Source organism: Nelusetta ayraudi, unplaced genomic scaffold, assembly GCF_046127955.1.
Source record: "Nelusetta ayraudi isolate G7.1 ecotype Tasmania unplaced genomic scaffold, CSIRO-AGI_Nayr_v1 ptg000193l, whole genome shotgun sequence".
NCBI classification, from domain to species: Eukaryota; Metazoa; Chordata; class Actinopteri; order Tetraodontiformes; family Monacanthidae; genus Nelusetta; species Nelusetta ayraudi.
In genome coordinates, this window is record NW_027466242.1 from 336,674 (window position 1) to 477,537 (window position 140,864).

Sequence of the window (140,864 nt, forward strand, 5' to 3'; positions counted from 1 at the left end):
CGTGCACAAAGACGAACGCCTTGTCCTGCTTTTTTGGACACTCCTCCCTCATGGCTACCTGGCATTGACGTGGGCATACAAATAAATTTTCATTTGAAGGTTTTTTTTTTTTTTTAACCCCTCTTTTAAAACTGGAATATTTTATCGGTTCTTTATCTATCTTGTTCTTTGTCCCTCTTGCAAGGGGTTTAGTTTCAGCTGCCTTGAGTTTCCTGCTTGGATTTCTCTCCTTTGAGGATGCTCACATGCTGAGGTGGCCTGGTTGTTGTTTTTTTTTGTTTTTTGTTTTTTTGATACCACTCACTCTGTTTGTGACGAGATTGTACGACACTACCAGGGTCAGAACAGAGCCATACCAGCCCTCCTTATTTATGAAGTGAGCTAACACACTCTGCACTCTCGGCTGTTGCTCCTCCCAGTTCCATCTAGCTGAGGGCAAGAATCCTTTTAAAATCTTCCACTTTGAGAAGAAGACCTTTGTTTTTTTTTGGTTTTTTTTTTCATTGTATCCTTACATTATTTTAACCTTTTTTGTTTTTTAATTTTATTTTTCTGTTAATCTTTCTGCAATGACACACTACCAATCCCACTGAACAATACTATGACATGCTACGCTGTAGAGGAGTCTCCTGTAAAGTTAAATATATTTTGGACGCAGAAAAATCTACCATAATTTATATGATCATTTCAGTTCATCCGGTTACGTTGGCGTACGTCTTTTTCTCAATTTCTTTTTTTTTCTGTTTTTGTTTCGTCCGCCAGTTGTAGTTTTCAGCGACAGACCAGCTGTAAGTTCAGAGATGACTTCCACTCTCTTTGTATCGTGACGTCACCGCGTTTGTCTCACCGAGGAGCAGCAGTTGTCCAGTTCCACTTCGACACCCGTTTTCTGCAGCTGTACTTTTTGATATTTAGAATTTTAAATTTCTGTAAAGTAGATTTTTTTGTAGATTGTAATACGGTATGTGTTCACTGCCTCTGTGAAACCATATATTATTGTATAATTTCTGTGTATTCTCTGAATGCTCTCTTGCTTTCAGTGCAGTATTCAGAAACAGCAATAAATGTTAACATTTTTACGCCCTGGTGGTCTTGCTTGCTGTTGCTCGGCTCCGTCTGTTTCTGCCGTGAATTCAACAGATGGTTCCTCAGCTTTGACGTGTCATAACAGGAAACGGACCAGCGCGTTCTGGTTCCGTCGTTCTGCCATTGTCTCTGTTAAATCCCCTGTTTTCACCCACTGGCTGTCTAATCTCCTGGCTGTTGTTCTTTCCCTCTGTCAGGATGAGATTTGAGGATTTTTTTAATTTATTTTTTTGAATTGGGTCAGACTGCCAGCTCACATACATCCATGCTGAGTTCAAACTGCACCAGTTCATGTCATACAGGATGTGATGGTGCACTTGTTCAGAAGGAAGTGATGCAATGTTTGCATGGAGTGAGATATCTCACGGTTTTTTTTCCACTTTTTTTTTTTTTTTACAATTTGTTTTATGGTAGCAACAAACTGCTCTGCTACATGCTGTATGTAGTATATACTGGGTTGTTGCCTCTATAATTATTTCATGGTTGCTCCAACGCTTCATCTTATGCACAATTCACCACCTTGTTTTATCTTTAAACTCCCAAAATAAAACTGTTGATTCATTATGCAAGTTTCTATTAGAACCGGCATGGAAAACAAAGAGGAGAAGTGGCCTTAAAGACTTGGTTGCAATATTTTTGACTAATTGACTTGATGGTGAAAAAAAGAAGCAGCATCGTGAGTGGGCGGGGTCACCGTCTGTCACAGGTCCTCCAAATCACCAGGTGCCCACTCAGAGGAACCAGTGTGCGCTTCATGAAATAAAGATGATGCAGTGTCCCCATGGAGCAGCACGTAATTTGCTCCCGTCACTGGTGTCATTTTGTTGACTGCTGAAATTTGCCAGGGCTCCCCGAGGAAATACAACCCACCAGTGGCCACACACATGCTGCTGTTTAAAGCAGCCACAAGACGTTAAGACTTTTTCTCTCGGGAGGCAAATTCAGGATGGAATGCTGCAAAAAGCAGCCTGAATGTGTTCTCACTTGGTGAATGGCACATGATATCAACAGAGGAGGGGGGGGGGGGGGGTGGAGGAGGACCGGATTCTTACTGTCAAGTAGCTTTGAGTTGATGATTGGTGGGGTTGAGATTTCCAATCGTAAGGCAGGTCTGAGGACATGAAAAACACTGAATTTCTTTGGAAATGTTGTATAACTGTTCTTTAAGTGCTTTGAGATCAGGGGGAAAGCGATCAAGGCTCTAATTATGATATAACATACATTATTTACATTAGTTGCAGGAATGCACTCACCTGGAATGCATTATAAGTGTGCGCGCAAGCGGCAGCAAGGCAGACAGCCACTGACATTTACATGAGCTACAGACAGTTTTTTGTCATGTTTCCTGCACTAAACACATGTTCTCCTTCATCTCAAGCACATATACTGCTCTCATCTTGCTACTACTACATTAGTCGTGATCATAGGTGGTCACTGAACAGTCGTTTTCGTGTATAGACGATCTTTGGCTGATCAAGGGACTGCAAATGACTCTCCTATTGGCTTCTAGCCTATCACGTGACGACACACGTTTCTTTTATTGGACACACCGATGGGCTCCATGGAAAGTTTGAAGTGTCCCAGTTTTGTTGAAAAGAACTAAGAAACAATAAAGTGTTTACGGTAACCTAAATTAAACAACTCAAACGAGGTCAATTGAGTAAAATGTGTCATATCTACTAATAAATACTTGTGGTTTTCTTTTAGAGTAAAGTGTTTTTAATGATTATTATTAAGGACTTGAAAAAAGATCCTTCTACTTTACTCTAGAATTTACGGCAAAACATGGACCCAGCAATCCGGAGCTGCCTGTAAGCGATGCTGAGCGAACGCGAGTGACTGACACTGGTGAGTGGACGTGTCTACAACTGTCTGTCATCTGAGCGCCGAGTGTCAGTGACTGTCACCAAAGTGATCGAATTCGTCTCCTTTCGGCAGACGAGCCGCGGGGAGCTAGCATCGAACAGAACACGCTAGCCTAGCCGTGTTAGCCGCGTCACGAGGAGAAGGAAGCCCTCGTGCTAGCTGGGTGTACTAGCCGCCAAGCGAGGCGAAGCAACAGCGCGAAACACCCATTTAAAAACCGCTGAACCGCTCGTCTTGCACAAGCCAGCCATAGTGAGACAATCGGGACATTCTAAAACGCTTAACGTAAACATTTTTAACGTAGCTTAATGACCGCATCATCGCCAAATTTCCAGTCATGCCCACTTTCGCCTCTCCGAAAACTCCAGTTTCATGGCTACTGCTGTTCACGTCAAGTCTTTTCCTCCGGGCGCTCATTATAGAGAACAGGGCAAGGTTAAGTTAACGTGATCAGTATCCATAAAGTAAGGTTCATCGTATTGGTTTTTGGAGAGGTGAAAGTGGGCACGACTAGAGATGTCCACGTGAATGTTGGTGACGGTTGATCGCCGTTTTCGGTCGTTAAGCTACGTTAAGCGTTTTAAGAACGTCCCAAACAATCGCCGTGATAAGAATTTGCTGGGTGGAATCCGGAGTTCGATTCGGGAGGCATTTCGCCGATTAGAATCCCTGACAGGTCCACTTTATGACGAGGAGTGGTGGAATCGAAGCGAAACTCCCCACGACTTCACCATCCTAAGATGTTTCAGTTCGGTTCTTAAAATGAGAACAGCGTTTTAACTCTTGTTTAGTTTTAGTTGAGTTGGTTGGAATATCCACCTGTCACATATATTTAAAAAAAAAAATTATATATATATATATACATATATATATATATATATATATATATATATATATATATATATATATATATATATATATATATATATATGTGTGTGTACAATGTCTTGTAAAATGTGCGCTAATGCCAAGTTGTCACGCTGCAATACAGCTTTGTTTACAGTTGTCGGCGTCACCGAGACACGTGGGTTGTTGCAGCTTGGGGAGAATCAGCGATCGAAACTTGTGACCGAAGCGCCCACGAGGTGGCGCGCTGTATGTGGCACGCCGTCGTGACTGCCTGTCTGTCCCCTGCTCCCGGAGGACTGCTCGTCACTCTCTCACACCCCTCCAGGGCTCAGCACTCTGCCGTTTATTCTCCCCGCAGGTCGCTGTAGTCCAACATGATCACTCCTGCCTTCGACCTGAGCCAGGAGCCCGACTTCCTGATCCTGGATATCCGCGTGCCCTACACCAGGACCTCAGAGTTTGACCTGTACATCGATGGAACCGATTTCAAGTTCTATGCCAAGCCCTACTTCCTTCGGTGGGTTACTTATAACAATACTACTACTACTACTAATAATAATAATAATAGAATGAATAATGATAATAATAACAATAATGATAGTAATAATAACAATAACAATTAAAAAAAAATAGCCGTGGTAATAATAATAATAATAATAATAGTAGTAGTAATAATAATAATAGTAGTAGTAATAATAATAATAATAACAGTAATAACAATAATGATAGTAATAATAATAATAACAATAACAATGAAAAAAAATAGCCGTGGTAATAATAACAATAATAATAGTAATAATAATAATAATAAGAAGAAGAAGAAGAAGAATGATGATGATAATAATAATAATTATAATGATAATAATAACTGTTACCTGCAGGGATTAAATGCGTGTCTCTGTCTTTCTCTCTTAGGTTGTCTCTTCCCGGGAGAATCGTGGAGGATGGGAGAGAAAAAGCCAAATTTGACATTGACAAAGGTAGATCACCACCACATTCAAATTAGCCCTTTTTATGGCCTATCATGGCTTGTAAAGGCATTATTCTAACATTCACACCACCGTAATGGTCTTTGCATTGCCGTCGGGGCTTTTTAATTCCAAATTCCAGCTCTCAGTGAAATGCCGCCCCTCTCGCCACTGAATGTCCTGCCACAAAGCCCAATATGCCCAAACATTACCACCTACCAGGGTGTTTTATCTACTGAAAATACAATGTGAACCCACAGACACAAAATTACAAAGAAATAAAAAACAAATTAACCAAGATGTTTTGAGGAGAACTTTTGCATCCCTACAACAAGAATACGTGTGATGTAAGAGGTGAGAGGAAAGAGGCAAAGCAGACGTTCGGCAAAGTGTTTTTTTTTAAATGTCCATTTGAAAGGAGTGCCAGGTGCGTGATGTCACGTCAGCACACCGCAGTCCATACAAACACGTCACGGACGTGACGGACGGACGTCAAACGCGTCTTTGCGTCAAAGCTCAGCTCCTCGCGGCAGCCAGCGATTGATAATCCCGGGAGTGTCTTTTCATTTGCTCCTCGATCAATCACCCGCCGTAAGCAATCCTGCTGACTCCCTCCCATTGAAAGAGCTGCTGGCACCGTCTGCCTCGCCGCAGCCATCCCAGCCCGCAGGCTCCCTCTAATATCTCTTCACTGCGAGCTGTGGCGTCGCGCAAGGACGAGCGAAGGAAACGTTCTATTGATTTTTTTTTTGATTTTTTTTTTTAAGGCGACCCTCGCCGTCACGGCTCCCTCTTTGACTCTTCCTTTGCAAGTAATCGGCTCTAATGAAGCTGTCTTTATGACGGCTCCGATGCCCTCCCCTGCACCCCCCCCCCCCCCCCGCCCGTCTGTCAGCGCGGCCCCAGTTAACACGCTGTGACCAAATAAGCCTGTAACATCTGCTAATAAAGCCCAGCTAATGAGTGTCCTTGTTTGGACTTCTAATGAGCCGTCGTTAGGAGAGTCGTCCTTCGGGCTCTCCGCACTCCAGCAATTTGCCGGCTCCCCTCGTAAAGCGCTAACACTTGTGGGCGCATTAAGATTTTACGAGGGCGTCTTTATGCGAACATCAAATTATATTTGTTGCGCGAGCCCCAAAATCTGCGATTCGTCAGATCTATAGCCTAATTACATTTAACGACGCAAAAAGGCGGCGGCGGGGCGGAGCCGTCGCAGGCGCAGATGGCCGTGTGTCATTAGAATAAACCTTCATTATCACACATTCATAAAGCAGTCAGCGCTCGTCAGGTTTTCCTTTGAGTCCAGTCGGCGAGTTGCGGCGTGCGTGCAACACTTTTATTGAAAGACGAAGGAAACCAACAGTGTTTGGAGGATCCATTGGTGTGAACCAGATTCAAACTGGATGCATCAAAAATGTGACAACACCTCCAATAGACTTACCGTCATTTGTTCCAAGTTGAATTTATGCGTGCATGCAGGGACGCTGTTCTCATAACTGAACTTCAGTGATCGATCAGACAGTTAAGTCGATAAAAAGTCGATAATTTTTCTGGATTTCATTCGAGCAGCATATTGGCAGTAATCACTCATGCCTGGCCCCGTGGTCACTAAATAGTTATTGTATTGCAATAATTAGGCTCTTAGAATAATTGCCCAAGTTTTTGTTTAGGAATTGGAATAGAAAACGTTTGTGTAATAGAAAACCTCTGCCCTGATGCCACGTCGACCTTGCCTTGTCCACATGCATCTTTCAGGTCTCTTCACTGTTCGCATCCCCAAGGAAACAGCCGGTGAGGACTTTGAAGGACTTCAGCTGCTGACCAGCCTGCTCGCTCCCAAAGGTTCCCGCTCAGCAAAACCACTGGTGGAGGACTTGAGCACCGGTGAGTTGACAGGATCTTCAGTAGCTCGATTCACATATCTTCATTCTACCAATAACTTGCTGTTATTCAAGTCAACCTTTCAATGCTCTCCAAAAGGATGTGGTGAAAGTGCAGCAGATGAGGAGGAGGAGGAGGAGGAGGAGGAGGAGGAATTTGACTGGCAGGTGGAGCAGCAGGTGTACCAGGAGAACTCTGAGGAGGAGCTGAAGGCCATGCAGACCTACGGCTTCGGCAGCCTGAGGTCGGGGGTGTTCGCCCGGCTGCAGGTCAGTCTGCATCCTGAGAGCCGTGCCTCGTCTCGTCTCCGGGTTTCTTCCTTCAGGGGACTTTCTCACAAATTGCTTGCGCTTTACAAATAAAAGTTCATCGATTCATTGATCACATATTCCATTGCAACCGTGAGAAATTTGCCAACCAACCCGACAGGAGGAGCTGAGCGACGTCATCGACGTCGAGAACCCGGAAGGCACGACGGCGGCGGAGAGGAGGCGGGCCCGGCTGGACGTGGAGAGCGCCGCCTTTTCTTCCGACCACTACCTGTGAGTGCAGCTGCCTCCAGAGCCCAGCGTCCCTGGCCGGACCAGGCCCTCGACCGGCTCTGACCGCTGTCGTCTGTGCTCGCAGGGCGGACCTGTTTGAGGACGAGGAGATTAAAGGGCTGCTGAAGTTTGAGCCGTGGTGGGCGGCGCTGAAGCCCAGCGGCGACCAGGAGGGCGGAGCTGGTGAGTCACGGTCACAGAGGGTCTGCCTTGTTTGAAGTTTTTATTGATTTGATCACTTTTCTGCTTAAAAGCCATGGCTTCATTTAATTAAACATCCTTAAATGCCATTTAAAAAAACAACAATAGCCCTCTGTTTGCAGCCCCTGTAGTTAAGGATGGAAATCCCCTCTTTCCTCAGCATTGTCAGACGAGTGACTCGTGGTTCTTACTGTCAGGAGACATCAGCACTGTGGCCTCTGACCTTTCCCATTAACCCACTAACAGCGCAGTGACTGGAGGCTTCCAGAAGGCGGCGTGCAGTAGCAGAAATGGTCACTACCTTATCTAGACCCCGCCCCCAACCGCAACCCCTCCCCCCCGAGAGGGGGCACTTTCACCCATTATCTCCACATCATTCCTAAATCTGCCCCCATTTGCTGTGACTAACGCCTGCTGAGGCGCTGACATTGTTCTCTGAATATACACCAATCCCCCAGAGGACATGTGAGAAGTCTCTCCCCCCCCCCCCGGCTCACCAAAGGTCAGCCCCCCACCTCCCCCCCCACTCCCAGAGTGCCTCGGGGCTTTTTCCTAGCCAGTTTGAAGCGGGATCGTCTCTGATCACTGCACCTCCCTGCTGCCACCCGCTGGGAATCAAAGCTCACTCTTCACTCCTTCATCCGGCTTCTCTTTGTCCTCTCCACCGGCCTTCCCGCTCCAAGTCAGAGGCTCACTGGCTCTGATTGAGACCACGCCCCCTAAGTGTTGTAAGTACTGGAGATTGGTCTTGGCCTCTAGACCACTTTTTAAGAATCTCGGTCTCGTCTCGGACTCGGAGGCGTTTTTACTGGGCTCTCGGACTGGACGGACTGGGCATTTTTTTGGGGGGGAATTTATTTTTTAATTTTATGGAGCAACGTTGTTTGTTTTTTTTTGAAAATGGCATTTAAAAAAAAAGATACTGGTTCATTTTTTTCTGTTTTGTTGTTATTTTTCTTTGATATGTAAAGTCTTGGTCTTGCCACGGTCTCGATGCTCTCTAGTCTCGGTCATATCTCGGTTGGCGCAGTCTTGACTGCAACGCTAGCGCCACCCGTCGGCCGCTCCGTCTCCCTCGCCGAGGAGCGACTGAAGACTAAATCGCAGCATGCTGCTGGCTTAACAGCCGCTAATTCCAGCCACTTCCACTGTTTAGACAGGCCCGAGGCTACGGCTCACGTGAGGCGCATGGAGGGTGAGAAAGAAGAAGGGGGAGGGGGGTGGGGGGCGAGCGGGGGGTGGAAGGGGGGTCGCGCTCCTGAGAGGGGATTTAGATTAAATTGATGGCATTAACACAGGAAGGGACACGAGTCGTGTCTTTAACGGCGCCGCTGACGAGCAGCCATCAATCAGCTGCCAAGCGGAGGCAGAGGGACATTATGCCCCGCCCCCTTCCCCCCCTCCACCTCCCCCCGGGGCTCTTTGGCCTCGTTCCGCATTCATTCAGACAAAGTGGCTGAGTCGGGAAGCCGGCCGTAGATAAATGGGGCCAAATTAAACTTAATGGTTTGACTGACGGGTCCAATAGCGCCAGCTTCAGCTGAGTGTGAAGGATGACGGCCTGTCGGAGGAAGGGGGGGGGGGGGGTTAACCGTCCCACTGTCACATCCTTAAATCGTGGCCGTGATTTTTTTTTTTTTTTTTTTTTGAAGCGGCTGTTGTGCGCACGTCACCTGACAGATACGTGCAGACGAAAAGTGCTAATGAGGGAGAACCCCCCCTCCATGACACCCCCCCCCCCCCCCGGTGGCGCTGACAGGCCGCAGCTGTCCGCCACAGGCTCGTGTTCCCGGGCCGGTGGTGGCGCCGCTGAGTGGTCCTGACTGGGCTTCACTCCACCTGCTGCCACTCTGCCCAGGCTGCACTCAGACATCTGACCTCCGACCCAGTTGGACCAGGACGCTGGGCCCAGTTCACTGCCGAAGACTCTAACACACACAGCCCGTGTGTGTGTGTGTGTGTGTGTGTGTGTGTGTGTGTGTGTGTGTGTGTGTGTGTGTGTGTGTGTGTGTGTGTGTGTGTGTGTGTGTGCGCGCGCGCCCTATCCCCTAATCCGAGGTCACACGTCAACTACACGTCAACTACGCGTCAACTACGCGTCAACTTCTTACATATGTGAACTCCCGCCTGGTGTTTGAGCGCCTTTGGTTCGCTCTCTCGGCACCACAGAGGCCACCTGGACCTGCGGAGAGCCCGGCCGGCACCAGGCGAGCCGCTCCAGCCGGACCAATTAGGCTCAGAGAATTCATTTTGCGACGGGCAGAAGCCTTCGTGCGCCGCGCGCCTAACGGGCCATTAGCGGCGATCGGCTCCATGGCAGAGCGACACGAGTGGTCGGATCATCGGCTGACTCGACGGGGCTCAGCCGACCGGCACCACACACCTGGCACCACCGGACTGGAGCCGCTCTCCCGATGGAATCCACACACCATCCTGACTGCACGTGGTCTTTGCGTGGGGGTTTTTCTGATAGAGATGCAGACACAGAAGTCAGCCAGTCATCCGTCAAAGTCGCGTCTGTGGTGCTCAGCCTGTAGCAACAGCGGGGTGGGGGTGGGGGGGTAACATGATTTCAGGTGTGTGTGTGTTTAGTGCAAGGTGCAGACTCTGCAGGCAGCGAGCCTGACGTCATGCAGGAGGAATCTCCCCCTCCTCCTCTTCCTCCCCCTCCTCGACCCCTCCCCCCCCTCCTCTTCCTCCCCCTCCTCCTCTTCCTCCCCTTGCCCCTCCGCCTCTGCCTCCCCCTCCTCCTCTGCCTCCCCCTTCTCCACCCCTCCTCTTCCTCCTCTTCCTCCCACACCTCCTCTTCCTCCCCCTCCTTCTACTCCTCCTGCAGCAGCAGTGCCACGTTCCTGCTGCAGCCAGACAGATCATTTTAAATCACCGTGGGCGTGCACGAGCGTGCGTGCGCGCACACACACACACACACACACACACACACACACACACACACACTCACAGTGGGTGTGAAGTGTGTACTTGCAGGGCTCCACAGCGGCGTCCCCCTCTCTCTCTCTCTCTCTCTCTCTCATCAGGTGCTCGCTCCGAAGCGACTGGCCGCCTCCTGGGCAGAAAGAGAAATTGCTTGAAGCTGTTTAATAGGCAGCTGGGAGAAAGTAGAAAAAGCCGTGGCGGCGGCGGCGGCGGCATCGTGTTCCCGCAGATGTGGAGCAGACACTTTAAATCAGACTGGAGCTGTTTGTGCCGCACCATTAGGCTTCCCGCAGCTCTCCATTAGCAGGAGGACTCGTTGGGAAAGGCAACAGTTGGTGAATTTGCAGAGTGCAAATCACTCTTTCTTTTGTAGCGCAGATTGTTTTTTTTGTTTTTTGCTCCCTTGTAATGAAAAACTGCTTAAATCGATCAGCTGCACTAATCGGACTCATTTGAATGTGGCTGCTTTGGCCCACGTGGCTTCTGATCCGTCTTCACTTTCCCCTTGTTGCTCATCAAATAGGACACGGTTCAACACCGAGAGCACTTTGATTGATTTACTTTTGTCATTTCCAAGGTAATGCTTCTCTCGTGCAGTCAGCTTTCATACTTTGACAGGAGTTGGCCTGCTTTTCAGATTACACTCGACTGTGTGCCAACAAAAACCTGCGCTTGGCAAGCCTTTTATTGTGTGTGTGTGTGTGTGTGTGTGTGTGTGTGTGTGTGTGTGTGTGTGTGTGTGTGTGTGTGTGTGTGTGTGTGTGTGTGTGTGTGTGTGTGTGTGTGTGTGGAAATGGACAAAATCCTGCTCACACAGAGAGAGTTTTGTCTTTGCTGAAAGTTTCTCCAGAAGCTGGAACCACGATACGGCGCTCTGGAAGTCAGAGCCGTCAGGTCACATCTGACAGGAGTTTTTTTTTATTTATTTTTTTTTCCAATCAGGTCAGACGCTTTATGTCTGGATGTCGCCCTCGACAACTGAAATGACGGCAGAAGTTCAGTTGTCAAACGGCTGGCAGAGTCGCGCTGTATGGGCCGCAAACGTGTCTGCACAGAAATGCAGAGAAGGAAAAAATCTCAGAGCCACTGTGAGCCCGTCAGGCTGCTCTGACAGCACTCAGCTCCTTTTAAAGCAGGAGAAGGAGACAAAGAAGAAGAAGAAGAAAGGGGTACAAATAGTGGGACTGCAACTTTCAACGTGCCAGACGGAATCTTTCTTCCCCAATCATTTTTTTTTTCATGTGTCAATGAAAGAAAGAGCCTGCAGGAAACATTTCAGCCGGCAGTTTTGCCTGCCAGTGCGCCGGCCGCCTTCAGTCCTCAGGTTCTCATGGGAGTTCATCACCGGAAGCTTGTCACTGGCTCAGTCGAAGCTTCGGCATGCAGGCCTTACCCAAGTGAGCTCTTGCCAAAGTGGCTCCGTGGTGAAGCGACCGAGGGGGAATCTTCCCACTTGGAGATTTCTGGCTGCTTTGGTGGGGAAAACGTCCTTCCAGGTCTGATGGCGCCCAGATAAGATTTTAAGAAAACAAATATTTTGTTCATCCCTGATGAGGGGAAACGCAAGGAGAACAGACCCCATACAGACTCACCCAGTGCAGTGAGACAGGTGAGGTGATGCAGTACAATACAGTGAGACAGTGCAATGTGGTAAACGGCCGAATGAGAGCTGTAAAAGTGTGACCTAGAAGAGTGAGTAGAAGTCTTGAGAATCTTGAATATTGAAACCCTGCAGCAGCTGCAGCGTCCTGGTCTTCCTGTCTCCTGCCTGGACTTCCTGCAGCTGCTGGCTGGTCACTCGGTGCTGAGACCGACCCACTTGGAAGAATCCTCGACCGTCTCAGACCAAGCATCACTCTCACTCTCACTCTCTCTCACTCTCTCTCTCCCTCTCCCTCTCCCTCCCTCTCTCTCTCACTCTCTCTCACTCTCTCTCTCTCACTCTCCCTCTCCCTCCCTCTCTCTCTCACTCTCCCTCCCTCTCTCTCACTCTCTCTCTCTCTCTCTCTCACTCCTGTCGTTCATGCAGCCGTGTCGTTCAGCGGTGAGGAGAAGGAGCAGCTGAGGAAGTTCACCAACCGCTCCTACCTGCTGGACAAGGCGTCCCGGCGCCAGGCGTGGCTGAGCCTGGTGGACGTGCTGCTGGCCTACTGCTACGACGTGCGCGCCACCGAGGGCGAGCACAACGTGAGTGTGTGTGTGTGTGTGTGCGAGTGTGAGGAGGTTGTTCTCCCCTGAGCCACACTTAGCCGGCGCCGGCACCGATGACAAAGCCCCCGGATCCTCAAATCCTTCAGACCGCCTTCCATTTCATTCAGGGCCTTAAGAGATTAGCGGCAGATCTGTGCGAGCTGCGTCCAGGCCGCTTTGTGCCGCCGCTGCGAGGTTGCGACGACACAAGGCGGCCAGGTGAGCGCTTGTCAGACACGTTCCGTTTAATAGCAGAGCGAAATGTTTTGAGCCGGCGGAATCCTGAGGGAGGGAGGCAGGGAGAGAGGGAAGGAGGGAGGCGATAACATCAGTTTCACGTCGCCTCTCACCTTTAATTATTCAGTCGGAGAACGACGACCAGCGCCCCTCGTGTCCTAAAGCCATGGTTTGATTTCTTTCTCTCTTTGTTTTGGATCCTATTGGGTTAATTCCACTTCCGTCCTGCAGGTGGAGTCGCCGTGGACCATCAGGAAGCTGAGCGGGACTCTGTGCTGGCTGGAGGTGAGCCGAGTCCTCCACAGAACACTGCACAGCTCCCTTAATAAAGAGTCAACATGATCTCCAGTTAATTCATTCGTTTGACACCCAGTGTGCACCTTTGTCAAAGCAGATTGTCTTTTTTTTCTCTGAGGAGTCTGAAGAGTCTTAGATTTGCCTGCTGTAGTGGAACCTTGTTTGGATGAGGAGATCTAGAATTTCCACCGGCACGGTTCCTTTTTTCCCTCTCCGTTGAATCGTACTGTTTTTCCTTTCGAGCGTTCTAAAAGAACGTTTCGTTGGTTTTGTCTTTGCCTTGTAGCCTCGTCACGCTCACTTTGCCACACTGAGCTAATTTCCGCTGATGAGCAGGCGAAGCAGAAGAAGAAGAAGATCTCTGCCTGCGTTCTGCTCTTCTTTTTCTTCTTCTTCTTCTTCTTCTTCTTCTTCTCCTCTTGACGCCGTTTGTCTACGATCGCCGGTCGGCTGCAGCTGACAATGCCACTTGTTTTGACTGGAGGGTTGATGACACGCATGGCAGCGGCGGCGGCTGCGAGTGTTTGAGTGATGGGAGGGTTAATAACACGTTTGTTAGCTTTAGACACGAGCACAGTTGATCCGTCTCTGGATGAACGGGCCCCGCTACTGTTGTAAACACTTCAGCGCATCTTTTTTTCCTCCCTCCCACCCCCCCACTCCCTCTTGTCGTTTTGGCTGAGTGAATAATCCAGATCGTCTAGATTGAAGCGTGCTGCGAACACACTGACTGCTGAGCTGCTAATTGTTGGACTTGGCAGCGCAGCCCAGTGGCAGACAGCAGCAGTAACAGGTGTTTTCAATTCAGAGAGCAAATGACAGGGTGTGTGTGTGTGTGTGTGTGTGTGTGTGTGTGTGTGTGTGTGTGTGTGTGTGTGTGTGTGTGTGTGTGTGTGTGTGTGTGTGTGTGTGTGTGTGCTTTGCCAGTGCCGGCGAACGCACAACTGGCGTCCAGCGTCCAGAGAACAAATTGTCTGATTGTTCTCCTGTCAAGCTGGGCTGCGCTCACACTCGTGTTTCCAGGTAATTAGTTTTGTGCCAGAGCCACAGGAAGTGGATGAAGCTCTCGTGCTGCCCAGGGGGTGTGGGGGGTGACGGGTTTGGTACAAATTGTTCCTAGTTAGTTGTTTGTCGAAAACATGCGGTCGTCGTGGTGTGTTTTGTTTCTCAGTGCAGATTCACAACCAGTTTTGATGTTAAATCGTTTAATTTTGACCCATCAAGAGTTCTTTTGTTTTTGTTTCTTGGCCTGGTCTCGGACCCTGAGGCATTTCTGCCGCTCTTGTCTCGGTCTCGGACTGGGGGCTTTTGGAGATGTTGCTGTTCCATTTAGAAGCAAACTGGAATTTAAAAAGATTGTGGTTTCTGTTTTGTTGTTGTTTTTCTCTGATGTCTAAAGTCTTGGTCTCGTCTTGGTCTCGATGCTCCCTGGTCTTGATAATGTCTTGGTCTCGGTAGGTGCCGCCGTCTTAACTACGACCTGGGTCATGTGATCCGCTTGACCAGACGGCCAGACGTGCTGTGTCAGTTTAACTGTCATTGTCGTGAGGTGGGGAAAAAAAACAAACGGCGTGCTGTTGCTCTGAGTTGCTGTTGGTAGCAGGTCGTAATTTGCATCGACTGAGCCAAAAGAAAATCAATGTGGTTCATCCCTCCTATCGATGCTTCACGAGCTATTTACCGGGCTGCCTTTTGTTGCCAGAGCAGCTCATTGATGTCAGAGTCAGTCGATGTTGCAGGTTCTGGGAGAAAGTGAAGGAACGTTGCGCCTCTCTGACGGCTCGCCGTGTTTCAACTCTGCAGAAATGCAGCCGCTAAATTGCAGATGATCCCCATCAACGTCTGTTTTCTTCAAAACCCATCTTGCCAAAAAAAACAAAAAACAAACCCACTTGCTGTCTTCTGCTAATAAGACCTGCAGGAACCTCCTTTATGTTCAGTGCTTCTCTGCCGAAAGAATTCAGTCCCAACTAGTGGGAAAAACAAAGTGCGCCGCCCTGCAGGGACCTCTTGTTGTGCTCGCTCTTTTTTTTTCCTATAATTTTTTTCAGTCGTGCTGGCGGGCATCGATGCGTCACGCTTCCACTGATGAAAGAGCCGTGCAAGACGGCGGCCGACTCCAGCCTCGACAGACCACCGCGCTAACGAGTGCCGAGGCCACGCCCCTCACTCCTCCTGTGATTGGCTCTCAGGGGCTTCTGTGCGCGGATCCGTGCGTGCGTGCGTGCGTGCGTGCGTGCGTGTGTGTTCTCATGTGGTCACCAGTTGCGAATCCCTCTGGATTAGAGACATGAGCCAGTGGAATAGAAGAGAATAATACGGAATTTACTTTTTAATCCCAAATTGGGAAACTACACCAGCTGCGTATCAATGAGCCTTAGAATTTTGCAAAGGCAAAAATATGGCAATAAAAACCTGGTGATGGAAACAGAAAATGGAAATTTTATAAATGGCACTTCTATTTTGCAAAAATAAAATGCAGCCACCGTTGCAGCACTAAAAACAACGCAAAGAATAAATAAACTACACAGTAATTACAGTAATTACAAGAAGCATTCAGGTCAATCTATACACAGACAACCAGAGCAGATGTGCAAAGACAGTCAGCTGTGCAATGAGGAGGCAGTTTGCTGGGCTCGCAGCCGTCTGACATCTTGTAGTTTTTCTGGCGAGTGAAGGGAAGTTTCCGGCCGGCAGGCTGCCGTCAGTCAGTCAGGCAGTCAGTCAGTCAGTCAGTCAGTCAGTCAAGCAGCATTCAGTGCTGTCAGCTCTCATTGACGGCTCCTCTCTCTCTGCAGAAAGGCTCCCGTCTCCGCTCGACTGCCTGCTTCTGTGTCACAGTGGAACCGAGCGCTGCCTCCTCCCCCGCACGCCCTCCCTCTCTCCTTCTCTCCGTCTCTCCTTCTCTCCCACCCTCCTCCATCTGCCACATGTTTACTTGTCCTCAGTCGACTGCGCTAGTGTGACTGCGAGCTCCCCCTCCCCCTCCCCGTCCCCTCCTCCGCCCCGTCTGCAGCAGCAGACCTTATTTACACTTTGGCTAAACGAGCCCTGGGGTGTGTGGGTGGAGGTGGGGGGGGGGGTCGTGATCTTGGTTGACGCGGTACTTACAGGCTCGCCGCATCGCATCCCCTAACGAGCGCCGCGGAATAAAAAGTAGAAGAAAGGGAGAGGGGAGAAAACGAGAAAAAAGCGCGAGAGAAAAATCTGTGCCGTGTCTGCGGGCAGTCGATTAGCGTGGAGGAAATGCGAGGGTGCAGGCAGTGATTAAAGAGAAGCAGCAATTAACAGGCCGGGGCTGGCGAGGTGTTTAAGAGTTGTGAACTCTGTGCGTTGCCGACTCTGTAAATGAGGGGAGTTGTTAAGAGCAATTAGCGCCGAAGCCGCTGGGCTGCGCGGCCACGGAGCCTCGCGGTTGTGCAGATGAGGAAAATAAATGAAAAAATGTTTACATAAAAATATTGCTTTTTTTTCTCCAGAAATAGTATGATTTATAATTTGCAATAGCGTGGATGAAATGTAGCAGCAGCCGATTGCAACCTGTGCAGACACTCTGAGGGCTTTGTGCATCTCCTCCTGCAGCCGTTTGTCTCTGACTGCTTGTTTTCCCTGCAGACGTACAGCTCCCTGCAGGACGTCCTGGTGTCCTTCGGACGGAGGGTCCTCTGCTATCCCCTCTACCGCCACTTTGACATGGTGTCCGCCGCGGTGGGCGACGTCGCCACCATCCTGCAGTCAGGTGAGTTGCAGACAGCCTGCGTCTCGCCCTGCATGCACTGTTGAAGGAGTGGCGTGGCTGCCGGGGTTGCTTCTCTGCTGCACCACCACTCTGTTTAGAAAAAAAAAAAAAGGAAATCCAGAAAATTGCACCAGCGCAGCAAGTTCCTCCTTTAGGTTGGCAGCAACGCACTAACAGAGAGGAATCAACGACCAGCGTATTGTTAAACAAAGCGCAGTTGTGTTTAGAGTGAGAAATGATTTGAGTCAGTAAACTCTCGATGGGCGATCTGTCATAAAACTACAGTAGGTGGTCCTTTCAAAAAAACAGAAAGAGCCTCCAAAATGTCAGCATGCCGTCTAAATTGATGTTGCGGAGCTACGATTGTACTGTTGAGTGTGTGTGTGTGTGTGTGTGTGTGTGTGTGTGTGTGTGTGTGTGTGTGTGTGTGTGTGTGTGTGTGTGTGTGTGTGTGTGTCGGGGGAAAGACTCCTCAAACAATCAAGATGTCTGCCAGACAGAGACGAGGCTGGAAAACATGTTGCTCTTCTCAATGCAGCAAAACCGAAGCACCGCCGTGTGCGCGAGTTACAGTAAAACTCAGTCGAACAGCAGCATCTCTTTTTATTTCTTTTTTTTATTTTGTTAACATACAGAGAGCGCCTCACTGGCAGGAATGAATGTTAATGATGAATGTTAAAGGATTGGCAGCAAAACAACAGTCTTTCTTCTTCTTCCGCAAGTATTTATGAGAATTGTTCACGCGAGGCTTTGCGTGGGGGAAATGGCAAACCTGGTTCAGTTGGGTTGATACTGGTACCAGTCATTCATACTGGTACCAGTCAACATGAACGCTCTGTCAGGGATCAGGAGGAGGGCATGAAGAAAGACCACTTCCGACAACCTCTTCTCGGTTGGTTTTTAGTGAAAGTGATGTAAGAAGCGGCTTTGCGTGTCTCCCGCTGACCCCCTGCTGGGCGGCCCAGCTCCGGGTGTCAGGGGTCAGGGGTCAGAAACGCCTCGTGCTCCCTGGTCGACTCCCTGATGTTTGTCTCAGAACCAGACCAAGGTGCTCAGGAGTTCCCAGAATGTGTTTGACGAGCTGTTGGGAATGGAACTCCGCCTCCCCCTCCCCCACCTTCACCTCCACCCCCACCTTCGCTGACACCTGCAGTGAAAAGACACTTCTCAGCCGCGAGCGTCCGGCTGCGACTCCCCACCTTGTGATGATTTCAACGCTGGCAAGCGGCAGCAAATTAAAGGCCCCTTAAAGCCCAGATTAGCAATCCTGCGCCTCATTAAGCAGGATGATGAGTTGATCCGCAGAGCCGCCCAGTCCTTCCGCTCGCTAACCTTCCTCCTTTTCTTCCAGCTGCCCAAACACTCGTCCCGACATAATGAGGTTCCTCGACGTTATCGCCAACCCAGAGACGTTGTTTCAGTCCTCGGCGACTCCTCACACAAAACCACGCTGTGTCTTCCCGCCCAAAAGTAGCAGACTGATAACAGCAGTGTTGCATTAGACAGGATTAGTGATTATTTCCACACTTTTGGCCCCATTACTAGAACCCCTGGTAGGAGCCGTGGAGTTTTTCCACTCTGCGTGCAGGGGGCGCCCCCTCCTCAGCGTCACTCAGATCGCGAGCTAATTAATTTGTCGTCCGGGCCGCCTGTTGGAGGCACTTTGTGTAAGTGGCTGCGGAGAGCAAACATTCGTAAGGTATTAGTCAAACAAGGCCGTTAATGGCGGCACGTGAGCTCTCCGCCCCGCAGGAAACCTTATCAGGGGGTAAATATTTGAGCAGGCGTGCGGCTCCTCGCCAAGTTTCCAAGGTTGTAACTGAGGAGCGGCCTGGCCAGCCTGGTTGGAGGACGGAGTGGGAGGAAGACGCCAGTGTTGCTCCACCCCCACTGCTGCCCCCTCTGTATAGACGCAGGCCACCGGTTTAATTAGTTCCTTTTAACGTAGCCGCGGTTTGACTGCGGAAAGGAATAAAAAAATCTTCACGGCCGAGGCACAAAAAAAAAAAAAACTCAATTAAAGGCACAGTGGCAACATAATCATCACACTTACAGGTCAACAAACAGCCTGGAGAAACAAACACTCACTCACTCTGCCCACTGGCTCAATGAATCGATGGCAGAACACATAAAAGTCACCGACTCGGGAGACTGACTGATAGCAAGTGTGAGTCCCCAGTGTGCAGGGGTGAAGAAGTCCATGCAGCCCAGGGGTGCACCAAGCCACGATGAGTAAGAGCTGCACAGTCGACCACACACACACACACACACACTTCATGACCGAGGCTGTGAATTAATTACTGCCATTAGTGAGTAGGAGAGGCCGGGGACACGCCCCTGTGGAACACCCACTGACGCACTGAGGGCAGCACGCTGACACACCTGAAAGAGATTCCTTTCTTCCTTTACAACTGAAAAGGTGATATGCAATGTTGGTTTCACGAGCTGAACACACAGTGACCATATGGCGAGCAAAGCTTGCTCACCTGAAATTCCAGCAACGAATGAAAGACTTCCGGGCTTTTGTGCACGATCGTGCAAAACCAGCAGAGAAAGACGAGAACGTTGTGGAAGGTGGAGGAACGAACTCGGCTGCCAAGTTCAGGAAAAGTGACTCCACAATCAACGGCGGTTCGAGGGCTTCATGTGTCTGTCAGACCAGTTAAAACCAGGTGTGTTCAGAACACCTGAGGCAGTTTTCTGTCCTGAGTCCTGACTGAGTCAATGAAGTGGAGCAGTTCACATCCTCCCTCATGAGAATATCAGTGAAGATCAGGACTGCTGAGGTCCTGTCCACACGGGAACGTTTTTTGGTGGAAACGTTAAAGTACTTCACCGTCACGGCGTTTCGTCCACGCGGCAACAGCGTTTTGGGTTTCCCGCGAAACGTTTTTTTTGCCAACGGGTCCCAGAGTGGGAAAATCAGACAACGCCGTTTCCTCGTTGTCACGTCGTCGCTGTCTGGACGGTGAAAACGGCTTTTCCTCGTGAAACGATGACGTCATCGCACCGTCACTGTCATGTGACCATGTGAAAAAACGCGGCATGCAATGCGGCAGCAGCGGCACAAACAACAGCGATGGCACCGAGAGCGGATTTGTAATCCAGTGTGATGAGTTAGTAGTAATTCCACCTTGTCGTCTGTCCACACGAGAGACTCCGCTTTTTTCCCTCCACTCGCCATTGTTTCTTTTTCGTGTTTGGCGTGTCGCGGAAATGGGCTTATTTTTCTATTCTGGGTCCGTTGCCTGTGTCAGCGTCTGTTAACAGCGCCACGTTTCGGTGTGGCGTACGCATTACATGGTTTTCACCCACCGTTCCGTTGCCATCTGCCAGCGTGTGGACCGGGCCTGAGTCTTCTGGCTCATCGTTCAGTGCTCCTCCAGAAAGGCTGAAGTGTTTTTTTTTTTTAAGGTAAATCCCATCAACACTATGCACATTTAAATAGATCATTTTGCCTGAAACGCTTGATTGGGTTGCACACCTGCACCAGGAATCGTAGTGCATCTCTCTACTTCAGCACCGTGCACAGGGTCACAGTGGACATTTTGAGTCGTCCCTTGGTGCTGAGACGTCCCCCTGCTGGAGATGTACAGCAGCTCATAATGTGGCATCGGAAACGCGCGTCACTCCCGTCAAGCACCATTGCAGGTGATTACTGTCAACAAACGCGTGCCTTGTCATGAAAACACTGAAGCCTGCAAGCTGGAGAAGGTCAGCTGTGTCTTTTTATGTGAAGTGGAAACAGAGTGCGGTTTGGTTTTTGTTTGGTAGGGAGGGAAAAAAAACAAAAACAAAAAAACACTTTTCTTTCTGCTCCCTCGGCTGCTTTTGGAATCTTAACAGCTTTTTTCCCCTTCTCGCGGCAAACACACAGCAGGCGTTGTTGTTGTTGTTGTTGTCGTCGTCGTCGTTGTCGTTTGTCCACTTCACACCCGCCACTTCATCTCAGCACTCTGGCTCATTTGCACACCTCTCCCCTCCCCATCGTCGAAAAAAATCGATGTCGGGGCCCCCCAGGTTTTTGGGGGGGGGGCTTTTAACTCGCTTGTCCATCCAACAACCTGCCCTCGCCCAATTAACACACCCCGCTCGCATCTCTCCTCTCCCTCAATGCGAGCGTCGAGCGGCCGTTTCCCCCCCACCCCCCGTCCCCCCGTCCCCCCCAGCAACAGAACAAACTCCTCCCTGTGAGAAAGCAGCGGCGTCTTGGAAGCGAGTATAGTTTCTGCCGGCCGCGCTCCAAGGCTCAATTTGAGGGCCGAGTTCCCCTGCCGCACACAATCCTGCGCTTAAATGAGAACCAAATGTTTGTTTAAGGTTTTTCCTCGCTGCGAGTGCGCTGTTTGTTTTGATTGGGCTGGAATGTCTCATGACAATGCCAAGCAGCTCCGGCGAGGCCGAGCGCAGCGCGCTCCCTTCACCCCCGCGAGCATTGTTGGCCACATCAAAAGGCTATTTATACGCCCCGGCGGCGGGAAGAAGCGCCGCTGCAGTTTGGGCCTGGTTGTATTTTGGAGGCGGGGCTGGTTTGTCGGGGCAACACGTGGGGGGACGTGCGAGAGGCTCCCGTGGTGTCGCCTGGAGCAACGTGCCAAGCATAACAAAAACAAGAAGCCCTAATACGTGTCATTTGCATCCAAGCGCCAAGTCACTGCGACTTAAAGGTCCAGTGTGTAAAATTTGTCTTGATTTATGATTTTCATACTGGTAAATGCTTAATAAGCCCATAAATACATCAATAAAAGTGTATAATCGCAGTCCAATAAAAGTCATCTGGTTCTCCTCCCCTCAGAACAGTTCTCATACATATAGAAGAACATACATGGAGCAATAAGGGTCCTGCTCCCAGTTAGCTGCCATGTTGCGCCAAAATATTCATAAGGAAGCCTGGTGTGGACAATTCTACTGCCTGACGATGCGTTTCGCAATTAGGTTGAAAGAGCGCATATTCAGATAAACCAACGAAGAAGAAGGTGGTCGAGGTATCCAGAGCTGGTTGGACCGGTCACTGTGGCTTCCATGTGAGGAGGAGGAGGAGTTATCTCAATGAGGATCAAGCTCTGATTGCGAAGCACTGCGGCGATACACCGCAGCTCCGTCACCGGGTCGATGGCTGCTTCTGCATGAAAAAAAACAAAAAAACCTCAGACGACAAATGATAAACAAGGCCTCCAGTGTTTGATTTCTCCCAGTAGATTTATTCTGTGACGACCTCTAGCGCGGCGGGCGCCAACCCAAACGTAAAGCCGCTCCTCTGCTGCCCGTCGCCGAGCAGCACATGTTTATCCGACGATCCGCGACCGTCCGCCCAGCAGACTCTGCGCTTTCATGCGCCAAGGATTTGGAGATATTAATCTCAGTTTCTGATGCCTCCTCCGCCCTCGGTTCCGTGGCAGCGAATCAAAAGCTTCACACACACACACACACACACACACACACACACACACACACACACACACACACACACACACACACTGAAGTCCACCGATGCACAAAATAGATCCTCATGGTCTCATGGAATCGTTTACCTCCAACCAGAAGCTGATGCAAGACTGTAGCTTGCTAAAATATTTACAGGGGTTTTTTGGGTTTGTTTTTTTTCAATATTATTCTATTTGCAGTGTGTCAACATAAGGAAGTGAAGCCACAATCAAGTGCAGACCTGCGGGTGTTTGTTTCTGGCCCACTGGGGGAGTTTACAAGGTTCAAGTTGCTCAAACAATTTGAAACGTTTGCTGCAGTTTCCCTGCTTGGTTGCAACCAGCAGAGTCTGAGTGGGTCGAAAAGGTCCAGTGGAGCAACCTCGTGTCAATCAATCCACAATCCAAGCAAAGAAGCTTCAACTCACGCTTCCACCGTGATTGCTTTGGAGTGGGACCAACGCCAAGGCGGTGTCAAAGGGCGGAGCCAGCGCCTGGCTGGGTGGTGGGCGTGGTCACCACCCTGGCACCGAGTCTTTCAGTTGGAAAGGTGGAGCAAGGAAAAGATGGTGAGACCAACGAGGAGAAATCCAGATGCATTTCTCCACCGCCTCTGATGCTTTTCCCCCTCGCGTGCCGATGCGGCGGCAAGAAGAACCAAAGAAAAGAGAGAGAGAGGGAAGAAAAGGCCCTGGCGGCGCTGATCCATCCAGCCCCGTGGATCTCGGCTCTCGGCTCCGTCAGATCACAAGCGGAAGCTGATTGAGATTCGGCTCAGAGGGCTTGTAATGATGCTGCACAGCAGCTGCACGGGCAGGCGCCTTCGCTTGACAGGTTGGGGGGTGGGGGGGAACAAAAAGCGGGGGGGGGGGGAGAGAAACCCAATCAAAAACACAGCGCCGCCTTTTGACAGAAAACCTCTCTGACATGGAAAAAAACCCTGAGAAGACGCAGCGGCGGATTGACAGGAGGCAGCGTTAAGAATAGACTCCTCCCCTCTGGGCTCCGTTTCCTTTTCCTCCTTTTTCCTTTTTTTTGTTTTTGACGAACCTCTTTTTCCTAAGCGGGGGAGTCTTCACCGTATGGATCAAATGACTGCGCAGCTCACTGTGATCCCACTGCCAGCCCCCCCAGGCTCACCTTTTTTTTTTTTTAAAACATATGGAACAATGAGCTCAAGTCTTTGGACGGCCGCCCGCCGACTCTCGCCGGGCGTCGTCCTCCTTTAATAGCGAGCGGGGAGAAAAATAAATCCGTTGTGAAATGCAAACCTGCTGCTTGTGTTGCTGTGCCCAGGGAAGGCCTGCGTCCTCAGATGCCTGCTGGAGGTTCACCGAGTCTTCCGGGAGAACGAGCCGGCCTACATCCTCAACGACCTGTACGTCAGCGACTACTGCGTCTGGATCCAGAGGGTCAAGTAAGCCGCCGTCTCTCCCGTCCAATCCCGTCCAATCCCGTCTCGCAGTGACTCTGCGTGTTTTCCGAGGGTCGCCTGCGAGCGCATTACTCATTAACGAGCTCTGTTTTTGCTGCCGGCCTCGGGTCCGAGCCAGCGCCGCGCTCCCTCCGTCTGGGAAGAGCCCGGCTGAGGATGGTGGGCTCAGCGCCAGCATGCAAACAACCGTAAATGCTCTGCAGGGATTTTAGTGACCGCCACCACCACCACACCTCCACCTCCACCTCCACCTCTCCCTGCTCCTGCACTGCCAGCATTGCTCTTACATATGTATGCAAGGCCTGTGCGATTCATCGATTTTAAATCGAGATCAGATTTTTATTTTTTTTTAGTCGTAACGATGTTAAGTCGAGGAAAATCGGAAAATCGATTTTCCTCTTTCATGCTTCCGGGTTGGCGCCTCTTGGGTAACGTAGTAACCCCCCCTATGCCTATGTTTACTGGCATCTGCCCGAGCCACAGCAGGTGTTAAAACCAGGAAGCAATTCTGTTTGCTGCCCTCACCACGACCTGCTAAATTATTTTTACAAAGTCGCATACAACACGCACTTGTCCCGTTTTTGTAGCGTTTTTAACGAGATTTCAGAGGGAAAAAAATCAGGATTTTATTTTTGACCAAAAACGCCTAATGTATGAATATATGTATGCATGTGTACATATATAAACAGTGGGGCAAACAAAGTCTTTGGCAGCCACAGTTGTCCCACTAAAGAAGATGAGAGATGATGCACGTGTATATATATACACACATATTTGTGTGCTGTCTGTGGCTGCTAATAAAAGATGTCGGTGGTCTCGCCTTCCGGCCGGATCTCCGTCACCTGGCCGGAGAAACCACTCACTCTGAGGACTGAGGAGGAAACTCAACAACTTTTATCACCTGATCAGGTCGCCAGACGGTGGAAACCTTTGAATTTGGGTTAAAGCAAACAACCGCCGAGCACTCGATTTAAAAAAGAAAAAAAGAAAAAAAAACACCAACGCGGTGGAACACCACTGGGCGCGGCGCTCCCTGCACACGCAGAGCAGCGGCGCTCCGACTCGGCCGTGAGTCTCTGAGGTTTGGAACGCTCCCCCGGCCCCCGAGCCGTTTGTTCAGGCAGCCTGTCTGACGGCGTCTGATGACAGATGGTCCGCTCATTGTTTTCCCTCGCCGCGATGATATCCAAGACCGCCCCCCTCTCAACCCTCCCCACCACCACCACCACCACCACCAGCCCCCCCCATCCTCCTCCCTCCGCTGCTTCTGACATCCTCCGCTAAGTGAGTCGTCTCCGTCTCCCTCTCTCTCTCTCGCTCTCTCTCATGTCTTGTCGCTTGCTCGCCCGTTGACGAGGCCGACGTAACCAGCTGACGCGTGACGGACGGACGGACGGACGGACGCGACAAACACCCCCCACCGTCCCCCTGCAGATTTATCGCCTCTCCGCTGCTCGAGTCGCTCCGACTGCGGCGGCGTCGGCCTTCAAATTTACGACCTCGTAAAGGCGTCAGCGTGATTTAAGCCGCTCCCCCTTTCCCAACTCTCACACGCCGGAGTTGGAGCGCTTTGAAAAGCTGAGCGTCGCTCTCCCCTCCCCTCCCCTCCCCTCTCCTCCTCTCCGCTCCTATCCTCTCCTCCTCTCTCTCCTCCTCTCCTCCTCTCCTCTCTCTCCTCCTCTCCTCCCCTCTCCTCTCCTCCCCTCTCCTCTCCTCTCTCTCCTCCCCTCTCCTCTCCTCCCCTCTCCTCTCTCCTCCTCTCTCCTCCTCTCCTCTCCTCCTCTCTCCTCCTCTCCTCTCCTCCTCTCTCCTCTCCTCTCCTCTCTTCTCCTCTCCTCTCCTCTCGTCCTGGATGGGAAACCTTTTCTTTTTTTTCCTGCTGCGGGAGATGAAATTTCAGCGCCGCTCTGACTCCGTGCAGCGGATGCTGTTTAAACGTGTGCGGCTCTAATTATCTCCCCACTGTCAGCGGCCGGGCGTCGCTCCAGAGGGAGTCCGTCGTCCCCGTCGGGGGCCCTTTGAAGGTCCCTCGGGTGCCGGACCCCCACCCCCCGCCCGCCCAGGGCTGCTGGACTGAGGAGAATAAAATCCAGTGGCCTCACTTCACTTCCTCCTCCTCCTCGTCTGTCTCCTCTTTCTCCTCTTTGTGGTGCTCTGGCTGCTTGAGAGGAGCTCTGGATGGAGGCCAAGCTGGACTCTCTCACTCTCAGCTGCACAACGCAGACGCACAAAAAGCTCATAAGCCCGGCGTTGTGTTACACTGGCTGGACTCGCAGCGGAGGGACACCACCGCTTCCATTCAGCACCGGTGCACAGCCAGCCAGCCAGCCAGCCTGCCTGCCTGCCTCGTTAATTGGGTCAATTAGATTCTTGCAAGGGGGGAGGGGTGGGGGAGACTCGAGTGCATACGATGTGCTGGAGGGGGTTTGTTCAGAGAGGGATGGAGGGATGGAGGGAGGGGAGGTGAGGAGAGGAGAGTCGAGTTTCCGTGGAAAGTCAGTTTTTTTTTTGTTTCCTCCCCTTTTGTCTGGTTTTGCCACTGGGAAATTGACACAAACCTTTTCCTGGGGTCAGAGGTCATCTGGCGAACTCCCGTCATGAATCACTCAAGCTCAGGGTTCAAACCAGCAGACTGATGCTGAGACCTGGAGGACGACACCCAACCTCCCGCAGGTCTCATTCCTCCTCCGCTCGTCTCTGCCGGATGTCTAATAGCTACCCCCCCCCCCCACACACACACACACACACACACACACACACCCCTGCAGGGAGAGGAGTCCGAGGCTCAGACGAGAGAGTGTTTCAGGGCCAAAGAGGTCGAGCGTGAGGGTCAGCGTGTCAGACGAGGACCCCCCCCCCTCTCCCACTAAAGACAGACTTGAGCCTGGTGGTCCGGGGTCAACACCCACCAAACACCCACCACCCCCCTTCACTTAACCCCGCCCCCACCCAGCCACTCGCCGCCGCCCGGCTCGTAAAGCACGAGGAACTTCCTCTCCCTCTCCGCTTTGACTGGGCGGCTCAGAGAGTCGGAGGATTGGAAGTCGATGTTTGCAAAGCAGATGTTTGCAGATGTTTGCAGATGCTGGACTTTATCTCAGTCGTGGTTCAGACGCCCAGCGCTGGTCTTCTCAAGTGGAGACTGAGCATCATGTGACTCGCTGTGTCAGTCCCAGTCTTCCCACGCTGACGATGCTCTCCGGGCTAAACAGCAGCAGCTGCTGCTGCCGGAGCGGCGTCGTTGGAACCCAAAGCCGCTCCGAGTGAAAACCAGAACAGGGCCGACGTCGGTTCCGGAGGGTGTGGAAGGAACCGGTGACTCGGATCAGAGTTGACTCGGCCGACCCGCCTGCAGTCGTCCGTGACGGATCGATCGACGGGCGGCCGAAGCACCGACACTCTCGTCTCCGGAGGAATTTTTTGGGAATTTTCCCACATTCCTTCATACACTCCACCGCAAACCGCAGAGGCCTCGCTTTTTGTGTACGTGTACGTGCGCGAGACTCTCTCTCTCTCTGTTGGATCAATGTCTCTCTCTCTCTCTCTCTCGCCCTCTCTCTCTCTCTCTCCTTCTCTCTCTCACAGTCTCTCTGTATGTCTCTCTCTCCCATTTCCGAACCGTGCCGCCGTTCCGGCTGGCAATTGCCGGCCATCTCAAGCTTTCATTTCAAACACTCAGTCAAGAGAGCGATGCCGTGTGTGTGTGTGTGTGTGTGTGTGTGTGTGTGTGTGTGTGTGTGTGTGTGTGTGTGTGTGTGTGTGTGTGTGTGTGTGTGTGTGTGTTCTTATTCCTCCGAGCTGCGTTGGGAGAAATCTTGCGCTCGTGTTACACACATTTCACATTTGTGCGTCTGATGACGGCGAGCTCTTATCACAGAGGCGTCTCTGAAGAACCGCTGAGCCAGTTGGCTTTTCCACTGATGAAGGAAATGTCACAATGTCATTTAGCTGCTCTCTCTCCTCTCTCCTCTCTCTCTCTCCTCCCTCTCTCTCTCTCTCCTCTCTCTCTGTCCCTCTCCTCCCTCTCTCTCTCTCTCTCCTCTGTCTCCCTCTCTCTCTCCTCTGTCTCTCTCTCCTCTGTCTCTCTCTCTCCTCTCTCTCCTCTGTCTCTCTCTCTCCTCTCTCTGGCTCTCTCTCTCTCCTCTCTCTCCTCTGTCTCTCTCTCTCTCCTCTCTGTCTCTCTCTCTCTCCTCTGTCTCTCTCCTCTCTCTGTCTCTGTCTCTCTGTCTCTCTCCTCCCTCTCTCTCTCTTCTCTCTCTCCTCTCTCTCTCTCTCTCTCCTCTGTCTCTCTCTCTCTCCTCTCTGTCTCTGTCTCTCTCCTCTGTCTCTGTCTCTCTCTCTTCTCTCTCTCTCTCTCTCTCTCTCTCTCTCTCTCTCTCTCTTGGATGCCACGAGTGCACATGCCCTCACTCCCAGACTCCTCCACAGTCTCGTGTGAAAGACTTGGAAGCGTCTTCTCCCCTTTTTCGTTGCTGTTGTCTTGTTGTTGTTGTTGTTGTTTGTTGCTATCAGGCAGAAGTTTTCCGATGTGTAAACTCCTCCCCCTTCCCGACTCCACCCCCCCACCCCCCACTCTCCTGGCTTTAATGACGGCCAACCACAGCGGCGGCGCTGCGGTAATGACTGGCTTGTGTACAACATTATCCCCCCAAACCCCCCCCCCCCCTCCCGGACGCGGCCCTTTGTGTTCACCGCAGGCCCGAGAGGGGTGGGGAGTGGGAGAGGGAGGGCAGAGAAAACAAGCGCGCCTCCCCGACGCTAACTCAATAATGACTTCCCACGGGGGGGAAGAGAGGGAGTGCGGTGGTTTGAAGTGGCTGGACGGCGGCGAGGCTCTGCAGCGGAGCTCGTCTGGCCGCTGCAGGAAGCTCTACTGCGAACGCCTGAACAGCGTGTGCACGGAGAGGCCTGCGCACGGGGCTGCGCACGGCGCTCCGTGCACAGCTTTAATGTCTTGATGTCGTCTAGCCGGAGAGCCGGAGGGCGTCTGCACAGCGCGTTCAGATCCAGCTGCTCATCTCCATGGAGATGGAAAAACAACCACTGGGTTCTCCAAAGAACCTACTGGGGGGGGTCCGTGCAGTGTGTGTGTGTATATATATATGTGTATATGTATGTGTGTATATATATGTATATATGTATATATGTATATATATACATATATATATATATATATATACATATATATTCAGACAGCTGATACATTCACATGACATGAGGTCAGAGACGAGATCGATGACATCGGAGCGTTTCCATGGTGTTGAAGACAAGTTGGGCTACATGGTGCTGCAGCTGTAATGTCGCCTCTCAGCAATTAGGTTGCGAGTTCGGGGGGGGGAATGAAAAGCTCAAATCTCTGATGTGGCCAGAGCTTCTGCACCCGCACCTGCAGGTCCATAGCCGTTCCCAAACAGGTGGTCAACACGCTTTGAACTGCACCTGCTGTGCCTGTGGAGCTCACCAGGTGTCTTCCCATCCAGCGGCTCTGAGTTGGAACCATCAGAGGAACCATCAGGGGCGTTCTGCTGCTGAAGTCGCTCTCGCCAAACTGAATACATTTTTCCGAGAGAAACTCTCACATTACTAATACCCCCCCACTCCCACCCCCCTCCCCCTCCTCCCCCCGTTCCTCAGGACGCCGCTGCATCACATTTTCTACATGGTTTTTTTCTGAACGTCGTAAATTCTCAGCTCCGGCTCGGGAGGCTGCTTGAGGAGAAAAAAAAAAATCCACAAGAAGTTGAGGGGAGGATTTCTCTGCATTGTGAGCTGGCAGGCTGCCCGAGCCAGTGTGTTGGCCGCAGCTCTAAACGCTGCAGCGCTGCGGTCCAGTGAAACTGCCAAGAAACTTTTTTTCAAGAGACAGACAGAGAGAGAGAGAGAGCGAGAGAGAGAGAGAGAGAGTTCCCCTCGTCGCCACTTCTTCTTCTTTCTACTCCTGCGTCTCCGGCTGCAGCGCAACCAGACCGTTTGTTTACACATTCCCCCCGGTGAGGTCGTAAACGAGCGCCGCACACTTTCCATAAACACGCTCCGCATTCCAGGGTGAGAGGGGGGAGTGTGTAGGGGCGAGGGGGGGTGAGCGGGGGACTCATTAGTAGAGCGTCCGGTAATGAGGAGCCATCGCAGTGCTCAGCAGTGAGTCCATGGCCGGGGGGGGGGAGAGAGAGGGAGGGAAAGGGAGAGAGGTGTGAAAATGTGAGTGGCAGCGGAACACACACACACACACACACACACACACACACACACACACACAGTGAATGGTTGGAGCCTGAATGGCAGTGACCTCTGGGGTCACCTTGTAATCACCATGGCGATGGGGGCGGCACACACTCTTTGACCCCGCCAGGCGACCAATGGCCACCACTTAAGGCTCTGGTGGAGGTGGAGGAGGAGGAGGCAGTGGAGGAGGAGGAGGAGGAGGAGGAGGAGGAGGTGGTGATGTTGGAGGTGGAGGAGAGGAGGAGGAGGAGGAGGCAGTGGTGGAGGTGATGGTGGAGGTGATGGTGGAGGAGGAGATGGTGGTCCCAGCATGGTGGTCAGCCTCCAAACTCTCTCTCTTCTTTTGAGGATTTTCATGCAATGCTAAAAAAAAAAAAAAAAAGCCAGAGCTGAACAACAGGAACCCTTGTTGTATCTCAGGAAGGTTTCTGAGACTTTCTGAGGCGTCCGTCCTCTCGGTCGTCTCAAGTAGCCCGCATTTGTTGATGACGGGGGTCTCCAGGGTGGTCCTGCCTGCAGGGTTTCTCTCCTCCAGCCAGTCGTTGGGCCCAATATCTGGTTTTGAAGTTGCATCTCCAGCTTGCTGCTTATGGAAAAGGTGGAGCGACACCGTGGTTAAAGGCTGAAGGACGTCGGTTCTCCTTGGTTCTCTTCAGGCTCCTCCCACAGTCCAAGAGCGTGCACGTGAGGCGAATTAGCCAGTTGATTAATTAATCAACCTTTTTTTTTTTTTGACCTGCTCGATGTGGCTTTTGTCTTGTGCCTTCAAGAGATTTGATGCAGGATAGCACAAAAAAAATCCCAACCTGGAGCCTTTGAAGCTTGAAGTTGATCTGTGTGGCAGCGACTGACTGACGGTCACGTGACCCTCCGCCGCCGTCTGGTCTGCCAGCAGCAGTAACGCCGGTCTGTTGGCTGTAAAAACATCTCGAAGGAAACACACACACACACACACACACACACCGAGATCAGCAGCTTCACGTCGAAACGGAAACGAGGAAGATGAAGACCGGAGTTGAAAAACACAAAACCAGAAACCCAACAAGTTGACATCTTGTCCTGGCTGATGATTGGCCGCCTGCTCCTGGGCTTCTCATTGGATTTCCTCACAACCGCCGAGGTGAAAGTGTGTGTGTGTGTGTGTGTGTGTGTGTGTGTGTGTGTGTGTACACATGTTCAGCGGGGTGGGGGAGGGGCAGGAGCAGCGCCCCCCTCTCTGTAATCCCTCTCCGTGTCTTATCGCCTCCCCCAGCGCTGGGGTGGAGGAGGTGGAGGTGGGGGAGTCGGGGAGGGTGGGGGTGGTGGAGGAGGTGGTGGTGGTGGCAGCCAAACGCAGCGTATCAGCGCCGCTCATCTCCTCATTCATGATTAAAACATCCGCATTTCCATATTCCATGGAGCCCGGACCAAACGGCCGTCTGCTTAGCATTCCGATGAGGCGGCGCCGCCGGTTAATGGCCGTTAGATCTGCAGACGGTTATCATCCCAGCGCCCGCAGCCGGAGCCCATCGCGCACTCGCTCCCTCACGCCCCCGTCACACTCGCCCGACCGTGAAGCCGGAGCCGCGCCTCTGGTTTTTTTTTCCCCCTCATTAGCGCTCCTCTGTCCTCCGAAGGAACTTTGCGGCTCCCCCTAACGCGCTTCTCCTCTCCTCTGTTTCCTTCTCCTCCTCCTGGGATCCTCGCAGGTCCAAGAAGTTGCCGCCTCTGGCAGCCGCGTTGAAAGAATCCTCCCTGCAGAAACGAGAGCTGGGGCTGGAGCTGGAGGAGCTGGAGGCGGCGGCCAGGATGGTGGTGGTGGCGGCGGCGGGTGGAGACGGAGGGGAGAGCACGTCGGCATCCAGCGACGAGGAGGAGGACGACGACGAAGAAGAGGAGGAGGAGGAGGACAGCAGCAGCAGCAGCAGCAGCTCGTCTGATGAGAGTGAGGACTGTGAGGCAGGAGGAGGAGGAGGTGGAGGCGGTGCTCTCTCCAGTGAGGGAGTGGAGGAGGAGATGTGCAGGGACAACCCTCTCCAGCTCCGGTCCTGCACCGCCGCTTCGCCCGCCCCCCCCCAGCAGCAGCACACGGCGGAGGCAGACTCCTCCTCCCTCCCCCTCCCCACCACCACCACCACCTCCTCCGGCCCCCCGCAGGGAGCCAAACAGCTGATCCAGGAGCTGGAGGAGCTGACCATCTCCCCGAGCTGTGGCAGCGAGGCGGAGAGCAGCAGCAGCAGCAGCAGCAGCAGCGGTCCAGAAGGTGTGGCGGCACCTGAGAGGAGGAGCGTGGGGACGCTGCTGGAGGTCACTCCTCGCAGGAACCCACTGCTGGTGGTCCAGGACCAGTCGTGAACCTCCAGAGCTGCTCACACTGGGAGTGGTGATGATGCTCTGTGGACTGACGAGCTCGGACACCTGAACAACAACAACAACAACAACAACAACAACAACAGCACCAAAACTATTGGGTTTTTTTTCAGTCCTGAGTCCAACTTTGATTGACTCTTTTCCTCTGTGTATGTTTTGTATGTTATGAATTGACAGCTTTCCCTCTGGTCCTAGAATTAAAACACATTCAATTAAATGGTTTCATTGAAATTTGTTTTTGTTTTTTTCATCATGAGTAACTTTTTTTTTTTTTTTTTACTATAAAAAACATATACAGTTTGTTCACGGCCATTGAAACAGCGTCTCTCTAAAGGCCTAGTTGTGTTGGAGCTGAATAAAGAAAAGCAGGTGGGGCTTCTGTGGATGACTGTGTGTCACTCTTTGTTCTGTGTTGTCGTCCGTCACTCGCCCGCAAGGGCAGAGCAACTTTTTGGGCGAGCCGCTCTCCTCCTCTCCAACAGCAGGAGAGGCACTTCCCAAAGCGCCGCCATCGATTGAAGCGGGGGAGAGCGGCGGCGCTAAGCGGGGAGAGATTGATTCATGTGGGAGGAGCGGAGGAGCAGCGTCAACACGGCTCAATATCGGCGGCGGCGGCGAGCCAGACGAGAGGAAAACAAACAGGGAAGCGCGTGTGGCGAGATGGATGAGGGCTGCGGCGAGATGAGAGAAGAGCCTCCTGAGGAGCCCCAGGCTGGTGGGCGGAGCCACTGTGGCTACAGCTGCACCTGCACCTGCTCAGCCAGGTGGGGTGCTTCGCTAATCCACTGCATTTATTTCACATGTTCAGATGGGAGGGAGCCAAAACAATGTTGTTGTTGTTGGGTTTTGTTTTTTTTTCAGATTTTGCCTGGATTCTCCAAATCCAAACGCTGAGCCTCTGCCCGTCAGGAAAAGCTGCTTTGTGCAGCTACATCCTGGTTCTATCAGAAACTTGAGGCAATGAGCTATATTGCAACACGTCCATTTGGGAAAGGACCAATTAAGTTAAAATGTAATCTTGTCACCTTCCAACAGTTCTTCTTTGGTGTTTCGCACACAGTTTGGGCCAATCACATGGCTTCACTGTCAGATGAGCCAATCAGAGGGAAAGCAAAGAGGCTTCCTGGTAAGTTGATATTGGGTTCACACTTCCTGTTTGTGTTGTATTCAAGACCACACCAACCTAGACCGAGACATTATCAAGACTAGAGATTCTCCAGACCAGACCAGGACTCTATATATCATTACAGTCATTACAGTGTTGGCTGAGTCTTGACTGGTCTGGATCAAAAATCCCCGGTGCCTCCAGTCCCAGTCCCAGACCGAGACCAGACCCAGTAAAAAGGCCTCTGAGTCCGAGACCGAGACCAAGGCCCTTAAAAAGTGGTCTGAGACAAAGACCGATGTCCAGTACCACAACACTACTTCCTGTCACGTCAGAACCCGCCATTTTATGACTGGGTCTTCTGGCAGACTCGATGCCCAGCTAGCTCAGAATTGACGTCGTACAAACCTAAATTTTCCTTGTGGGCTTAATTTTTTTTAGGTTTAAGCTGAACCACAGTCTGGGGCGGCAGGCCGATCTGCTCCTTAATCAAGCAGAGCAATTTGGTGAAGTGGGCGTGTCTGAATCACGTTAGGGGAAAATCTATTGGCCTACTGGCTTCAGACTTTTAGCCGTCGGCGTCCTCGCTGCCTCGGACGCCACGTGGAAATGAGAACGTGTCAGCCGTCGGCGTTCCTAACCACTCGTCTCCGGCGGAGGGACGGATCGATGGAGTGTGTCACCTCAGGCTGGGAATTTCATTCCCGCACAGAATTTGAAGGCAGCTCAGGGAGCCCCCGGTGCTGATGATGGCCCCTGCGGCGGGAGGCGTCATTGTGTTACAGCGTGATGGATGGCGCTGTTAAGCTCCTCCCGAGAGGAGACGAGCCGCTCGTCAACAAGCCCACCGGGAGCGAGTCAGTGAGTCATCGCCGCGTCCTCACATGAGTTACGGTGCGAAAAGTTGGACATTTAATACAGCTGCAGCTGCTGCTGCTGCTGCTGCTGCTGCTGCTGCTCTCTACCCAGGGACGGGACTCCGCCCCCAGGCAGACACTGGTTCCGTCCTTTCTCTCCACCAGGGTTCCACATTGATTAAGTGACACTGGGTCCCACTGTCGTTTTTCATTTTAAAAGGTCCTCTGTGTTCGCCCATTAGCGCCGCCGTCTCCCGCGCTCCGGTAGCTTCTCCTGCGATTAATCCCCCTCACCGGCAGAGACTCCGCTCTCCACCAGAGGCCGACGTAACGATGCCCAGTGATAAATTATTCAAGGCGCTAATGAATGCGACGCGTGCGCCCCGTTTTTGATAAATCAGCCCCTTCAGTCTTGTAGCCAGCTCAACCTTTGACCCCACACCCCCCTACCCCCACCCCCACCCCCACCCCCTTGGGGTTCAATAACATGGACTAAAACATGTTCAGGGCTGAAGGGCCACACAGCTAATTAGCCCATTAGCTTGCAGCGCGCCGTACCCAACAGTTCCTCTGAGGTCCCCCAGCAGAATATATGTCTCTAAAGGGATATGGTGACATTTTGATGTAGACTAATGGTGCTTTTCCATTAGACAGTGTTAGCGCTAACCACCTCCACTCAACTCGGTTTGACTCCTTTTCCGCAATGAGCGAGTTCCACCGCAATGTGGGCGGAGTTGTCGTCGTTGTTATTGTTTTGTTGTCTACGTGAAGCGTCTGACTGGGCTCTGTGCTGGTGGCGCCATCGTTTGAAATCACAGAGAGATTTCAAAACCTGGACTCACCTCCTACTGTTGCTCCTCAGGTATTGACTGTTGACAAACAAAATCAAGATGCCCCCGCCTCCCCCTTCCTCATGTTGAACACACAAGGCCAGATTGAAGGTAAAGTGAAGGAGCAGCAGAAAGACCAACAACAATAAAAGTATTGACGTAAAAAGGGTTTACAGTCTGTAGTGCTTTGCAATCAAGAGCCAGTTGGTTTCCTAGATTTCTAGGAGGCTCCTAGAGGTTATTAGGGTGCAACATGGTCTCTTATCCGTGTTTAAAAAAAAAAAACCCTCAGCCATTCAGGTTTTTTTATTATTATGTCCGTGGCGGTTTGAGAGGGTGGGGGGGGGGCCCTTTGGCTCCCTTTTTCCTATCAAAAGAGAGTCTCCATAGCAGTGGCTCTATTGTGACCTTGCTGTGAATACGCGCAGCCTCTGGTTGATTGTAATAGAAAAGTCAATCTCCTCTCCTTTTTTCCCCTGAGAGCCAAAGCGATTCTGGGTGCTTGAAAAGATTAATAGCCCTCCCGCAGGAATGAATCAGGTGCTCTCCGGGTCTCCGACACGTTAGCCGGCCGCCACCGCCGCCGCCAGCGAGCACAAATCCTTTTGTGTCTCCACCGCGACGCCGCTTCCTTTTGTGGCCCTTGGTTCTGTGTCATGTCGCTCCAGGCTTGGCGGGCGAAGAGACGAGGAGCAGGTGGCCGTCGCCGGGCCCTGCCCCTTCCTCCCCGCTCGGGCTCCCTCCTCCAGCTTTGTGGTGTGCTGAGCAAGTCGGTCGCCATCCTTTCCATCAAGGTCCAACTGGGAAACCTTTTAAAATCTCATCCAAGGAAAGAAAAAATGCAAGCTCAATCGTTTAAATCGAGCGGTCACTGGGCGGAGTCAACGAGGCTCGTTGAGCCGCTCGGTGGAGGTGTGATTAATCTGTGATTAATCTAACCGACACCTGATGTAGAGGTTAGTTAGTTAGTTAGTTAGTTGCCTGTTTGAAGCTATGATTTGGGGGTTGGTGGAATATTTTCCATCTTGTCATTGGTAGATACACAATAACTGTTGTTGCATTGACGTGTTACAGGAAATTAAAAGGTTGTCATCGCAGAGTTTTGGTCCCATATTTCAGCGACAGTTTTTAATCTTCCGATTTGTGAGTTCAACTCTTCCATCTCATCTGCAACAACAACTGTTTTACAAAATGGAGGATTACTTATTTTATTTTTTTTTGGGGGGGGGGTTCTTTTCTATCCGCCATCTTTTCCCAGTGAGATATTTTAAAAGCAAAAACCAGAAATGGCACCAGGAAGGGGAGCTGGAACCCCAGCTGGCGTCTCTCCGGCTGCCACAGTGGGATTATCTGAAATGAGCTTCTAATCACACAGGAAGCAGCCAAATATGGCACGGCGGCCCGTCTGACGGTGCTTTCCGAGGTTGTCTGTCGGCAAGCGGTCGTGTGCGAAGGTGTGTGCGAAGGTGTGTGCGAAGGTGTGTGTGAAGGTGTGTGTGTGGAGGTGTGGAGGTGTTGGCTCCAACTGATGGGAGCAGCGTCCCTTAAATCACTGGCTCACTCTGACGACACAGGCTACCAGCTGGCCCAATGCAGCAAAGTGTCTGCGCGGGTGTGTGTGTGTGTGTGTGTGTGTGTGTGTGTGTGTGTGTGTGTGTGTGTAATGCGCCTCTGTGTGTGTTTTAGTGTGTTTTCATGCGCAGGTTGTGTCTCCAGAGTTGGGTTTGCCCTGTAAGATTCCTGCAAAGTCTTTGAAACATTGATGAGACATAATTGCAAAGCGACTTCGTTTTGTTTTTTCTAACTTCCATTAGAAAAACGAGACGCCGCTCTTCCGCTTTGTGACTCTTTGTTTACATTATGTAACCTCCAAGTCTTTCCTCGTGCAGCTTTTTGCGCAATATGCCCCCCCCCCCTCCTTTTTTTTTTTTCCCAAACGCAGCGATCAAAAGACTTCTGCGACGTGGGGGCGGAGGGGGCGGCGGTCTGTAAGTCGAGGGCTTCCTCTCTGCAATTATCACTTTAATGAAGTCGCTCCGACTGTCAGACAAGATCACACGTCTCATTATGCCGCCGTGAAAAGAGAAAACTCTTTTCACGCCGCGCTGTCGGCAGCCTGCTCTCCATTTTTTTGAGCACATCGCTTGTTCTTGTCTTAGCCGTGCGCCCGCCGCTCCAAGCTCCGGATTTAAAAAAAAAAAAAGGCAGAGGTGGTGGAGGTGGGGGAGGTGGGGGGAAGGAAAGCTGGGCTCTTATGTTTGTTTTCATAAGTAAAACAGCTGTCAAACATGATTAATATTTCAGCGAGAGGCTGAAGCCGGAGGGGTTGGAGAGGAGAGGAGAGGCTGCCAGTCAACCGACGTGACTCCGCCCCCCCCCCGGGCGCTCGGCTCGTCTGGAGCTCAACCGGCGGCTGGAGACGCTGCACGGCGGCTGGAGACGCCGCCGCAACAGAACCAGGAAGTCACCAAGAAGTGATCTCCTCCTCCGGCTCCATGTCGCCAGGCTTCACTTCCTGGTGAAGGGAGTGGGAGAGCCTCTGTGTTTGCGGGACAGCAACCTTTCACTCCTCCATGCAAAGTCCACGCTCCGCCTCGGACCAACACAGCTCCAGCCGGACGGAGATCAAAGGTTCCTCTGCAGCTCCGAGCTCACCGAGCGCTTTGCAGACGAGGGATCTCCAAAAAAAAAAAAAAAAGGCTCACTGTCATTGGGCCAAAAAGGCCAGAAAATCAGCAAGAAGGAGTTTATTCCCAGCGTGACGTCACCACGTCGTACGTGCTGCTGTGTCTCAGGCTCCTTCTGATTGGCTGCATCCTGACGTGTCTGGAAGTGACCTTCTCCAGAATGGTTCTGATTGGCCAAATTGATCATGTGAGTTACAGAGGCATGATGGGAAGTGACGCTACTCTGCGTGCTCTATGGGCCCATGAATGCAGAAGTCAAAAACTTTTGGGGCATCTGCACTGGAATGGGAGCCATGTTGGACTGTGGGTGTCTGGTGTTGAGGCTGCAGTGAACTGCTCAACATTTCCTCAATAACAAGAGAAAACTTGCTGGAATGCTTTGGAGCGTTGGCCCTCGTTGACCAATGGTCCCAGCTCGCCCCCATCATTGACTTCCACCCAGTCCACTGTGTTCAAAGGGGCCAAACGTTTCCATACGGGCTCTTTGCAGGACGGACGTGTCACGTCTTGCCCCTCCCCCTTCCACCTTCTCCCCCTCCCCCCCACGCTGAGGCCCTGGCCAGTAGACGATGTCCCACCACCTTCCTGCTCTCCTGGGACCCCCACCACGTGTGAGTGAGGGGGAGCGCGCACCGCTGCTGTTCTCTGGTGTGGATTTCCTCTTCGCAGCGCCGCGCCGCGCCTTCCACTTGACACACAGCATCGGCGGCGGCGGCGGCGGCGGGTTGAGAAAAAAAGGAGGTAGATTGGGAGAAGTGGAGAAGTTTGCAGGATTTCCATGGAGAGAAGTGGTATCCGCTCGTCTCTCCTGCTCCAGTTTCTTGGAGAGATGGTCCACAGCCTCCCCCCAGAGCCTGGGGGCTAACGTGGCTAATGAGGCTAACGAGGCGTGCTGGCGCGGCTCCTGGACCGTTGACGGGCAGCTGCGTGGATTCTCCTGACACGAGGGCAATAGGATACACATGTCGTATGCTAATGCGGCGTAAAGCTGCGGGAAGCGTGTCAGATCAGATAAGAGGCGATAATGTGGAATGAAATTATCTGCAGGCTGCCAGCCGACTGCGCTGAGCAGAGAGCCATCAGATAAGCGCTCGGCTCTTGGGATTGATGATTGTTGACGAGGCGGGCGAGTGGAAGGAGGCCCGCCAACCGACCTTTGAACCACCCACCCCCCCCGTCGCTGCCGTGCGATCGATTGAAGAGCCGGTTAATGTTTGACGCGTTGCCGTCGTTTTGTTTTGAGGTTGAACCTGCAGCAGGGACCTCGTGGAGGCGTTAGCACGTATTAGCTATTAGCACGTTCTGACAAGACTGTGGTTTCAGGCCCGCCTGCTGGGTTCTCCTTCTTCTTCTTCACTCTTTGATGTGGCTGATGTGAATAAACGAGCAGAGCCGAAGCTCCCCGCCGCAGAACTCTGTCTTTCATTTTGTGCAGCGTCAGGACTGAGAGGAGGTGCGGCCGCCGTGGACCTTGTCACACGCCAGTGTTTATAAAGGCGTTTTGTTTTTTTTTCCCCCCTTTTGGCAACTGCAGTCTGCAGCGGCCACTTTTATCGGAGGCACAATGACTCCCTCAGTCAATCTAGAGCCGAGCTTGTCCGAGGATCAGCTCGCCTGAAATGACCATTCAGAAAATGTGGTTGCAAACTCCACGATGACCGTCCTGTGAGACTCTGTGCTGCTGAAGCACGAACAAAACAACAACAACAAAAAAAAAGGCTGCTGAAACATGTTTCAAGATTCAAGAGTTTTATTATCGTCATATGCACAGCGGGAACAGACAGTTATACTACACAGTGAAATTCTGACTCTGTTCATTCTCCAGTGAAGTCAAAACAAGAAGCAGATGGTGCTGCGATTTCAAAGGCGAAATTCTTGCAGATCCATTTTTCTGAACTTGTATTTTTGTCTCTCATTCATGCACACACTGACACACTCCTGCCGGCCCACTGGGAGCAATTCACGGTTCAGTGTCTTGCTCAAGGACACACGGACACTTGGAGCTGGGATTCGAACTGACAACCCCGTTCTACCAGCTGAGCCGCAGCCGGCCAGGCTCCAGTCTGAACCGCCAAGAGTCCTTTTTAGGCCAAAGAGGCGGAGCTACGGCCAGCATTTAGTCATATATTTAAAAAAAAAACAACAACAACAAAAAAACAGGAAGTTCTTGCTTGTAGTTTGTGAACTACGTCAGCACGGATGCAGCAGTGCAGCAAGGCCCATTAGAAGTGGACAACATTTCCTCATGAAAGCTGAGGACTCCCCCCCCCCCCTCCCTGCTTCCTGTCTGGCTTTGCTCACACTTTTATTTGAGTCCACCCTGCACAGTGAATATCACCGCTCGCACCAATGGGACGATGGCTCCACCGCTAGTGGAGATTGATGATTGGCTTGTTGCAAATGCGACAGGCAGCGAGTTCGTCCAAACGAGATGGTCAGAGAAAAAGAGAGCTTTGTCCTGTTAACAAACGTTTTACTCTTTGCAAGATGGCAGTCACATGGTGTTGCGATGACCTCTCATTTGTGATTGATTGTGCGACAGTTTCCTCGCAAGTGTGCAGAGCAGAGTGCCTTCATCTTGTTAGAACAAAAAACCCACGAGAGAGAATCTTTGGAAAGTTAATGCGAAGGGACGTCTGGGCTGTTCTCATCCTTGGATTTTTTAAATTATGAACATGTGCTGTTGATTTAACGCCAGTTTTTTTCCTCCTCTCCAATAACATTAACATCCACTTTTGGATCAAAAGGTCCAAGGATGCGATTCTCCTTTCTTTTCTTTTCTTTTCCTTTCTTTTCTTTTATGAGAACATCTGCCTGCAGCCTGGACCCACCGGCTCATCTTCAGATCTCACTGTCTCCTTCCAGGCGGTGGCTGGTGCTGCTCTGTGTGTGAGGACTGAATGAAACTAGAAGGCAGTTAACAGAGTTAGCATAGCTGGAGCCAGTAGTGGCCGGGAAAAGCTGGGAATTAAAAAAGACAAACCAAAAAAAAAAACCACAATGTAGAGCGACGTCACTGCCGCGGTCACATGACGCTGCCCCGTGAGCACAGGCAACAGAGTGGTCACTGTCCCCTGCTGACTCTTCTCCGAGGACTCCTGGCCTTGTAGAGCCTCCCTCCTGGTGTCAGCAGGAGCCCTGAGCAGACCACTCCAGACTGCAGCTGTGTTTCCATTGCAGTATTTTGCAAAATAAAAGTGATTTTTCTAAAAACTTCCAGAATTTCCTAAAAACTTTGTAGCCGTAATTCTCGTTGGATCTCGCAGGACTATTCTAGGGGTGATGGAAACGCAGCTACTGTGAGCTGGATTGGCTGTTGCTGGGTCTTCACTCTGACTTTGCTGCTGCTGCTTGTTTGTGTAACCCTGGAGTTCCACACTACACCCAACAAATTGCAAAACTGTGCCCGTAAGCTGGCTTGAGGTGGTTTTTTTTGTCTTTTTGGGAAACAAAGCTAACGGTCAAAATGTTGGTTGGAAGCAGGTTTTTCAATTAAACTGAACATCCAGCTGATGATGTGGTGCCAAGAGCAGCGTTCCTATTGGCTCCTGCCAACCAAGTCCCAACTTGGCCAGCTGACAGTCATTCCTGAGCTCCCCTGAGCTCTCTATACCTTTTTCTTGTTCACCTCTGCTTCCTCCTGCACGTCGTGTCCTGTGGTGTATGTTTACTGGACGCTGCTTATTCCCGGTGTTTGGGACGATCTGATCAACACGGCTCGCCGCAAATTGGGAACGACGGCGTGTGGAACGGAGCCGGCGTGTCTCTCCAGCAGAGCGGAGCCGAGCGGCGTGTCCGTGACGCCGTGGCTCAGCAAATGCAAGAAAATTGAACAGAACGGAAACGATTTGCCCGCAGTGGGTGCCGTGGCGGTGTGGCGGTGCCGCCAGGCTGCGTGGAAACGGATCAGAGTCTGGAAAGACGCCCAGAGTTTTCCGAATCGGGGGGCGACGATAAAGAGTTGCTCAACTGGAGCACGAGGCCGGAAAAAAGTCTGGAATTCTTGAATTTACTTGCGCTTTACATGGCCCGTAGATCCTGTGCTCTTCTCATCATGCCTCTGTAACCACCCCCTCCCCCGCCCGATGCATCAGAAAGCATCATCCAATGAGAACGAGCCAAGACACAGAATGTGACCTGATGTGACGTGACATCACGCTGGGAACAAACTCTTCTCTAGGGTTTTTTTTTTTAAGACAGATTTGAAAGTCCATAACTTAAAAATATACAATTGGAAGATTCCCTATGAACTGTGATTTAGTGACCTAAACTGTTCAGGAGGAAAAAAATGCTTTTTGGGCCGCATGGGTTATTTTGGCTGCAGTACCTGGAGTGGTCACTTGGGGGGGGGGGGTGGCCATTCCGCTGTATTGGCAGTGTTGGCGCAGGTTGGGCATCTGAGAGAGATTTTCTCTGCGAGAGTTCCGTTCCACCGACCGGACGCCCAGATCTTGTTTCTCGCGATGCCGTCATAAATTGATGCCGTTTCGCCCCCCTGCTGGCTGTGTTTTTGCATGCGCTCGACACGTTGCCGCCCTGTTGCGACAACACGTCGCACAGGCTGTTGCACGGCGTGTTATCATGATTACATCTCCGCCACCAGCCGCCTCCACGCGGCCCACTTTTCTTTTCTTTTCTTTTTTTTTGAATGTCGTCAAAGCGGAGCTGCAGGAGCTGCAGCCGCAGCAGCGTCGTCTTCATTATTATCCACGATGCAGCGACACGGCTGAGTGCAGCGCATGCAAACCTGCCCCCGGGCTCCGCCAGCGCATGCTTCAGCAGACAAGGACAAGCCGCAGCCCACCCCGACATGACAAAGCAGCAGGCTGATCCTGATCCGACACAGCTGCTTGACTCCTAATGGTGTGTTTCTGCTCACATGATAGCCCCGTCTCACAATGTTGTGACCGCAAAATTGCTCACGCTATGTGGGAGCATTAGTGGGACGCACAAATGGGATGTATCTGGAAGTGCTTCTCTGACCTCTCCGCCGATAAGACCTGCGCCTGCCCTCTTATTTTCTTTCTCTCTCCTCTGCTGGATTCTATCAACGGGGTCCCGAGTCGCAGCATTGCAAACCCACTTTGTGGAGTTTATATCCTTTTGCGTGTGTGTGTGTGTGTGTGTGTGTGTGTGTGTGTGTGTGTGTGTGGAGGCAGGGTCACCTGCTTGGACCCAGATCATGACACAACCTTTGCATGGATGACTCCAGCTGATGTTTCAAGTCACCTTGAGTGTCCTTAAGTTTAAGTTGACATTTCGGATGTTCAGCCGCATTAGTCGTCAACTAGCCAACTGCTAGCACGAACATCTCTCGACTGTGTAGCGCACTCACTGATCGTTGAGATTATGTGTATTCCATCTGAGAAAGAAAGTCTATCACTCAAAGAAAAGAGGCGGAGCTACAGCCAGGGTTTGGCTTCGAGAGGAACAGCAAGGTGCTGCAAAAGCCCCCAAGCAAAAAACACAGACGTTGATTGGATGGACATTTTGCAGTTTTGAACCGGCCAATCAAATTTCACAGGAAGCCTCAGCTTTGTCCCAAATAGCTCCACTGGTGCTGAAGAATCCTGGTTGGCCAACCAACCTTCCATTGCAAGTGTTTTCTCTGGGCTCTCTGCCAGATGGACGTGTGAAATGATACCCGTGGATTTGTAAGAGACCATGGACAATGGTCAAGTTGAAGCGGTGCAAGGAATCAGCTGCACCAGCAGGAATCCACCCTGGGAATCTTGGTTGTTCTCGTTTTGTTTTTCTGATTCTTTTTTCTTGTACATTAATGACAGAGACGATCATAAATGTGAACTTTACAAAATAACCACTACCGTTGCATCACTTCAGAGCACAAAAAAAGAACCTGGCTGACCTGATTCCATTAATCCCCAGAGGGCAGAGCAGATCCCGGGATGGAAACTAAGGAGCTCCAATCCCCCGAAACGCCGCTTGTCTGTGTCAAATATTGATTTGTTTTGCCACTCGGCTCGCTAATGGTGTTGATTTCATTTGCACGCCTGTTTAGCCCGAGTGTGAAGTGTTATCAGCACCCTCTTAATTAAATCAAGCAGGCGGCGCCCACGTGGGCCCCGCGCCCCGCCGAGACCACCGCTACACCCCTCCTTCCTCCAGCGGCGGCAGACAGCAAAGGGCAAGGCGACCGCCACCACCTCCGCTGCCGTCGGGCGAGGGAATCAGGTATGTTAACAAGTCAGTGAGAAATTCATGTGTGTATGACTTCACAGTGAGCACGGCTGACCTTTGTTAATGATGCCACTCCAACCCGCAGGTGGTGTTTCCCAAATGAGCTCCTGCCGTGGAGCAGCCGCTGCAGCCTCCTGGGCCAGGATGAACAAATGCTATGCATATGTATATATATATACTGGGGGATAGTTCACAAGTACATATATACATATATATATATACATATATATATATATGTATATACATATATATATATATATATATATATATATATATATATATACAGTATATATATTCATAGAATTTTCTCAAAACAGAACACAAAACAGAGATCTTTTTATGTTTGACTATGGTGGTGGACAGCTGCAAAGCTCTGTTCATCCGGGAAGGAACTCTGAAAAAGGGGAGGGACATTTGGAAAAAACTCTGTGATTGGATCGACTAGAAGCTGAAACTCTTCAAAAAACCCGTCGGCAGTAGAGTAAAAGTCCCAAAGCAAAAGCAAAAGTGCTGCTGTTTGAGCGTCCAGACTGATTTCTTCGGTAGCAGCCGTTGATTACGAGCTCGCAGTCGTCACAGTTTCCTTTCCTTCGCCGTCGTCCTCTCTTATCTTGCACATCCGTCTCAAAATCGACCATAAATTCAACTCATAACATGCTAATCTCTTTAGCGGGGGCGTCACCGTCCACAACCTCCCGACCTTCCTCCTGGTCTTTGTCTTGGTGCTCGAGGCCCTATTTTCCCTTTCCTCACTTCCACTTCATTTAAAAACGGAAGCCGCTTGGTAACCCGATCCACCGGAACGCTGAGACTGATTGAAAACGCTGCGCCCTGGATGTCGGCAGGATGGATGAGCCAGGGTTCAGGGTTGAATTTCCAAGCAAGGCAGCTTCACTCTTGAACTCCTGCCGTCCCGGAACTACTTTCAGGACTACGAGCTCTAACAAACTCTTTCATTCTCGGAAACCTCGGCGTGATGGATCGCCGCTCTTCGCTTCCCACCCCGTCTGTAAGTGGCCCTCGTGTTGTGTCTGCGACCGCCGTTTCGCTTCTTTCGGGGCGAGCCGAGTCTCTGAAGAGCCATCCATCCTCTTCCGCCGCCACCGCCGCTGTCTCCACTTTTCATCTCTCCGAGAACCTCCCACTCCATCCGGAGTCTCTCCGGTGCTTTCATCACCTGCTGACTCACCCCCCTCCCCCGGACCCCTCCTCACTCACTTCCTCCTCCTCCTCCATTGTACCCACGCTCCTCCTCTCTTTCTCCGGCGCTGCATCACACGCTTATCACATCCGAGGATCAAACGTGAGGAGCGGCTGTGCTTCTGTTGCCTGAATCCAGCCTGTGATGGAGCCCAAGGGTATCTGAAATGGAGTGTGAAGACTTGCAGCAAGGTCGTTTACTCCACCCCACAGGATAGTGATGGATGTCTTGTCTGATTGCTCGATTTGGCTGCCGCACTTTAGGGGGACGGCTTGCGGGGAGGGGGGGGGGGGGCGGGACTGGATCCAATTGCACGCTCGGAGAGCTGCTCGCTTGAGGCAGCTGAGGTTGAGCTTGTTGGTCGCAACATCTGTGTTGGCCAAACTGTTTTCGTGCTGTCACTCATAAAGACAGGAGGCAGGTTTGGAGCCTCTGCTTCTTCTACATCTGATTACAGCCGCTCAATGCTCACGTTGCCTCCGCCGCCCCCCACTTTTGGAGTATGGCATTGGAAAATGGTGACGTTAAGGTTAAAAACTGTGATTGTTTTTTGTTGTTTTTTTAATGTGGAAAAGTTTCCAACGGACGTTGCGTCTTTGCCAGATTTGCAAACTCCACTTTGACAAAGTTTAGCTGCTTCGCCTTTATCGCCATCTATTGATAAAACAAGCCGACTTTAACAGCTCTGACCTCTAGATGGAAATTGTTGGGGTTTTTTCTGTTCTCTTAAAGAGTTTCTTAAAGTTTTTAAGACTTAAACTAATGAGTCAAACTATTGAGTCAGGTTGAAGGTGGAACTGTTAAACAGGTGGAAAAAAGCAAACCAGCACTAGGGTCTGGATTCCTTGGTAAACGTCTGTGAAATTTTAGCTCTAACATATTGACTGATGGATGGATGGATGGATGGATGGAGGACCATCTGTCCTTATGCTGCGTCTGCCAAAAGCTGGCGCAGCGACGTGAGGCTGCAAACAGCTGGAAACAGTCTTGGAAAAATACCATAAACAGCAGACGCAGTGGGCTGAAACCTCCACCGGGTGTTTCTGATTCATAATCCCCCGGACGGTGGTGGAGGTGGGGGGTGGGGGTGGGGGTTGGATCGGAGAGGGGGGTGGGGAGGGGGTCTTTGCAGACTTTGTCTTTTTGTCCGTTTATGCTCTCTCCTGTGAAGACGGAAGAGGAAAACGACCAGTGCCTTTGTCTAATCTGTTGGGGTTTTTTTTCATGTTTCAGACACATTCAAGGTCCAACAAAGCATCACTTTTAGCTGGATACTTTGATCGCAGGAGGCCGCAAACAGAGGGCTAAACCAGCTGTTTTCTGACCATGATGATAACGATGTGAAAATGGGTTGAAACTTGGAGCGTCAAACTTTTGGGGAGGATGGAGTTTAATATAAGACCGAACAAAAGTGAAAAACAGATTCATCAAACCTAATGCAGTAAAGTACGGCAATATAAAAAAAAAATCGTAATCACCGACTCAGACGACACCTGTTTTGCTACTCGAGTGTGACAATACTCACCTCAGGCAGCAGCGACGCTGCGCCGCACACCTCCATGCAGGTGTTGAGATCCGGCAGTTTTTTTTCTTTTTTCTTTTTTCTTCTCATCGACAAGGTGGCTCGTCGTCAAGCTCGGCGCGACTCCTGCGCTGTATTTTTTTTTTTTGTTTTTTTTTTCCCCTCCTCCTCCTGCCAGTTAACCAAGCGTGAGATTGCGCTGCGCTCCAGCTCCGCTCGCTCTGGCAGCCTCGCAGGCCTTTTGTTCCGCACCTCTTTGTGGAGGCTGCAGCGGATTCATAGAAAAACTCTCTCCACTTGCTGAGCGAGCGCAAGAGGGAGAGAGCGGCCGCTTCTTGGTCGCGCACGCACACGCACACGCACACGCACACACACACACACACACACACACACACACACACACACACACACACACACTGCAGGGCGTGCACAAAGGCTGAAGCTCTGCCAGCATTTCGTGGGATAATCTACCTTCCTGAAGGTTTGCTGAAGCCCCCCCCCCCTGTCGCTCCGCCTCCCCTCCCTCATCAACAACTCCCACACACACACGTGCATGTGCACGTGCACGTGCACGCCCTCGTAACCCCCTCCCCTCCTTATCGGCCCCCAGTGTTAGCAGCAGCGTGTGGTTTCCTGCCAACTCCTGCGTGCCGTGAGCCGCCTCTCCAAACAGGAAGACGCACCGAGACATTCCACCGCCGGAGGAAACTGTGTCCTCAGCCACCCTCCCGCTTCATTTAAACCCCCCCCCCGACACACACACACACACACACACACACACACACACTCCAAATACGCCGGACGCTGGATTCCCAAATCCCACGCGGCCTGCCACCCCTGGGCCTCCAGCGAGCGGCGGACAATCGGCGCACATGGGGGGGAAAAAAAACTGTGCACGGGCACGCGCACACACAACACACAGACTCACACTGCAGCCATTCAACAAATGTCCATGAATATGGAAATGAATGCGTCCGGCGAGAGAGGGGAAGAGAAAGCTGAGAGAAAGAGTGTGTGTGTGTGTGTGTGTGGGATTTGAAATTGTATCTGTAAAGAAATCGCCGCAGCCCCCCCCACCCCCTACCTCCCCCACCTCTCATTCATCACCGTGTTTCAACGCGTCAGGATTCTCGGAGGCTTCACGGCGGGAAAAACGTCTCTCGTCACTCGGCTCATTGTCGCCGATCTTGCTGTCGGAGAGGTTCGTCCGACCGCAAACACCAGGGTAGAGAGAGAGAGAGAGAGAGAGAGAAAGAGAGAGAGAGAGAGACGCCGCGGGAGCCTTTTGGAGCGTCTGTCAGGGGAGTGAAAAAGTGTTTAACGTGTTTCTGCAGGGATGAACGTTTGAGAAGGACTTTGGTGGGACAGGAAGAGGCTGGAAGAGGCTGGAGGTTGGACAGTGGGCGGGACTCTGTGGAGTCCTGGTGGTCACGACAGCGCTGAGCCACGATCCATGACTCGTCCTCGTCGTGATGGAGGAGGAAAAACACTGCGTCATCGGCTGGCAGAAGGAGAAGAAGAAAAAAAAAGTCTGATTCATTCAGACAAAATTTGGGCTCCAATGAATGAGGAGAACAAAAAAAAAAGATTCTCGTCCACCTACGACGTGGGCTCCACTCTGTGTGCTCCTCTGTCTCCTTCTGTCTTCTTCTGTGGTCTTCTTCAGGGTGAAAAGCCATCGGGTGTCTGAGGAAGACGGTCGCGCCATCGATTCTTATCGACAAACAACCCGGGTGTGATCAGGCTTTGCCTGCTTTCTGAAATGCTCACTCACGCACAATTTTAATGCACATTGTGAAACGTAGTGCATGTTTAGAACCTTTCAAGAAACCAATGCTGACCTGAACTGGCTTTTTTTTTTTTGGTCTTTTTGGACCCGGAGCTGAAGCCCAATAAGCTGGCAGGTATCAGGTTTCCCAAAAGATGCTGAAAATTCACGTGTGGTGTTTTCACAGAATTATGTGGGAATGAACGTGTTGAGTGACATCAGGCGACTCCAAGTTGATCCATCAACAGTTGAGGAACCCATGGGACTGGACCACATCCTCCTGGACGGGGTCAGTGGACCACACCAAGACCACAATCAATCTCCAAAATCCTGCTTTACAAGCCACTTTTTCACAGAGTCAGAGACAGAACTCATCCATCCAGCCGCCTTTTCTCCTCTCCGACAGGCAGCTCTGCCGCCTCTGCGCCGCGCTTCCTCCGTCTTATCTCGCCGCCTCTGCTTTTGTCAATGATTTCAAGGAGCGAGTAAACAGAGCAGAGCATCCTGGAAGGAGATGCCCAGGAGGAGCTCCACAATACGGCTCGGGCCGATACGTGGCACAGTGTACTTTTTCTTTCTCTTTTTCTCCACTCTTTTTTTCTTCCTTTCTTTCATTCGTTCTCTTTTGGTGCTTTTTAATGTGCCCACATAAATGATTCAGTGGTATATTGAAATTACAGAGTGGGCTCCTCCGGTGAAATTGCAGAGGAGTGCGGAGGGAGATTCAGATGTTCACAGCGCTGAGCTGAGGTCGGCTGAGAACAAACCGTTTGTGCTGCAAATGTCAAAAGTTCAACACGGGGGCACGAATGGGATTTTCAACCACTTTTTTTTCATTTCTTTCTTTTGTTAATGAAAAAGTAAACTTTGAAAAGAAAATGAGTGAGATGGGGAATCAAACCCGGGTACAATGTGAATCTGTTCGCTTAAAGTGCTGTGATTAAATTATTTTTTAATGTACAAAATGTGTGTTCCAAACCAGAATTGCAACACATACGATTAATTGTGTGTACTTTTCCTCCTCTTAGCAGCGTGTGCATGATGGACGCCAGAGTGCTTCAGGCAGAACTGCCTGCAGGGTGGAGGCAGACGATCATCCCTGTGCTTCACGAAGCCTTCACACGTTCAGGCCAATGGATGGAGTTCCTTGCGATAAGTGGCCGACGGACGGACAGACGGAGGAAGGAACTGTGTCCGCCCGTTTCTGCCGCTTCCCGAAAGTGACAATCCAACAGCCGGTCTGTCTCAGAAAACTCTCACAGGTTTGTTTCTGGCCGCAATCAACCAGGTCGTCAACTGAGTTAGGAAGCAAAGGCTTCCCTCAAAAAGAAAGCACCAGAGGAAGATGTTTGGGACGTGGCCGTGGGCCCAGATGGATCTGTGGAAAACAGAACCTCGGGATTTAGCAAATGTTCAATTTTGGTGCGTCAGGCTGACGGGGACGGCCGTCTGCAGGCTGAGAGGCTGAAAGTCACAATGTTTTCTAACCCAGCCTCTCCACCTGGGCGGAATAGAGACTTTTTCAGCAGGATATCGATCCCTCCATCTCTGCCTGCGTGACAACGATGCTGATGCTGATGATGATGTTTGATGGACATGCCGGCCTGCCTGGCATCTCCGACTGCTGCACATCAACCAGCGGTTGTAGCAGCCTCAGTGTTGGACTGTCAGACAGCGAGCAGCGAGCAGCCCTCCCTCTGGGGTTATCGGGATTCAAGGCTGCGGCGTGCAGCTTGAACAAAGTGCTGCTGGAGACGGGGGTGGGAGGGTGGAGGAGGGGGAGGCGGCAGTCAGACTCAGCTGCAGCCTCCGGCTGCCATATTTAACACGCTGTCATTTCTTGGCAGTTTTCTCCGCGAGCCAGACAACGACTGGCGACGAGTGCCCGGCATCTCATATTAAATTATTCAAAGACCTCTAAGTGGCGGCTCCCTGATTTGTTTCAGCACCTCGGTGTCGCGCTGTTCAAACTCACCTCTCATGCATAATGAATGAGCTCTAACTGTTTGTGGCGTGAAATCATCTGCGAGTAACGACGGAGGCTTGCCTTTGCTCAAAGGGTGTCGCTTGATGAGGGGGAGGGTGGGTGTGGCGAGGTGTGTGTGGGGGGGGGGGCGTGCCCTCACTTACCGCCGGGTCATTTGTTCCCAGCGAGTGGCTCCTTCCAACACGTGGGTGTTGCATCTGCAAAAGAACCAATCTGTAAAACAGACAAACAGACAAATAAACAAATGCCAAAAAACAGGAGTTGCTTCGGAGGACTCGGGGCTCGCTCGGAATTTCAAGTGCCGATGCCGCCACTGCCGATGATTTCTGCACGTCTGGCATTTAAAATGACAACAACGACTGAAAAACATAACACATCGCTCTCTCCAGGAAGTCATTACTGAAGCAGTGAGCCGAGGCCTAATGCTGTTTTGACTCCACTGTAGTTATCAGCTGGCCGTGATGACGCTCAATTAGAGCAGCATGCTATGAGCTGAGCGGTGCTAATCACTGGGCGGAGAGCAGAGTGATGTAGAGGCGCACACACACACACGCACATACATGCACAGACACACACTAAGAAAAGAGAAATAATGTAAGGGATCCACACAAAAGGACCTGCATGTGAAAAGAAAAGCTAATGAGGCCCCATCATTCACGCCCCCAACCTCTCCCATACACACACACACACACACACACACACACACACACACACAAACACACCGAGAGCCTCATCCTGGCAGAGTGGAAGGTGCTCCAGAGGTGCGACGCAGAGTTCAGGGGGGGCAAATGAAGCGGGAGTCTCAGGAAATGCAATGGAGATGAACTGGAGGTGTTTCCTCCAAAGCCGTCCTAAGATCTTTAACATAACCCTGATTTAACCTGCAATTGTAAATACATAAGAGAGGGAAAAGTAGATGAGGCTTGCATGCTGAACTTGACTTACCTGTAAGCCCAGTCATAAATTGGGAGAAGTTAGAAAACAGATTGTAAGAATAAGACAGGAGAGAAATTCAACTGTATGCAGAGGACAGACAACAATGAAGCCCTTCAGCTGGTTTGAGAAAGGCAGTGAAGGAATGTCGAGCAGCTGGATTTGTCCACAGTATCTATATGAATGTGACTTTTCACAGTCACAGCACACCCTTTTTTTTAGCTGATGTTTTTGACATTGTTTGACAACTTCTGCCAACTGGCTGGTGTCACTTTTCAGATAATTTTTTTTTTACTGCCTTTTATTAAAGGCGTCGTACTGACTGAGCTCGTGAACTTTGAATGGGTGACGGTGAGGACAGCTTACACACACACACACACACACACACACACACACACACACACACACACACACACACAGGACGTCGCTGAAGGACAATAAAATGTTAAACAGGAAGCAATCAAAACATAATTTGAGACTGTGCAACAGTGATATAACATATGATATAACAGTGAAATCTCAATATGCTTTATCTTTTTGTCTGATTGGAGTTGAGCTTTTTTTTTTTTTTTTTGAAAAGCCCACAGCCAATATTGAAACATCTGCTCAAGTATTCAACAAAGAACTGAAGCATAAATGTTGATAACAAATGAAAAACAATGATTTCAGCCAAAAACCTTCGAAGGAGGTGAAACTCACATCACAGACTTGCAAGGCTGTCAGCTTGTCTTGCCAAAACGAATAAGAGGGAACGCCAGCACACTTATCCTAATCTTTATTAGGTAATGTTTCCATCAACAAGGTTTCATGAGGTCAAGCAGAATAAAAAAAGTGCCACCCTTCCTTTTATACACATCCCTCACATCAGTCACCCAGTGAACGGGGAAGTTCACCGGGTGAGTTAAATCTATCCCAGAGAACAGATGGAACTCACACAGTGAATACACAATGAGTGACGTCGCAAGCCGCTGAAATTCCAGAATTATTGGACGTGTTAATTAGCAACTTTTCATGTTGTGGCCCACTGCTCACAACTGTCACTGACTTTACCCAGTCTGGCAAAAAAAAAAGAAGTCTGCAGCAGTTATTAAAATATCCAAACCACTCCAATGAAGTAATTTCCCTGCAACACACCTTTGTTTAAATGACCAATCTTTAATCTTGTGGAAACTCAATCAATGTGTTTGTCAGGTTTCAGATGGCGCCAGTCAACATCTGCGGAACCATTGTCATCTACTGACTCCACACTGTCCGACCCAGACTTTGAAAACATAAATTCATTTTTAAAAAAAAAATAAAAAAAAAAAACAGCGAAAAACAAATGATTTTTCTCCTTTCCACCACTCTTGTTTAATGTGGCTGCTATAGCCACATCCCTCCAACGGACGTCTGTCCGTCGCGAGCTGAGCTGAGTCAAAAAAAAAAACGTCCGCCGCAGTTAATATTGCAGCATACGAAAGAGGATTAGAGCCACAAAAAGAAAAAAACATATTATAGGAAGGAGATTTTTTCAGTTTCCATTTCTAGTTTTAAGTTGAAATTTTGCGAATAAAGTAAACAGGAAACTGGCGAAAATGGAAGTACTCCTCTAGGCTCGTGTGCGGAGCCTTTCGACTTTATTCTTGACATTTCGAATTGTCTTCTTGGAATTTCAACTGTATTTACGTTGACTTTAATCACAACATTTCGACTTTACTCAAAATGTCGACTTTATCTCGAAATTTCCATTTTGATCACGAAATTTCAACTTTATTCTCGAAATGGAAAATTGAAAAAATATGTATATATATATATATATATATATATATATATATATATATATATATATATATATATATATATATATATATTTCTTCATCTATTTTCCCCTTTTCTTGTGGCCCTAATTCTCTTCTGTAGAAACATCCTCCGAAAAACCTTCGGCCCAGACTTTTAAACCGAGCCGCGCTGCGATTGGCCGGCGGCCGGTCACGTGGTTCGGTGCAGTCAGTCGCTGTGCCGTGGTGGGAGCCAGCAGCAGCGCTGAGTGGAGCCTGTCTGCCAGCAGCTTCAGCAGCGGCTCCATCTGGAACCCACTACACTCGCTGACAATTACAGGAGGGCCCCTTTTTTTTTCTCTCCTCCCCGTTTCCGAGGATTATTCTTCATCATGGGCGACAAAAAGAGCCCTACCAGGTAACGCTTTGCTCGCCCGCCGTCGACTCCTCGCCGCGGCCGTCTCGCCCGTTCCGGGGCTCGACATTTCGGATGCGTCTTTCCCTTTTCTCCCCCTCCTCCACCACCACCACCGCCGCCGCCGCCGCCGCTCGGGGAGCGTTTCTCCCTTTTTCGCTGGCTGGCTGGCTGGCTCTGGCCACGGCTAGCTACAGCAGTGCCGTCACTATGGCGGCTTCTCGCTCCCACCAGAACACAGCCACTTAAAACAAGACAAAGGGATTTTCTTCCGAGGAGACGCCTGCCATTCCGCGCAGGGCTCTTCCGTCTCGGCGGAGCTCGGCGGAGAGCCGATGTCGAAATTGACATTGTTCGCCGCCGCTTTTGTTAGCCGACATGCTAAGCGCGTCTCTCTCTCGATGCCCGAAAAATTTCAGCGGCGCTCTGCTGCCGCCTGTTAGCCGAGCACCGCTGCTAGCTGGCGATACGATCGGATCCGATGTGTTGCTGCTGGCGCCGCTGTGTGTGTGTGTGTGTGTGTGTGTGTGTGTGTGTGTGTGTGTGGCTTGAATAATCCGGCTCCAGCTCCCTTCTGCCGGAACTCGAACCCCGATTGTTTTATTTTTTTTAATTTTTTTTTTAACAATGACAAGCGGCGGTGGCGGCGGAGACACATGAATTCACCACGTCCCAAAAGTAGCGCATGTTGTGTGACAGTCATGTTAATTGGATGTGATATATGTTTGATGGCATCCCATCCCTCAACCACCCACCCTTTAAAAAAAACAAAAAAAACAAACAAACAAAAAAAAAAACTTGACCCCATGCTTTTTTTTTTGCGCTTATTTTGTGCATCTTTGTTGTATTTTTCCAATCCAAACCAAAGGCCAAAAAGACAAGCCAAGCAGACGGCCGACGACGGCTACTGGGACTGTAGCGTGTGCACCTTCAGGAACACCGCCGAGGCGTTCAAATGCAGCATCTGCGACGTGAGGAAGGGCACATCCACAAGGTAATGTAGAGCTCCGTCTCCCTTCCCGTCTGAACGTCTCGTCCTCCCCCCCCACCACCACCATCACCCACCACTACCTCCCAACCCCTCCTCCCCTCCTGGCTGGGCTGAGGCAGCGGCAAGCAGCGTTGCATCGCAATTTTGTGGAAATGACAACTTTGATCGACAGCCTATTTGTCTGCGAACGAGCGGCGGCGATGCTCGTCGTCGCCAGGGTGGGGAGACTTGTTGATGGACACTCTCGCAGGCGTCTCCCCCTGCAGTTGTCTGGATTATTCGCAGCTCGCTCCTTTTTTCTCTCTCTCTCACCCCCCCTCCCCCCACCACCACCTTCCCCCACCACCACTACCATTGTGCAACATTGCTTCGCTTTTATGTCATGGTCTAGGATGGGGAAGGCTGTTTTTCTCCAGCCAGAGGGAGGTGCTGCTGGTGGTGTTGGGGTGGATGGATAGAAGGGAGAGAGGAGAGAGGGAGGACTGCACTTGATGGTGGCTGTGCAGCTCCAGTGCATCCTCTCAGAGTCGGGGGAATGGGCTGTGGAGCCACCGTACCTGCAAGATTCCACCGCTAATGGATCGGCAGGTTGGAATTTTCTCTCTCTCGCGTGGGATCGATGCACACGGTGGCGATGACAGCCTTCCGCCTTCATCTGGAACTGTTGTATATGCTGATAATCAACACATCTGTGTGGCCATTTCATAGCCTGTGTGTGTGTGTGTGTGTGTGTGTGTGTGTGTGTGTGTGTGTGTGTGTGTGTGTGTGTGTGTGTGTGTGTGTGTGTGTGTGTGTGTGTGTGTGAGAGCCACTGGCAGCGAGGCCGTTGGCCCACGTCGCTCTCAGTTCTGCCGTAAACTTTCTTTCTGTCCCAAAGCTGCTGCGCGGTCGAATGTAACCGTGTTTGTTCTCAGAATAAACGCTAATCAGATGTGAGGCATTTATGGTAACACACTTCCAGACATCCCCCCACCCCCTTCCCTCGCACTCATAACTCATAACTCTTTTGTTTGCGGTGATGTCAGCAGAAGTCGGCTGTCTTATGGGAAATTGAGACCGAATCGACGTGCGACTCGTGACACGCCGGGATTCCCTCCACGCGGTGACTGCACGGCGACGCCTCCGCCTTTCGCTTCAGTGGAATGATGTTTGTGTGTGTGTGCGTGTGTGTGTGAACGCTGTGAGAAGTTCCACGAGCCCTTTGCCACTTTGTTTACGCGTGTCGTCGGTTGCGTGATGAGACGGCGAGGCGAGATGAGTCACTTGCGACCGCGGCGTCGAGATTCCCCCGCACGCTCGAACCTTTCCAGCTGCGGTTTCACAACAAGGGACCCGGCTGACACCCCTGGTGAACCACAGAGCCGGGTCTGTGGGAGGGGGGTACACACACACACACACACACACAGCAGATGTCAGTCAACTGACAGTCTCAGAGACGCAGTTCATTCCTAATTGCCCCTCCGGAGCAGAGCAGCTGATGTTACATCAACAGGAAGTGGAGACGCGTGTCGCTGCGTCGCTGCGTCGCTGCGTCGCTGTGTTTTGGCAGCCGCCTTTCATCTGCTCGACAGGCCGCCGTGACATCACAGGTTTGGCTTGCCACACGTTTGATGCGGGTAGTTAACCTTTGATTAATGCTGTTGTCTAGTTGTGCGGCTGCCTCTTATTCTAATGAGTCCTAATTAGTCTCTTCCCCCCCCCCTCCCCCCCTCCCCCACCCGTTTGATGTGTTCCAACAAAGCACGGGCTGAAGTAAGACGCTCCTCACTCACTCGCTCGCTCGCTCGCTAAGCGATTTGCTCTCAGGGCTGCGTGTGGATGTCTGTGTCGACGTCTATATATTGTGAGGCCTCTGCTGTGAATGGGCTTTTATTTAGAGGGACACTAATTAGGGGGTCCTCGTCGCCGTGAGGTCGAGAAGCTCGTTTGCCCGATGCCGCTGTCGTGTTTGGATCTTCACATCGCAGCCCAGCACAGGAGGGGAGCTGATTGTGCAATGTGCCGATTGTGTATTTGTTTTTTCCTAAGACAAACATGTCTCCAGCGGATCCTGGTGAGAAGAAGGTGGATGCGGCTGAAGCGTTGCTCCTCCTCTCCTCTGTTGTTTCCCTGCGGTGCTGCAGGGCCAACAGGTTTCAGGCGGTGGTTAGTTGTGTTCAGTGGTCTGGCTGGCTGGCTGGCGATCTTGGTCACCAAAGCCCCTTTCCCACTGGCTAGAAAAAAACAGTTTAAACCCGCTAACAATCAGTGTTTGGTGGCAGTGGGAAAATCTCACCAACCCACGTTGAAGCAACCTGGGTTGAAATCAGCTTTGGGCGGCTCGGCTCTGATCGGCTTGCCGGGGGAAAGCCAGACCCCCGTCAACACGCTAATTTATGTGGCGGCGTTGAGCGTTCCATGCACCAGGTCATGATGTGGCGCCAGTGGCGGCGTGTATCACGTCCCGAAACAAAGCTCTGTTTGCATTGGAGACATTGGATTCATGCAGCACGCTGCAGCACTGGCAAGACGGTGAAATTCCCGAGCTTCTCAAGTCCAACACGAAAGCTTCAATGTTGCTCTCTATTGTGAACTTCCCTGCATTCTGTTGCACTTCATCAACGCCTTCCCCGCGCGATGATGTCAGCAGACACGCAGTGGTGAAAGTGAAGGCTGCACACGCTGTCTTGTTGAAAAGTTAACACAAAGGAGGGAAAAAGGAACACCCCCCCCATCCCCCCCAAAAAACCAAACAAAACTAAAAACTAAATGAAGAGATTTCAGCGTTTCTCCCTGCAGCCTGAGCGTGAAACAGAAGCCAAAGCGTAGTTGACAGGCTGTGCGTCTGAATCAGAGATGAACAGCGGCTGTTGGTGTCGACGCCACGCCACGCAGTGGAAGAACTCGTCCCTCCCTCCTGCTGACAGGCAGCAGTTCAGTTTGCAGCTGCTGCAAAGCAACAAGAAGAAAGTGGGCAGAATCAGGAAATCCTTGCGTTTATATTTAGCCGCCTGTGCGCTCGAGTGCAACAGCGTTTTTGTTTTCCGTGTTTTTTTGACACTTGTGTGTGAATTGATCGGGCGCGAGGGTAGCTTGTCCTCGTTGGTCTTGTTTGCCTCTCTGGCAGAGAGCCCCCCCCCTCCTCCTCCTCCCCCTGCCCCTCTCCCGCCCTCTCCTGTCACTGTTAATAATAATGGGAAACAAGTGGAAGCGGCGTCCTCCACTCCAGCGGGGCTTGAACTGCACCCCGTCCTCTGCTGCCAGCGCCGCACGCGCTCAGTGCGTGCGGCGCCTCCCGCGCCTCCCCTTACTTGTGCAAGCGGGTGCGAGAACGTGCAGCCAGGAGGAGGAGCAGGAGGAGGAGGTGCGGCGGCCCATCAGCGCGCCAGGAGGGAGAGACGACCGCTCCGGCGAACCTGTTGACCCGCTTCATCTCAGTGATGTAACGCGAGAGCAAAGTAGGCTAAATGCAGCCTCGGCAACCCCGACTGTTAAACAAGAGAGCACTCAGCTTTCGCACCTGACCTCGCCGCTCATCTACAAGTCCAAGTAGCCCCATTTTCTGCCTCCGCATTCAGTGGCTGCTGCTGCGGCTGTAACTGGAGAGGGGCTGGCGTGAACGTCCGCCGGCCGCGATCGCCAGCTGCATCTCCATGACCCCTAGAATTGCGCAAAACCTAAATATCGCAATTAAAACAAACTGGAGGGTGATGGAAACAACTTGTAAAAAAAACTTCTCAAATATGGCTGAAAGGCTTTGACGCTGTCATGAGGTGGTTTTTCACACGTATTAATATAGAGGGATATCACAATTTGCACGTCGGCGGATGTGACGTGCGAGGTCACGTGACCAGTGACAATGGCGCGTCATGTTTGGACGGAGGAGGAGACTCAGAAATTTCAGAAATATCGCTTTTATTTTTGAAAAAACCACCATGGAAACGCAGCTGCTTTTAAAGTTTCCTGTCGTTGAGTCCGTGACCCTGCTGTAGCCGCACGCAGGGCTTTTTTCTCTTTGTGGCAGCTTTTGGTATGCGCCCCTGTCAGAGCGCCCGGGGGGGGGGGGGACCATTAAAGCCCCCCCTCTTTGGAGGTTGATTGATGGCGGGGATCACAGGAAGTCTTGAGCGACGGCCGCACCCATCGCCGCCATTATCTGCGAGCTGCCGCGCTCCGCCGTCGACCGTCTTAAGCCACGCCTTCCGACGCGGCTCGGTGCGAAACGGAACAAATGGTCGTCGCTCACTGGTTGGAGTGATGGGGTGAAGCTGGTTGATCTGAAGCTGGTGGGGCGGATGTGAAGCGTCAGACTGATGTTGAACCAGAGCGTCCTGGCTGCTTACTGTGAACTCAGCTGCAGTTTGAACTCACCAGTGTTGACCTGAGCAGTGTTTCTCAACCACACTAGTGTAGCATGAGATAATGTCAGGTGTGCTATGAACAATTCTTCAGTGTCACTTAATTGGTGTAGAAAAACATCTTGATTTTCTATTGTTGAGTGACTTCACTTTGAAAGGAATCTGACACTATTTTCCTCCTGGAATGTCAGCGTTGTGTGCGTCTAAACAGGTTTCCTGTGAGTGAATAGAAACAAATGAAGAGACTATATTGTCATTAATAGGCTGAAAATTGTCATGGTGTAATATTTCTGCTTAGTGGTGTGTCATGGAATTTTGTTCAATGTAAAAAAAATGTGTTTTCTCAACAACAACAAAAAAGGTTGAAAACCACTGGACCAGAGAACACACAGATGTGTCACAGCAGCGTGTCGGGGTTGGACAATGCAAGTAGGTTTCAAAATAGGAAATAAGATGTTTTTTTTTAAGGATTTTTAGTTGAATCAGTGTAAAAAAAAAAAAAAAAAAAAAAGGAAGGAAGGAATTACAAAGCAAGCTGCAGAATTAAGACGTCCGTTCTGAATCGTCTCATGTTCCAGCAGTTTTTGATCTTTATTTTTCCTGCTGGGCTCCAGCGGTGCAGTCGTTCAATGATTGATCATCCCGAACATCTCTGTAGATCTCCAGGAAAAAGAAAAGCTTTTACAGCCTCCTGCTAAAACTGAGGGAAACCTGTTGGACCTTCCACATGTTTGGAACCAGATCAAACCAGTCGTTCTCAGGGATCAGTGGGGGTGGAGGAGGTCGGGGGGGTAGGGGTGGGGGTGGGGGTGAGCCGGGGTTCCCTGACCTTAACCATCACAAAGGTGAAGCGAACTTTGAGGGACCCTTCCATGACATTTGCTAAAATTTATTTAAAAAAAGAAGAAGAAGAAAAAAGAAAAAAGAAAATCAAATTCTGAATTGTAATGATGTCTTTTTTGATGCACATAAACTCCGCACACATCTTGATCTGATTTTCCTCGGCTGCCAGTCGGAGTCCAGCTGCGATCACTGGTCTAATCCCTCTTCACAGGCAATAATCTATAGAGATGTGTCGTTTGCTGCTTGATAGGTTTGTGCAGATTAAAACATGTCATGCAGCAAATGTCAAGTTGGAGTTGATAGACGTGACGGATTGACAGCTGGTGGAAATGTAAAAAAAACAACAAAAAAAAACGGCTTGAAAAACTGTTTTAGCTAAAGGGCGTCTCTCTCGCTCTCTTTCTCTCTCTCTCTCTCTCTCTCTCTCTCTCTCTCTCTCTCTCTCTCTAACTGCACAATATAATTGGAAAATGATTAAAGTGTGTGTGTGTGTGTGTGTGTGTGTGTGTGTGTGTGTGTGTGTGTGTGTCAGTGCGCGGCCTCTACGGCTCTTTACAATGATGGAACGGAGTCATTTTAATCCGCTGCATTCCGCCACTGTCACATTAAGGCGAATTGTCGGGGATAATGGAATTACATAAGAGGGACATGCTGGTGCTCAATTTACGTCTGCTCTGCCTCGCCCATCCCCCCACCCCCCCCCCCCCAAAGTAGACCCCCCCTCCCCCTCGGACCCCGCCAGCCCTCTCTCCCCTCCCCCATCCCGCTCCACTTGGAGGGAGGAGGGGATGAAAAGGGGGGATTGGGCGGGGGGGAGGGGAGAACGCGGCGTGCTTATCCAGCATTATCAGCATCTGCACTAAAACCTCCGGCGCCAAGCGCGAAGCCCTAATCTTTACATGTTAATTGTCGGATTTAAAAGTTCTTAATTACTTCATGGGATTTGGCCGAGTGTGAGTGATTAAATACAGTAGCCAATTTGGCAATTGGACAAAAAGGGAGAGAGAGAGAGAGAGAGAGAGAGCTCCTCCCAACCGGCATGAAGGGGGAAAAACAAAGAAGAGAAAGACGAGCGAGTGTGACGGCAAAAGAAAGGAGGAAAAAGCAAAACACAAAAAAGCCATCTGAGGACAGAGAGAGAGGGGGAGAGAGAGAGAGAGAGGGAGGGAGGGAGGGAGAGTGCCGAGTCACGACGAGCAGAGGAGAGAAAGGGACAAGAGGAGCGTCTGGATTTGTGTGTGTGTGTTGGGGGGGAGGGGGGATGTGCTCACTCAGTAGAGAGTCTCCAGGGACTCGGAGCAAAGCGAAGCACATCATTACCCAGCGAGCTGGAGAGGAGGGAGGGGGGTGGGGGGTGAGGACGGGGGTCTGGCCGCCGCCGCCGCCGATGCATGTTGGGACTGCTGGACAACGGCGCTGTCATGCAGAGACGACTGGTTCCTGCAGGTAATGCAGCAGGTTCTGCTGGAGAGTCAACAGGTTGCTGCTGCTGCTGCTGCCGCTGCGGTCCAGAGTGACCGGGAGTCACCTGACCGCCCGGCTGCAGCTGCATCTCGTTTATTCAGTTCTGAAATGCAGCTCGTCCGTCTTGCCGGCCTCCAGGCGACAGTGTATCCAGTCAGTGGAGTTCAGGTGGCTGCAGCAACCAATCAGAAGCAGCTGAGGCTTCCCAGCTCACTCTCGTCATCAAAACTGCATTTTTACAATCCAGTCACATCACTGAAGGTCTTTTCCTGCTGGTGATTCACATCCAGTGTCGCCTGGTGACGGCCCGCTCTGATTGGCCCGTCCTCCAGTGTGTCACCTTTGATTTGACTCTTTACCAGTCTGATCAATTGATTTGAATCCAGGCAGTTGGAGAAGGATTCTGCATCACAGCAGGTTGGTCTGGTTGGGACTCTTGTGGTCCTGTGGAGTCTGCAGCTCCTCCAGTGCAGTGCAGTGCAGTCCAGTCCTGAACTGAACTAAACTGAACTGAACTGGACCAGGATTCCAAAGCTTGGATGTGCAATTCTGTTTGTTTTTTTTCATCCAGACATCATTTGAGCCCTTTCATGTCTGCTGCTGCTGCTGTGACGGGTGGCACCGGTTCAGAGAGCTGCCGTCAGTTGGGGCAAGAACAGCAGAGAGGAAACAGGTTGTCAGTGCGAGGGTGAACCCTTCTGACATCTCTCTCTCTCTCTCTCTCTCTCTCTCTCCCTCTCTCTCTCTCTCTGAATCCCTCTGCCCCCCCCAGTATGATGGTTTCATATGAACAAGAACAAGCCGACAGCCTTGACTCTTTCTTGAAAAGGGGAAGTGGAGTTGCCGGCTCCGCTGCAGCAGGTCGACACCTGCGACTGTGTTTTTCTGGGACTGTCCTCCTGCCTCCCTGTGAGGTTTCTCACTGCATCAGGCCCTGGAGGAGCAGCAGACACTTTGGACGGCTCCGTTAGGTCCAAACTGACTCTGCCGCTCTGAGACGAAGGGCTCGTGTTTCTGCAGGGAGCCTGCCGGGACGAGATTAACACTGCTGAGTGACCTCGGGCTGTTCACGGAGTGATCAGCTCAGTTCACCCAGCGCACACACACACACACACACACACCGGAGACGTGCTTACAACACAGTCTTGTTACACACTGACGCGTCATTGTGGTGATTTTTAGATCTCAATTTAACGCCGCAAGTGTCCATCAGTGACCAAACCAGCGTCATCGTCCATTAATAGCAACTGAAAGCTGTGATGCTTCACAACTGATACACACACGCACACAGTAACACAAATGATATGACACGACGGTGAATTATTCATCACAGCAGTTCCTGTGCTGGAGGTTGTTGGGAGCAGCGCAGCACGCGGTCGCTGCTGTGAGGAGGACTGCGCTTCTGCAGCCCTTCGTCCGTCCATCTGTTCCGACCAATCACAGCTGCGACTGTTCAGCCTCGCACTGGAAAAGGAGGAAATGCTGCAAGGCATATTTGGCTGCGCTAAATACCCACCTGCTGGCTCGGCCCATCTGTGTCGGTGCACAGTTGTAAGAGTGTGAGGGAAGTAGTGGAAGCGCTGCAGTGGGTGTTGGTACTGTGGCCGACCTGCACTAATGCACTACAGGGACACCTTCACTCTCACTTCTCTTCACTCCGCCTCCAGAGAAGCTGATTCTGCCGAGGTGTTTGTGCTCCTCAACAGAATCCATCGGAGGCCTCGCCCAGAACTCTTTTCTTTTTTCTTTTTTTCGCGTTTTACCGTGAAATTCCGACGGCTCTTCCTTCCAGTCGAGGCCTTTGTGGCCGAACTGGACATGCAGTGGCGGCGGCGGCGGCGGCTGAGCAGCTCCAGGGAGGCGTGTGCTGCCGCCCGTGCAGATATTTACCCAGACTGAGCGAGCAGCGGAGCGAGTGGGCGATGTTAAATAGTGGGAGCTCTTCAGCGCGGCCGCCCGTGGTCAATGAATACTGCTGTCTCACTCTCGCTCTCTCTCATTCTCACTCTCTCTCTCTCTCTCTCTCTCTCTCTCACTCTGCTGTGTGCCACCACCGCCGCCGCAGCAGCATTCACGCCGCCTAGCAGGAAATAATTGCTTGTCCTCCAGACAGCACTTCAAATAAAAGAGCTGTTTAATGAGGGCTTTCCTGCGCCGCTCTCTCACTCTATCACACTCTCCATCAGGCGCTCACTCTCTTCATTATTCCGCCCCCCCTCTCTCTCCCTCTCTCTCTCTCTTTCTCTCCCTCTCTGCGCTGAGCGCCCGGGCTCATTGTTTTCCTGCTTTCTCTGCAAAAGGGACCCTCCTCCTCCACCTTCTCTTCCTCCTCCTCCCAGCAGCAGCCGCCTCTGTGTTTCGCTCCTGGGTTGCAGTTTTTCAGTTGCGCTCGCTGTGTGTGTGTGTGTGCGTGTGTGTGTGTGCGCGTGTGTGTGTGCCTCCGGGACAGTCCGGTCTGGGCCCAGTGGCTTTAACTATGGGTGTCTGGCCGACTAAATGAAGGAGCTTTTAAGCGTGATGATAGTTATTCCGGAGCGTCCTGCTGGGGGAGGGGTGAGGGGGGACTCCCTCCTCCTCCCCCCGCCTCCCTCCGCTCCTTCTCTGCCACCGCCGGGTGGGATTTAGGGGGCGAGCTGAGGAGGAGCTGTCAGTCAGGGCCCATTGTCGTGCAAAGCGGGAGGTAATAAGCTGTGAGCCCTCACAGCGGGAAATGATTGGAACACTCTTGACACACACAAACAGTCATTCTTTGGGAATCTATACATCTATATAGCCATGTATCAGCAGAGCGGCGGGGGAGGGGTGGAGGTCGCAGCGGCTGCATGGCAGAAACTGCCACCCTGAGAAATGTGCAAAACCTAAATATGGCAATAAAAAACTGCTGAAACAGCTGAACTTGGATGAAAATTTAACAACCAGTCTCGACAGCAAACAAACATAAACAACAAAAGCAAACATAATTCTCGTAAAATCTCGTCCCGCAAGTTTGACGAGAATTACAGTTGATGCGCTTCCCACCATTCAATGGAAACGCCTGCAAATCACAATTGGTGTTTTGTTGAATTTTTTTTTGAAACATTACTTTTATTTTGTGAAAAACTGTCATGGAAGCACAGCTGGAGTTTCCTCCTGGTCCTCAGACAGCTTCTTCTTAGGAAAGGAAACACAGTTGAACTAAGTCCTATGCATCATGTGGGGCCTTTAAGTGTTCGGCTCAGTGCTGGTGCTTCACTGTAACTACACTTCAATGCCTCCTTCAATACCCACTGCAGTCATTCGAGCCCATAAAGGCTGCAAACAGCTGCACTTTAAATGTGCGTTCATAATCATGGAAATCACTTTGATTGCTCAGCATGAACCATGACCCCCCCCCCCCCCCCCCCCCCCCGACTTCCCTCCCAATATGTATGTAGAATGTAGAACAGGGGTCACCAACACTGGGTCGCCCCCCCCAAGGACCACCTGAGTCGCCATTCATTCAGTCACGAATGTGTGTAGGTGTCTTCACATAGATCAGTATCATTAATAATAATAATAATAATAATAATAATAATAATAATAATAATAATATATAACTGAGAGAATGTGTAATTTCAGGAGAGTGTAGCAAGCTGGTTGCTCTTCATATGACCCAGGACTCATGAAGCAGCTCTTGGGTTCAGAAAGGTTGTTGACCCCTGGTGTGTTAAAGATGATGAAGGAAAAAAACATTACATGAGTAGGTGTGTCCAAAAACAAAAAAGCCAGGTCATGTGACCTGGTGTGGAGCGCAGGATGCAGACCCAGTCCAGCTTGAAGAGTTGCATTCTGGGAGTTTTCCACAGCCTCCTCCTCCTCTTCAGCAGTAGCAGCAGCAGCAGCTGAAGTGACTCCTGAACCAACCTCAGCAGCTCCAGTCGCTCCAGTCAGCGGCTCCTCCATCATCCAGGCGCCTGATGTGTTGTTTTACGGTCAGTTGAGTTCCAGCGGTGTGAAGTCGGTGCAGGGCAGCCGTGACGGCTGGTCGCCAGGCGGATAAACGATGCGGGCGGCCGAGAGGGCGGCGACTCCTGCCAGCCGAGCGGCAGGTCTGAATTACAGCTGCCACTTTATCACTACACTGCTGCCACTGACACGAGGCTCCGCCTCTGACCAGGGCTTCAGGGAGGAGGCGGAGGAGGAGGAGGAGGAGGAGAGATCAAGGAAGAAGAGAGGAGGAGAAAGAGAGAAAGAGGAGAGGTGTAAAAGAGAAGAGAAGAGGAGAAGGAGGAAGAGAGGAGTGTATGAGCCAATCAAGCAGTCATGGTCTCGCACCTCCTGCTGCTAAGCAGGAGGATTTCTGATGGCGTCGACCACAGATTGACGTTTTCTCACAAAGGGCTTTATGTGCCTGAATGTGCATCATCATCATCACCATGATCATCATCACCATGATCATCATCAGCTGTTTGCCGCACCTCTGCTCACTCACTCTGCTGCGCTCTGCTCCTCGGTGTTGCAACCACACTGCAGTGTGTAAACAGTGTTGGATGAGGATCAGCTCGTCCTCAGCTGACCCTCCACATTCCTGCAGCCAGGCAGCCAGTGAGTGAGGGAGCCAGTCAGTGAGTGAGGGAGTCAGTCAGTCAGTCAGTCAGTCAGCCAGTCAGTGGATTCACAACACTAACAGGAGAGTCGGAAATGTACGCCAGAGCTCCTGTAAATAACACTTGTTTCAGATGTCAGCCGTTCCCACTGTTTACTGAATGAACTGGGGAAGTTCATTCCTCCACCTCCCCCACCTCCTCCACCCCCCAAGTGAGGCCTTCCAAGGCCATAAACTCCTCCAAAACACTCTAATTAATGAGCTATCCAACCTAATCCCTGCAGTATTTAAGAGAGAGTGCCGGGCAAAGTTATCCTGCTATAAATAGGATTTTTTTTCCTTTTTATTGCACCACCGTGGACGTAATTACTGCAGATTGAAATAAAATTGGGATTAATTTGGTGGGAACACGAGGAGCAGGGAGGCGTTGATACAGCCAGGGAAGAGGAAGAAGGAAAGAGCCTCACCCCCACCCCCACCCTCACCCACTCCCTCACCCTACAGGGTCCAGTAAAGCTCCGGTTCTAATGGCCACTGGATCAGAAGAGCAAGAATCCTTCAGTCCTCCACTCAGCAGGTGTATTGATTGAGGAGTGTAATGACATGAAGCTCCATTATGCTGCGATTGATTGCCTCCTGATAGATTGCGCACACACACACACACACACACACACACACACACACACACACACACACACACACACACACACACACACCACCACGAGGAAGAATGCTCTTGTGGCTGCAGGGTTGCTGTCTCCCTGTTGACCCGCTGCCCTGCACTGTGGTGTGACAGACACCTCCCAACAGGTGGCGCTCTGTGTGTTGGAGCGGACGGAGAGAGAAGGAGACTGTCGGAGGAAAGTGTGAACATGTCAGCAGTGTTGCTGTTGCTTCGTGCTGACGAGCTCTTCACGGCTCCCTCAGACTGGGCTGACTGTGCATCAGACCAAGCCGGCCGACCGATGCTCCTCCATCCTGCTCGTCTCTCTGCGGCTAAACGCAGCGAGAATACAGCACAACAGCCGTCGCATGCGTGACAGTTCCAGAGTAGCTGAGCTCAGTGTCTCAGTGGACATCCATCAGGGTGGGAGCCTGAGCAGCACCGGCTGCGTGTGGGAAGAAGACGTCCATGCTGGTGGTGTTGGTGGGAGGGGGGGGTTGCATACTTGATACTCGCAGGATGAAAGCGGCTAATTTGAAACCCTGAGGCTAAACCACTGGAGCAGCTGTCTGGAAACCACTGTGCACAAAGCTCTGCAGTCACGAGCTGCGTTTCCATGACAGGCGTTTTGCAAAATCTGAGCGATATTTCTGAAATTTTCACAGAATTGCTTTTCCGTCTCCTCCTCCTCCGTCCAAACGGAACGCTCCATTTTCACCCACTTTGAGGAGGATGGCGATACAAAACATTTTGCCTTTTGGAGGAGCTGTTTCAGTGTTGGCAGGTGATGGTTCAGAGGCAAAGTCTCTCAGACTGTCTGAGTCTGAAGCCGAGTCGGCCACGGGTCCGAGCACTGAGCAGGGATGAGAGTCATTGGCAGATGATGCACCACGACGCGTTTGTGCTGCAGTGAAACTTGTGACAGTCACACTTGTTCTAGATCAGCGGTGGGGGAACTTTTGACTGGTGGGGCCACAGTGGGTTGTAAAGTGTGACAGAGGGGGCGGAGCAGCAGCAGCAGATGGACGGAGTGTTTGGGTGACCCACCCGTCTCATAGGAGAGAACACTCTGTCATGGCACATGCAGAGAAGACGTTGCTTTAATCTCGATGGAAAACGAAGCAAAGCAAAGTTGCAACCAGGTCAGACTCTTTGAAGCTCCGCCGGGGTGTTGAGCTCTTTGTTGAAATGTCTCTGAAAACACTGGAAAATGAATGAAACACAGCTGTTCTATGACTTACTTATAATTAACATAATTTCCTCAGATTTGGCCGGCCGGATTAAAGAGCTCAGCAGGCTGCGTGTGGCCCCCGGGCCGTAGTTTGCCAGCCTGTTCTAGAAACACATTTAAAAATCTCTTCTCTAATGTGTAATGGACTTATGACGTACTCTGTATCGGCGAGTACTGAACTGCAAGTTCCTGTGCTGTGGGTGCTGGTGTCCCTCCTGCCAGTGTTTGGCCTGCGGCTCCACTGACACCACGTCCAGCTGGGTCTCAGCACAGGAACCTCCCAGCTAATCACATTAGAGAACCTCGGCGGCAGCGCTGCAAATGTCCCACCTTGTGATCCCGAGGAGTCCTGCTGTCACGGCTGTGAGCTGATGGGATTACAGAGCTGCTGCTGCTGCTGCTGCTGCTGCTGCTGCTGCTCCGCTCCTGGTGGAACAGCAGCAGCAGCAGCAGCAGCAGCAGCAGCAGAGCTCCGGTCTCTGTTGCAGCTCGGCGACCCCGCTAATCTCCGTTTCTCCTTCTCCTCCTCCTCTTCCTTCTCCTCCTGCAGGAAACCCAGGATCAACTCTCAGCTGGTGGCCCAGCAGGTGGCGCAGCAGTACCCCATGCCTCCGCCGGCCAAGAAGGAGCGGCGGGAGAGGAGCGAGCGCTCGGAGCGGGAGCGGGCCGACGGCGAGGGGGTGGAGCAGGCTAACGGGGAGGCCCGGCCCGAGGTGGAGCGTCCGGAGGTGGAGCGTCCGGAGGTGGAGCGTCCCGAGGCGGAGCGTCCGGAGCGGATTCAACCCGAGGCCGACGCCCCCGAGAAGGAGAAGAGCGAGAAGGAGCAGCCAATCAAGGAGAAGCACGACGCCGAGAAGGACATCAGCCCCGCCGTCACCAAGAAGCCCGGCAGCAAAAAGACCAGGTCAGAGGTCACCCCCCCCCCCCCCCCCCCCTCCATCACCCGCACCTCTCTTGCTACTGTCTGATGGTCCTGACAGCTGTGTGTTTGACCCCCACAGACCCAAATCAGACACCCACCAGAGCCCCCCCAGCGACAAACACAGCATACAGTCGGGCAAGTCGGCGAGCAAGACAAACAAGAACTCTCACATCTCCAGGTGCGTATCACTGTAGCAGCAGCAGTAGCAGCAGTAGCAGCAGCAGCAGCAGCAGCAGCAGTAGTAGCAGCTGCAGCAGCTGCAGCACTTCCCTTTCGAGAGAGCGGCAACTGACGCGGTGCAGGGCGAGTGGGAAACGGATGATTCACACTCGATCTTTTACTCTAAACTCCCACTCTCACTTTGCTGCGCTCTCGTTCTGACTCGTCCTGTGTCATCTGATGAATCGGGCAATTTTGGCGACGCCGTACCGGCAGCCTCCTCCTCCTGCTCCTGTTCCTGCTCCTCCTCCTCCTCCTCCTGCTCCGCCTCCTCCTGCTGCTGCTGCTGATGCTCCTGCCCAGCGCTCGCTGTGCTGGGACAACATAACCACTCTGTGGTCGCACCTGCCCCAGAAACATCGATATCGATAACTGAGAGCAGACCAGAGCAGTGAAAGTAGTGTCTGTCTGTCTGTCTTAAAAAGAGAAACGCCGGGGTAGCAAAGTGCTGTACGTTGATACGTAGAAATGCATTTGAATTTAGTTAATCACACAACTAAACCAAGGAAAAAAAATAATTAAGGGAGACTAAAAGTCTGTTTGTTAATATTCTGGCTGTTATTGTTGTTGGAAATGGACTTTTATTAAAAGTTCATTGTGGTTTATTTAAGACCTTTGCGCATGATCCTCCTTCAAGAGAAAAAAGCACACATTTAAATGAAGATGGCAGCAGTCAAAGGTGCCTGGTGCCTGGGTCTGGTCCAGATGAGTGGATGATGGATTGAACAACCCCCACACCCCCCACCCCTCCTCTCTCTTCCAGGCCCAAGCTGAAGAACGTGGACCGGAGCACGGCCCAGCAGCTGGCCATCACCGTGGGCAACGTGACGGTGATCATCACGGACTTTAAGGAGAAGAGCCGCTCCTCCTCCACCTCCTCCTCCACCATCACGTCCAGCGCCGCCTCCGAACAGCAGCACCAGAGCTCCGGCTCCGAGAGCATGGACAAGGGCTCGTCGCGCGCCTCCACCCCCAAAGGGGAGCTGTCGGTGGGGCACGACGAGTCGTTCTGAGGACCCCCCACCTCCAGCCTCAACCCCCCCCCCCAGCACCTCCTTCTGTCCGTGGCCACACCACCACCACCACCACCACCCTCCTCCTCCTCCTCCTCCTCCCCCTCACCCACCCCGACATGCTCCTGGACACTATGGATCCCATTTCAGGGGAGATTCCAGCTTGAGTTCCCGTCGCCGCCCTGCGTCCATCCATCCCACAGAGGACCTGGATTATACAGAACCACGCCGCCCGGGCTGCTGCTGCTGCTGCTGCTGGTGCTGGTGCTGGTGGTGGTGAGGGGTGACAAAGACAAGATGGGCTACGAGGAGTACCTCCACTCCCCCCCACCTCCCTCCAAGCCCCGCCCACCCCCCTGCGGTAGCATCCAGACACTTGTATGTATTATTTTCTATTCGTACGTGGATGTGAGGCCAAGTTTTTGTTTCTTGTTTTTTTTTTTTGTTCTTTTTGTTGTTGTTTTTTTTTTTTTTTTAAAGAAGAATCCTCCGCCGGGCACAATAACCACCACCGTCGCATCAACAACTCTAAACGACCCTTATTTATTATCCTTATTATTATTATTATTACCTGTTGCACCTGTTGTAATACTTTGATGTTCTCCTCTTTGCGTCGACGCTTGGCTATCGTGGCGCTGCCGCTCAATCATTCCTCCAGTGTTTCTACTGCAGTCTGAGAAATCGCACACACACACACACACTGACTCACAGACACACACACACACACAGTCACGCACACACACCAACGCACACACACACACACACACACGCACGCACACTGGTGCTAGATACACTGTGAAGCTGCTCTGCAGATCGGGGGTCGCCCTCTCGCTCAATGTGACAAAGTGCTGATGAATCCAATTGTCGCTCGTGCCGTCTGGTGCCGGGAACGCCGTCGGAGCGCCGTCGGAACGCTGTCGGACCCCCCCTCCCACACACACACACACACACACACACTGCGACTCCCTCTCATCCTTTCCAACTTGATTGTCTACGATTTTAATTTTTTTCCCCGCTAACCAAGCGACTCTCCTGCGGTATCTTCTGTCCTTTACTGTACAGTGTGGGCTGTTGTGTAAAACACTAAAACGCTGTTGATATTTTCTGCATTCTGTACTTGGGTGTCGAGTTGCTTTGGCCAGAAGATGGCGCTGTCCTCGCAGCCACGGAGGCAGATTTTTAAGGTTTTTGGTTTTGTTGTTTTGTTGTTTTTCCAGACTGAAGGAAGGTTCTGCACAGTTCTGCTTGGTAAAACCAAACTGTCGGGACTGGGGTGTTTCTTTTTTTTAAAAAAAAGAAAAAAGCAGAGGTCGGCCGTTTCACGCTGTTGTGAGTCTTTCTTTTTCTTCTGTTGTTGCTCCTGAAGACGCTGAAATCTTCGCGCCCGCCCCCCCCCCCCCCCACCCTCTCTCTCCCCCCTCGCCTCGAAACAAGTGCAAAGACGTGAACAATTTGCAACTATTGACAAAAGTGATTTTTTTTTTCTTTTTTCTTTTTTCTTTTTTTTTTAAACAAAAAAGATTAATTTAAGACTCCTGTCATTGAAGGCAAAAAATATATTATATTGCAGTAGTTGATATACTATCATTGCGCTTTGAGTTTTTGGAGCAGCAAGGCTCGTCTGAGGGTTTTAATTCACGTTCACCAGTAGCTGATACTAGAACAACATTTCCTTTCCAACTGTATGAAATTGTATAAAGAATAAATGTGTATATGATATCTTAGTTTTATTTATTGAAGGACCAAAGGAATTTCATAATGACATGATTAATAGACAGATAAATAACAATTTGAAGAATGCAATTATCTAATGTGTGAGATGAATAACAGTTTAAATAAAAGCCTAATATAATCCACACATGGTCTTCTTGTCGTCCACTCTCCCTCTGCGCGCCACCGCCAAGAGAAAAAACCCTGGGGTTGGGGGTGGAAAGGAGGAGTGGGGGGAGCCGCAGTTCTGGCTCCACACCACTGGGTGGAGCCAGTGGGCGCTCCCCTCTCTGGGGGAGAAGCGGGAGGAGGAGGAGAGAAGAAGAAGAGCCGTCGGCCTGCTTCCTCACTCTCGCTTCCTCCGCAGAACTCTTCCTCCAATGGCACGCCAGGCCCATTGAGAACCCGTTCCCCAAAAAAAAAATCGGAACCCCCCCCCACCCCCCTCCCCAAGCGGCGGCTTCCGATTCCCACCTTTCCGCTTTTTTTCCCGCACGACAATCTCGTGTGTGTCGGAAGAACAAGAGCCGTGTGTGTGTGTGTGTGTGTGTGTGTGTGTGTGTGTGTGTGTGTGTGTGTGTGTGTGTGTGTGTGTGTGTGTGTGTGTGTGTGTGTGTGTGTGTGTGTTGAGATTTTTCTTGTGTCCCAGCGCTCAAAGGCTCAGCGTGCAGCGGTCACGTAGCGGTGAGCTAGCGGCGCGCGACAAAGCATTGCGCCTACGTTTACTTGAACTGCATGTCCACTAGGGGGCAGCCTGACAGACAGCAGTCGCCCGGCACGGCACGCCCGTCTGCTCGGCCGCTGCGACGACGATGTGAAAATCAAATCGGGAGAAAAGCCAGGAGTTCACGTTAACATAGTTTGCAGTATGCTTTGCGACCACTAGACGCCGCTAAATCTCACACGCTGGCCCTTTAAGTACCGGCTGAATATGTAATTATGTACTTTATGGAATACAAATATGGGAATTAATGTTCAAAGTGAGGAAAAGCAATGTGAAAAATGAACGGGACTGCCGGGTGGGGAAAGGGGGGGGAGCGGGGGGGGGTAAATAATTTTGTTCAATTTTTACATGGGGGGCGGGGGGAGGGGCGCCTGCTTTGTAATGCAATCTATTGGAAAATGGGCCCGAGAAGCCATTTTTTTCTAATCACCTGCCTTACCTGCAACTGTTCACTTGACCGAGTTGTCCAACAGAAACGGAATCGTTGTTAAATTATTGACTGATGGCCATTTTGCTGAGTATATGAATTATTACCTGTACATAGAAGTTTAAAAAGGAAAAGAAAAAAAAATAAAACTGAAAAAGGTGCAAAAAGCAAAACTTTATGACTTTAACGGTGTCAAAGCTGAAGTCTCTCTCTCTCTCTCTCTTTTTTTCTCTCCTTTGTTTCCTGTTTCCTTTTCCCGCGCAAGCAGTTCTGTTCTTGTGTGCGACCAGTAACCTTAATTTACTGTGTAAAGATGGTTACATTTTTTTTAGCTTTGTTTGTCAGAGACCCAAATATAGAAGGCTTGTTTACTGACTGTATAACCTTTAACCGTGAATTTCCAATTAAGTGTATTATACAAACTCATTTCTTCCTATAACAATGTCTTGTACAATGCTTTTAAAGTTATTGCTCGGTTTAAAAAAAAAAGACAAAAAAAGACAAAAAAATGCAAAAAAAAAAAAAGTCAAGAAGAGAAATGGTTTTAGGGACAGTACAATAACCCATTCTTTTGTTTATTTCAGTTTTTTAGTTCTGGTCTTGATTTAACTTGAAGCTGATGTGTCATTGTTTCCCCTTGTGAAATGGTCACATTCTGTTCCTGGTGTGGAAATGTATGAAGCAGTTTCAGCGGATCACGGCTCCTTTTGTCTAGCTTATAAAGATGTTGAAATAATACATGTTTCTGGCATGTGCACGACTTTGCGCTTCTAGGGTAACCTGGTCTACCCCCCCCCCTCCCCTGCCCCCCTTCGCTCTGCTTCAAATAGAAATGTCTATTTATGAATTTCGCTTGTAGTTTTTCACAAATAAAATTGTTAAAGTTATCTACGCTGCTGTGTGCTGTTGGTGTCCTTTTATTTTGAAAGGGGCGTTTGGATGTGAAATTTGCTCCCCATTGTGTCTCTGTGCTGTCCGGGAGCTTCCCAACAGATGAGAAAAGTTCATCCTGTTTAAAGCGCCTGGTCCATGTTCCAAAAGGACCAACAAGGCTTCAGTTTTAGCAGCGGGCTGTAAACAGAGGGCTAAAAACATGCTGGGTTTTTTTTGGGGGGGACATGTAGAAAGTTTTTGGGGAGTTATGGTGGAATGAAAAGATTGAAATGAAAGCTTTTATCAACAAGAACATTTTTGCATTGTTTGCTGTAATTATTATTATTATTATTACTATTGTTGTTGCTGCTGTTGTTTTGCTTCCTGTCTAACCTCCTGCTGCTGTGGAAAAACAGAGTCTCTTTCTGTTGTGTTATTAAGTTCATTATAAATGGAATCAGCCTATTTGCAGGGGACCCAAGATGAAAAATCATTTATTAATCCCACACTGGGGAAATTTGCCCAGATACAGCAGCATTTAAAAGCGCAGGAGAGGGGGGGAAAAAAAACCAATAAAAGCAATAAAAAAAAAATTATGTTTAAGGCTTTTAGAAAAATGAACATTTGCATAAACATGTAAGTTTTCTTCCTTCTTGCAAATTTCCTCATCCCCCCCCCCCCCAGTAGATTTACAAAAGAATAGAAAACAAAATATGATTTTTGCAGTTTTGCGACAGTCGGCAGCGTCTTTATGTGGGTGAAGGTCCCAGCAGATGGGAGTCCGTCTGCAGAGCCTCTGCCGCTCCGAGCGGCCGCACCCTCGGCCAGATCTGTGTGTGGAGTTTGGATTTAACAGCTGCAGAGAAGAAAAGCCCAGTTTTATTGAGAGGGAAATGAGAGAAGCCTCTTGTCAAATCACTGGCAACGTGGGATGGACAAGGAGGGGGGGCACTTCCTGTTTGAAAAGCCCAGAGCATGGGACGCCTTCAGATGAGCGTGTGTGTGTGTGTGTGTGTGTGTGTGTGTGTGTGTTGTGTGCTCTGCTCATCCAGAGCTAACGAGGCCTAGTGGCCAAAACTGTCAACGCTGCAGCTTGATTCCAAAAATTTATTTGAAAAGAAAGTTCTCCAAGAAAAGTGCTAAATGTCAAACGCAGTGGAACATCATGAGAGGAAACACTCGATGGCCCACGCTGTGTCTCTCAGAACGCGCTGAACGCCTCGGTTTGTTTGTCGCTCATCTGCATCCTCAGAACCGGCGCACCAGACTGAAATGCGATGCTGGAAAATAGTGATGGTTTCAGGACGTCGTCCATGTGGTAAAGAGCCCGCAGGAAGTCTTTGGGGAAGTTGGAGAAAAGCAGCAGCGGCAGTTAGCGACTAGCAGCTAGCCGCTACGGTGCTCACGCTACCGTGGCTAACTAAACTCTACACAAATGTTGCCCACAAAACATTTCAAAACATTAAAAAAAAAAACAAAAAAAAAGAAAAACCCAGCAGAGCGTCTTTTCTCCTGCGTGGTGTAAAAGCTGAGCTCCAACTCCGGACCTCCACCTCCACCTCCACCAGATTCATCAGTCTGCTCCCTCCCGGTCCCGTCCTGGGAGGACGTGATGTTTGGAGGCCTCGTTGACAGAAACACACGCTCCATCTCCGTCTTGTGTCCAGAAGCGGCTCCTCTGTTTTAAATCCTTCAGCCGGCGGCGGTGATTTGAGCAGGTTTCTCCCTGCCTCTCTCTCCCATGTGATGAGTTGCTCTCCGCTGGACCTTCATCTGCGCCCTCAATCTTCCTTTCCAGAAGGCTGTCGTCGGGATCGCAAGGCTGCGTCAACCTCTGCCGTCCTGGTTTCACCTTCAGAGCTGCAAACACAAGTTGTGTTTTTTTTTGTTTTTTTTTGGGGGGGGGGGCAGTCTCCTGAGAAACTGTAATGGAAGCATGGAAGCACAGCTGGAGGTTCATTTTGCGGAACCTCCAGCAGGAGCTGCAGCTCTCGAGACGTCCTGATGGAAACGTCTCTTTTTTTGTGGTATTCGTCAGCAGCGGACTGAACCACCAGCGCCGCCGCTGCCGCCGCGCAGACTCGATCAATAGGACAGGTCATAGCAGGACAGCAAGCACACACACACACACACACACACACACACACACACACACACACAGCGGTTTGGTCTCCTCTGCAGAGACGTCACAGTATTTAATGCCAGCAGCAGCAGCAGCAGCAGCAGCCCTCCCCCTTTACCCGCCCCTCCTCCCCCACCTCCTCCACTACCCCCCCCCCCCCCCCTCCTCCGTCTGCCAGCAGAGATCTCAGCTCCTCCTAATAAAAGCACAATGATAAGGGATTTACTGAGCGGCGGCCTCGTAAAAGCGGAGCCGTAAATCTCAGCCGCAGATGGTTTTTTCTTCTTCTCCCCCCCCCCCCACTCGTCACCCCAGCAGCGGTGTGACGCTGAACACTCCTCACTCCTCGGTGAAGAGATTCACAGCAGGAGGTCAGACTCTTCCTCTGGGTTCCCAGCCCCCCCTCCCCCCCGCCCCCCCCATCAGAGACACAGCGTGGATCCGCAGCAAAGATCACGTCTGAGATCTGCACCAATCCCAAAACCTGCTAATCTGTGAAGTGTTTTCAGTCACTCAGTCAGTCACTCAGTCGGTCAGACTGTTTCCAAAGTGGAAACAGATGAAACGAGCGTCTCGCTGCTGTTTAATTACAATAAGGTGGAGTTTTTCACGCGGCGACCAAACAGACGACTTTCCTCTGCTCCTGACCAACAGCCGTAAGATTTGATGTCCACCAGGGGGCGATAAAGCGAGTTAGAAGCTAGTAGCTTTGGGCTTTTCTACTTCACCACAGCCCCCTACCCACCCAACCCCACACACTGCCCCTCTAATGCACTGAACATGTTGCGCTCTGACACACTTGCACACTGTACATACTGTCACTCTTACAAATGTTGAAAAACTCCATGTATTTTTCAATGCAAGTGCCTTTGTGAACGCTCTGCTTCTTTGGTATTAAAAATAAATGCTGTTCTCCTCTCATATTCACACACCAAAAGAAAGCGGTGGCTTGTGCAGTGTTATTCTCGACGGTTCCTGCTGCTTTCTTTCCTGTGTGTACAGCCGTCTTTAGCTGTTTGCACGATATTGACATTTCACTGCACATCCTAGGAGCATGTGACAAATAAAGTTCTTGAATCTTGAAACTTGAATCCAATCGCTTTGATTTGCCTTGCCACGTGAGTCGCTTCACAACATTTTCCCCGGAGGTTTTAGTCTCTTTCCTTCCAAAGTGTTCTCTGTGGGCTCTCTGCCACACGGACGTCAAATAAACACATAAAAAAAAAAAAAAAAAAAATGAAAAAAAAAAAATCCAACAGATTCACCAAATGTTCCAGTCAAGTGATGCCTGTGAGAAACCTGCTCTGTTGCTGTGTGTGTGTGTGTGTGTGTGCGCGCGCATGTGTGTGCATGTGCGTGTGTGTTCACGTAATGAGGCCGCTTAAGCGCAGTGTGAACATGACAGCCGGGACGGTGAATTATTGATGAGGCTGGTGCAGCGGCTGGTGCAGCGGCTTCACCTGTGATGTGTGACACGCCGCCCTGGGGGCCTCCTGACATCATCACACTCACTGGGTAAATACATTAAACATGACCGCTTTTCAAGGCTCTGGGGTTTTTAGGTTGGGTTTTTTTTTTTCTTTTTTCTTTTTTCTTTACATGATGTTGAGCACACAGCCACCAGTCGGATCCTGTCCCCCCCCCCCAACTGACGCGCAAACACCGGTTGCGTCAGATTTCTGCGTGAAGAGTCTTCCCTGTGGGCGGAGTTGGCTTTTATTTGAAATTGCAGACAGGAAATAGAAAAAAGGTCCATAACTGACCTTATATATTTTGTATTTATATATGTTTGTTTTTTTTATATTTTATTGTATATATTGTGTACATAATTTGTAAAAAAAAATCCAACTGTCAATATGCTGTGAACATCTTGTTTGTTCCTTCTTAGTCTATAAATATGTTTATTTTTAATTGTATTTCTTCTTTTTAATCAATATAATCTCCATTCTTTTCGACTGTATTGCTGTTGTAGTTATACAAATTTCCCCAATGTGGGATTAATAAAGGCTTCTTCTTCTCCTTCTCCTCCTTCTTCTTGCTCCTTGATTGGCTGCTGGCAAAAGCAACAAGCCTGCGTCTCCTCCGTCGCCCGGCTGCATTACTTCATCATTTAGGCCAATTAGCGCTGAGTAAACGCTTCCCCGCCCGCCGCGTGCGTAATCGCTCTTGACCCGCTCGCTCAACCCCCGTGTTTTAAGTGTGTGCGCCGCGTAATGTTTGCCCCGTTTAATTATTAAAGGGGCGCTGAATACATCCGCCATCCGTTTAATCCCGGGCTCCTAATCGACTGCGGCTGCACGCCGTCGCCGATACGGCGAAGCGTCGTCTCGTCAGCGAGTTCTGCGGGACCGTCCGCGACAACTTCAGCAGGAGCGGAACGCTGACTGGCGAGCAACACGCGCTGAATGTTAATGGCGCTGGGAGGTTGGAAGCAGAATCTTCTGTGTGTGTGTGTGTGTGTGTGTGTGTGATCGGTGCTACTGCGCAGTTACTGGTGCTAGCAGCTAGAACGGTCTGAAAGAGCTCTCTTCAAGTGCTGATTGGAGAGTTCCTTTTACCCCCTCCAGTTAATTCAAGGTGAAAATGAACTAATCAGGAGCCAATCAGATTTAATGTCATTGCCGCGGAGGTGTGAACGAGCCGCAGTATTCCGGTCCGGAACGTCGCTCACGAGGCGTTTCTATGCAGTTCTGGTGATGGCGCTGCCGGAGGCGGTGCAGCTTCCCACGACTTTTTTCCCCTCTTTGTCTTTTTCTGTCTCAGTGAAACGGCACCGGCGCCGCCGAAGGTCTGCGACCTGCAAGCCTTCCCTCAGCGGCCCATTAACATTCAGCCTGGGCTTGTTAGAGCGCCACCTCCCTGCTTGTTAGCCTTCAAGGTCCAAAATAAATCTGCATTCATCGCAACGCTGTTTTTTTGTGATGTGATATTTTGTTGATGAGCCCCGCAGAAGAAGAGAGAAGACTCACACTCACGCTGTCAAGTGTTGCATTCATTCATCTGATGTTTGTATTTGATGTATGAATAATGCATCAGTGTTTCATTGACTTTTTCTGTAAGTTTGACAACTGCCGACCTCCATCCGTATGCTGCGGAAACTCGATTTTCCCCAGGAAATTTGCCCAATGAGATCAATAGTTTCATTCAATGGAATGGAATATAATCTAATCTACTCTAATCTACTCTAATCTCTCTGTTGGAATGGCAGAGTTGCACATTACATGTGGAGGAAATGTTTGGAACCAAGCTTTTGCTGTCTCCAGCCAGGCCTTCCAAAGTCATCTGATAGGAATTAATTTAGAAAAGAAAGCCCAAATCTGACCGGAAAGCTTTGACGGTCACTTAATATTTGGGATATTGCTCCATATTTTAGCCTGTATTTTCTTTACCTTTATCAGGAGGAAAACTCAATTGTCAGGCCTCGAAAATGTCCCATTGTTACACTGTGACCTTCAACCTTTCCAGGCAGCAGCAGGGAAACCCAGCGGATGACATGACAGACTGAGAGCAGCTGGGACGGCTGCTGCTGCAGCTGCTGCTGCTGTTGCTGCTGCTGCTGCTGCTGCAGCTGCTGCTGCTGTTGCTGCTGCTGCTGCTGCTGCTGCTGCTGCTGCGGCTGCGGCTGCTGCTGCTGCTGCGGCTGCTGCTGCTGTCACACTCAGGCAAGCATTTAAGGCAGGGACAAGCAGCCGCGATGTGAGTGATTAGCGCCAAATCGCCCAGACACAAACCCTGTTCCGCCGCCCGGCTCCTGGAGGAGGAGGAGGAGTAGAAGGAGAAGGAGAACAAGGAGGAGGAGCTGACTATCGTTCATGCTGCCAATCGTGACGGCCTCTTGGCGACGCTCCAAACGTGTCTTTCCATTTGGGAGCCGTCCAAGCGCTCGGCCGGCCTCCTTGCGAGTGATACGGGGGAGTCTGAGGTGAGTCGAGTACAACCGGCTGCCGCCGCCGCGGCTGTGCCTGGCATCAGAAAATGTGGCGGGAAGGTAAACGGAGGGAGCAGGAAACTCACTCAGAGCTTCAACAGCGATTCCTCCGAGTGTCCTCAAACGCCCCGGCCAAGTCTGGCTTGGTGCCGATAAACAACGACGAGGGGATGTTTTTTCCCCCACCGCTTAACAAGAAAATAAAAAAACTAAAGAACATTTAAGGTCATTGTTGTTGTTTTTACAGAGGGGGCAGCTTGTTTCACGGAGCGCAGCAGGAGGAGGAGTCTGTTCTCTGCAGACCAGGTCGGATGAGTTTTCACAAACAAGCAACGCCGCTGACCTGCGGCTGACCTTCAGAGCAGCAGCGTGAAGAGAGAAGCCCCGTGAGCAGCGCCCCTTGTGGCTCCCAGCCAGACCTTTAGTTCAGCTCCCGTCCGGGATCTCCTCTGCTGGCAGTTACTGAACAGGAGGAGGGGGAGAGGAGGGCGGTGCTATGGCCAGGAAGTAGTCATGACAGAAACAGGAAGCAAAAGCCAGCGTGTGTGGAAGCGAAGTGGGAGCGGCCAACTGGAGGAGAGTTGATCCAACAAACAATGTTTTCATCGGGCTCTTCTCCAGATGGACGTATCAAATAACAAATAAAGCCCATCAGCCTTGAGAAGCGCTGTTACCACCTGGCTCTGCTGGTTGCAGAGGAACCTGATTGGCTCGTTTTACATTTAATTTGACAAACACAAAGGTTCACCCGGTTAAATGTTTCTTTTTTCCAAAGTGCTTCCCTTCAGGATAGAAAAAAGTGGAAGGAGACGGTGAAAATCTGCTGCTCTGGACACAACTGAACCTTCCGCTGAAATAACACCGCTGACTTGACATTTTTCACGGGCCAACCGCTGGGCTAAGTGTTCCCGGAGCAGCAGGTCCCCGGCCTGGCCCGGGAGGAGAGCCGCTGGGCCAGAGCAGCTCCTGCCGGGAGGAGTGTGTCGATGGCAGATAAGGTAATCTGCAGTCCACTTCCTCTCCCCTGCCAGTTGCTTATAGCACCGCGATGTTAATCTGCCATCAGGTTTGCACAGCGAGGCTTTGGAGGCGTCTGATCCTCCCCCGGAGCTGCAGCTGCCGTCTGTAATGAAGACGATGCAGTAGGAGAAGCAGAAGATGGAGACGAGGAGGAGGAGGAGGGAAAGAAGGAAGACAAGGAGGAGGGGGGAGTAAGAGGAAGGAGAGGAAAAGGGAGAGGGGAGGAGGAGGAGGAAGAGAGGGTGGGGAATGAGATGGAGGAGGAGGAAGAGGACAAGGGGGAGGTAGAGCAGTAGAAGGAGGTGAAGGAAGAGGAAGAGGAAGAGCAGAAGGAGGTGGAGGTGAAGGACAAGGAAGAGGAGGAATAAGAGATTAAGGAAAAGGAGGTGGAAAAGGACGAGGAAGAGGGTAGGGAGAGGAGGAAGACGAGTAGGAGGAAAAGGGGGAAGGAAAAGAGGAAGGGAGGAGGAGCGGTAGGAGGAGGAAGAGAGGAGGTCAGGAGGAAAAGAGAGAGTGGGGAGGGAGGAGGAGGAGAAGGAAGAGGAGGAAGAGGGCGAGGAGTAAGAGGAAGAGCAGGAGGAGAAGGAGGAAGAGGAGGGAGAGGGAGAGGGAGAGGAGGAGTCAGAGATCCACGGGGAGACGGGATGAAGGTTCTGCTGCTGCTGCGACATTTAATTGAGAGTGCGAGCTGGTTCTGCACCGCTGTGAGCGGCGGGCGTCTCGCCTGCAGCCTGATTGTTTCCTCCAGGCAGAATAACCACAGGCAGACTACAGAGCAGCAGCCGGCTTGCGTGCAGCAGGGGGCGCTGAGAGGAGGAGATGAAGTGCAGCGTGCCCCTCATTTCAGGCTTCGCTGAGGACGCTGGTCCGAGGGCGAGGCCAAAGTGACGGCGCCCCCTTGAGCATGTTGAGCAGCCAAGATCACACGGCTGCCACACTGGTAGCTTCACAGCCTCGGCTTGGCCAGAATTCACCTGAACAGGAAGCTGCTTCTTCTTCTTCTTCTTCTTCTTCTTTTTCTTCTTCTTCCTTTGAAAGACTGAATGTTTCTTTTGGGCTTTGATTGAATTGTATTTACGTCCATGTAAAAAATGTGTATAATTTCCAGTTTGTAAAAAAAAACAACTTCCCTGCTCCTCTTCCTCCTCCTCCTCCTCCCTCGCTCCCGTCTTGTCTTACAGCCCTGCAGTGTGACTGGCCCTCAGACTATTATATTGAAATGAGGTCGTTACGATCTCAGCGTGTCAGTCTGGAATAGAGCTGGTTCTCAGCTGAGGCGTAGTTTGCCAGCTGAGGCGTAGTTTGCTCAGTGGCGCTGTGTCTCAGCCGTCGTGGTCGTCGTCATTCGCCGCTCGACAGCTCCTGAACCCGTTGAAGGCTGAAGAGGGTGCGTCCGTTAAAAATGCTCTCTGCCGGCTGAAATGTGTTTCAGTGGCCCAGTGAGTCACTGGTGGCTTTGCACAGCCCTGACTCCTGATTGGCTGTGCCTTCCTCCAGCTCCACCCTTTGACCTCAGCCTGGAAGCCTAATTGTAATTAATTGGTGTGCTGCCTGTTCATTTGTTCTGCTGCAGTCAGAAAGTGGAGGACTTGCAGGAAATGCAGAAATGGAACTTGGTCTGTTGGTTGTTGTTTATTGACTAAATAGTTTTATTGCTGTGTTTCCTGTTTTCAATCAGTCAGTCAGGCTTTGGTTTCCCGTCAGTCCTCAGCTTTTCTTTCAGGCATTTCCACCTGGCTGAGGTTTGGGGCTGCTGCCCCTCTTTGGGCTGTTGACTCAGGCTGCATTGGCTCTGAACCGGCTGATAGAACATTACTCACATCAGCCCACTTGTTGCTTTCTGGAAGCATCTTTCAGCACCTTTTTCTCTCCTTGACCCATTGCCCTAACCTGTTCTCGAACTCTCAAACCGTAACCGCAACAGGTGTCCCGGACTGAAATACACAATCCGGCAAATGTGACGTCATCCGTCTCGACTCCACGACTCAACATGAGCTTCCGGGGAAAAACAAAGTCGAAAACCGGTCCACGTGTAATTTTCCTCAGAACCCTTCTGGGACGTCCGTGGGCCTCAAGACAGAGATTCCCTCGACTCCTCGGGTACGTTTCATCAGCTGTGGAACTCCGCCACCTCCACTCTCTGGGATTAATGGCCCAGGGTTTTTCTATGAATGTGAAAGCAGGTCGCTCGGCTGTTCTGCACCGAGTGTGTGTGTGAGAGAGAGAGCGTGTGGCTCCAGCAGCGTGAATACGAACCAGCTGTCGTCCCAGTTCGGGCCTCCCTGAGCGGCTCGACGACGCTGCTTTATATTTTTTTCAGCGTTTACCGTTTTGATCCAGTGTGGTTGCGCCGTCTCTATTTCAGGGGCCGTCTGTTGAGCAAGATCATCTCCCTTCTACTTGTAAAGAGATTAGTGAAGAACAGGTGTTCCTCAACACACACACACACACACACACACGCTCGTGTGTGTGCGCACACACACGCACCTGCTGTTTATTGGTCCACACATGAAGATGCAAAAGGAACTTCTAGGAGTTGTTGTTTGGCTTGTTTGTGTTCAATCCACTGAGAGCAGAAGATCATCGAGTCCTGCCTCCGGTACAGAGTCTCAGCATGAGATTAACCTGATTGATCATCAGATCAGCATTGAAGCTTTGTTGTCTGTGTGGCCTGATTCCTAATTCCTGAACGTAGAACGCTGCTTGAAAAACTGCGCCACACTCTTGAAAGCGACAGAACAATCCAAAGTTTGGAGCTCAAAATCATCTGAAATCTTCTGTTTCATTTCTTCATTCAGCAACGGACTCTGAACTGGTGAATTCTTGGCAGAGTTCTTTGCTGCTCTGACTAGGAAATCTCATCCACTTTCGATCAAACTGTGGCCTCGTTCAACCGCCAGCAGCAGCTTCCAAAATCCCGGCTGTAGCTCCACCTCTTCCTTTCAACTACGGTACAAATTACAAAGTCACATCTTCGTCCCTCCATCTCGTCTTCTTGTCTCACTGGTGTTTCCTTCCCTTGCTCACATCGACCCCGGCCTTCAGACTCACCCACGGGGGCTTTAACCTTGCGTCTATTATTTCAGTGAGGGGCAAAGGTCAGGGTTGAAGGTCAGCGTACTGCCAGATCCTGTCGGGAGAAGCTCCATGTTCTCCTCGAGGGGGAGGAGCCTGACTCCGCCAGGTGTTTGGAGAAAGAGGACGATTGGATCCACAGCGAGCCTGAGTTCCAGACTGGTGGCAGCGTTTGCTGATTCTCCTGCTCACTCTGATCAAATAAGAGGGAGGAGGTTTTCTCAAAGCAAGCAGGCATCTCAGATTTTAACCTCCAGCCTTCCAATGTTTCTCCTCAGACCGACTCCTCTGACTGCAGGTCACAGCTCGCTGGAGACAGATGAAGATCCAGAATGAATAATAATGTGGAGAGAGAGAGAGAGAGAGAGAGAGAGAGAGAGAGAGAGAGAGAGAGAGAGAGAGAGAGAGAGAGAGAGATCATCCGTCTCACATCCAAAAATCCCAGACGGAATTTTGATTGTAAGCAGCCTGCAGGGACTCTGTGATCACCGCCAACATTTTCCTCTGCTTCTCCTCGATTCCTCATCTCTGCCTCCAGTACAGCAGCAGCAGCAGCAGCAGATTGATTGAGCGTCACGTCTCCACAAAAAAGGTCCTGCAGTTCTTCTGAAGTTTTCCGTGTTTCAGGAGTCATCATGTGAAGAACTAACTGGATCCTTACCGTTTCCGATATAGCCATCCCATCACCTCACCCCTAGACATCCACAGTGTGTGTGTGTGTGTGTGTGTGCGTGCGTGTGTGTGTATACGTGTCCCTTTGTTTTCCTTTGTGTCTGTGTTGTGATATTTTACCCATAATTAAAGAGATAAACACATGTCCCCAGACAGAGATCCTGGCAGATGGGCACTTCTTCTTCAGCGGGAGTTTCTTGGCGAGATCTGTGGGCCGCCGCCGCCACTGAGCTTCCAAGGAGTTTCCAACACAGACATAAACGGGGAACGGCTCAATCAGTCAAGTATCTGTTTCGTCGCCAGCCGCTCAAGAATCCAGACTCCCTCTCGTGAGCCCAGCGGGAGAGCTGGAAACGTGTTTACTCGGGGCTTTGTCTGCACGCCAGCACCGGCGTCTCACCCTGCACCATCACAATCAGTACCATCACAACAACCAGCAGCATTACAACCAGCAGCAGCATCGCAACCAGAAGCATCACAACAACCAGCAGCATCACAACCAGCAGCATCGCAACCAGAAGCATCACAACAACCAGCAGCATCACAACCAGCAGCAGCATCACAACGAGAAGCATCACAACAACCAGCAGCATCACAACCAGCAGCAGCATCGCAACGAGAAGCATCACAACAACCAGCAGCATCACAACCAGAAGCATCACAGCAACCAGCAGCATCACAACCAGCAGCAGCAGCAGCATCACAACCAGCAGCAGCATTGCAACCAGAAGCATCACAACAACCAGCAGCATCACAACCAGCAGCAGCATCGCAACGAGAAGCATCACAACAACCAGCAGCATCACAACCAGCAGCGGCATCGCAATCGGAAGCATCACAACAACCAGCAGCAGCATCGCAAACGGAAGCATCACAACCAGCAGCAGCATCGCAACCAGAAGCATCACAACAACCAGCAGCAGCATCGCAACCAGAAGCATCACAGCAACCAGCAGCATCACAACCAGCAGCAGCAGCAGCATCACAACCAGCAGCAGCATTGCAACCAGAAGCATCACAACAACCAGCAGCATCACAACCAGCAGCAGCATCGCAACGAGAAGCATCACAACAACCAGCAGCATCACAACCAGCAGCGGCATCGCAATCGGAAGCATCACAACAACCAGCAGCAGCATCGCAAACGGAAGCATCACAACCAGCAGCAGCATCGCAACCAGAAGCATCACAACAACCAGCAGCAGCATCGCAACCAGAAGCATCACAGCAACCAGCAGCATCACAACCAGCAGCAGCAGCAGCATCACAACAACCAGCAGCAGCAGCATCACAACCAGCAGCAGCATTGCAACCAGAAGCATCACAACCAGCAGCATCATGACAACCAGCAGAATCATGTAGCATGTTCCTAAATAGATAAACATAAGAAAAATAAATGTTGGCATAAATAGGGCAAAAAGGAAAAATGTTCAAATCGATCTTTTTTTATATTGTGTGGTAAAACTTAAAATTGGCAGTGTGGTGGAGACCCTCATTAGCTGAATGAGGGAGTGTGGTGTGGACGTTCGCAGCTGCGGAGCTATAGTGTGCTCCTAACGTGTGAGAATTACGGCAAGTTAATCAACGCGGACCTTTCAGAAGGAGCTACAAACGAAAACGTCTGCCCGACGTTGATCAGACTGTCACTCAGGAAGCTACTCATTAGCCCAGCGAGTGGTTAAATCCGTAGCGGTGGGTGAGAGGCGGGCTGCGGTGAGCTAACCCAGCTAACCTCACACACACACACACACACACACACACACACACACACACACACACACACACACACACACACACACACACACACACACACACACGTTAGCTTCGCCTGGCTGGACAGATTCCAACCTGAAAGCAAGGACTTACAGACATCGCTACGTACGTACGAACGTAAGGAAGTAAGTAGCCAGTTCCTATGGCTACGTTGGAGATTCACCGTGAGTGAGTTCTACTGTTAGGTTATCCTCCTCCTCTTGATAAATGTGTCTGCAAACAGTGTTTCCACATATCTCTACTGTGTGTGTGTGTGTGTGTGTGTGTGTGTGTGTGTGTGTGTGTGTGTGTGTGTGTGTGTGTGTGTGTGTGTGTGTGTGTGTGTTCCAAACACCAGCGGCGTGTCCCAGACGATGATGACTTTTTGTGATGTCTTTATATTCCTAGAGCGCCACGTTCCAATTGGCTGTAAACACTCCACACGCGTTCAAAAAGGCTTTTTGTTCCGAATTAAAGAGCATCGGAATTCAGCCACAAATTATCATTTTATCAAAAACCAACAGAAAAGACGATAATGTCAAATGAAACATCGGCCTACTTGTCCACGGCGTCCGCATTTAAATGAGCTCATATCACTTAAATTAACAAGCTAAATTAACAATAAGCAGATGACAGTTTGATGAACGACCATGACGCGAGATTACACAAAGGAAGGATGAGAAAGAGACGAGAATAGACAGCAGGAAATCAAAGTGCTCTCTGCCATTTTCTACAGTCCAACTGCTCCATCTTGTGGCCAAATCTGGTAGTATTTTTTTCCTCCTGCCCTGGGCTCCGGGCCATCCACACTCTGGCTCCCCGTAACAAGCAGCCGCATCCTGGCGTGCGGCGCTGGAACCTGTTGTGACTCCTGAGGCTCCCCGAGTCAATTAGGGTCCTAATTGAGGAGGCGCGTGGTGTAATGTGATATGACGTGATGGGTGCTGACACCCAGTGGTGTCAATGTGTCGCTCCTGGGGCCTCGCTGCTCTCATCCAGCTTCATCTGGAACCCAGCTTCCACTTCATCAGACAGGATGGCGCCCCCCGGGGGCCACTGAAGGACCAGCGGCCTGCTGCTGGGGTGGCGGAGGGAGGAAGGGAGAAGTAGGAGGAGAAGGAGGAGAAGGCAGGGAGGAGTAGCAGGGGAGGAGGACGGAGGGAGAGAGGGAGGAGGAGGACAGAGGGAGGAAGGGAGAAGGAGAAGGAAGGGAGGAGTAGGAGGGGAGGAGGACGGAGGGAGAGAGGGAGGAGGAGGAGGAGGGAGTGAAGAGGAGGAGGAGGAAGAAGAGGAGGTGGAGAAGGACAGTGAAGGCAGGAGGAGGAGGAGGAGGAGGAGGAGGAAGAAGAGGAGGTGGAGAAGGACGGTGAAGGGAGGAGGAGGAGGTGGACGGAGGGAGAGAGGAAGGAGGAGGATGGAGGAGGAGGAGGTGGAGAAGGAGGATGGAGGAGGGAGAGAGGTAGGGAGGAGGAGGAGGAGGAAGAACAGGAGGTGGAGAAGGACGGTGAAGGGAGGAGGAGGAGGATGCTGGCCTTCCTCTTCTCATCTCCGCTCTCACATCTAATGCTAAACACATCTCTTGTGTTTGGAAACTGGAGCAGACGTCAAACCGACACGTTGATTTTCGTCAGCCGCTACTTATAGGAGTCCAGCAGCTCAGCGTCTCAGTCAACAGTTTGTCAGTTTGGCCGACGGGACCCATCGTCCAAACCAAACCGTCAGTAGCGAGGAGTCGGCACCAGGCTGAGGGAGCAGAGGAACTTCTCACACTTCCACTGAAACACTGGACTGTGAAGGGGGAGGAGCTAGTGAGCGGGGGGCGGGGTCAAGAGGTCACGACGTGACCGGGCTCTGAATTTAGCGTTGTGCACCTCAGCCTGATATTTCCTCCTTTGAAGTGGCTTTTATTTATAGGCCTGTGAATTATTGAGCTGGATGCTGAAGGAGGCGGTCGCTGCTGCGGCAGGACGGCACAAAGAAAGAAAGAAAGAAAGAAAGAAAGAAAGAAGAGAGGGGAAAAAAAAGGCCTGGTGGCCGAGCTGATGGAGTCACCGGAGCAGAAGTCCAGGGACAAAGACGGAGGGGAGAGGGTGAGTGCCGAGCACCCCCCCACCCCCTCCCCACCTCTCCTCCCCCCAGCAGACCACCGTCTTTGTTCTGCTATGTGCTTCCACTTAACCGCTGTTATTGCAAATGTTTAAACTTGGTCACATTTGCACACAATTTGCACATTTTAAATTGCTGCGGGGGCAAAAACATATGTGTGCAGACGTGGACACACACACACACACACACACACACACACACACACACACTTGGAGGAGAGCGTGTCTTCTCGGTGACCCTCTGCTGGAACAGCGTGGCCGCCTCTTGTTCTGCACTAATAAGAGGCTTTTCATCTTTAATGAACATGAGCAGCGAGACGTGCAGCACAGGAAGCATAGAAACACATGTAAGAACATATTTCCGAGAGAGGAGATGGTGAAATTACTTTATTACATAAAGACTAAAAGACCAAGTAAAAAAAGAATTATGCACATATATACATATCTATATATATATATATAGACATGTATATATATAAATTGACCGTAGTCACGCTGCTTTTGCCCTGCGACCGCTGGGAGAGGCTCCAGCAGACCTCTGTGACCCAGAGTGCAGCAGAAGGCAGGGATTGAAAATGAAAAGATGGATGTGGACGACACAAGAGGCTCGACCTCCTCTCGACTCTTTCACACTTTGCTGCATTTTGCCAGAAACACCAATATCTTGCAAACACCTCTGGAGTGTTTGAGCAATTTATGAACTGCCGGACTGTCGCACCTGAGCCGGGAAATCTGGATAAATATTCCGACAGCTGGAGGTCGACCCGCTGCACGGCTCACGATAATTGCATCTCTCTGTCTCTCTCTCTCTCTCTCTCCCTCTTTGCACCGTCTGAAATAAAAACGGGGGCGAGTGAATTTTTTTTACTGTCACATTGTTGCTTCCAAGAGTTTTTATTTATTTTTTTCAATCGAGCTGTTGTTTATGCATTCCGTTTCCGCACGAGGGAATTCCTCCGTGAGCTTCTTCTGTGAATAAATCACTCCAAACAGCAAAGCAGCAGGAGGAAATTCTCCAAAGAACGAGCAGGGAACAAACAAGGAAATGCAAAACAAAGTCGGCGCAGAGCCACGAACACGAGCGCCGAGTGATGCGGAACAAAAGGAAACGTAATCGACGTGTGCAGCCGTCATGAAAGGTGTGTGTTGGGACCTCATGTCTTCTCGTTCTAAACCCATTCACATTCATATAAAGTGTTTTTGTTCCCCTACAGGTTGGGAACTGAGGGTACTGAGCTACTGTTGCTGCTGGTACGCTTTGTAAGGGCACACCAGGTGATGCCAACCAGGTGTGTGAGAGGAAGCTGATTGGCTTGCGTGGCTGGAGGGTGAGCAATGGATGGAACATCTGGATGCAAAAATAACATATTTTTTTTTCTTCCCCCAGTGGCCACTTGGGGTACTGCAGTCAAAATTCCCATACGGCCCTAAAAAGCATGGTGTGGACGGATCGGAACGCTGGAACCAGGAAGTAGCCGTCGCCATGGCAACAGGTGGAGACTCTCTGGTGCTGGTAAGTGGACGCGATCGCTGAGACAATGTGTTCTTCTCTAAAAAAGAGAAGAAGAAAACAATTTGGAATATTTGAAATCGACGCAAAATTTGTTATTCAATGGATTACAAAAAGTGTACAATGGTGCAGCAATTTATCACACTATCTGTGTGTGTGTGTGTGTGTGTGTGTGTGTGTGTGTGTGTGTGTGTGTGTGTATATCTATATCTATATCTATATAGTATATATATAATAACACAATATGGGTCAATTTGAAATTCCAAATTGTGCTCTTCTTTTCTCTCTCTCTCTCTCTCTCTCTCGAAAATAAATAAATAAATGAATAAATTTATATACAAGAATTTTGTCTTTGGTGTCAAAAAAAAAGGGGGGGAAAAACTCTTTTTCCTGCTAACAGTCTCTTCCCCAGAAATCAAGAGTGGTGATTAATTCCGCCGCCCTCACTGTGTTCTGAGTCGTCATCAGACATTCCTTTGATTCCTGATGATTCAGAGAGGAGAGATCTCCCCTCCACCCCTCCCACTCCTCCCACCTCCTTGGCCCCTCCCACTCCGCCCTGCGCTCTTATTTCGGATCACAGACTCTCTCTCTCTCTCTCTTTTCTTTTGGCAGGAAATTGAAAAACTGCCGCTGCATTGAACCTGCAGCCTGCAGGCGGTTGAGTGGGACGCCTCCCTCCGCCTGTAAGAAGGGCAAGTGGGGGTTTTTAGAGCGCTCTTATCTCTCCTCCCCTCACCGCCGCTTCTTCAAAAACCAGCTTCTGTTTACATCATCAGTCTTCTGGGGCTTTAGAAGAATCTCTTTTCTCTCTCCTGGTTTTTGTGTGTGTGTGTGTTTCCTGTGAAAGCCCTTCCTCCCCTCTTCCTCCCATCTTCCTCCCCTCGTCCTCCTCCCTCCACCCGCCGTGTGCCACAACCCCCAGAGCTCTCAGCTGTGTGCCCTATTTTTAGAGGAGCACTCCGGCAATTTAGCCCGACAATGTGCTGGACTCGCATCTTTTTTTCTCGCTCCAGTGGGAACGGCGGCCAAACACATGGCACGTTTTGTCATGATGTGTGTAGCCTATATATACTTTTTTTTTTCTCCCCCCTGCACAACTCAACAACCTCCCTCAGGTATTTTATATCTGCGCTAACAACTTATTTATGGAAATGAGAAAAACACACAATCTGAGACGTGAGGTTTGTACGGAAAGCAGGAGGAGGAGGAGGAGGAGGAGGAGGAGGAGGAGGAAGCATTGCAGGCTTGAGACAGATGCTTTCGCCCTGTGTGTGAGCCTCCGTGTTTCCTCGTTTCTGAGGCTCCTCATTAATACGTGAATGTCGAGGCCGGGTTAATTAAATGAATGCCCTGTGGTGTCCCATAATTCAGTGGGAAGTGGGGCGTAATTAAGCAGCTGATTAGTTGCGGAGCAGTTCCAGGTTAGCGATCGACCCCTGATAACGTTAAAGGCCTCGTTTCACACCATCCTTTCCCTTCATCCCCGGATTATATGATTTATAATCCAGAAATCTCTCTGGTTGTCCAGGTTGTCTAGTTGCTATTATCAAGAGTTCAATAGATGGAAAAATGTTTCAACCATCATAATCATCACTCTTAAACATCCGCACATCCTGTATGTGCGGATGGACTTTAGAGGTAAATTGAAGTTTTGTTATCTGTCTTAATCCTGCAGGTCCTCTCGATTACACTCAAGAAGACCTGCATGATTAAAACTGCGTTCAGAGTGCCAGCCAATATCTGATTTTATAGCCCATCCAGCTTGAAAGCGGACGGCTCTTTTGTAGTCTGAACAGTCACAAATAGTTTTTTGCAAAACGAATTGAAAGCACCTTCTGGCATTAAGACGGTCTGAACAGCTCCAAACACACCGATTGGCTGTCACTGTCCGTGACGTCACTCTACGCGATGCAAGTCCCAACGCGGCAGAGCAGAGGGCGCTATTGCAGGTGCGGAGCTGCAATGTAATGGAGCAGACAGAATCAGTAGAAAACAGCAGTCAAAGAAAATAATACAGATTTTTTTTTCTCTTCTGATTATGAAAAGTTTAAAGATTCTGTAAAAGAAAGTTTTCCTTGATGGCTCAGAACATCATTTGCAAACAACAACGGAGCGGCTGTGTGGGTGAATGTGTCAGTGGTCTGTCCTTGACCCGCTGAAGGAGAAGGAGTCACGATGACAAATATGAAAGACAGAGACGTGTTTGTCCACGGCGGACTCTTCATTCTCTGTCAAAGGAAGACGGGCGGGGAGGGATGAAGCAGGAGGCGGGGCTTTCATCAGGGGGTTGGTTCTGAAGCCATGTGACTCATCTGTACAGCATCCACGATGACAAAGTATCAGGTAAAAAGTGTTTCCTCTGTCCCACATTCAGCCAATGGGACGGAACACCAGCCGCCAGATGCCTTGAATCCACTTTCTGTGGATTAATGACTGAATGAGAGCGTTTGTGGAAATGTGCACACGCTGCAGTTTTTTTTCACTGCATTTCTCCCGGCCTTCATAAATCTCTACGTGGTCATTTGCAGGTGCACGCGCTTGGTGGCGACTCCCTGCCGAAAGACGAGGCCGCCGCCGAATCGCTAATTAGCTGATTCCTACGTAAAGTCCCAGCTGTTGCCAGTCGAGGCTGGTGGAAGAGAAAACACGGAGGAAGAGAGCGGGATTTCACCAAGAGAGAGGGGCAGGGTCTCTGGCCCAGGAGGAAGATGTGGAGATGTTTGGTCTAAGAAACTGTAGGAGCACCAAGAAGAAAAGATGTAGAGTGGCGGAAAAACAGTGAAGCTGACCGCAGAGTGTGATGGAGTTTGAGCTGTTGGACCATCCAGCATCCATCCTTCGTCCATTCATCATCCATCCACCGTCCATCCATCTACCATCCATTCATCGTCCATCCACCGTCCATCCATCTACCATCCATTCATCGTCCATCCACCATCCAGCCATCCACCATCCATCCATCCATCATCCATTCATCATCCATCTATCCACTGTTCAGCCACCATCCACCATCCATCCATCATCCGTTCATTGTCCATCCACCATCCATCCATCCACCATCCATCCATCATCCGTTCATTGTCCATCCACCATCCATCCATCCATCATCCATTCATCATCCATCTATCCACTGTTCAGCCACCATCCATCCATCATCTGTCCATCAATTCATCATCCATCCATGATCTAACATCATCACCAATCCATCATCCATTTAATTATCCATCCATCGTCTATCGACCTATCCATCTCCCATCACTCATCCACCCATCACTCATCCATCCATCCACCCATCACTCATCCATCCATCCACTCATCCATCCACACACTCTGACTGCTCTCAGTGTTGCTGTGCTGCCCGAGCCTTTTACTTTTCACCTGAACCGTCTTTATATTAAGAAGTTGCTGATCTGTATTCAACCCTGCGTGTTTCAGGTGACCTTGCACCCGACCTCTATTAATGGAAATGTTCTGCTTTAATATCTCCTCTTTTTATTTATTTATTTATTTATTTTTAATTTAAAACACCTTCTTCCAGAATGAATTGGGAGTCTGACAGAGAATAAAAGGACTCGGCGGTGATCAGGGCTGCGGGGAAAACAGGTGAAAGGCGTCGGACCGTCTCGCTGCGCCCCCCCCTGCATAATGTATGTGACGTCCTTGTGCAGGGCGGAAATTGTCTTTCTAAAAATATTATAGTAGTGAGGGAGAAAATGTGTTTGAGTCAGCGGCAGACAGCCGTGCCAAGGCTTTACTCCTCCTGCATATTAATACCCATCTATGTTTTTTTATTTTTTATTTTTTAAATCTTGCTTATTGTTTAGTGAAACTACAAACCTCATTTTTTTCATCTTCACACCGTACTTGTAAAAAAAAAAAAAAAGACCTGTGATGTCTGAGACTGGAGCGTCTCTGTTGATTTGTCATCTGCACGTTGAAAAATATTTTTGTCTTCTTTGTCAGTTTTGAGCATTCATTTTCCTCACTGTGATTTTCCTGCTTTTCCCTCTCTGTGTTTGGATGGATGGAGGCTCGCATTCTTGCAGGTGATGGAGCTCCTGGAGCGAAGGCATTTCATCCTGAAGACGTCTTCAGTTTGTCCCTGATGGGGATCTTCACGGGGAAGAAGGAGCTGAAGAGGAACCGACATCTTGTGCATTTCACAGGGAATAGTAAGTCAACGAGCATCAAGCGAGAAAAATGTCACGCTTTTGTCAAACATTCGTGTGAGCAACAGCCAAACGACAGGTAGACTTCACACGGCGTTATGTTACACAGTTACACTGACATCTCGGGTGGGAAAACAAATGAGATAGAGCTGTGGCGCAAATATTATTCACACTCAGTGAGAAAAAATGTATGTATATACATCTATATATCTTTTTACAAGATGGCGTTGTGAGAGTGGCAGTGAGTTACAGCAGTAATGTCTTTGTAAATTTGCCCAATGTGGGATAAATAAAGGCATGTATACATATATATATATATATATATATATATATATATATATATATATATATATATATATATATAGTTGTCTGACTGATTTATGAGTCAGTCCGTCCACACACCTGTGATGGTTCTCCTGGCAGACGCTGGAGTGGAGTCTTCCCTCCCCAGAGGTCGCTGACCTCCGGCAGAACAGCCGCACGTCGCGTTCCCAGGAGGGATTGCAGATGTGTCGCACACGCGTCTCGTGATGGAATGTCAACCAGACAGACCTGCAGAGGCGTGACAACACGTCTTCATTTATCTTTGCCGGGATTTCCACTCGCTGGTTTTAAAATAAGGCTGTCAAACCTTGCGGGCACAATTAGCCTTCATTAGCGAGGTAGCGGGTCAGCTGAGACATCAGCCGCATCCTGGTACTTATAGAACTCAGCCAGCCGAGCGTGAGCAGCAGCAGCAGCAGCAGCAGGATAATTAAGCTCAGAAACTCGTCTGCATAATGAGAGCTCATTAATAATGCAGCACAATAGCTCCAGATAAAACATCGAAGCCATAAAGACTTGGGGCACTACATGGCGTCGCTGTCGGCCAAACCAATCACCATCAATAAATAAGGAGCCACGTGCACCCGCTGCGCACCAGTGTAGCGTGCACAAGGTCGAACCGAGACGGCGATGACCCGACCTGAGGGGAGGTCATGTGACCAGCGAAAGCTTGTGGAAAATCGAGTTTTGCTGTTTTTTTTTCCTCATTTAGCGCTCAGAACTCACTGAAATGACTGTGAGACGCATTTTTAGAGATTCAAGCTTAAAAAAAACAAGCAAACATGAGTGAAAAACATCATTTCCACTCTTATCTGACTGCTGCATGACTCAGAGTCCACATCAAATATAGCGCAGGTGGGGGAGGAGAGACATAATGTCAACAAAACAAAATGAGACGTTCGAGCTAAACTGGGCTCGGGCGACTTTGTGTGCCGAACCTTTTTGAAGTCGCACCAATGAAGTCAAAACACCCACCTGAGAACTCGTCGGCACCCTCGTACGACAATTAACGAACGGAGCGGCGACAACAAACACCTGCGGGTCTCTGAAGACTCTTAAATCACCGCCGTCTCTTCAAAGATAATGAGCATGTAAATATTTTTGGTCGCTTCCTTTTCCGACCTTAATGAGACACCTGGCCAGTGTGGCCGGGCTTGTTTACTTGTTTACATCGTTAAGGACGTCTTTGTCATCAGTCAGCATCTTTTCAAAAGTTAAAGCTTCACCTTTGTTCAAGAACAAAGTCTGCGACAAGCACAAGGTGTTTACATTCATTCTTCTTCTTCTTCTTCTTCTTCTTCTTCTTCTGGAGTCCAAGGGCAGACATGGATTGCTTCAGGAAGACAAAATGGTCATTTCACGTCACCTTGCTGATTGCTGATTTTTATTTTACTTTAGTGTGGTTTAGTTTTGTAGTTTTTTTTTCAGAGGATTTAAACCTTCAGGAGTTCAAAGCGAGATGGAACACTTTAATAATCAAGAGGAACCCGTTCAGGACGACATGAAAGAGCGGGAAGGACACGTAGTGTCTGACCTTGTGAAGGGAAATGTGAGATTGGAAGGAGCAATTTCTCTCCCACACCTGACGGCCAGCAGATGGGAACAGCAGAGAATAAAACACACAGGACATATTATCAAACTCTGGTTAAATTAGCTGGTTAGTCAATCTGAACAGTTGCCGGATTTGATCCCAAGATCCGAAGCAAGTCTGTATGTCTAAAGGGTTAAATACAGATCAGTAATTAGAAAGAAAAGCTTCTGTTTTCTTGTTTTCTGCTAAATGGGCAGAAAAACATGTTTTTCACCGCGTCCTTCGGTTTGCAGGAGCTCAGCTGCTCTTTTATGCTGCCAAGGACAATATTTATGATTTTCCTTTTTCAATGTTGCCGTCTAATGAAAGGGTCGCATTGAAAGGAATGTCAACCCCCGCCACCCCCCCCTTCCCACCCCCACCCCTATGGTTGGCTGGTGACTTCTAAAAGAAGCGAAAAGTGTCGTACTGTGGCTCTGTCAACTACCAGCCGACGGAAGCCTCTGGTTACCGGTCTGAATGGTCCGCGATCCATCTTGACAAGCTCTGAGGTGCGTTCAGCCTGCCAGAATACGGCGGAGAGGCGGAGGAGAAAGAGGCGGGGACTGCAGCCAGGCCTGGGTGGTGAGACAGGCAGGAGGTTTGCATGCTTGATCTGCAGCAGGGCTGTCACGAGACACCACAGTCTCAATGAAATCTGGATGAATGGGATTTCTCGAAGTGGGCAGCAGCACTGGGATCAGTTTGGTTCAGTCGCTGCTGACTAGCGTTGGACACACGAGACTCCGCCCACCGCGTGCCAAGTGCGGGGGACCCTACGACCAATAGGAGCCTTCACACTGTTGCCAACTGGCTCCACCAGTACAGCAGAAATCTGACGTTCACCCCAACGCCTTCCAAGTTATTGTCATTTGATATCATTATTTTATTATTATTTTCCAATTTTATTCTCTCTCTCTCTCTCTCTCTCTCTCTCTCTCTCTCTCTCTCTCTCACTCCCCATCTCTCTTTGGCCTCTTCCCCAGAAGGACGATGGAATTAAATCCAAAGGATTTGTGAAACATTGCATACGTTGCTGTCAGATTACCTTTGTGTCGAGGGTTTTCTGGAATCGCCTTGTAATCTTTTTAACATGCTGGGGGGGGGGTGAGGAGAAGCGCAGACATCACGCTCCATCCCTTTAATCTCCTCTTTTGGGGATTGTCCCAGTGGGGGGAGGAGGAGGAGGGGGGGGGATCAGGAGGGGGGAGGGGGAGGGGTTTCCAGCCAACATAAACTGAGGAATGGTGATTTTTCACCGCAAACAGCAGCAACATGATGTCACTGAGCGGCTGATCCTTTAATGCGGCGTCCTGGCAGAGAGAGCTGGACCATCACCAAGGACACAAAAACCCAACAACGACAGTGACTACACACACATAATCTGGTGGCATGTGTCCCTCTCACATGTTTGTGGGCGGAGGAGGGAGGAGGGGGGAGGGGGAGGGGCGAGGGGGCAGTGAGTGATTGACAGCCTCTCCGCCTGCGAGGTCCGACTCTCCCTCTCTCTCTCTCTCTCTCTCTCTCATCTCACTGAGTTGGGACGTGTGACAAACTCTGGCCCGCGGGCCAAATTTGGCCCACGGTGTGATTACATTAGGCCCGTCAGTATTTTATTGTAGTATTTGTAGTATAAGCGGCACACCACTAATACTACAAATCCCAGAATGCTGTGCTGGTATTTTGTCGCATCAATCAGAAAAGGAGGTTCGTTGAAGGATATCATTATTATTATTATTATTGTTGTTATTATTTCATTGGTTTATTGTTTATTGTATTAATGTTGGCCTTCAGCTTTGTCTGAGGTTTACATTTTTGCCCCCACTGTGTATTTGACAGCCCTGATGTGGAGGATGTCTGTCAGGTTGCCAGCGAGGCCTCCGTGGTTTCTGAATCATCATCAGAGCGGGACGGAGTCACTGTGCCGCCAGCGTGCAGCCATCACCTGCACCTGCAGCCTGGCACTGGCAAAAAGAAAGAAAGAAAAAGAAAACCATTTAATTCCACGGCTGCTTCAAATCAAGATTCCCACAATATTCCAGCAGCTGATATATCCAGCTTCATGCGTGCTCATTTCTTTATTTCTAAATAAACCATTCAGATTGGATCCAGTTTCATCCAAACTGGACAGAATTGACAAATTAAAAGGAACAGCCAGGTTCAGCCATTGGGACATTCTGAGCTGGGCTGAGCTGAGCTGAGCTGGAATGGACTGGACTGGACTGGACTGGGCTGGGATGAGCTGGACTGGAATGGACTGGGCTGGGCTGGGCTGGGATGAGCTGGGTTGGACTGGACTGGGCTGGACTGGACTGGGCTGGGATGAGCTGGGTTGGACTGGACTGAGCTGGACTAGACTAGGCTGGGATGAGCTTGACTGGACTGGAATGGACTAGACTAGACTGGACTGGACTGGACTGGGATGAGCTGGACTGGACTGAGCTGGACTGGACTGGCCTGGGATGAGCTGGGTTGGACTGGGCTGGGATGAGCTGGGTTGGACTGGGGGATCCAGGCTGACAGCTGATTGGACGGGTGGGCTGCTGTGTGGAGATCAGGAGGGAGGCTGAAGGAGGAAACAAGCGGAGGTGCAGCAGGTTCTTCCTGAACCTCCCGGGTCGAGACACCACCTGTCGTTGACGTCAGAGTGCAGAAGGATGAAAACCGTGACATCAGGCCGCAGCCCGCAGAGGCAGCGCGGTGGGATGCTAATGCCGTCGTAATTGAAAGCCGGCGGTTGTTGGTTGCGAGTCCTCCGCTTCTCGTGCGCTCTCGGCTTGTGATTATCAGCGCGATTGTGTGTGGGATTGAAAAGGAGGCCTATTCAAGGTGGCGGGCGGCCTTGGAGGTGTGAAAAGGGAAGGGAGGGGAAAAAAACACGTACGTTGGTTTGATCGTTCTGCTCTGATCATGTTTAGCATCTGCACAGAGGAATAAGAGAGGTCATTGTGGAGGGAAGAAAGAGCAAAATGTTCGAATTAAAGGCAGCGGTGGCGTCATTCTAACCTCACCTTGGCGTATTTATGAGGCGGCGCTGTTGTGAATGAGTCACAATCACTTTCTTTTTCTCTTTCTTTCTCTTTTTTTTGGCGGCAGACGGCGGGGTTGGCTTTATAAAGGTGGCCCAGCCCCTCCACGCCTCCAGTGTTCCCAGGCCGTTCCTCTGCTGCGTCAGTCACACGCGCTCCACATGCAGCCAGGTCTGGACTCTGCCGCCACGGCCGCGACATCATCACGCCGGAGCCTAGAGGGCGCCGGAGCACCGATACGGGTCTTCGTCATGAGGTCTTTCATCCTGACGCTCTTCTCCCTGCTGCTGGTGTCCAACGGCTCCTCGGCCGTCATCACCGGGGTGAGTTGGAGGCGGAACCCACCGCCGAGACTTGATTAGCACCAGTTAGCTTCACGTTGCCTCTGCTTTGGTCTTTAGACCAGGTTTTGCACTGAAATACTTGCATGATTTTCCTGTAAAATTCACATTTTAATCTAATGGAAGATACTGACTGATCACTAATACTGATTACTGATCATTACCTTCCTAAAGTAATGGCCTTAACAATTTTAATAATTATTCTTATTATTATAATTGTCATTGTTTTTATCATTAGTCGTAGTAGTAGTATTGCTTTGCCCAATTAATCTTCTCATGATGATTTGATTCAGCTTTTTGTGTTCTCTCAAGGTGTCGATATACAAATATTTAATCAGGACATGATCATTCAAAATTTGAGTGAAAAAAATCTTTTACCAATAAGTCACATTCATAATGTATAATTGCAAATATTTAAGAGCTGCTGCTCATCCTGTAATGAAGAAATGTTGGACAAAGATGAAAGCATGACAAATTTGTTACATTTGTTCGTCATGATAAATATTTTTCAAATGCAAACTGTCAGTCTTCTGAACTGGGGACGTTACAAAGGTCTCAAGTTTTGAAGGTTTTTAAGTGTGAAATGATGCGAGTCGATCCAACAATCACCAGCGGAGTCACAATCACGTCTGTCAGTGTTTGTTCTTCCATCGCCTGGAACCATGCACCCTTCAGACCGCCAGCCCCACCCCCCCGTCTGCATGAAGAAAATATTCATTTTTAATGTTTGTTTTTTTTTAAGTCTGCGTCATCTCCCAACCGAGTGACGGCTGTCACTCAGCCTCAGCATCGCCTGTCCTTCAGCACCGTGATGCTGCAGGACGTGACTGATGCTGCACGACGTCTGTTCAAACATCCTGTTAAGAGACTTTTTGTTCTGCACCAATCAATTCAATTAACGCGCAACTACGGCAGATTCCCACCAGTGTGGGATGGCAGCAGTTGCCACAGATTTAACCCCGGTCTCACCCCAGGAGTGGATGGACCTTGGCACTCCCGCCACCCTCAGTGCTGCATAAGTGCATCAGGAAAATGATGGATGGATTTTTTTTTTATCCTTTCAAAAGGTTTATTTCTTTTTTGCAATGCCATTTTTAGGGGGGAAAAAACATCACCAACCAGACCGCGTATATCTGTTCAATCACATGGAGATTTTTTGGGGGGGAGATTATGGAATTGAAAATGTTTATATGACAAAAATAAAGTAGTAATAATTTCAGTGTAATTATCCAAATAATGACATATAGTGTGTGTGTGTGTGTGTGTGTGTGTGTGCGTGTGTAGGCCTGTGAGAAGGACTCCCAGTGCGGAGGGGGCATGTGCTGTGCGGTGAGCCTGTGGATCCGCAGCCTACGCATGTGCACCCCCATGGGACAGGAAGGGAACGAGTGTCACCCCATGAGCCACACGGTGAGGATGCGGTTTAATGGGCGGGGTTTCTATTTCATGCAAACTTTGAAATTCCAGCGACAGGAAAAAATAAATAAATAAAACATTGGTTGCTTCCAATGCTTTGAATTTCTTTTACTGTGCGAAGCTCACTTTTACTAACAGTGATCTGCATCTCAGGGCTGTCAGTGAACTTGGACTTGGACTTGCTGCACTTTTCAGATAGGAAATAGACCCTTAGTGTGTGAGTAGTGTGAGACATTAGCTGCGTTTCCATTACAGTTTTTTGAAAAATAAAAGCGATATTTCTCAAATTTTTGACAAAGTACAATTGCAGTTTGCAGGTCTTTAGCCTTAATGGTGTGAAGCGCATGAATTGTAATTCTGGTAAAATCTTGTCCTGCGAGAATTACGATAATTCTCGGGGGTCGAATTCTCGTAAAATCTCGTCCCGCACGATTTTTTAGAGATTTTTGTTTGTTCACGATTGTTTGCTGTCCTGAATGGTTGTTCTATTTTTCTCTTTGATGGCTTGTCAAAAATATTCCGTCTCCTCCTTCGTCCAATCATCACGCGTCATTTTCACTTGAAGTGAACTGGTCACGTGACCCCGTACGTCACGTCTGCTGACGTGTAAATGCGAACAAAGTGTTTCCTTGACAGTTTTTGCGATATACCTCTACTATATCAATAGCGTCAAAACACTTTAGCCATATTTGAGAGGTTTTTCCAAGTTTACGCGTTTCCATCACCACTTTTTTATTGCCATATTTAGGTTTTGCGTAATTCTAGGGGTCATAGTAACGCAGCTACAGATTTTCCACAGACACTCTTCAAGCTAATGGCTAACGAGACGTTTCCCATAATGCCTCCTGGATCCGTGTCTGCTGCGTCGCATGGTGGCCTCGAGGGGCTCGCGATTGGCTGCTCCACAGAAGGGGTGACGAGTGGGAGGCGGAGTTTGTTACTAACCTGAAGGCATGTCCGTGTTGCCAGGTTCCTTTCTTCGGGAAGCGGCTCCACCACACCTGCCCGTGTCTGCCCAACCTGTCCTGCATCGCCGTGGAGGAGGGCCGCTCCAAATGCCTCTCGCCGTTCAAGTACCCGGACTACTACCTCTGAGGAGTCGCCCCGTGCTCTGACAATGTTGTATTTATTTACTTTGAATAAAGAGATATATTTAATAAGGGATCACCGCATCTCGTCGATGAGTGCGCTTTGTAAACTGAGGTTTTGAATCGCAGCTTTGCTGGCAAGCTGATGAAATATGAAACAGGAAGCCCAGACAACCGCTTCCTGTCTCCTCTAATGAGAGTGTCCATTGGCTGTTTTTTCAAATTTTCTTCCGACGTTCAATATTCATTCCTCCAGCAGCAGCTCTGAAAGTGGTCAAACGATTCCCCCGGGGCGTCTGCTCAGCTGGTTCGGGATGCTGCTGTCTGCTGTCGGGAAGCGTCGGGGAAATGACGCGAGACGGTTCGCCACCAGTGAGGAGACACACCGAGGGACACGACGCTGAATTTAACTTAAGCTGCGGGTTTAATAATCACAGCCACAATCTGCCGCGCGTGACAGTTTCTCGTCACGCTTCCGTGAGAGTGGGAGAGAGGAAAAAGGCAGTGAAGGCTGTGTTACCGCAGGAAGACAAGACGACGGTGGGACACTCTCACCTCGGCGGCGGCGCTTCATAACCGAAGATGAATCACTGTCACGCTGTGATTCACTCGACTCGACTATACTTAGATTCCGTCGAGCTATGGCTGACGTCGGCCGTGTGGATGTCTGTCTGTCTGTCTCTGCCGTCCGTCGAGCATCAAGTCTTCCACACAGGGAACACCAGGTGGAGCACACAGCAGGTCTTCTGGGTGTATCAAGATGTTCTTCCACGTGCCACCAGGGGCCAGAAGGATCAAACAAGAAGCAGGTTGTTGGCAAACATTGAGTTATCAGGAGAAACGACACCAACAATATCAACAACAGCAACCCGCTTTACTCAGGTCAAATCATCTTTATTTCAAAAACAGTGATCTGGCATTGTCATCCGTCATCCAAACGATATTTTAGGAGGCCGTCATGGTTCCTTCAGAAGACGCAAAGGTCAGAGAGGACTCAGCGGGGTGGAAACGATTCCTGTGTTTTCCCCCGAAGATGACACAGGAACTCCCCCAGCTGCACCTTCAGGCCAGGAGAACACGGGCAGGTGAGGCTGCTGGAGGTGTTCAGCAGTCACACCACACCAGTGTTGTGTAGGTGATCGCAGCCTCGTGAACTCCAGGCTATTCCGTAAGCTTACTTTCCTGAAGTCCTTTTTTTTTTTTTTTATCATGTATGCACATACACTCTACTTTGTCTGCAACTTCATTTTTCAATCTTAAAAAACAGAAACTTTAAAGGTCTCCAGAAAGCAGCTCATTTAGCCCTCTGTTTACAGCCTGGACATCCTCTAGAAAAAAAAAAAAGACACGTTAGGTTGGGCCTTCCACATGTTTGGACGGGCGACAAGGTGGAAAATGTTGCGTGCATCATAAGGGACCTTTAAAGTCTGTGTCAGAAATCGCAGTGAAAAAATGGGGTTACATCAATGAATTTCAGAAACGCTGATTTCCTTTTATGGAAATGTATAGAAAAAGGATCTTGTCCTACTTGAAAAAGTAAAAATCGAGAGATCTAGGTTTCTACGCGCATATATTAGGATTGTTTCTCAGTCTCTTTAGCAACGTGGAATGGCCAATTTCTGCAATAATGCTGAAAAGTGTGAAACCCAGTAACACGATGATGCTAATGTGTCTTTTCTGCAGCCCTGACAGGAAGGAAATATGGGACGGAAACGCGTTTGTGTTGGCTGCAGCCATTTCTTCTGTGGGGGAAGCTCTCAGCTATAAATAACGTCTCTTCCTACAAGGATGCTCGGCTAAAGAGCACGAAAGCATCCTCTGGAAAAAAAAAAAAAAAAAAAAAAAAAAAAAAAAAAGGATCAGGTGAGGACACGTCAAACACCAGGGGAGCCTCTCCCTCCGTTGATCATCCGTTTCCCATTTATTTACAAAGAAATACAAACAATGCAAACATCTTTTACGAAGCACCAAGTTGTTTTGCTGCATTATCACAGTCCAAATGTCCATGTTGTTCTGGTAAAAAGGACGGCGGGGGTGGGGGAGTGGGTCAGTGTATGTCCTGTATGGAGAGCAAACCCACCCACTTCTTCTCGACACCATCGGCCCCGTCAAAAACACGCAAACATTAGCGAACGTTATCTTCAAAGCAGGTCTTCAAACACAGGGGATGCTCGAGATCCTGAAATGTACACAATAATTTTGCTATTAGAAAAGAGGAGGGACGGGGGGACGGGAGGCTTTGCAATATTTTGTCGATGTAAAATCCTCCCATTGTTTTAAAAAATATACCGAGACGTGTGTCTCATTTGTGGTATCCAAAGTACTAAATACTGGAAACCAGGGTGTGGCACCAATCACATTATGAAATAGTCCCATGAGTTATACGTGTGTATTTCTCTGTCAGCATCACCAGTATGGAGAGAAAAAAAAAGGCAAACATCCCAATTGTTGCCCTTTTTTTTTTTTTCAGGAAACTTACAAATCAACAGCCACTGGGACCTTATTGTAGCTCGCCAATAGGGTCAAACAGTGGCAGGTTATCAGGTTAGCTGTGACCAGTGTCACTGAAAGGTGAACCAGGTAGAAGACCTCAGTGGGGATGAGTAGCGGTGGGATCATGGGTTTGATTGGGACCATGAGATAATAATGGAATATTTTCCACAATGTAAACTGAAGCGTACCCTCTGTCCCCAATCCCCTCGTAATGGATCCAATTCTAGACCAAACCCAACTCAAGACCTTCCAAATCCCCCCCCTTTAACAAGCACCGGCGCGCCCACATTCTGAGGCCGGTCTGTGATGTTTCTTTGGCAGCGTGTGTGAGGAGCGGCGGGCCCCTCAGATGACACAGTAGGGCTCGGTGGGCGTCCGGCTCCCCGGGCAGCAGCAGGGGAAGCAGGCCCGCAGCCGCAGCCGCAGCTCCTTGTTGAAGAGGAGGCTGATGATGGGGTTGGCGCCCGCCTGGGCGAAGCTCAGCCACACGGCGGCCGTCAGGTAGGGCGGCGGCACGGCGGCGCCCCGCACGAATATCCTCAGGTAGCAGGCGCCGATGTAGGGCGCCCAGAGGAGCAGGAAGGCCAGCGTGATCATGTAGTACATCCTGCCGATGCGCTTCTCCGTCTTGAACTCGTCCAGCACCAGCAACCGGCGGTTGGCCGGGTGGGCCGCCGCCTGCCGGATGCCCACCAGCGTGGGCGGCGTGGGGCCGCGGCCGAAGCCGGCGATCCAGTTGGCGGCCGCCTGGCCGGTGGCGCCGGGCCCGTGGAAGGTCCAGTTCTGGCTGACGGCGGGCACCAGCTGCGCCGGCTTCATCTTGCGGTGGTCGTAGACGAAGCACAGCATCTTGACGTAGACGGCGTGCGTGGCGCCCACCACGGCGGCCAGCATGAGCAGGAAGCCCAGCGTGTCGTTGGCCTTGACGTGGCGGTGCTCGAAGGTGCACTGCTCCTCCTCGCGCACAAACTTGTACGTGCCCACGTCGAAGACGGGCGGGAAGGCCATGGCGGCCGACAGCGTCCACGCCATGCACACCACGGCGGCGCACGTGCACACGTTCATGCGCTTGTGGTAGAAGCGGTGGTGCGCGATGGCCATGTAGCGCGTGACGCTCACGCACAGGAGCAGGAAGGCGACGTGGAAGCAGAAGAGCACCGACAGGAAGGCCAGCGCCTTGCAGCTGAGGGCGCCGTAGGGCCACGCCGAGCCGCCGCCCACCGACACCATGACGAAGGGGAAGCACACGGCCGAACGCAGCGCGTCGGCCACGCACAGGTCCAGCAGGAAGAAGTAGGGGGCCTTGTGCAGCGCGCTGTCCTTCAGCAGCAGCAGCGACAGCGACGCGTTGCCCAGCAGGCTGACGCCGGTGATCAGAGCCAGCGAGGCCAGCTTGACCGCGGACGCTGCCGACGCGTAGCTCTGCAGGGGCGACGGGCCGCCGTCGGCGCCGCCGTCGTCGCCGCCGCCGCTGCTGCTGTTCGCCATCGGAGGTGCTGTCGGCCCAGCAGGTGGCGCACGTCCCCGCATCAATTCATCCGGCGAGCGGTGGGATCCCCTTTTCGAGGCCGGAGGAGAGACTGAGACTGATGGTGGTGGAGTTGATGGAGGTAGGTAGATAGATAGATAGATAGATAAATAAATAAATAAATAAATAAATGAATAAATAAATATAAGGCTCAGACGCGGCGGCTCCACGCCGGATCGTCCATCCCGGCTCCCTCCCTTCTGCTCTGATTCAAAAGGCGACGGCGTTTAGAATTTCTTCCGTTTCTTCTTGTCTTTCATCTCACAAGGGAACGGCGCGGCGGCGAACGTCCGCGTCACCCCGGCTTGTATTCGAGAGACGCTTCGCTGCGGGTCGACGCTGGGCGGACCGGAGGCTCGCCGACAAACGCATCTCAACCTGCGGCGACGGCGAGGATCGAAGGTCCGTCTGGTGGCTGGAGGGCCGGAGGAAACACAGGCGGCGAAGAGTGCGTGCGTGCGTGCGTGCGTGCGTACCCACAATTTTTCCTATCTTCTTCTTCTTGGAAAAAAAAAAAGAAGCAGATTTTAATTTCGAGCACCAATTGTGGACGTGCTGCGTGCTGCTCGGAGGCGCGCAGAGTGCGGGAGCGCCGCTGTAGCTTCACCTTCTCTCTCTCTCTCTCTCTCTCTCTCTCTCTCTCTCCCTCTCTCCCTCTCTCTCTCTCTCTCACACACACACACACAAACACTTTCTCTCTTTAATTCACACATACACGCATTCATGCACAGTCACTTCACCGAACGTTGTATAATAATAATAATAATAATAATAATAATAATAATAATAATAATAATAATAATGTTTCCGTCATGTGACAGAGGTTGCCTCTGCTGTTGCTGTTGTGAGTCGCCAGCGCCCCCTAATGAAATTTTGGTTGCTACCCCACACACGCAAAAAAGATTCTCGTGGCGTCCACCTATGGATGAGGTTCTCTCAAACCATCCGATACTGATGATACGAACGAGTCAAGACTGAAGATGGTTTAATGAGATGATGCGTCACTCCAAGAAATAACACAATCTTTGGACTGTCGAGGTGCCAACATTCCCTACGATCTCGCTGATATTGCATGTTGGTCATTTAAACAGTGTATTCATGGTGTGCACATATGGACATGCACGTACATATTATATTTTATTGATGGACAAAGCAGTGAAATTCTGAGCTACAGTTTCTTGGGCTTAATTTCCTTTGAGTGTTTTTTCTGTGGCTGATGTGCCAGCTTGATGAAGTCCGCCTTTTGAAATTGACATTGTGGTTTACAGCATCAAAGCAGCCAAAAAGCAACATTTTTGTTTTGTTTCCTAATTAAAGTAAAATAAAATAAAATAAAATAAAATAAGGTATCGGGTAATATTGTGCAACAACGACAATATATGCAGATAAATTTAAATTCATGCTTCATCTGGCACATCCATCATCTCAAAAGACACGTGACGAATAACACAGCTTAAGGTTAAGTGGACAAAAATCAAAGAGCTGCAAATGAATGATAAGCATCCACGCAAATGTTGGCTGAGATATGTTGTATCACTCATCATTTCACTATTAGATTAGATTTAACTTCACTGTCATTGCATGCCACAGGTACAAGGTAGCGCATGACTACACAGTGGTGCAGATTGTGATTATTCCAGAAGAGAAGAGACGTGAGAGTATATAGCAAATGAAAATTAAAAAATAAAATAAAATTACAGATATGAACCTGTAGGTTATCTGATTTTTTATTTATTTTTTATTTTAACCTAATGTGTTTGTAAGTTTACAGTTTACAGTGATGGGCACTATAACATACTGTATTTTATTTATTTATTTATTTTTTAAGACTCTCTGCTTTTATACTTATTTTACGTAGTTCTGTGATCTGATTGTTTACTGTAATTTTACAGTATCAGTTTGGAAACCGTTTTCTTTTTCATCGTGTTCATTTTTGAAGCATGTACAGACAGTTCATACGGTAGGGATGCATTTGCGTTTGTGGTTATAATTTAAGCCTTTAACTCTCCTCCCTGACATGCCATACAATGTGTTTTATCTCTGCAGAACCCATTCATCCGAGCGCAATCGTCTTGCGTCGCCGAAAAATCGGCGGGAGAATGGGCGGAGACGGCGCCAGTTTCCGGTGCCCCGGATAACCGTCAGAGTGAGCCGTCGTGGCCTGGCCTCACATCTTTGGGACGGGCCAATCGCAACGTTTCTACTTGGCGACGCGCTGACGTCACTAGTCGGCAGGCGGAAAAGCGGCAGTGTATTTTGTGAGGCAGCAGCAGCAGCAGTAGCAGCGAAAGATAAAGACAAACCGGGAGTCTTGAGCTCCGAGCAGCGGCGGGTATTCCCACACACATTGGCCTTCATCCCGCGGTGATGGCGGTCCCTGCCGGTCACACGGACCTCCAGGTGGACAACAGGGGCGGACAGACGACGGTCACCCCCGGGGACGACATTGACATCGACGAGCAGGAGTTGGACAACATCACAAAGAAGCACCGGGGCGAGGAGGCGGCCGCCGCCTCGCTGCCCCTGCACTCACCGTGGACCTTCTGGCTGGACAGGTAGGGCTCGTCCCCGCTCTCGGGGCACGCGCGGACCCGGTGTTTGTGTCCCGACTGGCTTCCGATTGGACTGGTTTCCATTGCCGAGCAGCTGCAGATGTGCGTCGGCAGATTCCACACAAATTCACACGCGTGCTCAACGTATTACCTGCGATTTTCAAGTCACAGCCCACATCTAACCACAGCGAACACGCGTCTGGAAGTGAGCGTTACGAACGAGTGACATTTTAAAACAAGTGAAAATAAAGGAAACAATATGAGATATCACTTCACATCGTATATCACCTGTCTACCTCCGAGACTCGCGGCAAGCGCGGCTTTCCTGGGGTAACCAGTAAGTGACGTCAGCACCAGGTCACATTTTTTTTTATTTTTTTTTTTTTATGTGGGCTGCCTGCGACAAGGCAACCAGTTAAATCAGAAACCAGTTGGACTGTAACACCGGCGGCCTGGAGTGATGGTGGAAGGCCACGGCTTCCCCCCCCCCGCACCACCACCAACAACAACCCCCCTCCCCCCCACCCGGTCCCAGGCCTCCAGCAGAACACATAGCGGGCTTTGGCAAAGTGTTTGCTTGTGTCCCTCTCCCCCCTCCTCCTCCTCCTCCTCCGCCGCACAACATTGTGTAACCGTGGTGCTCCCACTCCTCGGAAATCACGTCCGTGGGAACTGTCAATCAACCGGGAAGCGACGCGCAGCAGCGGGACTCGCTAGCCGCGTTAGCTCTGTTTACAAAGTAGTAGTGGTGGTGGAAGAAACGCGTCTTCTGTTCGCCTCGGTGTCGCTGTGCACTGTGTGTGTGTGCACTTGTTGCCACGGTGCACGACCACTCGAGTCCCCGCACACTTGTTTTCCTGCGGGATTGTCGCTCTGCCATTGTTTTGGCCTCGCGGTAACGGCGCGTCGACTCTCGCGTGTCGTATTACATCAAGGAAGTGGGACGTTAAAATTCGAATATTGGGTCGAGTTCACTTTTACCGGCGTTCGAGCAGCGGTCTCCCGGCGGTGATCTGTCAGTAGAGCGTCCAGAGGTGCGGAGAGTCCCCGTGAGCGTTAAAATAACGACTGTGTGTGTGTGTGTGTGTGTGTGTACGTGTGTGCGGTCGTCTGTTTGTGACGTCACAAAGGGCACCGACACATCACACTAATAGCTCTCTAATGCAGTGGTTCTCAACTGGTGGGAGTCTCGGGACCCACATTTCTTCCCCTCAAATTTACTCCGCAAGATTGAAACCGCCGGCCCACTTTCTGTCATGTCCAGGAAATAAATGATTGAAATGATTGAATTGAATTGAATTGAATTGAGTGTCCTGCAAGATAAATGGCCAACTTTTTTTTTTTTTTTTAGAAATGTATATATTTTAAAATCCCCTTTGCCCACGAAGCTGCGACCCAGTCGAAACAGCCCTGCCACCCCTAACTGGGAGCTAAAAACCCAACTGGAGGCTGTAAACAAGGGGCTCAATGTCCTGTGACATCACAAGGGGCTGTCGGCACTGATTTTCCTGAAAAGTGGATCGACTGGATACAGAGAAGGTTCCCGACAGAAACGAAACAACAACAAAAAAAAAAAAAAAAAAAAAAAAAAAAATCCAACTGTGGACCTTTTTTTTTGTCGCCATTTACATTTCTTGTCAGTGATTAACAGCGTTTGCACCACAGGGTTTCTGAACCTTCCTGACCTCCTCCAGTCATGTGAACGTGTTACAGCCGCAACCCTGCCAGGCAGGAAAAAGAAGAGGATCAGGATCCTGCATGCTGTCTCACGTTCCGGCTGAACAGTGGGACACTAGCATGCGTTTCCATTACCGCTAGAGTAGCGCAAAACCGGAATATCGCACTGGAAGGCTGGCGATGGAAACGGCTAAACTCGGGAAAAACCTCTCGAGTGTGGCTAAAAGGTTTCGAGGCTCTCGTGAGGTGGTTTTTCCAGACGTATCCATGTAGAGGTGTATCGCGAAAGTCTCATGGAAACACTTTTTTTTGGGGGGGGGATTTACACGTCAGCGGACGTGACGTACGGGGTCACATGACCAGTTCACTTCAAGTTAAAATGGTGCGTTGTGATTGGACGGAGGAGGAGACGGAATATTTTTTTCCAAGTCATCAAAGATTACGTATACGCTTCACGCCATTCAGTGGAAACGCCTGCAAATCGCAACTGTACTTTTGTTGAAATTTTTAGAAATATGTCTTTTATTTTGTCACGGAAACGCAGCTGGTGACCAGTGTGTGAAACCTGTACGCTTCCAAAAACGCTGCAGTGGCCCAGCCAGTTTTCACACAGTGTGCATCACTTCCAGCCTCGTCAGCTGTTACTCAGCTCAGGCACTCCCTCACAGGAAACACATGAGCTGACGTGCACGCAGGAGGAGCCTTGTCCACGTCTGCACGTGAGCTGAAAGTCTTGTCTCCCTCTGGTGTTATTGCTGCAGGTCCCTACCTGGTACGACAGCTGCAGAATGTGAGTCCAACCTGAAGAAGATCTACACTGTGCAAAGTGTGCAGGTGAGTTTTCTTTCTTCCCTTCAGATTAGGGCTGGGCGATTTTGATCAAAAATAAAATCCAGATTTTTTTTTTTTCTCTCTGAAAACTCCATTTTCGATTTCAGGAAAAATAATAATAGCAGGTAGTGGTGAGGGCAGCAAACAGAATCACTTCCTGGTTTTAACACCTGCTGTGGCTAGCTAGTGCCAGTAAACATAGGTAGCCAGTTAACGGCTTCTCGGAGGGGGGGGGATTACGGTACCCAAGACGCGCCAACCCGGAAGCATGAAAGAGAAAAATCGATTTTCCTCGACTTAACATCGTTACGACTACAAAAAAAAAAAAAAAATCAGATTTCGATTTAAAATCGATGAATCGCACAGCCCTACTTCAGATAACACAAAAACGGAAAGTGACGGGGATGCGAAGAAAGGAGTGCAGAGAGATTGAACGCTGTATGTGAGCTGAGAGCAGGAGAGGAGAGAAGCTAACCAGCAGTTCAGTCAGCTCTGCGGCGCCCCCTCTGGTGAATGTCGGTAGTGCAGTGGGTGATGGCGCTCTGTGTCCTCTTGGTTGTGGGGTGAACTCTTGACCCACAACAAGCTGGCTGGTGTTTAACTATAGTGTGTCCAAAAGTCATTCAGCAGTCAGGTTTACTCTGGCTGGAGCTCTGCTTCTGTACCCCTGCACAAAAATAAAATCCCAAAATTTTTTTTTTCTCTGAAAACTTGATTTTCGATTTCGAGTTTTTTGGTAAAACTACAAAAGACAATGAAATAACTGATTTCAAATATTTTATCTTTATTTATTTTATTTATTTATTTATTTATTTTTAAAAGAAAAATAGCAAATGAATGTTCCTATGGGAATGAAGTACAATTGAAAGATACAGTAAATCCTCCCGGGCTTTGGTAAAGCCACAACATTTACAGTCTTCTTCTCCCTTGGGATTAATGCTGACTGACACTTGTTTCTATTGAGCTCTTTTTTTGTCGTGATTGTTTACTGGATTTATTAAGATTTGATGTTTGTAGTTATCTTTATTACTGTGGCCTCTGGGAGGAGCTGCTGCTACTTTGGCCCGCCCTAAAAATAAACTCTGAGCAACTAAAACATATTGTAGTCTATTTTCCTTTTCTGTTTTTCTTTCTAGGGCCCTGTGACATTTGCTTTGGTTTTTATTTTCTTTGCTCACAACTAAACGTTTTTATTCAGCAGTTTGTTGAATTGGCGACGCTGCAGATCATGCGGCTTTGTTCTATTTATAGTTGCAATAACAGTTCTTATCTGAACTGAGTGAACTGAAGAGTCATTGTGACGCTGTTGACTGTGGATTTGATGACCTCATGGCTTTTTATTTTTTAGCATATACCTGTTGCTGCTGTTACTGCTGCTGCTACTGCTGCTGTTTCACTTGTGTTTGTACTCGTTGTGCTTCATTTGCACGTTTTGCAGGCTTTTACAAACATATGAAGTGAAACTAGACAAATATGTTCATTTATTCTGAATAAAAGTTTTTGCGACGCTGCAGCTTAAGTTGAAGAACAAAAACCAAAACCGGATAAATGGCTGCTTGGTTGAGCAACATTGTTAGAGAAGCAAAAGAGAACCTTGAGAACAGCTCAACACCTGATTGAACCGCGTCGCAGTTGTTTGTGTTACTGCTGCGGGTTTTCAAAGTGTCTCCTGTCGCTGTGTGCAGTTGTTCTGGAGCGTCTACAACAACATCCCGCCGGTCACGGCGCTGCCTTTGAGATGCAGCTACCACCTGATGCGAGGAGAACGGCGGCCCCTCTGGTGAGTCGCTCAGGGAGCCACGGGATCCGGTGGCCTTCCAGTGACGGCACGTTGTGAGGAGTGGCGAGCAGCGCGCTTTGACGTTCTGCTGGGTCTTGGTTAGACGTCCAACGTGTGAGATGTTGCGTCTGGGAGGTTCAAACTAAGAGAAAACCTCACTGTTCCTCACCGTGCACTTTCAGCAGGAGTTCATAGTTAAAAGACAGAGTCGACAAAAAGCTTTCTGTTTTGTTTTTTGTTAAAGAATGTAATTTTTAAGATTCTGTTGAAATCCATATCAATGATTTTTCTTTTCCACCCTGAATTCATTGGCAGTGAACATGTTCAAGGTATCTCAGAGACTCTCATCCCTCCTGTTGAAGCATTATTCCCTTCTTTGGCTGTGAGGACTTGTGTCAGTTTTGTTTTTCCAAGTGGCTGACGTAGTGAACACTATGAACCAGCAGGGGGCAGTATTGCACCAAGAATCATATACACACATGATTTTAAAAAAAAGAAAAAAAGGTCCTGCGTCAGGATGTCCTGCTGGGTTACCAAAACTCAGCTGCAGTCCAGGTCAACAAACAAACAAACAAACAAACAAACAAAGCAAACAGTCTGACAACCATCTGCTCACACAGGGAGGAAGAGAGCAACGCCCGGGGCGGAGTGTGGAAGATGAAAGTTCCTAAAGAGAGCACCGTAGGTGGTCGACCTCTCACTCTAACCACTCACTCGCTCGCTCACTCACTCACTCACTCACTCACTCACTCACTCACTCACTCACTCACTCACTCACTCACTCACTCACTCACTCACTTACTTGCAGGAATTAAAAGGCTGTTTCTCTTTCAGGCAGTGGTGTGGAAGGAGCTGCTGCTGGCCACCATCGGCGAGCAGTTTGCAGATTACTGCGCATCAGGTGAGATCCTCTTTTCTTTTTTTTTCTTCTTTTTTTTTTTTAACACCCCCAATTTACACCAGAAGCGTTTAGTGCGCTGGCTCGCAGGATCATGCGAGGAAGACCCAGGTAGTTTTGCATGTATTTAAAGAAAGCAACAGTGAAGCAAAAACTCCTTTGCCTGACCCAACTGTGTCGTTAAGTATCGCTGTGTGCAAAAAAGAAAAATGATCATAAACTAAACTGCTGGTATCACACAAAAGGTATTTAAAGAACTGGCGGGTGTTTTACCAGAGCAGCTGGGCTTCACGCTTCTGCGTCGCTCCTGCTGGGAACCTGCACGCTGACTTGAATGGCCGCGGTCTGCTGCAGAGCCGCCAACGAGCCGCAGAAGCTTTTGGTGCGAATTGGGGGTCACGGCAAGAAGGTTGCGGGTTCGATTCCGGGGGCCTGGGACCTTTCTGTGTGTGTCTGCTGGGTTCTCTCCAGGTTCTCCAGCTTCCTCACACAGTCCAAAAACACGCATGTGAGGTGAAGTGGGAACTCTAGTGTGTGTGTGTGTGTGTGTGTGTGTGTGTGTGTGTGTGTGTGTGTGTGTGTGTGTGTGTGTGTGTGTGTGTGTGTGTGTGTGTGTGTGTGCAAATGGTTGTTTGTGACCCTGCGATGAAGTGGTGACCTTCAACCAATGACAGCTGGGAGAGGCTCCAGCAGACCCCCCCCACACTCCTGAGTGCAGGACAAAGCAGGGTGGATTGGACGGATGGATGGATGGATGGACGGATGAATGGATGGATGGACGGACGCTACAAGCCAGGCGTTTGCATTCAGGGCAGCGTTTGTGTTGAGCGGCTGCTGTTTTTCTCTCCCAGACGACGAGGTGGTGGGCGTCAGCGTGAGCGTGCGAGACCGCGAGGACGTGGTGCAGGTGTGGAACAAAGACGCGTCTCTGGCCAACGAAGCCAGCGTCCTGGGGAAGGTCTACAAGCTCCTGCCAGACACCTCTTTTAAAGCAGTTTTTTATAAGCGTGAGTTTCCTGGCTTACTTTCTTCAGAGCTTTGATTTAATTTTTTTTTTTTGCTTGTATTTGATTGTTGCATTGCAGGCTGCAGTGAACTTTATCCGTGGATTATCCAGATTATAGCGGGATGCAAAGGGTTGTTACATTTGTCATCCTCGCCTGTGACCTCGCGGTACCTTTGATGAATCCAAGCTTTTGTTGCAATGTATCACAATGTATCAGAGTTTTATTCTCATGCTTTGTCTGAGCTGTGTTTTGAAACTGGATTCACAAAAGCTCCCGAGTGCGCCGTTACTCACAGCGCAGGTCCTGAAGACTTCCTCAACCTCTTCCCCTCTTGTCTTTTCAGCTCACATGGATCATCACGCCTTTGAAGGGGGACGCTCAAGACATTAGTTTGTGATGCACTTTGACCCTTTGACCTTTGAAATGAACTCTGCCCCCGGCTCCTCGGAGACGGGCGCCTGTCCACAAACCTCAGCGAGAGCGGTATTTAGGAGGAAGCCCATCGATTCTATATTTTTATAACTTGTATGGACTGACGCCTCGTTCGCTCCAACCATCTGGACTCTGCACAGAACGCCCGCCGTAAAAAAAAAACAAAAAAAACACAAACACAAATAATCCCAAACCTTTCAGCTCACGTTGTTTCTGACTCCCTGCTGCACTGAGCAGCACTGTCGCAGGCCAGTTCACTGCACGGACCTCCCCAACGAACCCCCCAGGTTTAGAGGTGTGTGTGTGTGTGTGTGTGTGTGTGTGTGTGTGTGTGTGTGTGTGTGTGTGTGTGTGTGTGTGTGTGTGTGTGTGTGTGTGTGTGTGTGTGTGTGTGTGTGTGTGTGTGTGTGTGTGTGTGTGTGTGTGTGTGTGTGTGTGTGTGGGGCGTTTTCAGTGCCAAAGCACCTTTTTCTCTGCTCTGTTTGTACTCCACTAGTGTTTTTATTCATGTTTACATCCTTTACTTTGACTAAAAGGACCTTGGTTTTTAATTTTTGATGAAGATGTCATTTCTTTTAAGTCCCGCAGCAACAAATAATGACACGAGTCATTGTTAAAACGCTAAAAGTGATACATTGTGGTGGGGGGGAAAGGGAGAAATGCGAGGTGGTCTCAGAGGATGTGTTGTCCCTTTGTGACATCAAAAATGCTCCAGAACTGTGAATTGCTGCGCACTCTTTCTGACAAGAGGAGCAGCAGCAGCAGCAGCAGCAGCAGCAGCAGCAGCAGCAGAAGAAGAAGGACAGAGCGGTTTCTTCCACCTGCAGGATGGAGACACCTACTATTGAATTTAGGCATCGTGTCAGACCTTCACAATGTATTCATTTTCTCTGCATGGGGTGATGCGTTGTCATCTCATTTCCCTGATTGGCCTTGTGTGTCAGACGAAACCTGCTCCACCCTTTGCCTTCTCTTAAAACAAGAGAGATGATGATGATGAGGTCACACAGGTCAACATTGTGTGCAAAAATTGCCAGTACAAGATGTTCAATATTTACTATGTAGTAAATGTCCGATGAGACACGAGGAGTTGAGTCGGCCTCGGCTGCCGCTTCACAGCACCGACGCCCAGAATGATGAATTCCGCCACTATTTATAGAAAACTAGCAACATATTTTTCTAACCTTTGGCTGACTGACGATGTAAAAAAAAAAAAAAAACCCTGCAAACTGAATCCTTGATGTGTTCTTGTGGCACAGACACTCCCATAGACCAACTTCAGACTGGGCAACATTGTGGCAATATTTTCTTTGTAATCATGAGTTGTTTTTTTTTTGCAATGTCACGAACCAAGTCAATAAAATAGCAACGGAAACTACGGTCGGTTTGCTCTTTGTGATAAGGCTTCACACTGTGTTCTCCGGAATTTAGGAATCCACAGACTTCTGTGGTGGGAGTTTTCGGAACCGTCTGTCTTGAAAGCTCTCTGATTAAACAGGTTTTGTGCTCTCTTTGATGCCAACTCTGAGTCACTCTGATGTTTCACCTTTTCATGGTTTAGTTTCAAAGCTCACTTTTGGTCTAATGGAGAGCAGAAACAGGCTTCAGGACACATGCTTAACAATGCAACTCATTGGAAATATTAGACTTGACAATTTTGGAATTTTAAAAGGCAAGTGTCATCAATAAAACGTTATATTTTTTTTAGTTGTATCGTATAAGGAAACAATCAATTATCAGCACCACGATACACACACAATGTTCCAGTTGAAGCAGTTGGATATGCTGAACTGCCAAACCCACAGCGCCGCAGATTTGAGTCATTTCCTGTGAAATTATAATTCTTGTGACAAAGAAAAGGCCTGTAAATAATCAAACTAATTGGCACATATTAATTTGTTTTTTCTTTTCATGCAATTTTTTTTTTTTTTTTACATTAAAATTGCCTTTGGAATGCTCTTGTTTATTTTTCTTATTCGCAAGAAAGGAAAAAAAACAACAACTTTTTGCAGCCGCGGTAGTTGAGAAATAACTCGGCCCTTTAATTTCCTCCCCAGACTGATTTGAAAGTTCCTTGCTGCTCATTATCTCCGCAGCTAACACACCAGTCCTCCGAATGCCGCTGGCCCCTAGCAGTCAGGGAAAAAAACAAAAAAAAAAACAAAAGCCATCCGCCACCCTTTGGGAGTGGAGAGGAGCCCTTATTCATTTGCTTAATTACCTAATTAACAGAGAGCTAATTACTTTGTTGTGTGCACACGCGTGTGTGGAGAGGCTCTTATGTAACTGATAGTGATCCTCAATTAATTTGTAGCTACACTCCATCAAGTCGGGGGCCTTAATCCGGGCGACACATCGCCGCCGTGTCACTGGCAAAACGGGATAATAAATTCACACGCCACCCGACACTCGGCTGCCGAGGGCGCCGCTGAGCTCACGCATCTGGTATTGACATGCAGATCGAGCCCGCAGACGGATAAGGAAAGCCGGGATTATTAGTCTACAAGAGGCCGGGCGTTTGTTGTTTTCTCGTTAATTACCCCCAGACAATCATGTTTACAGTGTAATGCAAAAAGGGGGGGGGGGGAGCACTAATCCCATGAAAGACTTGTCAGCCGCTCTAGGTATTCAAATCATCCACCCCATTTGTGGGCGCTCTTTTTTTTTTTTTACAATTGAAATAATAAGATTAGCATCAAGGTTCAAGAGTTTAAATCTCGCAAGTCAAGATTTTTTTTTGCTTTGGTGTTTTTTAATTAAGAGCTTTGGATGTTGTCGGGCTGAGGCTGCATATTTTTGTGAGTTGTGTTGCGTTATATTGTGTTGCGTGCGGCGTGCCGTATGACCCGCTCGGAGAGTTTGAACTTGACTCTGCGGCTTTGAACTCTTATCAGCTAAATGATTCAGAAGATGCTGGCATGTAGCCGTGGCTTCACGGGTGCCGAGGTCGCTGACACTGAAACATGCACAAACTGTGTGTGTCTGCACAACTTTAGGTTACTCACTGCAACACAGTGCTTTTTATGAAAATGAAATTTGAGTTTGTGTAGTTTTCCCCTCCGCCCCCACGCCACACACACACACACAAGCACACACACACACACACACACACACACACACACACACACACACACACACAAAGAGGGCTCGATCGAGAGTGAGAGAAATCTTATTTTTAAATTAAAACAAAACTATTTTCTGAATGTCTCGTAACCTGTGACACATTCCTGATATCTCCTCAGTTCCGAGACTTTCCATGAATATCAATTTAAAGTTTGAGTTTAAATTGCATTTGTTGTGTTTTTAATGCATCGACAATGCATTAAAAACAACATATTGACGGTTGGGAAGCAGTATGGATGTGAGTCATTAATAATTTAAATCCCACTGCCTACTTATCAACCTACATCATGCAGCGGCATGGCAACATGCTCCAGTAATGAAGAAGAAGAAGAAGGAGAAGAAGAAGAAAAAGAAGAAGAAGAAGGAGAAGAAGAAGAGGCCTTTATTATTCCCACGTTGGGTAAATTATCATTTTCCAGCAACGATACAGTAGAAAATAATAGAGATTATATTGATCATAAAGAAATAAAATAAAATAATTTATAGACAAAGAAGGAGCAAGTAAGATATTCACATTAGATTGACTGTCATGAGCTTTGTCTGGAGATTAAGAATCCTTGCACAATTGAATTTTGCATGACGATGCAATTCGCCTGTGGTCAGGTGTTGTTGACATTCACAAGTGCACAATAAAGGCTCATATGTGACAGGTTGTACCAATAACATTCTAAAAACTTACTGTGTGTAATTTGTGCTTTAAAAAAAGCATTTCTCTGCACACCCCTGCAATCAAGTGTGCAGTGTTTGTTCCCCCCCCCCCCCCCGCCGCCCCCCTTGACGTGCAGGTAACAGGAAGCAGTGGGCAACGTTGCGTTTTCCTGTTTCCTCATTTTGTCTTTGTCTCCGTGAAAAAGTTTGAAAAGGTAATCACACGCCGTCACAGTGCGTCCGACTTGCAGCTACATTCAGAACAACTGAATTTCATGACGTCTCTGTACAAACTGGATCATCCACGCATCCAAATTTGAGAGATTTTGGAGCCTCTCATTTGTCAACTGTGCAACGTCCGTGCCCACAGAGAGACAAAACACCCTGAATTGAATGCAAACGTGATGATAGTTTCACCAGGGGACTGCATTATTTTAAAAGCAACATAAATTGTACTGAGTTTTTTTTTTTTTTTTCATGTAAAATCATGTTGCAGCATGGTCAGAGGGTGGTGCTCTCTACCAAGGAACAGGCTTTCCTTTGCAGGTCTGGAAGCTGCTTCCCTCCTCCCAGATGCAGCTGTGATAAAGGTCACTGGTGTCAAAGCGAACACCTCGGACCTCTGTCATGGAAGGCTGTAAAATTAAACGAATCGTGTTTCCTTTAATCCACGAATGAATATGAATGTGGCTGTGTGTTGTTGTGAACCAGTCTGCTCACTCGAGAATCAAAATGTAGTTTCCAGTCGTCCGGAGCGAGTTGAGATCTTTGATTTGATGGCAGTTAACGATGCAATTTTATTTGACCATTTTTGGTTCCGTCATGTAAAAATGTTCATGAAAATAAAGTTGTGCACATGGGAATATTATGAGGACATAAAATATTCAGAGCAAATAGAAAGCAAACAAAACAGTAATTAAACCTGCACCTCTGTGTTGATTTTAAAACGTTTGCACTGCACACGGGTAGTTAAAATCTATTATAGTCGAGATTAAAACATCTTTGATTTTTTTTTTTTTTTTTTTTTTTAAATCCCCCACTTTGTAGTGACACTTGGAAGTGTTGTGATCATTTTCATCATTTTGCCTCAGCTGTAATTAGTCCGCTCGGACATTTTAGCTTCTCTGACAGCTTCTCCTCCTCCTTCACCAGCACCACTAAAACTAAATGCATAATCATCACTCTCTCTCTCTCTCTCTCTCTCTCTCTCTCTTTCACACACACGAGGAAAAAGAGCCCCATCTAAGTGTTAGCCAAGTTTCTACTTGTCACCATGCTGATGTTCTCTCGCTCTCTCTCACACACTGTGTGTGTCTCTGTGTGTTAAGGAGTGCAATGTTGTTGTTTTTTTTTGCAGCAGGTGGATAAGATCAAACTTTATTCATCCTGAAGGAGGAAGTATGACAAAACAGTAACATCCAAATTATTATTTTTTTTTTTATTTTTTAACCCTCCTCGTCCGCTGTTATTTTTTCTTTGTTCTTCTTCTTTAAACATATCCGTATTAAACAACAACAGCAACAACAACAACAACAACAACAACAACAATCTACAGAAAAGGAAGCTCGTGCCTTCCGCTGCGGGGTACACTGGGAGGCAGCGAGAGTGAAACTCGGCATTTCTTTTTTTTTTTTTTCTTCCACTCCCCCCCCGCCCCCCCCCGACACTATCTTTATTGAAACGCCGCTTCTAAAGTCCCCGGTAAGTCGACCACTTTCTCCAAAGTTAGCGACTCTGCTAAACTCCTCCACCTTCTCCTCCTCCTCCACCTCCACCACCTCCTTTTCGGCTTCAAACTCTCCGCCGTCGGTCGGGGCGGGCGGAGTAATATTTGAGCGTCCGCGGCGCTATTTCGCCGTCGCACGCGCTCCCTCGCGGCACACACACACACACACACACACACACACACACGAGGCAGGGGCTCGCGTGCACGCCGCACGCCCTCGGTTTTTGCCGCCGTCACAGCGAATCGGTACTGTCCGCGTGCGCCGTCGCTGCCGTAAAGCGCTTTTCTCCCCCTCTCCTTCTCCCCCCCCCTCTCTCTCTCTCGCGCTGTCGCGCCCCCCGATCCCGACTCCTCCGCCGGGTAAGTTTTCGCCGCTCTCCTTATAACATGTCCACCCCGGTTGTGTTGTCCTTGTGTCTCGCGGATACCTGCTGCTGCTGCTGCTGCTGCTGCCGCCGCCGCTGCCCGTCGCCCGCCGCAAAACTCTTGATGCACACGCACGCAAGCACGCACGCACGCAAACAAACACACGTACACACACTCGGGAGTTTGTTTGAGTGTTTGGAAGCGGTAGTTTGTTCTTCCCCTTGAAGTAGCGACGTAAACATGCGCGACACCTGTGTGTACGTGGTTGTAACGCTGAGAGTGTGGCTGCGGCGGCTTTTTTTGTTGTTGTTGGCTAACTTTGCTAAGTTGTCGCACTGTGTTACGGTTGTTTTAGCCGTCAGTCGTCTGTTGTCCTGGGCTGTCGGAAAGTTCAGAACTTAGTTCGGGAGGGGGAGGGGGAGGGGGGACTTGTCATGGATGATTGGGGGGGGGTCACATACATTGGGGTGACACACACACACACACACCACCAGAAGCAGCAGCAACAACAACAGTTGTATTTCCGCACCTCCACATTGTAGTTTGTTGGTCTTTGTGAGAACGCAACCGTGCATTCGGGCTGAAGGAGTGAAGTTCCTCCACCTCACATCGCACACCATGAAAGGGAAGTTGGAGTGCCGTGATTTGTCTGGCGTGAGCCCAGCGATGGAGCCCCACACACACGTGTTAGCTGCTGCCCTCCACAAACTCCCAAATGTCGGAGGAAGACGCCACAACCCCCCCCCCCCCCCCCCACCAAACACCACCATCCGTTCCACCGAAAAACACAACAGAACCTGTGACTGTGTTGTAGTGCAACTTCAACCCCGAGCAGCTCAGCTCCGATTCGGCTGACGGATGGCGTTTTGTGTTGTTGAAATGTTTGTGTGGCTGTGGTCGGGCTGTATACACAACAAGTCAGTGTTCGCCTCCAACTAAAGCGGATATTCTCGATTGTGTTTTATATTTGTGGTTGACACAAGGGGATTTGGGCTAATTCGTCCTCGTGAAGTAACCGTGGCCACAGCAAAGTCACTCCTTAATGCGCCGCATTTATAACATTACTTTCTGTGTCTCCCCCCCCACCTCAATCTCAACCTCAAACCCCCCTTAAAATGTATGTTGGGCTTTTTTTTTTATTTTTTTATTGTGGTACTATAAAGTTGCACACTTCTAGTTTCGAGCCAGTAAAATAAAATGAGATAAATCTACAATTGGTCCATTGTTCTCAACTCCTGTTTACTGCTAATATTGTGCACTGCTTAAAGGAGTGCGACTATTTTCAGCTACATTGAAATTTATTATTTTCACAAATGCTTTATTTATTTTATTTTATTTTATTTTATTTATTTATTTATTTATTTTTTACTGTTTTTAATTAACTCATCGGTTCAATTGACAACTTTCAAAAATGGTAGTTACATGTCACATATATTATATATTTTAAAAAGAAATATTGTCACTTTCTAGAAGTTGTAAATTCGGACAAATTTGGACATTTCTCCAAATTTGTCATTTCACATTTTCCCTGTATTGATCCTATTGGCATTAGTAATACAATATTGCATTGTTATTATCTTTTAATGGTCTGTGCAGTGGGGGCCACAGCCCGTTTTCATTTTTTTTTTTTTTTTTTACAAAAGGGGGAAACTGCAGCTTTAACAACTCTTGCTGGCAGGGCTGCCTCCTCCTCCTCGGTCTTTGGATTAGTCATTGTCTGAGGGGAGAGAAAAAACACTTTTTTTTTTTTCTGTAGGAGAAGTAAAGTAAACAGCCTCCAACAAGCGAACCTTGACAACCCAGATTAAGGAAAACATTGGAGATCAAACAGCGCTGCTGCTGGGCTGTTGTCATGAGCTGCCTGTGAGAGAGCTGCGTGCTATTTGAACAGGCGTCCGGGCCTTGTGTGCTCACTTATGCAGAAATGGACGTTTGCAAATGCTGACCCAGGTTTTGAAACGCGCGGGGCGAACTCGTCTCTCCCTTTGCGACTCTCTGCAGGCCCTGCCGCCCGCCGCCGCCGCGGCGACCGACCGTTGCGTTCAGGCGAGTTGTTCTTGGTCGGAAACAGCCACGGCACCCCCCCGTCCCCCCCGTCCCCCCCGTCCCCCCCGCAGACCCCCCCCCCCTCCCCCTCCCCACCCCTCCGCTCGTCTGCTTCTAGAAACAAGAACGGCTGTGTGTTGTCTCTCTCTCTCTCTCTCGCTCTCTCTCTCTCTCTCTCTCTCTCTGCCGCCTCGCGCTGCGGGTGAATTAATCGAGTTGGCGTAGATGAAAGTGCAAACAGAAATTTGAGGAAGAGTTGCGGAATGCTTTTGTAATGTAGCAACATCCTCGGCGCAAACCGTCGGCGGCCGTGCGCGCTTTGGAAAGCCCTCGTTTCTAGGGGGGGGCAGGGGGAGGGGGAGTGGGGGCTCTTCAGGCTGCGGCCCGGCCTCTCCTTTTTGGAGAGAGAGTTGAGGTTCAAACCGGTAAGAAAAGTAATCAGTCACTCATGCATTCAGCGCCGGGGACTCCCATCCACGAGTGGAGCGCCGCTCTCTTTCATCTGACGGCTCGGTGTTTGTGAAGGCACTCCTGAAACAAGCCTGTGCCGGGTACGGAGGGCTGCAGGCTGACGACTGCGCAGCCTTCAGCTCGCCGCTCAGTGATAAGGAAAGTTATTTTCGCTCCACTGTGGGAATAAGGGGTCTCCATTTGCTGTATTGTCACCACACACACACACACACACACACACACACACACACACACACACACACACACACCTGCCCTCCCTCCTCCAGAATCATGCGCTACTTCACCCTTCATTTGATTTCAGACGAAAGCCGCCCCCCCCCCCCACCACCACCACCAAACCAGTTGCTTGCAACACTGTCGCACAAAGCAAGACATGTGACAGATGAAATAAAAGGGAGTTTTTCCAGTAAATGAATTTGTCATGCAGTGACAGTGTGTTTTTTTTTATTTGTGTAGTGCAGACTAAAAGGGGGAAGAGGTCTGATAAACGTGAATATGGGTGCAACGCATCTGCTGCTTGCTGAACTCCATGAATGGAAAGGATAACAAAAGGGAAGCGGAAGAATATTTCCAGGCTAAAGGTTAGTGTGTCCCGGCCCCTGTGGCGTGCCCAGGCAGACGGCGCTCTGTGCCAGAGCAGCCCATTGGTCAGCGAGTGGACAGCTTCACGTGCGCTCAGTGCAGCTCCGCAGTCTCTATGGAGACTGCAAAAAAAAAAAAAAAAGTAAAAAAAAAAAAATAAGACTACGCGCTCCGGATGGCCATTAACTCATGCAGCCATTAATTATTATCTCCCACCATCGTCTGTCTTTAATAAAGACGGAGGAACGGATGAAAAACAGTTGCATGGAAGGAGTGAGGTGATTTCCATCAAAATGAATTTATGAGCGGCGACGCGTTACAGGAATTTCTGCGCGGCATCACGATGCAGATTGTCGAGAATTGGAAAATACGGACGGTTTCTTTTTTTGTCTGTCAAGTAAATATTTTAAAGGGGTTGTTGGTGGAGCCTCAGATATAAAAAAAGAAAAAAAAACAAAACTCTGCAGCGTAATAAATAATTGCTCTGCTGCACATTCGGTTAAGGTTAAATTAGGCTCGACTGGCAACATCACCTGAAGCAAAAGCCTCTTGTGTAGAATAAAAGAGCACATTTATTTTGATTGGAGATTGATTGCAACAGTAGCAGCTCATCAGCCCCCCCCTGTATGATGGTGTTAAAAAGTAATGTCTTAAACAGAATCGACATTTTATCTCTTTTGCGAGAACGCTTGACTGTTTTTGGAAATTAGTATGCCTGTGTGTGTGTGTGTGTGTGTGTGTGTGTGTGTGTGTGTGTGTGTGTGTGTGTGTGTGTGTGTGTGTGTGTGTGTGTGTGTGTGTGTGTGTGAGACTGTGTGTTTGTCTGTTGCTGTTTTTAAACTTGATCTATTTTTTGTTTCAAGTTTTTCTCGTGATAAAGAAAAGTGGGAGGCGGCGTGCGTTGCACGTTGCTCAAATCTCAATGCAGTTTGCATTGAGATTTGACACCAATATTATAGTAATAACAGGAAATGCCGGCGGCGTGGAGCGACGTTTCAAAGTATGACCAAATGAAGGGCATAGTTACATAATTTATCCGAGTTGTGACACGTGGGAGGTTTCTCTCGTTTGCTCCTCGCTTCCCTCTGAGACGACGGCTCTTCTCGAGCACGGCAACCAGGAGGAGCTCAGCGTTTCCTGCGCGCTGCAACTTTTGTCCGTTTCAGACCTGATCAGCTCAGGCGTGAGGGGGGGAATCAGTGGTTGTGGTTGCACATCTGCGTCAGTGTCTGTTGCCTGTCTCTGCATCACTCAGCGTGCTTATGGTGAGGGGCTCTTGCCCAATGCGTGCTCTTTTGGTGTTTTTTTTTTGTTTAAAAGCATTATTTTTTTTAATTGTTAATTTTTTTTTTGAATTTTCTTTGCCTGTCTCTCCGTGGGATTCCTACAATGTTTACACATATGTGGGGGGGAAAAAAAAAACCCATCTGATTCTGATTCTGGACTGTGTCGGGGGTTTAGGCTTCCCGCTGGGCTGCACAACAACTGAAAGTCTTCAGTTGTTTTTCAGACGCCAAGGAGACGTTTACATGACGACGGTTGCTATAGGTCAGGAAGTTTAAAGCTTAAAAAAAAGAAAAGTTGCACGCAGCTAAAAGATTAAAAAAAAAATGGATAAAAGGCACTTAAAACGTGGCAGTTTGCATGCCAGGCCAGTAGTTGGCAACGCAACGCTTTGGAATAGATAAACCTGTCATTGCGTTGGATGGACTGCAAATGAAAGCAAACACACGGCTACTTGACCGCACACCTAAAATGCGCATGCAAAATAAACCAACGACTTTCCTGTTTCTACTGGAACTGATTGAAGTCAAAGGATTTTTTTCTTTTTCTTTGCTTTGCTTTGGGGCAAAGTTTTAAAAGGTTTTTTTTTTCCGTTTTTGTGCCCCCAAAATGGCCTTTTTCTCTGTCAACACAGAGCTCAAATGTACCCATGCTTGTTTGCATTGTGGTGAAAACATTTGAACAGCACCTTGAAACGTTGCGCGCCGCATAAATATCGATGCAGTTTCTGTTGCAGTTGCTGTTGACATAAGGCAAATACTGAGGCCCATGTTGGTGTTTATGCAAAAAAGGTGGCCGGCGAAGTGATGCGAGGTTTCGGGAGTCGATGATCTTACTGTTCACGGGTTGGTTGCTAGGCTGCGACAACACCTGCACGGATTGGCTTGATTGAAATGCAGTTATTTATTCATTAATATTATTGGTCTTGGTTTGTCTCAAAAAAAAAAAGCTAAATATTGTTTTCGGGGTGAAAAAGTTCCGTCTTCTCTCTGGAAAACTCCCACCCCGCTCTAATTGCAAGTGACTGGTGTCGACTCATGCGGTCGTTGCGTTAATCGCGGGAACAGGCAGACACGCTCCGTCCGTACCGCCGACGCTTAGGAGAAGTGCAAGGAAAAAAAAAAAATGAAAAAAAAAATAAAGCCCTTCTAATCTGGCTATTGGTGAAAACCGTTATTATGCTACATCAAAGTGAGAGTGACGGAAGCCAAAACTGACATTTGCTAATGTGCAAGTGGCTCACACTTAAACCCCTGTTAACAGCAGGCAGGAGTGTTGTAAAGCGAGGGCTGCACCGAGCGCCTCATCCTTGACTCCGTGGCTCGCTGTGGGTTTTTTTTTTTCCTTCTTTTTCTTTTTTTTTTTTCCCCTCCTTCCTCTCCTCTCCTCTCCTCTCCTCTCCTCTCCTCTCGCTCGGCAGCAGTCGCGGCCCTAATAAGAAACCTAACATGGCAGGGCCCTGCTCTTCCATCATCATTGCCGGGCTGGAACGTTGGCGCGCTTTGATCATGTCTTTTAGGGCGCATCACTCCGGCTTTTGCCTGCTGCTCGCCACGTGATAAGCCATCAGAGTGCTCAGATCTAAGCCGGCAGCTACCGTGGCTTCTCGAGGAGAGACGGGAGAGCGTAATGGAGACGAGCGCCGCGCCGCAATGCAAATTTTTGTTGACAAGACTCCTCGCCGCGGCGGCGGCGGCGCCTTTCTCTCTCTCTGCCTTTGAATCCGACCGCGCTGCTGTCCGTCTCCGCGCTCCCTCGCTCTGCCGGGGGAAGGTCACGTTTTCCTGCTTTTTTTTTACTGTTGTTTTTTTTTTTTGCTGCCCTTTGTTTTCCTTGTGCAGCTGCCGACGTGTTTGTTCCACCGAATTAAAAAGAAAAAGAAAAAAAAACACCTGTAACTAAGCACGCATGTTAATTGGCCCAGAAATCACATGACTCAAAGCTCAGATGTACTTTTAATCGCAGTAAACTGATTGCGAGTTCACTTTGAAGTCGTGCCGCTCCTCTTTTTCTGTGTGCGCATTTAAAAAGCAAGAAAAAAAAAAAAAAGCCAAAGCCCACATCTTCGCCCCGAACCCCCGTCATGAGAGGCTGCTCCTAATTGACGGGTTGTTGCTTGTTTATTTGATATATATTTACCAGCCGGGTGGTAATTGGGGAGCAGTAATTACCCAAGATGCAGCGCGAGCGGGCTCCTCGGCGGAGGTGCTACCGTGCTGATGAGCCTGGAGCACAGATGAAAGTATGCAGGTTTGTTTAAATACTTGAGAGCCGAGAGCCGACACGGCTAATTGGGCCCGTGTCCCCTCGCCCGGTCTCGCTGTTTACTGTGATGATTTACGGCGCCTGATTAGCAGCCTCGTAGTTTTCTCTTTTCTTTTCTTTTTTTTTTTATCTTGCTGCATGTATGGTCCAGTTGTTAACATTATACCTGAAGACTTAATGGCGACTATTAAACGCCGGGGCCTGGTGAATTCGGAGTCCCCGCTCGTGATGCAGCTCCTTCAGCGATAATGGCCTTGTTAACTGAGATTCATTACGTCTTCACTCAGGGTCCCCCTGGATATTAAAGGGCCCATATTAGCCACATTTTCACATCTCAAGTTGTTTCATGTTGGACTTCAGTGGCGCAACATCATCACGTGATTAATTACCCCCTCCCCCCTCAAAAAAAAAACAACAAAACAAAAAACAAAAAACAAAAACATAGTTGTCCTGAAAAGTGCACATTTAGCCCTCTGTTTACAGCCTCCCGCTAGAACCAAAACTTTGTTGGACCTTCCACATTTTTCGGAAGGGGGCAAAAAGACTGTTTCTGTAATTGTGTCCAATCACTATAATGTATTGCCAGATCTACTAGACTGTATAAAATATTGTGTGTTGCTTTTGAAATTATACAGCAAAATTGTCATCTGACCCTTTTTATAGATCCAAACTTGTCAAAAAGTCACACATTTCAAGCAAATGGAGACCTTTTTCTTTGGATTCAGGTCTCCAGTGGAACAGCCTCCGACTGTGAATTCCCTCAAATGCTCTCCTGATCTACAGAAACCAGCATGTTTAAAGGTTGAAGGTCCAGTGATTGTCGCATCCCGAAGGATGCGAAATTTGTCCTCCGCACGTGACCCATCATCGCCTTGAGGGTCCGGTGGGCGGCAGCGGTACTGCACCCGGGAGTCATTAGGTGATCTAACCCCCCCCCAGTTCCAACCCTGAATACTGAGTGCCAAGCAGGGAGCCGATGGGGACCATTTTTTACAGTCTTGAACCCACAACCTGCCAGTCTCAGGGCGGACACTCGACCACTAGACCAGGATTGTGTTGTCACTCACCTGGGATAATTGGTCGGTGCCCCCTGTGATGTCACAAAGAGCCCAGTTTCCAGGGCTTTTGCACACTTTTGTCTGTTAGCGATGTGGAGCGAGCCGAGCGAGCACGGTGGTGATGGTCGTTTCTGCGGTGGCGCCAGAAAACATCGACAGAGTGAATTTCACACAACAAGGGGCTCTTGAAAGCGCCGCCGCCGCCACTCGCCATGCCACCATGAGAAGAGGCACCCTGATGTGGTTTTGGCATGGAAGGTGGAGACGGCGGCTTCCCCTTCGCTCCCCATGAGTCAGTTGACCTGAGAATCGGGGGTGCGGTGAGGGCGCGTTTGATTTCGTTACTTTCATACCAGCTCTTGCCACCTCTCGCTCTTCTTTTCCTTTTCTCAGACAGACAGGCAGGCAGGCAGACAGACAAGACTGGCACGGCGCAACTCACACACACAGACACACACACACACACACACACAGACACACACACACACACACACACACACTCCTCGTTTGCGTGCTGAGGCGCTGTTTGTCACCCAATGTCCCTGTAGATCTCCTCACATCGTTGTTGTTGTTGTTTGCCTGTACCAGTCACTGAGTTGGTGTGTGTGTGTGTGTGTGTGTGTGTGTGTGTGTGTGTGTGTGTGTGTGTGTGTGTGTGTGTGTGTGTGTGTGTGTGTGTGTGTGTGTGTGCGTTTCCAATTTGTTTTTTTTTCTCCTTGGGCTCCTTTGAGGCAGTTTGTTTTTGCTGTGCGCTGCTGTAAACAGGGCGGGGCTCCTCCTTCTCCTCCTCCACCTCCCCCCCCCACCCCCCCCCCCCCTCCTCCTGCTCCTCTCTAACCACTCGCTGGCAGAAGGTAATTTTCACAGGAGTTGTGTTTTTGTTTATCGTTTGGGTCAATAGATTAAGGCCGGGGATGGAATTATGTGTTGGAGCACAGAGTGTGACTAACCGCGCGCTGCGTGCTCCGACCAGATAAACACTGTGTCACCGTTGTTTTCCTGGTTTTGTTGATCTTTTTGTAACTTTGTTTGTGCCAGAGATGATTCGCCGGGGTGTCGCTCATCGATTACGCTCCTGCCAAAAAATGCCGCCGCCGTTCATTCGCAGGCGGGACTCGAATTAAATTATTAAACGCGGCCAGACTTTGTCAATATCCGTCGCTGCGGAGCGCGAACATTCCAAACATTTTCAGCGCCGAGTTTCCCCCGGTTAAGAACCCGCAGAGATATTATGTGTTGTGTGTGTGTGTGTGTGTGTGTGTGTGTGTTATGTATTACGACAGTGCAGATAACGGTATTATTATCATATCACTCCACGCTCGGTCCGTGCGTTAGCTTTGATACCAGTTTCAACCCACGGTATCTCGCCGTCATCTGTCCCGGCGTCACGACAGAATGCTTTAACGACAACTAGCGCGAATTATGTAGTTTGGGTCAGAAAAAGGAGAGCGAACAGCGAGGCTTTTAATAGGAAAAAAGAAGCAATTCAGAGTTTATTGAACGCACCCCACCCACTCGCATCAGGTATGAATAATGCATGTGCACGTAGCCGTAAACGGCCAAAAGCAGAACGGAGATGCAAAGGAAGTTTACAAAAGCGAGAAAAAAAAGTAAATAAATTAAAAAAAAAATCAGGAATATACATTTTTCTGAGCTAATAGTCCAACGTACATACGTTAACATTAAGGCAATCAAATGCCGATCGCACATTACTGATGCCATGAGGAACCAGCCCTGATATGCACAATAATGTTCCACACGGTTCCCATGCACAAGTCATACAGAGAACATTTCGTGCTTTTTAGTAAAATCCTCTCTCGTCTTCTGACGAATTTTGCACCACGGAGACACTCAGACATGCACACACAGATTCGCTCCTTGAATTAGTGCATCGAGAGAGAAACTAGAAATTTGTCTTTTGGATTAACTCTCGATCAGACAAAGACCTTTTTCAGGTCTGCTACACGTATGACTTTCACCATGTCTGCTTTGGAGGCTGAGGTTGTGCGTAAAGTCCCTTTTTTTTTCTTTCTCGAGACTGGAGGCAGCATCCAGCGCAGCTGCCGCTGATCTCTCTCTCTCTCTCTCTCTCTCTCTCTCGCTCTCTCAGTGGTCTCACCAGAGTCGTGCAGCAGCCGCACGACAGCCGTTTTTCTGTGTGATACACAAGTCTGAGTCTGTCGGCGGCCAAGATTCCAGCTGTGATCCAAATCCTCCTCCTCCTCCTCCGACGACCGACTTATTCATCTGGACTTGGGTGGCGGAGTCCCAAGCACAGGGCAAAACCAGTGAGAATGACGCACATAAATCAAAACGCACACCACAGCAGTAAAGCAAGAGTGTAGCTCGGAGCGCCGCGGCCAGCCCGCAAGGAAGTGTCAAAACTGCTTTTTTTGCAAGCGAGGATAAGAAACCCGGATATTTTCCTCTTGTTGCACGACTAAACATAACAGAAAAAGCCAGGAAATTTGTGTTTGGTAGATTATTTCTTTGTTGTAACAATGCTTCTTGGGAATAAATCCTATACAAATGGAACACCGGAGGCTCCTGTTTGTTAAATTAATAAATTGTTAAATGACCAAAATGTTTTGTTTCTTGAAATTTCAGTCATCTCATCCAAGAGTCAGAAGAAGCCCAGATAGTTGGCTCTGCCGCTCACCGCAGCAATGCATGTTCCTTGCAAGTGTGACACCATTGATAAGAGGAGTAAACAGGCTTTCCAACGATATAAGATTTATTTCCAAGAAGCATTGTTGCAACAAAGGAATAATCTACCACACACACATTTCCTGACTTTTGGTGTTATATTTATATAAAGGATTTGCATGGAAGTTTGTCCCCTGCTGGTTGGGTGATTAGGCCCCTGTTGTTCCTCTGAGCACAAATCGCGCGCCGCATTTTTTGCTCACTTGCTCAAATTACGTTCCTTAGTACAGAATATGAATCTGTGGTGTTGTTGAGGCCAGAAAAAATAATAAAAAAAAGTTTGTTTCTCAACCCCTATAAACAAGTTGCTGTTCCTCCGTGAAAAAAAAAAAAAAAAATACACCTCTCCAAAGTTTGAAGCAGCCACAGGTATAGAATTAAAAACACATTTGCTCAAAACGACGGCGGAATTGAGCTAATTGCCAAAAGCCAATCACACACCTGCACAGTTAATCAAATGAAGATTGTGTTGTCAATTTACTCCAAGTGCGCGGCCAACGACTGCCGAAGACAATTAAAGCGACGGCGCTCGGCAATAACTCACTGCTGGCAGCGTTCCCCTGTTGAGACAATGGCTTTTTATCTCTTTACGGCCTGCGTGCGCTCGCACACTAGCAATCAGGTGACACAGCAGTAGGCAGCGGCGGCAACAGGCTCACGAGCCTGTTTACAGCGGTGAGGAGGTGGAGGAGCCGGAGGAGGTGGAGGAGGCAACAAGTTGATGTCACCGATGAGCTTTGTCTTCCGAGAATAACACGTTTCCCATACATCCCGCTTCTGTAGAAATCCGTACGGTCTCGAGTCATCGCAGTAGTTTTAATATTACCTCGGCCCAATGGCGCTCGACCTCCCCCTGAATGAGTCAACCAGGCGATATTACAGGGAGGTGGGGGGGGGTGATTTTTGATTTTTTTTTTTTGTGCGTTTGATGTCGCCGCGGTGCACAGGACGTTTACCTAATTCATCTATAAAAAGATTTAGGTGTGTGTGTGTGTGTGAGAGAGAGAGAGAGAGAGAGAGAGAGAGACTGAAGTGGAACTGAAAGTTGATCGGCCACTTGTTTTGTTCAGGTACTGTAGTAGAGAGTGCAGGGAGAAAAATGTTTGAGGTGTGAAGAGAGCAGCAGTTTCGTAGCCACTCGGAGTGTGCGTGTGTGCGTGTGTGCGTGTGTGCGTGTGTGCGTGCGTGCGTGCGTGCGTGCGTGCGTGCGTGCGTGCGTGCGTGCGTGCGTGCGTGACGAGACATCATCAACAGTCAATCGTGTCCCCATCAGAAAGGGCGGGCGAGCTAGCGTGTGAATTACACCTCAGCTGAGGCCAAAGACTAAAAACCCTGAGCAGCTCCATCTCTTTTTGTGTGTGTGTGTGTGTGCGTGTGTGTGTGCGCACCCGTTCCACCGGCTCCACTCTGGGGACTCCGTCGCCTTGAAGTGACTGTGCTGCTGTTAACCATTGACTGCGGAGCGTTCACGGCCGTCTGCAGGAGATTTACAGCAGGGGTGTGTGGACGCTGCCAGCGGCGGGATCAGCTGCTCCGGGATCAGCTGCTCCGGGATCAGCTGCTCCGGGTTGGTTCAGTGCACTGCTTCTCAACTGGGGGAGTCTCAGGGACCACCAGTTTCTTCCCTGATCACGAAGCTGCGACTCAAATTTAAATTCAACACACCACTCGCAAAGCTAAAAACGCCAGCGCACCGTCTATCACGCCGAGTCAATAAATTATTGTAATGGTTGAATTTAATTGTGTGTCCTGCAAAATAAAAGCCCTTGTTTGGTGGATATTTTCCTAAAAACGGAGCCTTTTCATGTTGCTTGTGGTCTGTGATTATGGTGGGGTGAAGGGTGATGATGATGATGATGATGATGCGCAAGCTTTTAATGCGTTGATCAGGAACCAGGAAGTCGGTGGTTGCAGCGACCAGCTCGTCCTCTTCGAGAGCGTTCCAGTGGGTTTTTTACGCCCCCCAAAAAAACCCGGTTCGCCATGATTGAAGGGCTAATTCAAAGAATTTTAATCACCTCGACCGACTCTCTTGCAGTGTCATCCCTTTTTTTTTGTGTGTGTGTGCAACCGCCCCCCCCCCACACACCATGAAATGACTCGATGAGCGGTCTCTTTTCAGAGCCTAATGGCCGCATTAGAATATGAGATGGATTGTAGATGAACGTTTTCGGAATCCTTCACGCGCTCTTTGCCGTGCGCTCAGTCACTCGGGGCTCTCGCGGCGGCCGCGTTGAAAAGATCCGGCGGGCCGCTCAGCGCCGCCCACCACGGCGGAGGGAAAAGGGATTCAGGTGAAAGAAGAGAGAAAAGAGAAACGGAACAGAAAGAGAGGTGAGAACAATTTAAACTGCACTCTCGCAAGGATCGACAGTTTCACACGAGCTGACGTGTGATTTCGGGCTGTGGAAAAGAGAAAATGACAGTTGTGTGATTTTTTTTTTGTGTGTGTGTGTGTGTTGTGTGTTGTGCGTCTCCTCATTGAGTTGCGCTGCCGCGCCCTCCCCTCCCTTTCTACCGGATTCCCAGTGACGGCGGCTCACAAGTGAGATCACAGGTTCAGAGGCGGCCTGTTGTTCTCATCAAGGCCTCATCTTCATCTTCATCATCTTCATCCTCATCATGCTAGTCAATATGTAAACAATGGCGGAGAGTCGTTCTCATCGCCCGGCTGATGATTCATCACGTGTGTGTGTGTGTGTGTGTGTGTGTGTGTGTGTGTGTGTGTGTGTGTGTGTGTGTGTGTGTGTGTGTGTGTGTGTGTGTGTGTGTGTGTGTGTTCGTTCAGGGCCAGGACCATACACTCAGAGTTTACTCTGTGATCTTTGTCCGCCCTTCCCCTCCTCCTCCTCCTCCCCTCGCTCCTCCCCTGCTCCCCCTCCTCCCCCTCTTTCACCCCCACACCCCCCCTCCTCCCCGTACGCTAATGCTCTTCCTTCCTGTTTGCACTCTGGTCCGTACCGCATCCCGGGGTCATGTGATCCGGGGGCGGAAAAACAAGTTGCAGCCCAAACAGCCAGAGCGCTGCAACAGCCGCAAGGTGCGGCGGCAGCAGCAGCAGCAACAGCAGCAGCAGCAACAGCAGCAGCAGCAGCAGCAGCAGCAGCAGCATGGCGTTCACTGTTTGCACAGGTGACAGTTTTCATGAAGATGGATGTAGTGAAGTGACTTCAGACTTTTAAAAGTTGAAAAGAAGAAGGAAAAAGTCGCCCACTGAAACAGTTTAACAGTCACTTTTGCTTTTAGTGTCGTTGCCATTTGTGCTTTGTTGTTCTTGTTGTCGTTGTCTATATTGTGACTGCGACAGAACCAAATGACAAATGAAATTCTAGGGGTCGAGGTTTGGATTTTAACTGAATCGGTGGGCCGATGTCAGATTCAATTCAAAGCAACTGTATTTAGCCCTCTTGGGGTGATTCAGTTCAATGAAAAGCAGACACACTGTGTTGCACAAGCTGTGGAAAACACAATCAACTCATTAAGATAAACAATTCACAAATTGGAGTAGTAACCAGCCGGGCAGGGAGGAAAGTGCAGAATATGAGAATTGCCACGTCTCCTGCATCAAGAACAACGGCTTGCTAGTTCAGGCTGTCAAGTGCAAACTTTACCCGGACGTTCTGCTCGTGAACATCTCGTATTTCTGAAGGCCTCGACCCTGAAAGGAGTGAATCAGAGGAACCACGAGTCTGCCTGAGCCCTCGTGTCTTCTAAACATTTCCTTTGGTACACTTTCACACCTTCCTCCTTTTCTTTCTTGTCCCACAAAAAAAAAAAAAAAAAAAAAACGAACCTTGGTTGTTATTTTTCCCCTCCGCTTGTGCTGAATTGCGACTGATTTGCCTGGAGTTTGTCTCTGCTGATTAGAGCTGTTTGGACTCTTCTTCCTCGTTGGCGCGGCGCCAATTGAATTTTCTGCCTGCTAACGCAGTCGGAGAGCAGGGAATACGCTTCTCTTCGGGCCCTGGGGCTGGAACCCCCCCCCCCCCCCCTCCTCCCTCTACCCCTGCCATCACTTTGACAATGAGCGAGCCCGACCATCCCCAGATGACACACGTAATTAAAGAGTTGGCATTATAATTACAACGTGTTTATTGTCTGTTTATGAGGGTTTTTGTGCACTGGGACATTTTTTTTTTCTTCTTTCACTTTGTGTAAATGGAACAGAGTCTGCTCATGCACTGTGGTGGTAAATGCTGCTTCATGTGGTTAACATCTCGCGATCTGCTTTATCGGCCCTTTGACAGACACTGTGCTGCCGGCTCACGGCAGAACCTGGCGCCAGAAGAATCCAAGTGATTTAGTCGTGGGGAGGAGGGGGGGGTGGGGGGGTGGGGAGGGTGTTTAATGGTTGCGGCGTTAAATGCGTGTTAGGCAAATGATGCAATTTATTCCTCTCTTATTCTCCCCCCCCCCCCCCCTCTCCTGGCTGCCAGGCTGGCTGCTGCAGGGACGACTGCCAGGTTGAAATAAAGTGGCACCCAGATGGTCTTGGCGTGAGGTGCGCTTGGTTACGACGTGGCCGGTGAGGCGGCGTGCGAGCACCGTTGGCTTTTTGCTTTTTGGTCCCTCAAAAAAACCAAAATAATAAATAATAATTATGGGAGGTGGGGGGCCGAGGTGAATGTTGTGTCACATTGCGGGAATTTTTTTTGGGGGGGAAAAGACGGTTTTCCCAGGGGCCTTAAACTGGGAAAAGAGCGGCGTTAACGAGGAAGGCAGGACTCACAGATGGAGGAGAGACAGCCGCCTTCTTGGCCCCACCCACATCCACCCCCCCGCCCCCCTCGGAAAAGCCTCCCGTTCCTCGGCTCTGTTGCGGTTGCCTGCGGGCCTCGGGCTCCGGCTATCTGCTGGAGAAGTGCTGAACTGTGTCGCCTCCGAGCCGACCCAACCAGCCGACAGCTGCGAGCTTCGGCCTCGCCCACCCAGAGGGATGAGGGGGCGGCGACGACGGCGACGACGTGAAACTGATTTTCTAACGCAGGAATAAATAAACAAAGGCGAAAACCACACAACAACACACAGCTTATGCAAATGTTGTGTGTGTGTGTGTGTGTGTGTGTGTGTGTGTGTGTGTGTGTGTGTGTGTGTGTGTGTGTGTGTGGGGGGGGGGGTGTTGGCTCATCGATAAGCCGCCTTTGTGTATTAACAGACTGTAGTGACTGTTTTTTTTAAACACAGCCGTGACTGCGCCTCACTAAGTTGGATGTTTTATTCCGTTTGCCTTCGACTTCAGCCGGGGATGGACAAACTTTTTGACTGGTGGGTCGACAATGGGTTCTAAAGTGTGACAGAGGGGCCGGAGCAGCAGCAGATGGATGGAGTGTTTGGGTGAGCCACCTGATAGGAAGAAAAAGATCTCTCATGGGATATGTAAGAAAACATGTGCTTTCACAAACCAACGCAACGTTCCAACAAAAATGTGTTTTAAAGCCCCGCAGTGTTGAGACGACTCTTCACTCTTCCACTTTCAAACACTGAAGAAATGGATGGATGAATTCCAGCTACTCTATGACTGACTGACTACATCATTCCTTCACGATCGGCGGGCCGAATTAAAATGCTTAACGGGCCGCTTGTGGTCCCCGGGCCGTAGCTTTGCCCACGCTCGAGTTGAGCACGGAGGCTGTCGTGTTGCACACAGGACGCCAGATGTTCCAGTCAAAGTTTCAGCCGCTGCGGCGAGAGCAGAGGTTAAAATGTCAGCGGGTCAGAGGTCGAAGAGCCTTTTAAAAAGGAAAAAAAAAAGAAAAGGAAAAAGTGCAGCCGCCACAGAGGTAATTAGAGGTGAGAGCTTTATCGGGGGTATTTATGTTGGGCTTTTTTTTTTTTTTTTTTGCCTCTTAGAATATGAGCGTTCTGTCAAAGTCAGGTGCGGGGCGAGACGCGACGCGACGCAATTTCTTTATCCTCGGCGCAGTGAAAAATGAAATTGCGGCGGCTCGTTGCCATTGTTTGGCTTTTTCTCCCAGTCACCTTGTAATTGTTTCTGTGCCATAAGCAGCTATTAGTATTGCTGGGGGAAAAAAAAAAATGGTAATGCTTCCGAGAGACTCATCCCTCCCGGAGAATGGCTCTCTATCACACTCTCGCATTCTTTTAAAAGGGAAAAAGGAAGATGAATTTTGTCCATAAAGGCCGTATCACAAGGGCTTTTTATCCTAAATGGCTCTGGGGATTGTTATCTGTGGGAAGTGTGTCCCGCCTCCGTCGTGTTCAATCAAGTGTCCACTTAGCTGTGACTGGGAGTAATTGTTCCCAAGTGGGCCACACACTGACCTGTTAATGTCTGCGCTGACCCTCTAACCTTGTCAGCACGTCTTGGGGAGGAGTTTAAATCATGTGGATCTCCGCCGCGTCTTTACGCTACCGGGTCAAGTGGGCGTCGGCCCCCGAAAGACCAATCTCTCGTAATTGTCCCCAGCAGCGCGGGTCAGCGCCGGGTGTTCCCAGAGACCGGCTCTTATTAGATGAGCCACTGGGAGTGGTGGCGCGGCTTAATGGGTCAGTGCCATTGATCCGATGCAACGCCAAGGCTCCTTCCACGAGTCCGGGCAAACCCCCCCCCCCCCCCCCTTCCCCCTCTTCCTCCCCCCCCGTCTCCTCCTCCCCTGCCCCCTGAGTGCGTGGACGTCCAGCTGTGTTTTGTCTTTGGGGCTCCAGTGACCTTTTCATCCCTCTGAGAATTTCTCACTTTCTCACTGTTTCACTTGGAATTTGCACAAGTTGTGGTGTGCAAACGTGGATCGATGCCACGGCGCTGGAGAGACCAGCGGCGTTTCCGTGACAATTTTTCCCAAAACTGAAGCGATATTTCTAAAATTTCGACAAAGTACAATTGCAATTTGCAGGGGTTCCATGGAATGGTGGGAAGCGCGTAAGCCTTTATATTCTCCTAGAATCCCATCCCGCCAGATCTACGAGAATCACGTTTGCTTTTGTTTGTTTGCTGTCAAGAATGGTCCTTGTATTTTACTCTTTCATTATTGCCGTCTCCTCCTCCGTCGAAACGTAACGTGCCGTTTTCACTTGAAGTCAGCTGGTCATGTGACCCCGTGCGTCACGTCCGCTGACGTGTAAATGCCTAAAAAGTGTTTCCACGAGACTTCCATGAGCGATTTACCTTTTTTTATCGATGCATCTGAACAACCTCCTCATGAGAGCGTCAAAGCCTTTGAGCCATGTTTTCCAAGTTTAGCTGTTTCCATCGCCAGTTATGGGTCATGGAAACGCAGCTACTGACGGCGTCATCTCCATTATTATAATGGAGGGATCTATTTTTAGTGTATTAGTGGATTATAATTTTTGTATCTGTGCGTCACAACTGTAGACATTTCCCTTTAAGCCTGCGCCTGTTTGGTGTGAAACAACTGTGGCGCCACCCATTGATGGGATGTGTGTTGGTTGGGAAAATGACAAACTCGCTCAAAGTGTTTGGACAGCAAAGCCAAAACTTGGAAAGTAACTTCGACACCTTCAATTTCTGAAGTCGGTTCCTCGTTTGGAACTCTTGCCCAAAGCCAGGAAGTGATATTTATTTATTTATTTATTTATCTTTTTTTGCAATGTTGCGAGTTAATTTTTGCTGCACTGAGAATGAAACTCCAGAACTTCTAAGAAAGCTGCAGAAAGATCAAAGTCAATATTTTCCTGGAGAAAATACAAGAAAGGGAAGTAGTGAAATAATGGGTGTAACTATTAATACAACGATCTGGTAACTATCAATCTGGTCCTAAATATACATAACTATTCAAAGAATCTCTGAGCCAATGTCTTACTTGTACTGACCAGGAAGTTGAATTGCTGTTCATCGTTGACTTTTTAACCTTTCCTCTGGCATCTCCAGCCTTGTCACCCTTTTCCAGAAAGCTGATTGGTTGCAACAGATTCTTGCATTAAAAAAAAAACCAATAAAACAGTTTAAATTTTGTGTTTTTTTTTTTCATCGAGTAAGATTTTCCAACAGCTGACATTTTGCGCCGCAGCAATTTTCAGGCTGGCCGATTGATTTGTGTAACTGAGAATGCAGTTCTAGACCTGACAGGTGTAAAACACATTTCCGACCTTTTCCTCCTCCTCCTCGACGAGGACGGACGGCTTTAAACGGCCGTCTGGTTTTTCCTCCTGCAAACTCGCAAATGAGAGGCAATTAGCGCGCGAGCTGCAAAGTGGCTGGAGTTTTCTAACGCAGTTTGTAATGGAGGTGAAGGCAGTCGGGAGGGGCGGGAGGATTACAACCACATGTTAAAAGAGAATGAGTGAGGAGAGCGTCGAGCAGCTGGCGGGATAAAAAAAAAAAAAAAAAAATTCGTGCGAATGCCTCACAATTACAGTGAAGGTTTATGTTGGCGTGTCTTTAACGCACACTAGGCAGCATCTCAGAAGTGTTGGGTCCCTTTTTTATGGACAGATTACGCAATAAAACGTAACCGCTTTATAAAATCTAGTGCTTGTTAATTTGCCATAAAGAGTCGGTATCAGAGTGGAGGAACCGCCGCGCTATTTCAACATCCTTTTTACGAGGCGACACATAAACGTTAACTTCTTTGAGTTTCTCTCATTAAGTAATTGACGCGGGGCCAGGGTAGTCTTTAAACGTGTGTGTGTGTGTGTGTGTGTGTGTGTGTGTGTGTGTGTGTGTGTGTGTGTGTGTGTGTGTGTGTGTGTGGTGGGTGGGGGGTGGGGGGTCGTGGTCCTGCGATGAATGTCTGTTTACACCAATACACCGACTGCGTCGCTCAGGTTTCAGCTTGCTTCCAGTCAGTTTTACCTCTCCACGGTCGTCTTGACCAATCACCTTTCTGGCCATGACACTGTAGCTGTGTCTCCATGACCCCCAGGGTTGCACAAAACCTAAATATGGCACTGGTGATGGAAACAGCTAAACTTGGGAAAAAAAAAAAACCTCTCAAATACGGCTAAAAGGTTTTGACGTTCTCATGATGTCGTTTTTCAGACGTACTTATAAAGAGGAGTATCGCAAAAGTGCCATGGAAAGACGTCAGCGGACGTGACGTACGGGGTCATGTGACCATTTCCCTCTAAGTGAAAATGGCGCGTTATTTTTGGACGGAGGAGGAAATGGGATATTTTTTTTTACAGGTCATCAATGACATTCTTGACAGCGAGCAAACGTAAACAAACAAAAGCAAATCGCGCTTCCCAACATTCAGTGGAAACACCTGCAAATCTGGCTCTCATTTTCCAAAGAAATCATATTTAGAATTATTGAACGTTGTTTTTCTTTGCTGCATAATTACACGTATTTGATGTCCTCCGTATCTACAGTATCTGCAGTGTAGAAAGTTGCTACGATAAATAACAAATTGCATGAGAAGGCGTGTCCAAACTTTGGACTGGTAGTGCATGTGTGGGCTCCTTCCTTCCAAGAAAGAGGGGAAATGCAAAATAAATCACAAGGGCTTTTTGGAAAAATGTTCCGTCTTGTCGCGGCGGGTCACAGAAGCAGAAAATAAAAGGAAAGCAGCAGCAGCAGCGGCGGAAGAAGAAGAAGGAGAAGAAAATGCCGCGGCTGCTCCGATTGCTTCCAGCTCGGTCAGTCACAGAGCTCGTTGATCTATAATTGACAGGACTTTGGGAGGCAAGTGTCGCTTCGGCGGGCAGGCAGGCCGACTTTTTGGGGATCAACATGCTTGTGGGGAGCAATGACAAGGATGCGAGCGGCTAATATATCGCAGGCCTCGCGGAGCCGACAGCAGCTCCCGGGAATGTGGCGGCGGCGGCGGCCGTGGAAACAGCGGCTGCGCTAATGGGGTTAGTCCAAATTCCTCGCTGTTGAATTA

General features: G+C 49.7%; 6 protein-coding genes across 7 annotated transcripts in view; 5 read left to right on the forward strand and 1 right to left on the reverse strand.

Annotated features, from left to right (window-relative positions):
• The window catches only part of ppp4r2b (protein phosphatase 4, regulatory subunit 2b), a 6,624-nt gene extending 5,545 nt beyond the window's left edge, over positions 1–1,079 (forward strand). The window contains exon 9 of the mRNA XM_076015705.1: positions 1–1,079. This exon is cut by the window's left edge and continues 487 nt beyond it. The gene's annotated coding sequence lies outside the window, so the exon portion shown is untranslated.
• Positions 1,080–2,650: 1,571 nt separating this feature from the next.
• Positions 2,651–32,604, forward strand: shq1 (SHQ1, H/ACA ribonucleoprotein assembly factor). Its single transcript, XM_076015693.1, has 12 exons — positions 2,651–2,934; positions 4,160–4,318; positions 4,717–4,781; positions 6,525–6,653; positions 6,750–6,919; positions 7,080–7,192; positions 7,278–7,375; positions 12,357–12,514; positions 12,986–13,039; positions 16,667–16,790; positions 23,510–23,630; positions 31,559–32,604. The coding sequence occupies exons 2-12, from the start codon at positions 4,176–4,178 to the stop codon at positions 32,202–32,204; spliced, it is 1,821 nt and encodes a 606-aa protein (XP_075871808.1). The 5' UTR covers positions 2,651–2,934; positions 4,160–4,175; the 3' UTR covers positions 32,205–32,604.
• A 20,555-nt stretch (positions 32,605–53,159) lies between these two features.
• rybpb (RING1 and YY1 binding protein b) lies at positions 53,160–73,475 on the forward strand. The gene is made up of 6 exons (XM_076015689.1): positions 53,160–53,482; positions 54,348–54,473; positions 68,124–68,477; positions 68,575–68,673; positions 69,478–71,982; positions 72,069–73,475. Exons 1-5 carry the CDS (start codon positions 53,457–53,459, stop codon positions 69,725–69,727), a joined length of 855 nt encoding a protein of 284 aa, XP_075871804.1. The 5' UTR covers positions 53,160–53,456; the 3' UTR covers positions 69,728–71,982; positions 72,069–73,475.
• Positions 73,476–93,716: 20,241 nt separating this feature from the next.
• Positions 93,717–101,660, forward strand: prok2 (prokineticin 2). Its single transcript, XM_076015694.1, has 4 exons — positions 93,717–93,820; positions 98,808–99,063; positions 100,366–100,491; positions 101,467–101,660. Exons 2-4 carry the CDS (start codon positions 98,902–98,904, stop codon positions 101,590–101,592), a joined length of 414 nt encoding a protein of 137 aa, XP_075871809.1. The 5' UTR covers positions 93,717–93,820; positions 98,808–98,901; the 3' UTR covers positions 101,593–101,660.
• A 1,819-nt stretch (positions 101,661–103,479) lies between these two features.
• On the reverse strand, positions 103,480–105,688 carry gpr27 (G protein-coupled receptor 27). The gene has a single exon (XM_076015690.1). It carries the CDS (start codon positions 105,606–105,608, stop codon positions 104,424–104,426), a length of 1,185 nt encoding a protein of 394 aa, XP_075871805.1. The 5' UTR covers positions 105,609–105,688; the 3' UTR covers positions 103,480–104,423.
• A 261-nt stretch (positions 105,689–105,949) lies between these two features.
• LOC142881412 (eukaryotic translation initiation factor 4E type 3-like) lies at positions 105,950–116,161 on the forward strand. Of its 2 annotated transcripts, none has more exons than XM_076015691.1 (8): positions 105,950–106,058; positions 107,653–108,161; positions 110,597–110,669; positions 112,352–112,446; positions 113,067–113,127; positions 113,281–113,347; positions 114,196–114,351; positions 114,695–116,161. In XM_076015691.1, exons 2-8 carry the CDS (start codon positions 107,974–107,976, stop codon positions 114,739–114,741), a joined length of 687 nt encoding a protein of 228 aa, XP_075871806.1. In that variant the 5' UTR covers positions 105,950–106,058; positions 107,653–107,973; the 3' UTR covers positions 114,742–116,161. The 2 variants fall into 2 exon arrangements, with proteins under 2 accessions (XP_075871806.1, XP_075871807.1); XM_076015692.1 differs by having other exon boundaries at positions 105,967–106,054.
• Positions 116,162–140,864: the final 24,703 nt, after the last annotated feature.

Coding starts and splice junctions, on each gene's coding strand:
- shq1 (XM_076015693.1), top strand. CDS start 4,176: ATGATCACTCCTGCCTTCGACCTGAGCCAGGAGCCCGACTTCCTGATC. Junction 4,319..4,716: donor GCCAAGCCCTACTTCCTTCG/GTGGGTTACTTA, acceptor TTTCTCTCTTAG/GTTGTCTCTTCCCGGGAGAA. Junction 6,654..6,749: donor GGTGGAGGACTTGAGCACCG/GTGAGTTGACAG, acceptor GCTCTCCAAAAG/GATGTGGTGAAAGTGCAGCA.
- rybpb (XM_076015689.1), top strand. CDS start 53,457: ATGGGCGACAAAAAGAGCCCTACCAG. Junction 54,474..68,123: donor AGGAAGGGCACATCCACAAG/GTAATGTAGAGC, acceptor CTCCTCCTGCAG/GAAACCCAGGATCAACTCTC. Junction 68,674..69,477: donor AAGAACTCTCACATCTCCAG/GTGCGTATCACT, acceptor TCTCTCTTCCAG/GCCCAAGCTGAAGAACGTGG.
- prok2 (XM_076015694.1), top strand. CDS start 98,902: ATGCAGCCAGGTCTGGACTCTGCCGCCACGGCCGCGACATCATCACGC. Junction 99,064..100,365: donor CCTCGGCCGTCATCACCGGG/GTGAGTTGGAGG, acceptor GTGCGTGTGTAG/GCCTGTGAGAAGGACTCCCA. Junction 100,492..101,466: donor GTCACCCCATGAGCCACACG/GTGAGGATGCGG, acceptor CCGTGTTGCCAG/GTTCCTTTCTTCGGGAAGCG.
- gpr27 (XM_076015690.1), bottom strand. CDS start 105,608: ATGCGGGGACGTGCGCCACCTGCTGGGCCGACAGCACCTCCGATGGCG.
- LOC142881412 (XM_076015691.1), top strand. CDS start 107,974: ATGGCGGTCCCTGCCGGTCACACGGACCTCCAGGTGGACAACAGGGGC. Junction 112,447..113,066: donor GGAGAACGGCGGCCCCTCTG/GTGAGTCGCTCA, acceptor CTGCTCACACAG/GGAGGAAGAGAGCAACGCCC. Junction 114,352..114,694: donor TAAAGCAGTTTTTTATAAGC/GTGAGTTTCCTG, acceptor TTGTCTTTTCAG/CTCACATGGATCATCACGCC.